The sequence below is a fragment of the Lotus japonicus genome, chromosome 2 (assembly GCF_012489685.1).
Source record: "Lotus japonicus ecotype B-129 chromosome 2, LjGifu_v1.2".
Classification (NCBI taxonomy): domain Eukaryota; kingdom Viridiplantae; phylum Streptophyta; class Magnoliopsida; order Fabales; family Fabaceae; genus Lotus; species Lotus japonicus.
Window position 1 is genome coordinate 70,058,260 of NC_080042.1, and position 144,179 is coordinate 70,202,438.

General features: G+C 37.0%; 10 protein-coding genes, 2 long non-coding RNA genes and 1 pseudogene across 14 annotated transcripts; 8 read left to right on the top strand and 5 right to left on the bottom strand.

The window, feature by feature from the left end:
- The first annotated feature begins 286 nt into the window (after positions 1-286).
- On the top strand, positions 287-1,972 carry LOC130739170 (uncharacterized). The gene is made up of 2 exons (XM_057591403.1): positions 287-733; positions 1,416-1,972. The coding sequence occupies exons 1-2, from the start codon at positions 395-397 to the stop codon at positions 1,578-1,580; spliced, it is 504 nt and encodes a 167-aa protein (XP_057447386.1). The 5' UTR covers positions 287-394; the 3' UTR covers positions 1,581-1,972.
- Positions 1,973-2,225: 253 nt separating this feature from the next.
- LOC130739169 (glucuronokinase 1-like) lies at positions 2,226-5,964 on the bottom strand. Its single transcript, XM_057591402.1, has 6 exons — positions 5,376-5,964; positions 5,131-5,280; positions 4,406-4,594; positions 4,204-4,320; positions 3,667-3,827; positions 2,226-2,601 (listed from the first exon to the last, which is right to left on the bottom strand). The coding sequence occupies exons 1-6, from the start codon at positions 5,586-5,588 to the stop codon at positions 2,355-2,357; spliced, it is 1,077 nt and encodes a 358-aa protein (XP_057447385.1). The 5' UTR covers positions 5,589-5,964; the 3' UTR covers positions 2,226-2,354.
- Positions 5,965-9,861: 3,897 nt separating this feature from the next.
- Positions 9,862-13,156, bottom strand: LOC130735600 (uncharacterized). Its single transcript, XR_009018512.1, has 5 exons — positions 12,189-13,156; positions 11,194-11,256; positions 10,872-10,931; positions 10,479-10,556; positions 9,862-10,297 (listed from the first exon to the last, which is right to left on the bottom strand). It is a non-coding gene; the product is annotated as an uncharacterized LOC130735600 (long non-coding RNA).
- A 363-nt stretch (positions 13,157-13,519) lies between these two features.
- LOC130739171 (serine/threonine-protein kinase STY13) lies at positions 13,520-17,530 on the top strand. The gene is made up of 6 exons (XM_057591404.1): positions 13,520-14,246; positions 14,554-14,686; positions 14,862-15,057; positions 15,623-15,747; positions 15,846-16,004; positions 16,859-17,530. Exons 1-6 carry the CDS (start codon positions 14,116-14,118, stop codon positions 17,177-17,179), a joined length of 1,065 nt encoding a protein of 354 aa, XP_057447387.1. The 5' UTR covers positions 13,520-14,115; the 3' UTR covers positions 17,180-17,530.
- Positions 17,531-23,607: 6,077 nt separating this feature from the next.
- Positions 23,608-28,362, top strand: LOC130739173 (SUPPRESSOR OF GAMMA RESPONSE 1-like). Its single transcript, XM_057591405.1, has 5 exons — positions 23,608-23,796; positions 25,370-25,502; positions 25,794-25,980; positions 26,960-27,456; positions 27,887-28,362. Exons 1-5 carry the CDS (start codon positions 23,789-23,791, stop codon positions 28,202-28,204), a joined length of 1,143 nt encoding a protein of 380 aa, XP_057447388.1. The 5' UTR covers positions 23,608-23,788; the 3' UTR covers positions 28,205-28,362.
- A 2,242-nt stretch (positions 28,363-30,604) lies between these two features.
- LOC130739174 (CRM-domain containing factor CFM9, mitochondrial) lies at positions 30,605-34,988 on the top strand. The gene is made up of 4 exons (XM_057591406.1): positions 30,605-30,813; positions 31,116-31,395; positions 32,405-32,806; positions 33,159-34,988. The coding sequence occupies exons 1-4, from the start codon at positions 30,722-30,724 to the stop codon at positions 34,488-34,490; spliced, it is 2,106 nt and encodes a 701-aa protein (XP_057447389.1). The 5' UTR covers positions 30,605-30,721; the 3' UTR covers positions 34,491-34,988.
- Positions 34,989-37,076: 2,088 nt separating this feature from the next.
- Positions 37,077-39,503, bottom strand: LOC130739175 (uncharacterized). 2 transcript variants are annotated; one of them, XM_057591409.1, is made up of 2 exons: positions 39,257-39,503; positions 37,077-38,377 (listed from the first exon to the last, which is right to left on the bottom strand). In XM_057591409.1, the coding sequence occupies exons 1-2, from the start codon at positions 39,317-39,319 to the stop codon at positions 37,277-37,279; spliced, it is 1,164 nt and encodes a 387-aa protein (XP_057447392.1). In that variant the 5' UTR covers positions 39,320-39,503; the 3' UTR covers positions 37,077-37,276. The 2 variants fall into 2 exon arrangements, with proteins under 2 accessions (XP_057447392.1, XP_057447390.1); XM_057591407.1 differs by having other exon boundaries at positions 37,077-38,380.
- Positions 39,504-43,757: 4,254 nt separating this feature from the next.
- LOC130739176 (golgin candidate 6) lies at positions 43,758-56,344 on the top strand. The gene is made up of 20 exons (XM_057591410.1): positions 43,758-43,912; positions 44,047-44,097; positions 44,254-44,303; positions 44,933-45,060; positions 45,137-45,189; positions 45,945-46,091; positions 46,231-46,304; positions 46,384-46,453; positions 46,624-46,677; positions 46,779-46,874; positions 47,904-47,954; positions 48,021-48,107; positions 49,501-49,614; positions 49,703-49,774; positions 52,288-52,473; positions 52,602-52,705; positions 52,888-52,936; positions 53,126-53,191; positions 54,252-55,019; positions 55,528-56,344. Exons 2-20 carry the CDS (start codon positions 44,068-44,070, stop codon positions 56,077-56,079), a joined length of 2,751 nt encoding a protein of 916 aa, XP_057447393.1. The 5' UTR covers positions 43,758-43,912; positions 44,047-44,067; the 3' UTR covers positions 56,080-56,344.
- A 643-nt stretch (positions 56,345-56,987) lies between these two features.
- On the bottom strand, positions 56,988-66,701 carry LOC130739177 (putative glucose-6-phosphate 1-epimerase). 2 transcript variants are annotated; one of them, XM_057591411.1, is made up of 9 exons: positions 66,518-66,701; positions 66,095-66,244; positions 65,485-65,559; positions 64,678-64,734; positions 64,435-64,589; positions 63,936-64,067; positions 63,595-63,697; positions 57,794-57,896; positions 56,988-57,517 (listed from the first exon to the last, which is right to left on the bottom strand). In XM_057591411.1, the coding sequence occupies exons 2-9, from the start codon at positions 66,170-66,172 to the stop codon at positions 57,300-57,302; spliced, it is 921 nt and encodes a 306-aa protein (XP_057447394.1). In that variant the 5' UTR covers positions 66,173-66,244; positions 66,518-66,701; the 3' UTR covers positions 56,988-57,299. The 2 variants fall into 2 exon arrangements, with proteins under 2 accessions (XP_057447394.1, XP_057447395.1); XM_057591412.1 differs by lacking the exon at positions 66,518-66,701 and adding an exon at positions 66,354-66,500.
- Positions 66,702-78,265: 11,564 nt separating this feature from the next.
- On the top strand, positions 78,266-79,462 carry LOC130736955 (thioredoxin-like 1-1, chloroplastic; annotated as a pseudogene).
- Positions 79,463-90,851: 11,389 nt separating this feature from the next.
- Positions 90,852-92,301, bottom strand: LOC130736956 (protein FAR1-RELATED SEQUENCE 5-like). Its single transcript, XM_057588731.1, has 3 exons — positions 91,953-92,301; positions 91,093-91,841; positions 90,852-90,941 (listed from the first exon to the last, which is right to left on the bottom strand). The coding sequence occupies exons 1-3, from the start codon at positions 92,299-92,301 to the stop codon at positions 90,852-90,854; spliced, it is 1,188 nt and encodes a 395-aa protein (XP_057444714.1).
- A 12,504-nt stretch (positions 92,302-104,805) lies between these two features.
- Positions 104,806-106,548, top strand: LOC130739178 (alkane hydroxylase MAH1-like). Its single transcript, XM_057591413.1, has one exon. The coding sequence runs from the start codon at positions 104,858-104,860 to the stop codon at positions 106,349-106,351; it is 1,494 nt and encodes a 497-aa protein (XP_057447396.1). The 5' UTR covers positions 104,806-104,857; the 3' UTR covers positions 106,352-106,548.
- Positions 106,549-123,410: 16,862 nt separating this feature from the next.
- Positions 123,411-126,755, top strand: LOC130735601 (uncharacterized). The gene is made up of 6 exons (XR_009018513.1): positions 123,411-123,889; positions 124,218-124,273; positions 124,400-124,463; positions 125,408-125,505; positions 125,599-126,026; positions 126,499-126,755. It is a non-coding gene; the product is annotated as an uncharacterized LOC130735601 (long non-coding RNA).
- Positions 126,756-144,179: the final 17,424 nt, after the last annotated feature.

Consider the following 144,179-nt stretch of genomic DNA (forward strand, 5'->3'; position numbering starts at 1 on the left):
TGCATGGCTCCCTTGATTATGGAGTGGACTCAAGTGGTATAAAACTGCTAATTGAGAACTAATGTAGTTTGAAGCAAAACAACTAATGGTCATGGATACAACAAGGAAAATTTGTCATATACAGTAAAAAAAAAAAAAAAGTAAATCTGTGTTAAAACTATTTTACTATTGGGTCAAACTTTTAATTGGTGCTATATATTTATCGCAATGATGATGAATATAACTAACAAAACTAATTAAAAAAGGGGCATAAAGAGAAAATGTGCACATTATCTAATATCTAGTAGACAGAAATTTTAGAATGAGAAAAGGGGGGAAAGAGAAGAGAAGAGAGCGTGAAAAGTGAAAAACACGCGCTGCGCTCTCTCCCTCCTCATTTCCAATTTTTCAAAATATGGAATCGGAAGACGACCAATGGGAACTCTGCAACGACGACGGCTTCGTCTACAAGCGCAAGCGCCGCCGCCTCCACCCTCCTCCGCCGCCGCCGGAGGCAGATCAGGAGGCGGAGAAGCGGCGCAAAGAGCGAAAGAGGCAGACCCTACTGAAGCTGAAAGCTAAGTACGAGAAGGAGATTCTTCAGTGGGAATCTTTGTCGAACACCTTGCGCTCGATGCAAATCTCTGCTCACCAGCTTCAACCACCGCTGCAGAACCAGACCCCATTGTCGCTTCCTTCATCCTCTTCTTCTTCGTTAACGGATTCCGCTCTGCTTCAGGACCTTCTCTCGCAGGTAACTTGCATACCCATTTTTCGATTTCGATCTGTTTTCGCTGAATATGCAAGAAATTTGAAAAAATTGGGGGAATTTTGAACTGGGTCTTGCATTTTCGATCTGCTTTCAATCTTAAGCCTAGTTGACCTAATTTACTACATTGGGAATAGTGTCTTTCTTCTCCATGATTTCCAAAACATATTACATTAGGTGAGGTAGTGTGAAGTGAAATTCATGTGAAAAATGTCAAGAATTGAAGTTTGATATCACAAAATGACATGTTTTAATTCATATAAAAATTTGTGAAATCAATAAAAATGTGTTTTTCATTTTTTTTTTCTTGTACAATTTTTTAAAATAGAAGGTAAAATAAAAGTAAAATGACATTTTTTTATAATGAAAAAAACACTCATACCAAATAGTACTAGAACTATTTTCAATTTCTGAGGGACATTATGGTATTTGGAGTTTGTCCATATATCATTTGTTGTTTTTTCTAACTCTGATACATTTAATAGCTATTAGTATTAACTTACTTTTTTTCATTTTATGTGATAAAATAATGAAGTGTGACTGAACATTTGTGTAAAAGTTCATTACCCTATCATAAGAGTATTGTCATTTGTCATCAAACTCAAATTGCATGTGTAGTGAATGTGATAAGCTTAGTGGGCATAATTTAGTATCCTCAATCATGCAGGTGGAAGCTCAGGAAGCAGTAATTCAAGATATTTCTAGTTTGTGTGATGTAGCAGAAGCAATGTGCTCCAAACGAGAAGAACAATTTAAACAATCTTTGTTTGATCTACCAATATGGGCTTCACCACTTGATCTCATGCAAGTGCTGTGTGATGAATATGATTGATTTAACCGGTTTTCCCTTGTGCATTATTATTTCTGTTGGTAATGATTTTCAAGTTGAAAGAATAGTCTTGCACCCTTCAACAACCAGTTTCATTGATTGTAACTCTAGAACACTGGTGTTAAGTAGATTAGAATTAGATCTTTGATGTTTTTGGTAAATATTTTTAGATTGATTGTATTAATTAAAGAGCATCAAACATTTGAATGGAGGCATACAATTGGAATTACCATATAATGAATGTAAAAAGTGGGAAGGCAGTCACAAAGAAGTCTCCAATCAAGCATGAAGATGGAATGCTGCAGTTTTTTGTATGCTTGTAAAGTTCATTCACTTACTAGATTCTTACTGCTTTTCCTTTGAAAATGTGATTAAACAACACTATTATTGCTTTATTTACTACTCTTACTAATGGGATCCAAATCTTGTCCCTGTTTGGTGTCATCTTACTTGACTCACCAATAAAATTGTGCTGTTATTTAAAAACCACCCAGGTTATAATTGTCAAATATATGTTTTTTAAATTGACATGGTACAATTTTATTGGTGGGTTATGGAATAGGGCTTCAAACACTGACAAAATATCTTAATCCTTACTAATGACTATTGCTATAGTTGTATATTCATTGTAATTGGTGCAAATGGAAGTTAAGACAAAATCAATCATACTTCTTTTCTTTCAAATTCATCAATAAAAAGCATGAATCACAACTTGAAATTCTTACTTGTCTATGAAATGAAAATGTTTCTCGATAATTCAAACCCTCATATCAGTAATTACTTCATCCGCAAGGTTTTTAAGTCAAATTCATTTAGGCGAGAAGGAAAAGGTTCAAGAAGTTCCATCTCAAATCCTGCTTTGTGACATTCATCCTCTAGACGCTTCACTTGAGAAGTCCCCTCAGGACAAAATGCGACCACGGCTCCTCCACTGCCTGTAAATTTAGATGCAGCTCCAACCTTTCTAGCAACCTCTACCATTTTTATGTTCACATCACCAAGGGCCTCATCTCCAAACATTAACCTGTACAATATCCCAACAGAAACAAAGTTTAATAGAAACTCCACAAATTCAATTTTCCCATGCCTTTCATTTGTCAGGCTAAACAAAATGCATGCTTTGAATTTTTTAAGGAAAACTAACTTATACATGCCCTCCTGAGTGTTGTCCTCTTATAATTGACCAATACGTGATTGCTTAGGGTAATAAATGTCATGCTATGATAGATTATAATGTGTTTTGAAGTTTGCATTTCAGTGATAGGAGGGCAGCACAACCTTCTAAATAAGATAGGGCATGAGAGAGCTCCCCATTTTTTTAGATACAGTGCATTAATCCAAGTACACCAGAAATTGAAATGATACATAAGAGTTCACCCTGTAGAATGTTTAAAGAAAATGCTTGTGCAATACCCCCGGGGGAGATAAATCTAAGTACATGACAGAAGTGTAAAGGTTAGAGGACCCTTAGGCCATTTGTTTGGATATAGGGTGAGTGTGGTCCTTAGCTTGATCTGCTTATGAGATGTGGTCCTTAAAGTTTCTGCAAAGGATACTCATGTATAACTTATTGAGTAGCCTTGTATATATTTTTGAAACATAATTGTCAAAGTTTGAAGTACTTTTTATTTTGTCACTTTAATTTTTAATTTCCTTGGTGTGACCACCTCACCTCATTTAAAACTTACAGATTATCCAAAAGTTAGGCAGCGAGCAATGGAGTTTGTCTTCTTTCATATGGATTAGCGTTGCCCTGTTTTACAGTAGATGTTGAGGCCATTGACTCCCATGTTCTAAACTTTAAGTACTGACTGGGTAAGAACTTGTTTTAATTTAGATTTTTGTTTATTGTGCATTCATGTATTAGTTATAATGGTGTTATGCGATTAGTAGGCTGGCTATACTAGAGGTTTAATCTATATGCTGGTCTCAGTCTAGAACCAATGACTACCTACCAATGAGTAAGTTGCAGTTTGAAACCTCATACAAGTTCCAAAGATGTATCATTTGTTGCAATACCTATCACTCATATATAATAAATGGTCTAAGTGCATTTATACATAATGAGGGAAAATAAACTAAGAATTACCTTCGTAGCTCAAAATTTCGATTCATGAGAGCTGCAAATTTGGAATAGTCCTTTTCTTCTAATGCTGTCTTTCCTTCTTTTGCAATATTTGCAACTTCAAGCATTGATGACACGATGAACTTATCACCATCAAGCCACCTTTGCCGTACTTTGCTATGAACCTACAGGGTAGTGTCAGTTAACATTCATATGTGGGAAAACAAAAATATTAAGGGAAGATTCTCATGGAACTGCGAGGGAAGATTCTCATGTTCTAATCACTTTATTGTGCTACCTCCAACATACATTTCATCTCAGCCCAATGCCAACAATTTAGCAGTAAAAACTAAATCAGATAAATTTTCTTAGCTACAGACTATAAATTACCGCAGAAGGTTCTTATTTTGGGGATAATGATCTGAAATTTTGTGAAAGTCAATGCAATATAACTTGAAAAACATATTTGCAAGAAACAAAACATGCTAATTAGATGTGATAACATTACTGTACAGCTTGCATCCTCTAATAATAAAGATGAAGCCATTCCATGCCACTGACCTTCCCAGAATCACTAGGATTTACTGCATATATGAGATACAGAGGTGGGAGAAGGCTCAAATCCATGGGTATATAAATTCCATGCCCCTTCTTATCCATGATTTCCCTGCTGAAGTCCTACAAAAGCAGAGAAAATCACATCACGTAATTCATCGGTACACCATACACACTTGAAACAAAAGTTTGAAGCTAAGCAATGTACCATGTAAACTAGGCCGCCATAAACTTGCACTACCCGATCTTGAAGACCAGCAACAATTCCAAGCTCTCCCTCAGCTGCAAGGATAAGGTTAGGCCTTTCTTCCACCTTGATCAGATGCCTGACATTGTAGAAATCAAGAAAGCAGTTCAAGGCAGCACATACAATCCCACTAGAACCCGAAAGTCCACTCTGAAACACAAAATTCAGAACATTATTAAGCCATACAATAAAATAGCAACTTGAAAAAATAGAAAACAAACTTTTCACAAAATTAAATAATTAACAAGCATCATGATAACAGGGTAGACAAGATAACAGAGTAGAAGACAACATCAGCATAAATAAAAGGTGGGTTTTTCAATCCTTGTAGCATTTGTCAATCAGCCAAAAAACAGAACAGATCTATTCCTTTCTCTTTCTGGACAGAACCAAATTGTAATAAAAAAATCAAACTGTTGTCTCCTTCTAACACACATCAGACAGAACAGAATTCACATATTAGATATTACTATTATGTTATATCTTGTCTATTAATCTTATTCTTACATACTATCTTATAAATGTACTAAGCTAATGAAGCAAACTAATGTCTGCGTGTTTGATTTTGAAGCCAAAATCAATCATGGGTAGCTTCTACTTTTGAGTTTCAGAATTGATTCTAACGAAAAATAAGCTGATCCAAACATGCAATAAGTAGATTGATCACATTTGATTATTTCAAATACCTGGCGAGGGATATTAGTATCATACGAGAGGGTAAAATTCCTATCATGAAGGGCAATACTCTTCTCTTTACAATAATTGTGAAAAACTTTGCAAATCGCCATGAGCAACCGCACACCACCATAGTAACCATCGCTGTTAACCCTTCCCACCTGCACACACACACAGAACAAAAACGCCATGCAATCAGCGAAACAACGAGGTGGGGTTATTGGGATTCATGATCAGAGTTGAGAACAGAACAAACCATTTGACGAAGCGATTCGAAATGAACGAGATCGTGAATGGGGTGTGGCTGAATGAAGAGGTCCTTGGATGGAACGAGCTTGACGGTGGCGTAGAAGTTGGCAATGTTTAAGGAGATCGTGTTGCCGTAGTAGACATCGCTTGGGTTTCCGAGCAAACCCACCCTCGCGTAGGCCTTGTGCTCGATCACAACATTATCAGAAACACAATCCATTGATTGATCTCTGGTTTCTGGTTTCTGGTTTCTGATTTCGATGATGATGGTGCTTGATGTTGGTTCGTTCACCTTAGTTTGTTGCACATGTATTGTTTGATGAAATGTGAATGTGAATTATTGATTAAGAATGATGATCGTTACTGTTACGGAAGATCAAGATAGATATGTATGATATTATCCATCATGACGATGCAAAAGGGTGTTTGTTTAAGGAAAGATTGGATTGTGAGTTGGATGGTAGTCCATTTGAAGTAGGACAGCACGGAAATTCGTTTGGATTCGTGGAAGGAGGATCTATGTGTATAAGACACACGCGGCGGATAAACCTGCGCAAGTGGTGGGTGTACTTGATACATACTTGTCTATTTGGGTCTACTCCCTAGCTGTCACTTATCCATGGATACCATACAAATATAGTACAATGCAGAGCACCCTATTTGGGTCATTCATTGATTCAACGATTGTCTCTATGTATGTACACTTACCTGAAATGATCTCAAATGTGTTTGGATCAGCGTTAGGAGAATTGAATCTGACTAGAATTGAACTAGGTAATGTAAGTTTAAGTGATGTGATTTATGTTTGAATACATTTACTCATAATTGATTTTCGTAACTAAATTATAGTATAAATACACAAAATCGGCCACACAGATAGATAAGCTACCTCAAGTTAATTCTGCTAGATCCGGATCAAACTTGTAGAATTCATTCTCAAAATTGGTTCTCAATCATTTTCAAAACAATAGAGATCCACATGTGGAGTTCAGATCCATGTTTGAGAATTGCAACCAAACAACACTCTTTGTTATGATTTTGGAATTGATTCAACTAAATTTACGTAAGTGGTAAATGTGAGTTAAAATGATGCTAGTTATGTTTGATAGGGTTCGCTTTTGAGTGAATAATGGAGATAACCAAGCTGGAACTCTATAGGAAGTATGAATTCCTTACAACCTAGCTGCTTTTGTATTATGATAATGAACATCAGTATTACAAGTGGTCTTATCCTCTTAAATAGAATAGTGTAACCCTAAATACACGAATTTGGACTTCAAAGTCAATAGCTAACATAACTGACCTAGAAGGAAGGTAGGGTAGCCTAAGACTCTATAATACACAACTCACAAACATGGAATTGACAATACATACAACTTAGCCAACGTGGCGTGTGTGATATATAAATGGCTAACATGACTTGTGAAATCTGACTCAACAATATGTCGAGAAGATCGCTCGTTGGGTGAAGAGTCACTCGCCAGATGTAGAGTCTCGTGTCGAATATGGAGTCGCTCATTAGGCCATGGCTAGTCACTCCTGACCAGTCCACAAGTCCACACAAGACAATGTGTCTGAAATATGAATGCAAAGTATGCATGAATAGCTCGTTGTGTCCTTGATATATCTCGACGTCATTTGAACGGGCATTGGCCAGGTCACAACACACTGTGCCTGAAGTATGCAATAGAGCTGTCAATATGAGTTCCAACCCGCGGACCAGCTCGACGGGTTGGCTAAATGAGCCGAGTTGGGTTGGTTAAATTCCAGCTCGAAAAGAACTTGGGTTAGTGCAACCAGGCTCGTTTAAGGGTTAGACGGGCCAACCCGCGGGTCAAGCGAGCCAACCCGTCGGGTTAAAGTTCTTTTTTTATTAAAAAATTATTTTATTTGTCTTTAATTCCAGGTTAGCTTTATGGATTATTTTTAGATAGAAAAATGAAAATTTTCATTTCTTTAAATTTGAGTCGATTTTTTGTGTTTTATTTATTGTTATTCTATTATTTATCTCATTTTAACGTGACAGTAAAATAATTGTCTGTAAACTAAATTCTTTTTCTATATTTCAAATGTGAGATAAAAATAATTGCGTTGATAAACCTCTTTCTTATGAGTTGATACCAATTTCTGTAAGTATTTTTTTGAAATTATTTTTTTATAACATTTTAAACATTTTCGAATCCAATTTCTCTATTTTTTATATTTATTTCACTCAACCCACGAGCCAGCCCGCCAACCCGCGAGCTCATAGCGAGCCGGGTTGGGTTCATATTTTCCTGGCTCGTTAAGACCCCGGGTTGACACAACCCAACTCGTTTCCAACCCAACCCATACTGGCTGACCTATATGGGTCGAGCTGGCCCGTATTGACAGCTCTAGTATGCAAGCTAAGTGTGTTTGAATAACTCACCTTGACATCTCATCAATCTGCCCAAACTAGGTCGCCTCGGTTCGCTCTTTCTCAAACAATTCGCTATTTCCCAGTCCAAAAGCCCTTAAGGGATTGTGCCTAAAGTATGAATGCTAAGTGTGTATGAATAGCTCGCAATGACATCCCATCAATCTGCTCCGCATAAACTCGGCCGCCTTAGTCCGCTCTATTTTAGTCAGCTCACCATTTTCCAGTCCAAAACCCCCAAGACACTGTGCATGAAGTATGAAGGTGGAGTGTGTCTTCACTTGCCACATCACTATCTCTTCCTCGTTCTTTGTGTCCAGTTACGTGTTTTTCACATTTCTCAACTAAACAATAATATAATTAGTTTTCTCAAAATTGAAATATTTCTTCGCCCCTTTTTATGGGTATGTCATTTTGAACTCCATGGGTGTCGCCCTTTCTATCCACAATTTCCCTAAACACCGAACCTTAATTATTAGGGTGACGAATGTCTTTAAAAGTACTCGTCATTTTCATCATACTTATCTTAAATGAACCAACACGATTTAAACCAATTACGCATTCTTTATCATTTCCTCTCCTCTCCTACCTAAGTACCAAACCAAAAATCTCCTAAGATTATTTAACAAATCAAAAACATATAAAACATACTTTCATTATCATTTCTTAAACTCAAACAACATTATGGTAAAAAATCAATCACCTAGAGAATTTACTTTAACAAATCTACATCATTCTAGTAAATAGTTAAATCAATTACACCTTAAAAACGTCATAATATGACTATCATGATTCAACCACCCTTGTCAATTTATAGATCTCCTTACTCTTGAGGCATCAAATTCTAGTTTTCACTTATGCTCAGTCTTAATTATTCATCTACTAGGATAGAGCCCGTTTGCCCGTGCGATGCACGGGTAATTTTTTAACAAATCAATTGTTAATTATCATCATTGAGTACTTGATATATATGGAATAATACAATGGTATATTTACTAAAACATACACTTTTAATTAGTGAAACACTTATATGTTGTTATTATCTTCCATCTATGCCTTAATGTTTTATCTTACTTATAGACATCAATTGGATAACTTTGCAATATTAAGTTTAGTTCGCTCTTAACGTGTTTCAAATTTACTCAATCTATCCCTTAACGTGTTTTAAAAATATCCATCGAGTAACGGTTAACAGTTTTCTCGATCAGTTTTCGTGGATCAATGATAAAATGAATATTTTTATATTTATTTACAGGAACATGGTTTGTATTAATTGACATGTAAATCCTCACAAAAGAGGAAATTTTATTTAAAATACTATCCATTAGTTCCACAAAGTGAGGTCCTGCACTCGCAAGGGAAAATCATTCGATAATTTAATAAAGTGAATCAAGAAATTAACAAACTAAATATATAAAATTTTGGAATATTATTTAAAGTTAAATTTACTAATCAATAAAATATTTACATATCATATTCGTATTAATTGTTATTTTTACGAAACATAACATAGACTGCATAATTTATACACTACATAAAGATTTTAGCTTCTTTACATTATACTAAAAAAAAAATAAGCACATAAAAATAGCAGTAGCTGTCAAGAAATATAGATGTGCTTTGTGAAAGAGATGCTGCCCTTTGGCTCCCCTGCTAGTACTCCTAAATTCCAATAGATAAGAGCAAGTAGCTCCCTATGCTTATGTACACGATACCAAAAGCCAATTGGCAGCTTCCATGCTCACAAATTTGCCTCATCAATCAATGCACATGCCCTATGCTGGAACGAAGACAAATATCAAAATGATCCATCAAGTTCTCCATTCACATAGTGGCATGTGTCTAATTTTAGATAAATTACATTTATTTTAAGAAATAAAATCCGTGTCCTTCTTTGAATAAAGAACTTGACACAATGAACATAAAGAACATATTGATTCCATATGTTAATGTATCATTCTCATATTATTTTTAATTTTTTTTTTCTCACTATATTTAATGGGGTACTTATGCAAACACCCCCACCAAATTTTTAGTGTAAAGAGTCATAATGGAATAAGATGATAACATTATATAAAAAAAAATTACAAAGTTTGTAGTGTAGTACTTTTACACATGGAACCAATATGTTTTATATAAAGTACAATCATATCCAGAGGCAAAACATAAGGTTGGATACTTCATTAATCACTTAACCAAAATTCAACACCCCACCACCATCTCTTGAGGAATTATACTACCAGCCAAAGATACATAAGCAGAGTGTGGCTTGGTCAAGAAAACAGAAACTCTTCCTTGCACGCTCAATTTCAGCAACAATGCAAAACTCATAAACTCAGCAACAAACAACAAACAACACCACTACAGGCAGTGAGACCATACATGACCAACATATTCCTGTGAACAGGCAATCCAGTGGAGGTTGCATATTCCTGTGCAACTAAGAGTTTGTCCTGTGTAAAGCATGTTCCTTCTACAAATAGAGCCAACCAAAATGGAAGAGGGAAATCACTCAGCCGCCGGAAGGATGACTGCAGAAAGAATAATGAAACACTTAAATTCCAGAATACAAGCTAAAAGCTTATTCAGGAGTTCCTAGTCATTCCATATATATTGCTGCATATTTAAGAAGAAAATAATATGGAAAGCACAAGCAAGTATCTTTATGATATAAAAGGGTATATCTTGTAATTATAATTCAGAAACCCATACCTTTAATGTGCTTTCATCCTTGGCCCAACTTCTCTCCAAAAAGAGATACTCTGAAAACCAAATTGACCAGCCAATAACCTACATATATAGAATTTAGCACAAATAGCAATATTGAGAGAAATAACTGACATCACATACTTCTAATGCTTTACTAATTATAATTACATGCCAAAATTATTCCTGTGATGAGAAGACAAAGAGTAATCTTCAAGGCAGATAAATTGCACATAGAAAGTGAAACATTCAAAAAGGAATTAAATGTTATAATTTTCAAGGACTAAATCAAAATACTCTATAGCACAGGGTACACTTTTGGTGATATCTTCTTAATCATAGAATTAAAAAAATCCAATCTTTTCATTTCAAAAGTAAAGGCCAAAACAAAGCAAGTACCGGAAGAAATTTCGATGATTTCTTCATCACAGCTAGAGTACTGCCAAGGCAACCTGAACGCTGTTGGATAATGTTAAATAAACTGTCAGCAGTTGAAGGACAAATCAAATAAAAAATGACAAATCAAAGATTAGCATCCATGTTCCATCCATGTGTTATGGCTATAATCAACCAACTATGTAAATGATTAGCATTAAAAAGGAAACATGTAATATTTGGCCTCACTTTTCTGTCTATAATAACAATAAAGAAGAAGAGAAATGTGTGATCAGAACATGATTCAAGCTAAGAAAGTATAAAGAACTCTAATCATGACTAATACCTCTTTAAAAAGAGGGCATCAGAAGCAACCAAATAATGCTTCCAAAGGGGCAATACCAGGAATCTGGACCAACAATATAGAATCATTAAAAGACATCAGTATCAGTATAACTCACAACTTCAGATGCAGTATCAATTGAGGATGAGGATGGGAAAACAGCAAAACAATTATAGAGATGGAAAAGGGAAAATCCCATTACTCTATACTCTATAACCAATAGGAGATAATTAAAATATTAATAGGGTAACTATTTGCATGATCAATGGAGTTATTGGAAACGTGAACACTTGAATAAAAGAAGTTAACCTGTTTTTACACAATTGTTGTGAACACTTGAATAAAACATTATGTGAGCTAAGAAGGTTTTAATAGATTCAAAAATTCATTAAAATTCTAAAATTAAAATAGCTTCATGTCTTTCAGCAATTGGCTTTCAAGAACATGTGAAGAATAAGGAAAATCCTTGCTATTAGAGGAAAAACACAGCCATGAAGGGAGAGTAAACCAGACCATAATTTATATACAACTAACTAAAACATGAGTGTGATACCAAAAGCACAATAGTATAAATTGTCCAAAACAAAAATTAAAAACGTTTGCAAACAGTGAAGGTTTTAAGATCTTCAACAGATTCTGCAATATAATATTATAAAAAATTCATAGCCCAAGACAAATTATGAATGATCCAATCTCATATTTATTGACTTCAAAGTCCTTCCACCAGTGATTCAACCACCATTCAAAATAATAAATAGTTATGGTAATAGGATAAAGATTAAAGTTGAACTATCATCACAATCATGATTATAAACAAAGCTTCAAACATATAATCAAGCACGAAGCTGATATTCAGATCTCTTGGCATTCTGGATCTGATAACTACTTAAAATGAATGAGATACATGAAATTTAAAGAAAACTAATCATGTAAACTTAAAAAAGTTAAAATAAGCATTCAAATAGTGATATGATCACATGAATTAGCTGCAAAATTACCTTCCTGCACAATTACCATTGTCCTTCTTGCATAATTTTATTAATTGCTCCAGCAGAACCATTGATTTACAAAAGTAGAGCTCCAGAGTACACATATTTGAGAAAAAGAGAAAAGAAATCAGGAAAGGCAACAAATGGCAAGAATACAAAATATTTTGCAGAACAGTTGATAACACACAAATGAATGGTTAAATAGCAGAGCTAACTGGAAGGGGAAGGGGAGGTGAAGTGTGGTTGAATGAGATCTGAGGGGATATTTATAGGCAAATCGATCTGAAGAAACAAAATAATAGAAGAGTCTCTGGAAAGCCTTCCACCTATAACCCTCCATCTACATACCTAATCCCAACTTCTGCTCAGAATAGAAATTACAGATGAATGCAAAACGTATGAGAAGTGCTAAACCAAGTACCAAATCCCCCAAAAAAATGCACATCTAATCAACTATATCAGATAAAAAATTCATAAAAAGGACGAAATTAGGAGAAAACGTATGAGAAGCGTTAAGATACAATGTGTTGAAGGCTTACCCACGTGATGGTTGACAGGGAGATGTGATGGCCATCACCGGAGAATCCGTGGGAGCACGCTGAGGGTCGTGGAAAGTAAGTCTTTTGCGCCGAGTGACGTCGGTAACCGCTAGAAATGGGGGAAATCAGTGACGTTGATACAGAGTAAGCGAGAAATCAGGGGAAAATGACGGAACGGTGCCGGCGGTGGCACGATCTGGAAAGAAAGGGAGCGATGGTGGTGGTGCTCGATTTAGGTTTTGCTAAAGGTGGCGGTGCAATTCTGATGGTGAAGAGGTGATCGGTGGTGGTGGGTTTGAGGGGAATAGAGGAGGTGGTGCGGTGGTTGTGGCTCGGTGGTGATGGGAAAAGAGGAGGTGGTGCGGTGGAGGTGGCCACGCGGTGGTGGGGATTAGAGCCGGCTGCTGAGCTTTTTCCCCTTGTACTTCATAGTTGGTAGAAGGGGGTGAGGACAGGACAGACCAAAGCAAGGATTCGTCATGGTAGGGGAGGAACAGTTAAGAGGGGAGAACGACGTCGTTTGCTGGCTCTAGCTGGAAAATAAAATGAGTCAAAGAAGCAGACACGTGGCGAGCCGCAATTGGAGGTCTTGTAGGAATAGTAAAAACCAAACTCAAGAATAAGAAGTAGTAGATTCTATTCTTCTGATTTTCATTTTCAAAGAAAACCAGAATCCACTAAAACACTATTCTATGACAGAGACTCATTTCCTTCCGCGGTTTTACCACCAGAAACCAGAGAAGGGAATCCAAATATTCAATAACAATACGCGTTGCATTTCATTCAGAGACTAAACTAAAATAAAAAACCAAAAAGATAATTCCTTTAATCTTCTACCACCTTCTTTTCACCATCTCTCAATCTGGGTCATTCACTTTCCCTGCTCTCTTTCACTTTTCAACCTTACATTTCAATCACACCCTTATCTCTTTCCTCTCAATTCTCACTACCCCAGAACAAAAAGATTGAATTTTTAACATTTTTACTTCTACCCTTTTGCAAAAATACTCAGCTGCTGCTGCTGACAGAGCCTATTGTTTTGGATCTCTGATTTGTTTTTAATGCTTATTCTAAGTTGTGGGTTTGTTATGGAGTGGCTATAAGCATGTGGGGTTGTATTCTTTGTTCCCACAACAGAGGCAAATGTTGATGCTTTTTTCTGATTTTTTAATGTTATTTGACCGTGATTTCCGGGATAGGTTCGTGTTGTCTTGGGGGTGCAAAACTTGAGTTTGTTATCTTTGTCAAACCCAGAGGTGTTGGTGCTGATATAGCTCTCTTCTCAGTTGCCATGTAGTTCTGACTTCTGATTCATTTCAGTCATGGTTGTTTGACTTGGTTGTTGGTGAGGTGAAAGTGAGTGCTAGTGTTGCTGATAGTTGCTAGGTAGTTCCATAATGGGATCTGGCAATGAGGTTCATTCAGTTGGTGAGTTCAATTTAGATGCCAAGTGGCTTGTAGATCCCAAACAACTATTTGTTGGGCCAAAAATTGGGGAAGGTGCACATGCCAAAGTCTATGAGGGAAAGTAAGTCAAACTTGATTATTTGATTGTCTGATCATGATTTTTTCTCTTTTGAGTTAGATGGGAAAGGGGAGATTCTGTTTTTGGAATCAATTGTGATTTTTGAATCCTCTTTGAATGAGATTTGGTGTAAAGTTTGTTTTGATTTCTAAGTCAGGATTAATCTGCTTCTCCTTTGATCTAGATTTGTATCCATTTTCACAGTCATTGTTTGTATTTGATCTGTTTGGACAAATGCATATTCTGCATCCACTTGATAGGATTATTTGCTGACTTGTTGAGTTACTATTGTTGAATTTTCTGGTTGCAGGTATAAAAATCAGAATGTTGCTGTTAAGATTATCAATAAGGGAGAGACCCCGGAAGAGATTTCAAGGAGAGAGGGTCGGTTTGCTAGAGAGGTTGCTATGTTGTCGAGAGTTCAACACAAGAATCTGGTTAAGGTTGTTACACCAAAGCAGAAACAGTATTGTTTTCTTCAATTCAGATCTTGTTAGATTTATACTTAAATTAACATTGACTATAAACTGATGTTAAGCGGTGCCTAGATCATGTTGGTATTGGTGAACTGGAGAAAACTGTGTCTGATATAAGGTTCTGTTGTTTGCTTGATGCCAGTTTATTGGGGCCTGCAAAGAACCTGTTATGGTTATAGTGACTGAACTTCTATTAGGTGGAACATTGCGCAAATATCTCATGAGTATGCGTCCAAAATGCTTGGATATTTGTGTGGCTGTTGGATTTGCTCTTGATATCGCCAGAGCAATGGAATGCTTACACGCCCACGGGATCATTCATCGTGACCTTAAACCTGGTATGCCTGCATAATTGTTGGGCTTCTTAGTTTTTCAAGTGTAAGCTGGTAGCACTTAATGGAAAAAAAATTAGGACTTAGCTATAATTTTTCTGAATTTGCATCGTGCACGAGTTACATGCACCTTAGTTACAAGCAAATATATAAATGACACTTTTTCTTTGTTGGCTTACATGATCTCTGTTCAAATGGAAAAGTAGTTTAAAAGATGACTTTGTTATTGTTAATGAACTTTACTATGAGCTACATCTACTATTCACAAATAGGCTCTATTTATGGAGTTTTATATTGTACATTTTTGTAAGGTTATCTATCTTTTCCCTTTATGTAGTTCAAACTATGATTAAACTATCATTCTATGATTAAACTATCATTCTATCCCTTTCAAGGCTAAAAAATCTGTAAAAAAACATTCTATGCAATGGAGTTTGAGATGAGAGTGAAATTTTATAAGATACAAAGCTTCTCATTATCACTCAATTGATGGTACAATCAAGCAGTATCTGACTATCTGTTCTCTGTATGAAAGAGCAAGCATAATTCTGATATCTTGTTTCCTTCCCAGATAACTTGATATTGACAGCAGATCATAAGACAGTCAAACTTGCTGATTTTGGTCTAGCCAGAGAAGAGTCCTTAACAGAGATGATGACTGCTGAGACAGGAACATATCGCTGGATGGCTCCAGAGGTATTTCTTAGTTGCTTAAAACTTACAATATTTATTAATTTTCCATTTGTGTGGTGCCATGTTAGTAATTCATCGTTACTTTCCTTTTTGGTGGCTAGCTTTACAGCACTGTTACTCTAAGACAAGGTGAGAAGAAGCATTACAACCATAAGGTGGATGCCTACAGCTTTGCAATTGTGTTGTGGGAACTCATCCATAATAAGTTGCCCTTTGAAGGCATGTCTAATCTACAGGCAGCATATGCAGCTGCTTTTAAGGTAGATGACATTCTGATGTTTCTTTGATAATAATTTATACAAGATGATCATACTTGTTCATTCTATGGCTACTAGTCAAAGGTCTTCATTCCAGCAGTAGAATATGTGCACTGTAAAGTTACATTTTGTAGTGGTTGATACTTGATAATGTCTTGACACTTGTATAAACATATATTAGGGTTCTAATTTGGAGGTATACCACTACTGGTCTAAAATTACTGTACCTCACTACCATTACTCCTCTAAGGGTGTGTTTGTGTAAAGAACTTAATTATGCGCTTGTAGCAATAAGCGCTTATTGGCTTATCGCTTCATAAGCTATTTGGAGAAACTAATTGGAATTGTGCATGATTGGAAATCCTTCAACAATTGATTCTAAAGACAGGAAAAAGCTTGTATGCGTAACTTCTATGTTCTAGAATTGATTCCGAGGAAAGAGACGCTGATCCAAACATGCTATTAAGCTCAAAATAGGTTATAAGTAGGTATAGACACTTCTGCATAAGCTAACCTGAGCAGTTTATGAATATAAGCTCAAAACAGCTTATAGGTAGGTCTTAAGCTATATACGTTTTATTTTATAAGCCTTAAGCTATTTACATAAGCTCCCCCAAACATTTGTACAATCGCTTATGCTATAAGATAAACTCAAACTCTTCGAAACGGGGCCTAATTTAACTGTTGTCATTTTAGATACTTGATACGCTTATATAGCTGCACTTATACAGTTTTCTTTTCTCTTTTGTATCTGATCTTTATCTAAACTATAATCCTAATCTTACTTTTGGTTATTACTGAATGTACTGCTTCTTGGTTTACAAAGATTCATGACACTTATATTTTGATTATTTCAGAATACAAGGCCTAGTGCTGAAGACCTTCCAGAGGATCTAGCTCTGATTGTAACTTCATGTTGGAAGGAGGATCCCAATGACCGACCCAATTTCACTCAAATCATACAGATGCTCCTTCGATATCTCTGTACGGTTTCACCCACAGAGCCGGTTCTTCCGATGCGGATGATTTCACTTTCATCTGAGAATTCTGTGTTGCCACCGGAATCTCCTGGTACAAGTGCACTAATGCTTAGAAGAGATGACGCCGGAGAAACGCCAAAAGCCAACATGGAAGACAGGCCTAAAGGGATTTTCTTCTGCTTTAACCAGTGCTACTGATGCCTCAAATCCAAGATCACACAGTTAGGACAGCTAAATAAAACCACATTCTACAATTGTAACAACTAGAATCTTAATAAGAAAATGTTAACTGTTACCAGGTTCAGCCAGTTTAGTGGAAAATAGTAAACTCAGAAGGCACCTTCATTCTCAGCAAGAGTGGCAAGTTCTTTTTAACATTATGTTGACTTACTTCTGACTTGATATCCAAGGACTCAGAAAGTTTTGGGGTTAAGGTTGCTGAGATGTAATGTGTTGTAAAATAAGGTTCATCCCAAAGCCTTTCACCTCCTGTGTATAATATATGAGGCATGGATAATAAAAGGGGGAAGTGTTTATGTTCGTTTATCACTGTCAATTTGCCATGCATTTATGTCTGTCCATGTTGATCCTTCTGTGTAATAAATTTGATGTCAATATCTTAGACAACCTAACAATTTTTAAAATTTTATCTAGAAAAGAAGAAAGTCAAATACTTTGTAATATGTATGTCGGTGATGGCTACAAGGTTGGTGGAATGCCAATATTTTTTTGAAGAGGTAGATTTCTTTACATACATTATTTATTTACAATAATTCCAACCTTTCAGGAAGATAATGTGTCACTTGATAGTCTTTGTTGGATGTATATATGTTGTTGCTGTCATCAGTATTGGATGATGTGGAATATGGTATGTCTCTTTTTCAGACTTAATTTTGAGGCCGCCTCTACATTGGGAAATTTAAACTGAACCGGTGGTACAGTTTTGTTAAGGATAAAAATACTCTCAAATTTTATTGGTGAGATAAAAATATCTCTTATTTCTCATCTCCCACAATAGTCACCATTACCATTGAGCCCTCTTTCAAGATTGGCAGCTCCGGCAACCACCGGTTGCAGCAGCCGCTTTGTTCCAGTCATAGTTGTCAGACTCGCGAGTATACTCGTTGACTTGGTAGACTCGCGAGTCTAGGTGTGAAAAATGGGTTGACTCGACATCAGACTCGCTCAGACTCGGTAGACTCAATGGACTCGCGAGTCAATGACCGAGTCAACAAGTCACGTTTTAAAAAAAAAAATTAAAATCCCTAATTTTGTTAAAACCTAATGTCGTGAACTCGTGCCTCCATTACTGTTGTGCGCCTGTGCCTCCATTCCTGCCTCTCGACTCTCTCTCGACCTGCTGTGCTTCCGCCGTCGCACCACCGCCTACTTTCGCCGTCCAAGTCACGTGGTACTTACTACTTATGGTGTGGTACTTTGTTAAACTTTACTTAATTGCTTTATTATGAAGTTGGATTTTGAGTTTATTTGATTAAATGCATCTTGGATGCTCTTATAATTATATGTTTATATTTGTTCTTCATGTGACAGGATTATATTTAGTAATTTTTCATTTCTGGTAGACTCGACGACCCAAAACGAGTCTGCTTAGACTCATGAGTCTGACAACCTTGATTCGAGTAGCTTCTAACACTCACTTTCGCTTTATCTGTTCTCACCTCGTTCTCTCTCGGTCTAGCTGCATTTTGCAATTTATTTGTCCCCTGTTGTTGCGATTTACTTATTCCTTTTTTGCTTTGGTTTAGGTTTTTGAAACTTTAATGTTATTGTTGCTGCATGAGAGTGGGGAGGGAGGAGATCGGATGGGTGGTCCTATTTTTTATTAAATTTTATTCATCATGCCCTTAAGGGTCTTATTTTTTTTTTTATCTCAACTATCCTATTTTGTTGTGGTGGGTAAGATGCGGCGAACTCATGTATAATACGATTTTTCGCACAAAACTCCTTAAGGCTGGTTGTGCTAAACTCACCATCCTTATCAGGTACTGGCTTTTTATTTTTTGATTCAAATATATTTAATAAATGCAGACTCAACTTCATCCTTAGATCTCAAAAGGTAGACCTTTAGGCTTTGTTTGGTTGGGCGGAAGGAAAGGGCCGTGTTTTCTTTCCTTTCCCCTTTCCCTCCACCCAACCAAACATAGCATTAGATACCGAGAGAAACCATCTATAAAGTTTGTAGGGGAACAAACTTTGTCCCAAGCTAAGAGGTGAACCTTCTTCCCTCCTGAGTGATCACCCCAAAGGAAGTCCCTACACCTTTTATCAATATAATGATTACACTGAAACAGGCAAAAGAGAAGTCTGCATGGCAGAAAGCACACACTTTGTTAAAGTCAACCTGCCAGCAAAGGAAAGATTAGCAGCTTTCCATTGAGACAACCGAAGATTCACCTTATCCACCACATACTGAAAAGTATCCAAATACTTGCCCAAATCACCAGTCCTAAAAGCCAAAGCTGGAACTTAGCTCTTCTCTGACACTACCATGAACATTCCTTGAAAAGTCAAACTAGATGTTCCATTGTTCGTTTCGATTGTATCTAAGATAAATAGTTCACCAGACAATTACCAATTTCCCACAAAGTCACCATTTGTTTTTTATTACTATGGGCCCGTTCATACCAGCTTTATTAAGAGTGTCGAACCAGCACTCTGCTGCTTGTAGCAGCAAGCCACCGTTCCTACAATACTTCAATATACAACAAAATATGATACTTAAGCCATGGTTTAGTCACAGAGTGTCAAGCTAACTACTTCTGTTTCTAACCATTTGGATTATGTCCAGTCAACTATTATCTGATACAAGATTGCTAAATGGTGTGAAATTGAAAGTCTGGTTGCTGGTTTCTTGACTTGAGTCCTGTTACAATGCTAATGACGAGATGCAGGATTCTAAAGACATGGTAATTGGGGTGAGCATAACAAGTTACAATATAATAATATATAATTAGCTCAATTCTCAATGCAAAGTAAAGTTCCACTGCGAAAGCATCACTGTTAGTGTTGAGTCTTTTCCTTAGGTTTCGTAGGCTAAGTCTATTAGGAAATCTTCTAATGTAGGGTAAGTCTATTAGGAGATCTTCTGATGTAGTGTAATGATGAAATGCAGAACATCATTAGATAAGTTACTTGTTGTTTAAGTGGGTTTACTTTTTTATTTTTCCAAAACAACATCTGTCAAGTAGAGTAGGAAACTAAGTTTACTTGACTGGTTATATGATACTTATTCAAAACACTTTACTCCCGATTTAAACCAATAGAAATTTGCAAATATGATTAGTCTTCTTACAATGAGAGCAGGCTGGATATTTTCGTTTCTAACCTCTCGGCATTTTTTCATTTCCAACTAGATATTTACTTTACAAATTTTGAGTCATAGTTTTCATATTTTCCGATGATGTAATCACATCATTTTATTTCTAACCTCATCTGTATACTCCACTACTTGCTTCAATAGAATCTTTTCAACAAGCTGCCCAAAAAACAAGAACTCAATTAAATAGGATGAAATACAGCCGAATGGTCGGTCATGAGTAAGGCCTCACGAGTTTAAGCTCAGGTGTGAATGGTTGGCGTATGCAATTATAATTAAGTAAATGAATCTTGAATGAACAAGGAAATTAAAGAGCTCTGTTGTTGGTTCTGTTAGAAAAGTGTTGCTTCACAAGAGGTACCAAATATGAGATTGTCAAAATATGGTCCAGTTGAATTTCAGTCTTATTATGACATCTAGAAAACTTGTTTCTTTTACTTTTCTTTTCACCCATTGATACTGACATCAAAGAGAGGGAGGGAGAAGGTAAAAGAAGTAAGAAATCATGATTTCTTCCATTTTCCCCACTTCAGGCAGTATAGATTTCTATTTAGATGTGGCTCATGTGTAGAATCAAGTGTCCTTATTTTCCCAGCTTATAGGTGCAACAAGCATACGTGGATTTCCTGCCACTTGGGCATATAAACTTTGCACATTTTTTAAGAATGGCAACTTATGGTGTTATTCCAATTCATTTGACACTAACAGTTAATGCTGAATTTGGAAGCTCTATAAAATGCTCAAAGGAGGACAGCATTTAATGGTGTTATTCCAATCCCTCTTAATCCTTCACTTGTTGTAGCTAGTGTTGCGGTGGTGGTGAGGAAGGAGTTGATTCCTCCTTCTTGCACAATAGCTAGAAGGTAAATCAATAAAATTGAATTCAAATTATAGTCATTAGATTGTTTAGCTCGGTTTGTCCCATGTTCCAAGTTCGAATCCCTCCATACCCTTTTTTGAAAATGATGAATTTTACATTGAGGACTAAACTGTCACACTTTTGCGACATTTAAGGACTAAATTGCGACGTTTGCTTAATTTAGGGACAACGAGCTAGACTTTTAAAGTTTAGGGACCAACTTGACTATTAACTTATTCTACTAGTAAATGAAATTTGTAGTCCGCCACGAGAATCCAATTGACAATGTGTGGCCACACGAGACGTCACCACTTTATGTCACGCGTTCCACAAGACGTTACTACTTTCTGTCACGCGTTCCACACGACATTACTATTTTACGTCGCACATTGTGTGACGCCTTGAGCTGACGAGGGCGAGGATTGATCGCCTTATATGTAGAGGGACGCACCACACCCGAACAAGAGGTATTCCGAGACTGTGTAGGGATAGACTATACAGTTGAGGAAGACATATATGATTTGATTGTACTACCCATAACAACAAGTTGCAACTTCTTTTCGGGAGCCTAACTGATAAGAACTCTATGGTTAAGTGTGCTTGCCCTGGAGCAATATCGTGATGGGTGACCTCCTGGGAAGTTTTCCCGGGAAGTGCGCGAGTGAGGACAAAGCGCACTGAAAAGACTCTTGTTGTCGAGACGTCGCCACTTTATGTCACACGTTACACGAGACGTTACCACTTTATGTCACACGTTACACGAGACGTTGTCACTTTATGTCACACGTTACACGAGACTTCACCACTTTATGTCACATGTCATTCCTTTATGTCACGCGTCACTTCATTTGTCATGCGCTACACTCGACGTCACCACTTTATGTCACACGTCGCTTCATTATGGCACGTGCTACACAAGACGTCACCACTTTATGTCATGCGTCACACAGAACAACACTACTTTATGTTACACGTAACACGAGATATCACAACTTTATGTTACACATTGCACGAGACATTACAATGTCACACGTTACTCAAGACATCACAATTTTAAGTCGCACGTTACACAAAACGTCACAACTTTATATCAAACGTTGCATGCAACGTTACAAATGTATGTCGCATGGGCTTTCGAGGATGCAATCAACAAATCTAATAGAACATGTCGAAGCATAATTTATGAGGCTACTATACCCTTACAAACGATGAGTGAAATTTCACCCCAAATAACTTGTACAATACATTTAAACAGTCGACAAAACAATTACATAATCAAATCACTTCTAATAGGTCAATCACACAGAATAAGCTCAAATGTATGATTAAATTGAATACTAACCAAATTTGTGTTGAAAGAAAAAACTAAGTGACATAACTTTGATAGACAACACCCTTAACACGTAACTAAAAGTCTAAATACATTTTGTTGGATTATCTGCATGACATGCCTAATATTTGTCCATTTGAGTCGCCGAACCATACACGAATTGACCTCTTAACAATGGGCATGTTAAGTGTTTCTGTCCAACCATTTAACATGCGCCAAAATTTAAGGAACATTTGATTCAAAAACTGAAAGATGAAGTTGTTTAATGATGTCGACCCCTATGTTGTGAATGAATACCCAATCCAACAAATTAGACAATACCCCAAATTAGACAACTAGTTTAAATAAAAAAAAACAAATTTTTTTCTTCTAATATCAAACTCAATTTCAAAATCAAATTGAGTCCAACAAACTACTATAATCCTAAAATCACTCTAAACAATCCAAAAATACTCATCATACCTCATAAAATGACATTCACACACCACAAACATTCTGATGAACAAGACTTGGATCAAATAAGAAAGTCAAATAACAATACAGACCTCGAGCTTGAATGGAAGCAAAGTTAAAAAAAAGTAAGTTGGCATGACTAATAACATAGTACACCAGTACATCCCCTACTATCTACCCTTGGATATATCCTTTATTTATCCAACGGTTGTGATTACATGTTGGTTACCTGATCAGCCAGTTTTATGAAAACCCAATTTTTAGTCCCCCAAGTATTAGTTAATACTTATTACTTACTAATAATTCACTTTTGGTCCCTGAAGAACTTGATATTACCCAAATGGCATTTATATTGATCCCTCGTCTCTTCGATGGCGACCAAGAATTTCCTCCCATTTTGCTTCTACATGTGGTGGTGGTGGTTCTGAGGGTTTATCTGGGTGGAGCTGAGCTTATACAAAAGTAAAGAAGTGTAGATCCTTCTTTCTAATTTGTTAAAATTCTGGGACTAATATAGAATTTACAGATACCTCTTACCTGTTATAGCAGGTCAAAAATGGAATGGCTTGGGGAGCAAGCTAGTCATGACACTGTATCCCTCGGTTTTAGTTCAGACAAGACCAGCTACTTCCGAACCAAAGCCTCGGACTCATTTCGTTGCTTCGGTCTCCTCTCTCTCTCTCTCTCTCAGTGACACTCACTCTCTCTGTCTCTCTCTTACTGTACTACCTTACTTCCTTGCTACGACACCTTCTTTAAATACTCACTATCATTCCACAAAACGCGTTTTTCTCTTCTGTCCTTCATTTGCACCCTTCTTCCATTGCAATGGCTAGGTGAGCTTACATGAGCAGATTGCAATGAAAGTTTCATAGTTCAGCTTGAAAGTTTGCAACTCTGGATGTTTTCTTAGAACCCCATTTTTTGTTTTCTCTTCATCTTGTGAATTTAAACTGAAAACTGTTTTGAAAACCGCAAACAAACAGTCTTGTCATGAAAATCCAATTTTTCTGTTCTGGGTAGTATTGTTCTGCAAACTTGTGTCACAGGAGGAATGTTCACTTTGTTGCTTGTTTTGGTAAAATTAGTCAAGTACACTGATCTAGATAGATTCTGGAGTGTTACATCACGTGGTTGAGTTTTGGCTTGTGGGGTTGATGACTTGATGTTGTTATGAAGGACAGTATTTATGGACTTTTGTTCATATATGGATAGCAAATGAGTGGGAACAGTGTTAAAGTGTAATCTGATACCCCCATTTGGATTTTGGAATCTTTGCTGCCTAATTTGGAAAAAACTTGTTGTTCCTTTCTACAACTGGTAATGCATTGTGGAAAGAAACACTTGTGAAGTACTAATGGCATGCTTGGATCATTTTTTCTTCTTCTTTGGGAATCAATTCAGATAACCAGAAGAAGTTACTTATAGAAGCTTCTCCCTCAAATTGATTTTGACTTCAGGGTCAACTTGAGTTGTGGTTTTCTGGATGATTGAAATATAGTCATTTGTCTTAGGGGTGTGATCATGTGGTGTAATGTGATTTGGGACTGATTTGTGTTGGAGAAAAACTTGATGTTCCCAAGCCCCCATGTTTAAGCTTTTGAAATCTCACTGGCTGTAGCACCACCTAGACCTTGTGTTCATTTTGAAATCTCACTGGCTGTAGAATGAATTGCTACTATCACAGTCTTTAGAGTTTGCTGCACTATGGGGGCCAGAATCTATGACAAGACATGGATTTTTGTTCCCAAAGGGCCTTCTTTGATGATGTCTGCATTCTCTTCCTTTGTCTTCCTCTTTGTTTTCTTTTAGCTGGTTGGAGCTCTTGTGTTTGGATATCAGTGGAGTGCATGAATCTAAATGTACTTTCATTCAATCCATAACGAGAGTATCATTCTCTTTTCATGCTAACATCCATTTATGTTGGTGTCAATGGATATCCAAACATAAATCATTGGTGCTATTAAACACTCTCAAATCCCATCAAACTTTCATCTAAAGCCCTACGTCCAGTTATTTTTATGAGTTCCTCAAAATTTGGGGATTTAGTGGGATTTTCAACTTTCTAATAAAGGGAGAGCTTACCCTCACTTCCCCCTTTCTTACCATTTCTTCGCCTTCCTCTCAGAATTTTCTTTTTTGCTCACCTAAAAAACTCTCAAACAAAGCCTAAGACATCTTCAAAAATTTTAGTTTCACAAGCTAACTCGTTGAGTCCTTCATGTGAACTGTTGATGAATTATTGTTTTTCTCTTTGCTTTTATGTTTTCAGCAACCATGTTTCTTTTCTTTCTGTATTTGAACCAAACATCCCTTAACTTCATATCTATATGATGTTCTTCAAGTAAACAATGTGTCATTTTGAATGAATGCTGATCTAACTCAACTAAGATTATATTTGTTTTGCAGAAGCTGGATTATTGACTTTGGATCATTTGCAAAGAAAGTGAAAAACACTAATCTGTCAACAGTTGATCAAATCAAGGACTGTGGAGCATATCTTGATTGTCCAAAATGTCATTATCGGATCGACAACAGTGATGTATGCTAAAATTCAACTTAAGATTCAGTTTTTCATCCAGTAGTTTTCAAATTCACACATCCACCAAAATAGTAAAATGCTATAAGCCTATAAGTCTCACAGTAAAAGTTCTAGGTGTTACCATGGAGTTTGTGCATGCTCCAATTCTCCTAACCTACATTTTTCTTCATTTGGCTTAAGCAATTAATTTAAGTACTTAAAGTTAGAAGTTTGCAAATTTTACCTTCATACCAGGATTAAACTCTGGAAAATGTTAAATTTAAGTTTTGACTGATTCCTTTTCCTGTGTAGGTTTTTCCGGAGTGGCCTGGCTTTCCTGCTGGTGTAAAGTTTGATCCTTCTGATGTTGAACTTTTAGAACATTTAGCAGCAAAGCATTGTATTGGAGACAGAGTGGCACACATGTTCATCCATGAGTTTATCCCAACTCTAGAAGGAGATCAAGGTATTTGCTACACACATCCAGAAAATCTTCCAGGTGAGGACTCTCTGACCCTTTTTGCTTTCAAATATGTAAACATTAAGAGTTCATTCAGCAAATTTTGACTAATGGACCTCTAAAATGAAATCAAAATGCCAAAACTGACAAACATATCAAAGAAGTTGATAACTGACCAAGATTAAAAGAAAAAATGAATGAAAACACAGTAGATTCCGGCACATTATGATTCATAAATTATCAGCATCTGAAAAACATTCTTGGGCTTAGGGGACCAATCACTCCCTTTTAAACTAGAGCAACAAAGATTTAGATAATTTTATTGATATCCAAACATTGAATAGTAATTTTGGTCCCTGAAAGATTTATATAGGTTAGTTTAGTCCATCAACTATCGAAATATGTTAAAATAGTCCATTGAAGATGTAAAGATGTTCAAGTAAGTCATTCCGGGAACTAAAATTGATAGTCTTTTTCATCCTTCAAGGACTAAATAGATCATAACTTTCAAGTATTAGATTGACCGTTTTTCATTTTCATGGACTATTTTTCCTATTTCCATTTTTCATGGACTAAGTGCATGTTTGGATACACGGTGAAAAGGCACGGTGAAAGCAAAATCGCGTGGACAGCCACAAAAGCTAAGAGAAGTTGTTTCTGTCCATCGTGATTTTGGCTCACCATGGTTTTCCACCATGTATCCGAACATGCACTAAGTTGACTGATCCTATATCTTTAAAGGACAAAAGTAACCATTCAGTTGATATCTGAATATCCGTAACTAAATATCTATACTTATGTATAGATATCAGATCAGGACGTTTTCCTTCTTTCTCAGGGGAAGCTTGGATTTTATAACAAATTTAGTGGCCTGTAATGATTATCTTCTTGTTCACTTTTATACATATTCTGACAATTGAATTTGTTGAGGGGCTTCCATTGACTCTGTCCAAATCTGGACTAAATGCAGTTTTGGGCAACACATTCTCTGATAAAATTCTACCCTTTCTTATCTCAGGTGCCAGGAAAGATGGGAGCAGTGTCCATTTCTTTAACAGAACAGTTAACGCATACGCTACTGGACAAAGAAAGCGTAGAAAGATCCATCATCAACATGGTTTGACTCATGAGGAGCATGTGCGCTGGCACAAGACAGGTAAGACCAAACCTGTGATAGAAGATGGAGTGCATAAGGGATTCAAGAAGATCATGGTTCTTTATGTCAGCTCTCAGAAAAGGTCCAAGCCATATAAATCCAATTGGGTGATGCATCAGTACCATCTAGGAAGTGAAGAGGAAGAGAAGGATGGTGAATATGTGGTTTCAAAAGTTTTTTATCAACCGAACAAGCATACTGAGAAAAATGAGGAGAATCCAGTGGCTGAAGGTTCTGACATGGCGTCACGAACCGATCCAAGAACCCCAAATCCAAATCCTCCAAGTCGACCTCATACTGATATATATGTTGATTGTGATGACAATTTTGATGACAGTGAACTTCCATTACTCATCCAGGTGTGTAGTTATTTGCAAACTCTTTTACGATTGATTTTGAAGGCAGACTTTCGCTTATGGGTTTTAGAATTGATACTGATGAAAGAAAATATGATCAAAACATGCTAGAAGATGACTTCCATCTCAGTGAGACTAGAAGCATGTTTGGAAACCTTTCTATCAGGGGACTTTTGAGTTTCAGAATTGTTTCTGATGAAAGAAAAGTTGATCCAATCATGCTATGAAATGACTTCCATTGCACATTAGTGAAGCTTGAAGCATGGACAACTACATGCACCAGACCCCTGGATGGTACACATATAGTTGTCCATGCTTCCGTCGCTCAAATACTAATGAGAGTAGAGAAAAAATATTTAACATTTTTATATTATTTTCCTCCTATACACTACATTCTTTGATTCTTTTTTAAAATTTTAATTTGATGAACTAGGATGATGAGTGTGTACCTCAAGAATCACATGCCCCACCATCTGATGTAAAGAATGAGGACAATATGGGTGACTCTGCATGGTTAGCTGGTGAATCACAGGATGTAAGTTACTTTGATGACTTGGATGACATCGTACTATGCCAGGAGATGTTAGATTCTTCTGGTCTCTTCAATGATTCTGTATTGAACTCCTCCACTTTTAACGGTTTCACTGGTCATGCAAATGAGGGCCAACTTGGAATTTCTATCCAGGACACCTTGGAATTGGATACTCTTCTAGATTTTGACTTTTCTGTAAGCACCAACTTACCCTTTTAGAGCAAGTTCTATTTGAGACTGATGCTCATATTATCACCATTTGGTGGAGTAGTAGTATCTGTATAAGAGTATTTTATGTCAGAGGTCAAGTCTCTATTTGATGTCTCTGATGGAGTGAAAATCCAACAGCTTAATGTATAAAATTAACAATTGAATCATTTGTTTTTTAACTTAAATCATCTGGTTTATCAGTTTTTGTAAAAGTTAGGCTTAATTATATTTTGGCTAAAAAGCATTTTTGGCCCCTGATGTTTTAAGTTTGTGCAAATTCTGCGCCTACTTTATTTTTGTCGATGTTTCTACCCCTCATGTTTTCAAACAGTGCACCGTCTACCTCTCCGTTAGTTAGACGTTAAGAAACTAACAGAATGAGCTGATTTGGCTTTTTTATATATTTTTTGGACCTACCACGTCGAAATTACAAGTGAAATTGGAAAAAGGGGGCATGAGAGATTCAAACTCAAGACTTGTAAGTAGCAAAGCATGCATTTAACCAGTTTAGTTACATACATAATTGATATATACATTAAGCAAATTTAATTTATATCATTTCCTTGATCATCATCAACTTCATATACTCTTCTTCATCTCTCCAATCCACTTAGAAACCTCTCCTGAGAAAGCCTAACTGACGGAGGGGTAGACGGTGCATTGTTTAAAAACATGAGGGGTAGAAACATCGACAAAAATATAGTAGGGGCAAAATTTGCACAAACTTGAAACATCAGGGGCCAAAAATGCTTTTTAACATTATATTTTTGGTTCCATAATTTATACTATGTGATTTTAGCACCCTAAGTGTTAATAGTTGCTAATCAAGTCACTCTATCATTATCATTCTACTTAAAACTCTCAAATTCCCGCCTTCTAAAAAAATCATCACGAGTTGAATCAATTTAATCTTTCTATACGCTATTCTCATTAAAACTCACTACTCGAAATATTAAATTCTATTCCAAAATAAAAAATTCCCTAATTTCTACCTAGCTAAACCCAAATCGCATATCCAAAAAAGTCCTTCAAATTTAATCAGAATTTAACCATTTTATTTACTTTGAAACTTTTAAAATTTTATCATATATCAAATTCATCATAAATCCTAAAAGAATTCAAAATAAAATGAAGACTTAATAATTTTATGCATAAGAAAATTGAGAAGGGTCAAATTTGCATAATTTCAAAAGTAAATGGATTCGATTAGTAAAAAAAAACTAGGAGGATCAAAATAATACTTGACCAAAATTTAACCGATAATTTTTTAACTTTTGGACTTTTTAAACTATATAATACATCAAATCCATCATAAATCCTAAAATAATTAAAAAGAAAATGAAGATTTAATGATTTTATGCATATGGAAGTTGAGACTAACGAAATTTGTTTGATTTCAAAAGCAAAAGGGATTTGAGTAGTTCAAAGAAAAAAACTAAGAGGACCAAAATCAAACATAATGCAAACCTTGTGGGTGAGGGCGTCCTAGAAAATTAAGAAGAAAAAAAACTTTGTCTTCTTAATAACCAAGATCTTAGAGTTCATGTCCCTATACCTCGTGGGCGAGGGCGCCCTTAAAAACCAAGAGAGGTCGTAAGCCCCGTTCGGTGTCCTCGACCACCCGTGAGGATTTGGTTGCGGTTGTTGATAGTGATTCAGTTTCTGATGTGGCCACACCCATAATTTCTCTTGCTCCACTGGCTCCGGGTTGTGCTTTGTATGGTCGTTACTATATGCGGGCCAAGAAGGCCTGGCTTGTTGGTAAGTTTCTGGGGATGAAATTTGATGGAAGTAACGAGGAGGCTACTGACAATCTTAATTTAGAATTGAAGGAGTTGTGGCGGCCTCGAACGTTGGAGTGTTCTTTTATTTGTTTTTTTATTTTGGTTTTGGAACACGTGATTGGTATTTAATTTAATTTTTTTTTGTGAATAAAATTTTGGATAGGTTCGGCTTCGGTCACCACATGATAGAGCATGCCATCGAGACCAAAAGTCGCTTCCAAAGATCACCCACCAACACAACCTTACATTAGCAACAAAAATAAAACATACAACTTTATGAGGAGAAGTAATATGTTCTTACCAACTGCATCAATATGTGTTGGTTTTGAATTTTTTTCTTAATGATTTAGTTTAGACTAAAACTCTATTTAGTCCTTTGCCGTTAACCCATTTCTTCTCTATCGATTTAGTCCTTTATAAACAAAATAATCAATTAAATCCTTGAAGTTTAAAACATTAATATTTTTAATTCTTTCACTCTTTAATGCATTTAGTTATGGACTAAAATTTGTGAACTTCAAATTTTAAGAATGTAATTGATAAAAATTGATTTAATCATGGTTTTCTCCGAAAAATAAAAACAAATACATATATCAAAGTCTCCAAAACCTTGTTGTAACAAAAAAAAAGTCTCCAAAACCCTGTGATAGTTTACCCTCGCCTCGCCCATGTCTAAACCCAAAACGAGAGAGAAGTGCAGAGTGTGAGTAATCGGTGACCAAAACGCAGCACGAAATCAAGAATGTTCGGTGCCAGAAATCTGCAGAGGCAGTGCTTCAAGCCCCTCTCTTCTCTCCTTCAACTTCAACTTCAACTTCACTCCAATCTCTACAAGTACCTATTCTCTACCCTTTTCCCCTCTATCTCTCAATATATCACTTATAATTCATAAATGGATCAAACCCTTTTGCTCTTTCCCCTCAAAGTTTCTAACTTCACCCCATTCACACCCCATTTCTTCTTAACTATAGCTTCTCACTGTTATTACTCTCTTTTGTAAATTCTTCATTTTTTCAATCATTTTTTTTAATTTTTTAACTCCCATCAGTTTGAAATTTATTAGTTTTGATTGAAGTGCATTTTGTTAGTTGAAATAATGATTATTTTGTAATGGGGTATTTTTTTTTTGAGTTCAGAAATGTTGTGCCTTTAGGACATAGGACTGAGCAGAGCAACATAGTTAAAGTGGAGCCGTACCATGATGTTGGTTTGTGTGGTTATGTTAAGCCATTTAGTTTCATGAATGGATCATCGTCGCGGGCGATGTCAACATCGAAAGGAAGGAGCATGCGAAGCAAGGTGGAGAAGAGGATGCAGAAGGAGTCTGGTAAGACATTAAGGGAGATACGTAGAGCTAAGAAATTGAAGAAGAAGCTTATGACAGAAGAAGAGAGGCTTGTTTACAACCTCAAAAGAGTATGTTATCTAACTGCCCTTCTAATGGTTGTTTGGACTTTACTTTGTTATCCATGTTTTTACTTTCATACTTTGTTTTGAGATGTAATAGTTGTCTTAGATTGTGAATTTGAACTTTGATGCAGTTTGAAAGTTCTGTATTCTAATTTTAAATGACTTGGACTATATTACAAAGTATTTACAATAACAAAAATAAATATGCCTGCATGTTACTTCTGTGTTAAAGTGGTAAACAGAATTGGCTCATATAGGAGATACCTGAACTTAGAGTTCTGTCCAAAAAGAGTCCAGACTCAAGAGTTTCTGTGATCACAACTTTTGTTTGTATGACTATTCCATTGATTGATTGAGAGTTGTGAGGTCCAGGGTACCACAAGGAAGTAGGAATTGGGTTAAATTAAATAGATGAGAACTATGGGAACTATCTTTGTGTGTGTGTGTGTGTGTGTGTGTGTGTGAGAGAGAGAGAGAGAGAGAGAGAGAGAGAGAGAGAGAGAGAGAGAGAGAGAGAGAGAGAGAGAGAGAGAGAGAGTGTATTGCTTGGGATTGTTTTTCCTTCTTCATTGAAGATATTGAATATTCCCCATTAGCTTTAAGCTGTTGTCATTTTAGTTACTTATTTGGTTTTGATTGTTTAGTTATTAGCAGCACATAGAAGATAATCATGAAGTGAATTTTTCAAGTCATGATAATTGATTGCATGTTTGTACTACCTGATAAATTTTTTGCTTGATTTTGGTGTAGTGCTCAAACATGGTATATAGTCTTGTGAAAAGGGTAGTGGGAGGCAAAAAGAACATGGGGAGATATTGTTAAAAATGATCTTATTATCAATAATATTCCCTTTAATTTGGTTTTTTATCGAGCTCAATGGCGTAGTGTGATCCATATAGCTGACCTCACTTAGTGGGATAAGGCTTTTGTTGTTGTTGTTGTTGTTTGTTTGGCGTAGTGGTCGTTATATGAACATTTGGTTAAATCTTACTTGCCTACCTTCCAACTATTTCAGGCGAAGAAGAAAGTGGCATTGCTATTGCAAAAACTCAAGAAATATGAGCTACCAGATCTGTCTTCTCCTCGGCATGACCCGGAGCTCTTAACACCTGAGCAGCTTCAGGCATATAAAAAAGTTGGATTCAAGAACAAGAACTATGTCCCTGTTGGTGTTCGTGGAGTCTTTGGAGGAGTTGTGCAAAACATGCATCTCCATTGGAAGTTCCATGAGACTGTGCAAGTTTGTTGTGACAATTTCCCCAAGGAAAAAATAAAAGAAATGGCTTCAATGCTTGCAAGATTGAGTGGTGGGATTGTGATAAATGTTCACGATGTGAAAACAATCATTATGTTCCGTGGTAGAAACTATCGTCAACCCAAAAATTTGATACCTATTAACACCCTTACAAAGAGGAAGGTATGGTTGCATTGTTATATTCCTGTTAGAATATATGAAAAAAAATTATAATATTTGTATTGTATCTTAAAGAAATTTAGAACATATCTGTTAGGATTAGATTCCATATTTCTTTTTACTTCATAATTCGTTTCCTTATTTACTTTGGATTAGGAGTCTATTAGTTATCATGATTAGTTCCTTTATTCAATTAGTTAAGGATTCAGATAAAAAGATGTAGGTTTGATAACTCAAATCTGCTTGTTACTTTTTTTAATTAAAAAGAATTGTCTGGTCCCTAGTTATGGTATATACTGTACAAAGAACTTTGTGGTGCCGGAGGTAATGTATTTTTTCCCAATGTTGTATACAGGCTCTATTCAAGGCCAGATTTGAGCAAGCTCTTGAATCTCAGAAGTTAAACATAAAGAAACTAGAACAGCAGCTCCGACGGATGGGAGTAAATCCTGAGGATCCAAGTGCTATGGCCAGCATCCAAAGAGTCGCTTCCACGTTTTTCAATGCCATTGACAAGAAAGAGGGAAGTCCTTACGTGTTCCGTGACGGAAAGCAGTCAATAACAGAACCTATTGAAGATAAAGGAGAGTCAGAGCCTTCTTTTGATAGTGATCAGGAAGAGCTAGATCAATTCATTGCTGATATAGAGGATGCAGCAGATAAAGAATATGAAGCTGAAGAGGCCAAAGAAAATGAAGAGATGAGCAGAATTAGATATTGGAACAAAGAAGATTTTGGTGGAAGATTCAGAAGATCAGATGTTTCTAGAAATGATGACTATGATGGTGAGGTTAGAGTCTCAAGGGCTTGGCAGACTGCACGTCCTAAGCATCGGGCTAGGGATAGTGATGATGAAGAGAATGCCCATTCTGATAATGATGACGGTGATGATGATTTTGCTGGAAGATTCAAAAGATCAGGTGTTTCTAGAAATGATGACTATGATGGTGAGGTTAGAGTCTCAAGGGCTTGGCAGACTGCACGCCCTAAGCACCGGGCTAGGGATAGTGCTGATGAAGAGAATGCCCATTCTGACAATGATGACAATGATGAGTGGCATTCCAGTAATATTGCTGATGATAGTGATATTGATAGCAATGGCTCTAATGAAGGTAGAGGTAGGTTCAAGGAAAGTAGAACGGGGAGAGAGATGGGTAGGACCCGAGTCAATGGAAGTCCAAATAGACACGTTGAAGGTAAATTTAGGAGGAACATGGCCATAGAAGATTCTGAATCAGAAGGCATGCTTAGTGATGTTGAGAATGCAATGTGGGAGTCTGATGAGGATGAAAATGACTCAGGACATCTGAGACAGGTCAGGGACAACTACAAGAGTAGCAGCAGTGATGATGAGCACACGTTTCAAATAAAGAGAGACAAAAAGAATGGTATGAGGGATCATAAGCGTAAGGTTGATGATCCCGCTCCATATCATAGTAGTTTTGATGCACCAAAGAGTGTGAGAGGGACCCAAGAAGGAAATGGCAGAACCGATTTTGAGTCCACAGATGTATTTAGCGGTCGAGAAAGCTGGTTGTGGGATTCAGATGCTGAGGAGGACTCAAGAGTATCAAGATCTGCTAGGGATGGGAACCACCCCACAAGTCAAAATAGCAATGTGGTCAAAAGTGATATCCATAAGAGGAGAACACCAAAAGAAGCTGATGAGGCTTGGGACAGTGACTAGCCCAGTAAATGTTAGATCATATTTCTAGGATGTTTGGATCAACTCATCTTTCATCAGAATCGTTTTTGAAACCCAAGAACTACTCACAGAAGCTTCTCCCCATAATTGATTCTGCCTTGAGAATCAATTGTAGAAGGATATTCAAATATGCACTTGATTATGGTATTTATTTTGGACTGTGTTTGACAAGCGGACATTGTTTTCTGGTCAAAGACAAGCAGACTTGAAACAAGAAATTGGTCCAAACAAAATCAAGAAGGTATGAAGCACAAGATAGCCTAATTTTTTCAGTTCTCACATGGAGCTTCCTCTTACTATTAACCTGATAGTAATGTTATCTGCACAAGTTACTACTGCACTTCCAGTCATATGATGCATGTGGCATATTTTTTTAGTGTTGTTTGAGGAATCAAACTTGGACCTTATGCAAAGATTATTGTTTGAATGGAAGTTTTGATCGTGAAGGAATTGAATTTAATCAATTGAAATAGAAAGAAATGTGGAATTCATTGATTAATTTGTAACTAATAAGGTACGTAAGATATGTCCAATGTTAAGTGCATGTTTGGAAAACCTTCTATAGAGACTTTTAGAGAGAACCATTTCTAGAGCAGAACCATTTCTAGATAGTTTTTGAGTTTTAGAATTGTTTCTGATAAAAAAGAAGCTCATCCAAACATACTATAAGTCACACATGTCAATCGAATCCTAGTCTTGCTAAATGGTAGCTCTACTTGGGCAGGTCTTAGAGGCTATGAGAAGAAACACAGACAAGCATTAAACAAATAGGAATGATTTTTAATGCATTTTTTGTCAGGGGCAAATATGTATCTTTTTCTGACTATATTAAATAAAACCCACAATATGAATGTGCTTGTTGCATAGATGCAATGCAAATGAGCATATGATGTATATATTTATATGTAGCCATGAAGTCTAATTAACTCAAGTCTGGTCTGCTCTAGAAAAGTCTTCCATTTCAGAAGTTCTAGGCACATAATGATATTCTACAGCAGAATTTGCCAAGAATGGAAAGACAATTCTGAAGTGTCTATGATGCACTCTTATCATTTAGGATTATGGAATGTGATTGACTCTGATCGAGTCGGGGTACTCAAATGTTAATTGATCTTTATGGCGTGCTTCTTATATCAATTAGAAATTTTATCCATAGGAAAAAAGTATCTAGCATATCTATTTCCTCATATTTTGATTTTTATGAAGTTTCTTTCTTAGCTGCAGCTGCTAGTAATCGTTGTTTTGGACAATAAAATATGTAGAAAGCCTTTTTTATTTTTTTATATATAGTGGAGATAGTTGCACATAATGACAAATCACAGCCCCATATTGTTAAAAGCTTGAGGAGGACGGATTTCGTTTGAGAGTCTGAAAATAATATTCCACCAAAATTTATTGGTGGGGGGCTGGACCGTGAATGCATGTTGAGACTATAAAGAAGAGGAGTGATAGAAAATAAGTGTAAGACACAAACTACAAAAGGACCAATAGTGTCAAGTGTTAAATGCCCACAACAAGCATGATGCGCTAGACTCTTAACAACAATGTTGAGGAAAATGACTAGTTCAGCATTATGAAACACAAGATGAAAACTTTGAAGAGTCAATTGTGTAATGATCTTGATCGTTGAAGAATGAGACAACTTAGTGGAGTTCCCAATTTTTAAGACGGGCTCTTTAGTCTTGGGTGGTGGGGACTCAGATTAGTCCTCAACTCAAAACTACAATATTTCATACCAAAAAAAAAAAAACTACAATATTTGGTTCCTTCAAGTCTTTGATAATGAATAAAAACACTCAATTTCTAGGAAAAAGGTTAAAATGATTGGTGAACCACGCTACAGTAAAAATCACACTGTAACATCTCTATTGGCGGTTTCAGAAAGTCACAAAACGTATTATATCAAGTTTCCCCTTTGGGAAAGTCTTTAATCACCACAAAATGAGTGTCTGGACACCAAAAAGCTGTCCGTGAATTGGCCCTGAAAAAGATCCGACCGTTGTGGCACAAGTCAACACAGTCCACTTAAAATACAAGTCATGTGCAAAATTAACAATTAAATACTTTACCCATAAAATATATTGTTGCAAAACTGTGTACAATTGTGGCAGAAAATTAATTTTCTGTGAAATCACAATATCAATGGTTATAATCATAGTTTTAAATTGCGGTCCACAACCACAATTACGATCGCACCATAAAGGATTTCCGACTCCTTGAATAGGCATCACGGCCGCAATTGCAATCGCTCAACCCGCATTTGTCCGCAATTCCGCAACACAACAACAACCACAATTTAAAACCCTAGTTGAAACATTTTTGTGAAAAAAAAAAACAAGAAGATGAATCAAAGTTGAATATCAAAATGTTGTAAAGAAGTAGCTAAAACTAGAGATGTTCAAGTTCACAACCTAAGCCGTCAGAGTATGTGTATAACTTAGTCCAAGAAATCCAAATTCCCATACGTAAATGCTGGGAATTTCTTGCAACTATATTGAGAGCAACTTGAGATTTATGCATGTCCAAAAGAGAATGTGCAAAAACTTGTTAAAAGCTGAACACTTTCCCTCACAAGAAGCTTCTCACTCAAGATTCTCACATGTCTATGTCAAACTCCAAGATTCCATTCAGGCTCTTCCCTCCAAAAACGGGTCACCATTTGCTTGGTATAATGTGTGTTTGTACATGACCACACCACAGCTATAGTTCATTCAATGTTGCTATTTTTGGTGTTATGCCCAAAATCAATAGATCTCATATTCAAAAGCTCAGCTACTTTCTCTTCTGCAGTTACCAGGCAACAAGTACTTGTATCTCTCTGCATTATTCAACAAGTATGATGGAAGATGCACTGCTGAGTAAGAATGAGGAATAGGTCCCATCTTCCCAATAATCTCCTTAAATGTATACTCTTCAGGAAGCATGTCAAACAGGTCACTTCCTTTGCATATCACATCCTGAATCCTGTCATGGTTCAAGTAATGAGCGAACCGCACCCGATCATAATGGCTGTAAGCCTTCATCTTGAATACGAATTCACTTACACGGCGGAAACAGAAGCTACAATGCCAGCCAGCATCTGACAACAACACATCACCCTGCCTGTAGTGCGCGTAGCGCGTCTTGCCGGTTCGGTATCTATGAATTGAAGCTCTCCAACTTTGATTGTCAAGAAAAAACTCAAAAGAGTACAAGTAGTTCTTCAGCTGAAGATGAAGAACATCAGGGATGTCACTGCACCACCTCAAGAGGTTAATTGTGTGTGCACTAGGAATCTCATCAACATCAGACATTATCAAGAGATCATCATCTTCTATTCCGGCTTTCTCCAGAAGCCGGTCCAGGACGACTCTTTGATACGCCTCTTCAACAAAAGGATTCTCCCCTTTCCTAGATCCTCCCCCAATCACCCCGTATGTCAGGCGAGACTTGACAAACTTAAAATTGTCCCGATTGCTTGCGAAAACCAAAGGTTTAGACAATCCTGTGAATGTTGAGTTTGATTCAAGGATTACATAGTGTGTCACATATGGATGCAGTTCTTTCCAACGAAGAGTAAGAATGTCAACTTCATTGCTAAACAAAACAGCATCAAAGACGCGCCTAGGTGATTCGCGAATTCCCCAACCGTGAAGACTGCATAGAGTTTCCATTGAGACATTCTCATGGTAATAGTGAGGGATTTCATGGAAGGGTTTTGGAGGAGATTCCCATAGTGGTCTCAGAAAGTATGAGATTTTCTGGCCATGAAAATAAACAAAGATGATGCCTGTTGGGATAACCATGAACAAAAATATGAAGGTCTTGATGTCCAACCCTCGGAAAATGCACCGGAGTCTTCTTGACATGCTCAAAGCTGCACTAGTTCCCTGCTACATTGAAAACAAAAATTCTTTAGGTTTCATGGATAATTTAATGACCAAAAGTATCATGCTGCTGAGTGATGAGTAGTTCAAAAACACAAGCTTGTACCATGTCATCTTCTCATGAAAATATGATTTAAAGCAACTACAGAAAATGGAGTTGAAAACGATATACCACAACAACAAAAAATTCTAAAATTACACAATTATGAAAGGCACATGTTTCTTCATTTCCTAGCTCAAATAGCTGTCAGGTCAATCCTGAATTCATATCATCACTGAATCTGAACCATTCGATCAAAGATCACACGATTCATATGTTTCATCAAGATCGGACAAATTTCAAAACTTGAGAAATCAAACAACTCAGATTCAGGAAGAAATTAGGATTTCCCTGACTGCACAAAATCCAAATTCTGGATTCCCTGAGCAAAGGGAAACCAAGTGAAGTAGAGGGTAGAGAGAGAGAGAGAGACAGAAAGGGTAATAAAACATTGAAAGCTGAAATGAAATTCACAATTCAAGAGCTAGATAGAAAAGCTACACTTCAGATGTTAAAAAACTAGACAACCATAGAGAAATTACGTATCTACAAAGGATTGAAACTATAGCCCACTAATAAAAAGCATAGACCCATCAACATACACAAATGAATCATATTTGATATCTGTATAACCACAGGGATGAGATAAGCAGGAATAAACTGAGAGAAGCATTGAAAAGTAAGTGATCATCACTGATGAAACCCAATATGTTTCAAGTTCCCATTTTAGCATGGACAACACAACTTTAAAGAACAACCAAATTTACAACCAAGTAGAAACAAACCAGACATAAAGAAAAAACCCAATTTGGGAAAATAGAGAAAGAAAAGAAAAGAAGTACCTGGCTACAAACATCCCCACATATGTCATCAGTCTTCTTGGAGTTATAATATCCCTCTGACATGATGAAGAACAACAATAATTGGGTTGCAGTTTCTTCTTTGTTCCTCTCTGCTCCCACTAAAGTATCAACCAGTTATCACTAAGAATATGAATAGCAAATTGCAGTATTTTTTTTTTTTGTAAAGCTAGCCTACAACCTTTGTAGCTATGACTGTGTGAGTTTCCCTAGCCTTAGCATTGTAGTGTAACGTCAGTTACATTTATAGCCGTTTGGTGTCCCTATTTTCTTGTCTTCCGGGAACTTTGAGTAATGTATATAAGTAAATAATAGTAGTAAGTAGTAGTAATATACAATTTGTTTATTAATATATGTTATTTTTGTGCTTATGTAAACTTGTTTGTTCTGTGTCACACTCACATGATTATAGGCCAAAACATTGAAAAAATCGAAACCCAAAGGCAGTGTCAAGGTTTGTTCTGAGAGAACTAGGTAGCATTGGATGAAAATGGCAGCTGTTGACACGACACCATGCCAACAAGGCACAACTACACAAACAAGCGCAGTGGAATTGTCTTTAGTAGTGGAAGTATGGAACAGGCTTAAAATATGAATTTGACTTATTTTTACGTTCAAATTTGAAGGGAAAAACTCTTAATACCCGTAAACCCTCTCCCTACACCATCAATTTTTTGATCTATTCATATCGGCAACATTTACATTCTAGTGAAGTTAGTTCTGTTAGTGAGAGTTTCTTCCATAAACAAAATTTATATTCAAAATTTTATTTAAAGAAAATCAAACATATACCACTTTAACAAAAAAACTTGTTTATTTTGAAATGCTTAAACTACCTCAATCCCTACCTCACCCCATATTCCTCTACCTTTACTACCCATTATAGGGGTGTTGATTGATTTAAAAAGACAACGACCTAATGATCCAAACTAAAACAATGTAGTCGATGCAGATTTGTTTAGTTAAATTGGTTCACTTTATCTTCAATCTGAACCAAACAAATATACTTCGAATATATCATATGTGCTTCTTTTATGCACCTCATTTGTGGGAGAGGGTGATATGCCAATTCAGGTATTTACAACTCATTTTAAGGTCATATCTACTATTGGCACACATCCAGCGTTGATCCACTTTAGGGGCTTAGAGTACGAATTGGTTGTACTTGGTTGATGGAGAATTCAAGGTCAAGGCGACCACACATAGACGATGCATGCTAGGATAGTTAGACTCTCTATTATATTAATGTGTTCATATTGACTTTCTTGCAGTTGTAATTATTGTCTATTTCTCTTATTAAAAAAAAAAACCACTACTTTAAATTATTACACTATAGAATTAGTACCCCAACTATGTTTGGATAGAGAAGGTTCCGCCGGATTATGCTCGTTTGGTTGTTTCTGATGTAACTGTCTCTATGACTATTTAAGCTCTTTTTAATAAATTTTCCAGTTTCAAAAAAAAAAACTGAAATTATGAAAATGATAGTTAAAATAATCAAAGAAAACAAGCTAACAACTATTTTTTCATAAATAATTTGCAGAACCTTTAAATTTACAGTCCGATGTTTGTTTTCAGAAACTTTAAAACTTCTAGGGCTCTAATGCTTGGATTACAGATAGCTTGGGACCGAGGGTATAGAGATGTCATTTGCAACGTGGATTGCCGCGAGCTCCTCCGGGTGTTGGATGATCAGGAAACCTGGATCTTCATCCCTGTTTTGCGTGAAATTCATGAGCTGAGGATGAGAAGTTGGAATTTGACTCTTATTGCAATCAATAGAGATTGTAATCAGCCCGCGGACTGGCTAGCTAAGAAGGGTGCATCGTCTCCGTCTATGGCAATCGGTGTTCTTGAAGCTCGGCCGTCGGCGTTAGAGATCCTCATTTTGAGAGATCGTTTGGCTATTCCTTAGTTTTCATTTATTGTTGTTAGTTTTCCAGTGTAGCAAAAAAAAAAGAAACTTTAAAACTTCTGAAAAATATTCCAATTTAAATTTCAACTTCATTTCAATTTCGCTTGTACCTCACACTTTTTTAAGGGTATTTTAGAAAGTAATAAAAGTTGGATGGTGTAGAAAGAGAATAATTAACAATGTATTAGTTGAATGGTAGATAAATTAGACCCCATAAAATGATAAAAATGATAATACAAGTTTGAATCACGTGTAAATCATCTATTAAGCAAGGAACTATCAAAATTCCTTGTACGAGACCAAAAAAAAGTGAAAACCCCGCCAAAGAAAAAATAAGGAAAAGGGAAAATGACATTTGGCATTACATATTCTCTAAAGAATTTGAAAGAATTAATTTTGATGGTTTATGCCATCACATCTATATATATATATATGTAAAGGAGACTTGAAAAAATAGCATTAATCACATTATCAATAAGAGCATTAAACACATTAAGAATGACTTCAAAGTCATAAATTAAAAATAATTTGTTACCAACTTTTGAGGTTCTCATAAAAAAATAATTTTTTAAGTATTAATTAAAAATAGTTATAACTTTAATTATTAATAATAAATTGAGAAAAATTTATATATTTTTTAAACAAAACATATAAATATATTTATATGTAAACAGTATTAAAAATTAGATTAATTAAGTAAAAATAATATTTATTAATAAAAATCATTAAGAAAAAATATTTGAAATCAATATATATCTTCTTTAATACATACGTAAATGAGACTTGAACCGTAGCATTAAATACAATAGTAGAAATGAAGACCCCTTGTTTAACTCTTTAAAAAACTCATGACTTTTTCATTTTTCATATTGCTTACTCCCTATCTTTAATGATAAAAAACTAAATTTTCCTATATAAACAAATTAGACACTCATAAAATGAAACTAGGTAATGTTTTCATATATGAACAAATACCGAGAATTAATATTAATTATTAATAAATGATTTAGACAAAATAATTTTAAAATTAAAATTTTCGCAATAAGGTGTTTGTGTATTATTTGGAAAAAATTATATATTTTTTGATCTATTATATATTAGTGAAAATAACTTAACAAGGAGGAAGCTAATTACAAACAAAAAATTTACGTTATTTATATTTTAAAATATGTTGTTTTTTTTTTAACTTAAATATGTTGTTATTATTATAACTTATTTGATAAAATATTTCAAACTTACATAAATTTTTTAATTTAAAAAATAAATTAATTATTAAAAATAATTCAATACTAATTATTAAAATAAATTATTAAATTTGAGTATGTATTTATTCACACAAAGAAGACTTTAAATTGTCTCCAGATTTTTATAATACTTCTAATTAATTTTTTTTAATATTCCTTTAAAGTATAATAATTTTTTGTAATGTTAAAAAATTGTAAATAAATCCGTGCATCGCACGGGTATTATATCTAGTTACAAACTTAAATTTCAATCATTGTTACCATAGATTTCCCCTGCTACAAGATTTAATAATGGTTCGTCTCATTCGTTCATTATATTTGTGGTGTAGTATAACACCTCTCCTTTGGAAAATATTATATTCATATCCCAATTCCACTCCACATCAAGAAAGATAAAAATAGAGGAGAGTAAAATGAGAAATATAATTGGTATATATATATATATATATATATATATTTTAATATTGTTTATCTTTTCAAGAGGGTTAAATCGAGGTCCAAAAACTTATCATAAAGCCCGTGGTTCCATTTGTGGGGAGCTCATCTTTTATTGACTTGGTAAATATCAAAATAGAGGAGATTTCTTTTACCATGACCCATTTTTCTACATGCACCACCCGATTATCCTAATAGGATGAGATGGGAAAGAGGTGGGAGAGAGGAGAAAAAAGATTGGTATAAAGGAACTCATGTAGATTAAAAAATAATAAAGTCTGATTAGTTAATTTAATTCAATGAGTGAGTTGTTGGTCAAGAAGAACTCAAGATTGAAAAAGCCCCCACTTGAAGTGAGTTATAAAAGTGCAGGTCATAAACCATTAACCAATTTGACACCTCTACGTCCGCTGACGTCTAAGGTGGATCAGTTAAAATAATGGTCCACAATGAACCGCTACATGAATTTGATAGTTTTGTAAAATTAGGAACCATGATGGACTATCTAATTAAAAAATTTCAAATTAAATAACAATCAAACCAAAGAATTTACCAAAATATATTTTCTTCAACCTCAACCCTCAATCTCATTTCATCTCTCTCACCATAGGAGAACCCGAAGAAGACGCGGTCGCCGAGCCTCTGCTCACTCGCGAACAGTAAGTATCCACTTAAGACCATGGTAAAACAAGTCCATAATAGATTTCGCCTCTACCTCCAATAAATCATTTTTTGAAACTCAATTACATCTTGACTTCTTTAGCATAATGTTAGCAATTTCTCTCTTGACCAAAACTAATAGAGCTTCACCCTCCAGTAAAGCCCATGGGCTTATTTCACAGAAAAAGCCCAATTTGAAACCCAAACAATATGCATTTGACAGTTACTGTGTCATGTGTGTGATCTCTCTCTGCAATCATAATGACAAGTGTTTTGTCAACATAACCAAGTTTATGCACACAACCAAGCCTTCTCTTCTGATTCGAAGCTGAGACCACGTTCTCTACTCAAACAAACCATCAATTTCAATTCCAAAACTACAAGGTACCTAAATTTCTTCCATTCATCTCTAATTTCTAGGGTTCTTACAATTTCTCAATCCCCAATCAAAGAGCTATATTTCGATTAGGATCATTGTCAATTGAATCTGATTTGTTGATTTTTGGTTTCTTTTCAAGGATTCTGTACACTCCTGAGCTATGAAGATGGATTTGATGTCTGGTTACAAGGTAAATTTTGACTCTAACTGTTTTTTTTTGGTTCAGATTAATTTCGTAAATTTTGTAACTTTATATGTTTATCTCAGTCTTAATGCAAGCAACTCGAGGTTATGGAAATTAATTCTTGTTTATAAAATAATGATCTTTTGTGATTTTTGTGTGCAGGGGGTTGTGGGGCTTGTTTTTGGCAATGAGAATTCTTCAAATGAAGATAGGTGAGGTGTTTTTGTTTTGTTTTTAAATAATGTTCTTAAGATTCTTTTTTTACGTTATATTGCACGTCTCTGCTTGTCTCTTTCAATGGTTGCTGTGCTTTTAGTTCATGAATTGTGCCAGGTTTTTGGCGGTACTCTGTATGTTTAGTTAAAATTATTTGTAGAAGAACCCTTAATTTAAGTATATTAGCTTGGTTAGCCATGCATTTTAGGTTTTAGTAATCCTGCATTCCTGCTTCAGTATAATTAGGAGTGCTAATGGTCTTGGTCTATTGATATCCAAATTATGGTGGGTATAGATTTTTTTTTGGATTATTTTCATTGTCCCTTGCTGGTGGGTGCCAGTTGATCTGAACTATTTTTTTTTTGTTGAAATTAATTTCCATTGCTTGTTGAATTTGATCTGCTGCCTTGGATATTATTTTTCAGTTTTCTAAAGTTGTTCCTTGGCTGACTATTTTGAATTCGAAAGTTGTTCCTTGGCAGTGTTTTATAGTTTTCAATTATCTCAGTGGAGATTTTTTGTTTCTTTTCTTTTGAGTTTTGATCATCCGTGGCTTGAGCTAAATACTATATAGACTGGAATACCTTATACTTAGCGCATCATTCTCTTTGAATTGTCTCAATAGCTACGTTGAGCGCTTGCTTGACCGGATAAGCAATGGTAAACTACCAGAGGACAGGAGAAATGCTATTATTGAGCTTCAAGCTGTTGTCGCAGAAAGTCAACCTTTCCAGTTAGCATTCGGGGCAATGGGTACATCCTGTCTCTCAAACTAATTGGTTGAGTTTTTCTCTCTTGTTTAATTGAAAATTTTAATACATCTTTGCAGGCTTTCCTATAATGTTAAGCGTCCTTAAGGAAGAACGTGATGATGTTGAGATGGTGGGAAAGCATTCTTCCCTTTCATGTCTACTGTCTACTTATTTTTGCTGTTTCTTGTGTTACTCAAGGATTCCGATCATCAAATTCATCTTTTATAAGAAGATATTAGAAGGGAAAACAAAAAAAATTGACAGTGAAATGTGAGAACTTGATTTTCAACCGTTCCAGTTTACCATATTGAATCTGGAATTGAATACAGTCTTCACTTTAGGACTATCTTCTTACGTGCCAAATTGGTATTATGGTCAAATTTTACATTCATGTGTTGTATTTTAAAGGAATTTCCTGACTCATTTCGTATCTGAATTTTCTGTATTTAAATTAGAGCTTCTTCAGTTTACTAATCGTGGACCTTTTATGTTCTAAAATATATTTGTCTTCCATAGTTCCATGCATGAGTTCTATGATATTCTTTGCAGCACTGGCCTTTAATTTTATTTGATAAAGTTATTTTTTGAAGATACTTTAGACACCAATGCAACACTCCAACCATCAACTCACTGTGTTGGGTAGGATGTGTAGGCTTTGCTGTTCTCCTTTGTTGATGAGAGTGGTTCAGTTAGATTCTGATTTTTTCCCCATTTATGGATGTTAAATGAAAACAGTTCAATATTACAGTCTTGCTTCATTCCTTGTTTCTCCACCAACCCTTGTTTCTTAGATGGATTTCTCTCCATATAGTTGTATTGTACCGTATGCTTTTTATAATGTATAAAGTCTCAACAGTTTGTTTATTGGATTTTTTATTCATACAGGTTCGTGGAGCCCTAGAAACTCTTGTTAGTGCATTGACTCCTATTAATCGTGCAAAAGGGTCAAGTAATGAAGTTCAACCAGATTTGATGAATACTGATTTACTTTCTAGAGAAGCAGGAAGTATCTCTCTTCTTCTAAGTTTGCTGGTAAGAATATATTTTCTAAAATCATGGGGTGTGTTCTGACTTCTGAATTATATCACTGGAAGTTTCCTAGCCTTCTTGGCTTATCTATTTAAATCACAATATTTTCGTTTGTAATTTTTTCTTTGGGATACTTTGACAGGAAGAGGATGATTTCTATGTACGATATTATACTCTACAAATATTGACTGCCCTTCTCACTAATTCTCCACAGAGGTATTAGTTTTATAGTCTCTATGTTGGTTTGATTCCTGAAAATTTTAAATCAAAGCACCCTTGCTGACTACCTCTTCAGGTTACAGGAAGCTATATTGACTATCCCTCGTGGTATAACTCGGTTAATGGACATGCTTATGGATCGTGAGGTACAAGACTTGTAGATTCTAAAATAATCTCAGCAATCTTTTCAATCTTAATAATTGATTTTTGTCACATGTCTATACAAAATATACTTGTTTAACCTTTCCACTTATAATTACTTGTTCATACTTGGCTGTTATTATTCCTTGGATATTGATCAAGTTTTACCTTCTAGGTAATAAGGAACGAGGCCTTATTGCTTCTTACTCATCTTACCCGTGAAGCTGAGGTAATCATTTTGCTCTGAGTATTTTTTTCCCTTTACTTCACTAACTTTTTTTTTTGTTAGTTGGCAAAATTTTGTTATCTGAATAAATTTAATGATTATAGGAGATTCAAAAGATTGTCGTCTTTGAAGGTGCATTTGAGAAGATTTTCAGTATCATAAGAGAGGAGGGAAACTCAGATGGTGGTGTCGTTGTACAGGTGCGACATGGTTACATTATTACTTTACTTCATTCAACTTGCTTTATGAGCTATATTATGTAAGATATTACTCCATTATTATGGTGTACTTGTCCTATGTTTACGAACAACATATAAGCTATTTTTAAAATATAATAAAAGCATGTTGACGGGAGGCTATTCTTAGTATACTAGTATTGTTGGTTAGTCTTTCAGAGAGCATACCTGCTCCAATATGACAATATCTAAAACAAGGCTTAATTAAACTTTTAGTCCCTTTGGTCCCCATATAATATTTTCAGCAAATTTAGTCCCTCAATTTTTAAATTGTTACAATTAAGTCCCCAATCACTTTCATTCTACTTGAAACTCTCAAATTTTAATTTTCTAAGTGAAATCTTTACAAATTAATTGATTTGATTTAAAACCCCACCAACCAAAATATTTATTTTAACCTATTTAAACCCCAATCTCACATTTTATATAATCCTTCAAATTTTATTGAATTTTCACTAAATTTCCGACTCTTAGACTTTCAAATTTATATTATATCCCAAATTCATCTTAAATCCCACAATAGTTGAACTAGAGAATTAATATTTAAGGTTTTTTTGTATATGAAAATTGATAAAGTGACCAAAGTTGCTTAATTCTAAAAGTATAGGTTTACAGTTAGCTTGAAATAATTTAATGGGACCAAAATTACAAAATATCCAAACTAGAGAGACCAAAATATTGCAATTAAGCCTTATAATAAACAAATTATGTTGGCCAATCAATATGCGCTCATATTTTTATGAACATTTTTTTTGCACCATACAATTAGATTCTGCGATTTGGATAAGGTGAATCAAAATACGATGGATAGAAAAAAAGATGCAGAAATGACTAATATGCTGTCAAATTTGTATGATTTATCATCTTTTGTTTACATTAGGTATTGAAAATTGCAGGCTTATTGTTGACAAACTTTTGGCATCATTTTGAGAATAATTATACTTAATACTTTATATTGCTTCTGGTCTAAATAATTCTCTGGTTACTGTGCAGGATTGCCTTGAGTTGTTGAACAATTTGCTTCGTAATACTGCATCCAATCAGGTTTGTTGACTCTTGTGTTTATTCAGTTCTAAACTTGGCAATGATTTCAATTATGCACTTTTTCAGGTACTACTAAGAGAGACTATAGGACTTGATTCATTGATATCAATTTTGAAGTTGAGAGGAAACTCTTATACTTTTACTCAACAAAAGGTTAGATTTTTTCAATTTTTTATTCTTTTTAGGCTTAAATACTCTATAGGTCCCTGAAATTGTGCCCCGTACGAAAATAAGTCCCTGAAAATTTTTTTTCCGATTCCGGATCCCTGAAATTGTTTTTTTAATCAGAATAAGTCCCTACCCATGTTATGTGCTTATGTGGCTCTTATTTTGCACAATCATCATTTCCAAGTGGATTTTTTAATTTTCTTTTGTTACACATGTGTTAATCAATTATAATTAACAAATAAATCTTAAAATTAAACCCTAAATCAATTAATTCCTAATCCCTAATCCCAAACAAATAAATCAGAAGAAAACAAATTATTATTCACTATGTAATTCTTATTCATCTTCATCATGAATTAATTTTCATCTTCATCATCTTCATCACCTTCAACCTCTTCATCTTCATCATTCATCCACCCCCACCCTCAACCCCACTGCAAAAACCTCATCACAACCCACCCCCAACCACCAAAATCCCAAAAACCAACCCCCACCCCCAAAAACCCAGAAATCTAGTTTCTCCCTCTCCCCCTGCATCTCCCCTAATCCAGAAACCCAACAATCCAACAACACCAGCCCCCTCTCTCCCTTCATCCACAACCAACATGAACACCAACAACAACATGAAAATCAACCCACAGCCAACCCACAACCTTCACCAACAGCAACAACAATGTAACAAAACCCACAATGAGAGTGAGAAGAAAAAGCTGCGATAACCCAACTCTATGAAGCTAGAAAGATCAGGACCCAGAAATCGATCTAGAACCAACCCCCACCCCCAAAAACCCAGAATCGAACTAGAACACGAAAGAGGCGAAGTAGAAGAGATTGAGACAAGAGACAAAGGGCCAGTGGCACCACCGAGCCACCACCGCACATATTGGCGGCCGCCGTCGCGAAGAAGCTAGGGGTTCTCAAACCTGAAGCTCCCTTCCTTCACCTTCTACCTCTGCTTCTCTTTCTCCTTCTTCGACTTTCCTTTCCTTCTCTTAGGTTGAGTTCTGATTATATTAGATTTGGGAATTTAGGGATTTATGATTAGTGGGTTTAATTAGATTTAGGTTAATTAGGTAAATAATTTTTTATATTTAAATTTAATAGTTTTTTTATCCCATGTGTATTTAAAAATAAAAGAAAAAGCCACGTGTAAATATTGAGTCAGCAAAAAATATGCCAGATAGGCTTAAACCACGAGCAGGGACTTATTCTGATTAAAAAAACAATTTTAGGGATCTGGAATCGGAAAAAAAATTTTCAGGGACTTATTTTCGTACGGGGCACAATTTCAGGGACCCTTAGAGTATTTAAGCCTTCTTTTTATATGCTATTAGTGAATCTTTATTGCTAACTTTTGCTATGCACATCTTGCCAGTAGACAATCAATCTACTCAGTACGTTAGAAACCATTAAATTGTTACTAAAGGGAGGTTCTGAGGCTGATCCTGGGAAAGATATGAATAAACAGACAAATAAGACAGCCCTGGTTCAGGTTTGTCAAGAACAGTCTCATGTTGATTGCAGAAAATACCAATCTGGTTTTGGTGATCTTATAATCTGTTTTGTGGAATTGGTTGTAGAAAAAGGTATTGGACCATTTGTTGGTATTAGGTGTTGAAAGTCAATGGGTACCTGTTGCAGTTCGCTGTGCGGTAAGATAACTTTGCTCCCCCTCTTACAATTTATTGATGTATTTATCTCGGACTAAATAATCTATATAATATAGTTCTGATTATATTTAAATTTCATGTGTGTGTTTGTGGTAAAGGTATGGCCTTCCTTTTCTTGCCTACCTTGTTGTTTTTCATTGTGTACATTACGCTTGTGAAAAGTTATGTAAAAATAAGTCTTGTCGATAAATTTGTTGAACTAGAGTCTAGAGTGCACTTTGTTGATAGGAACTCAAGGTTAGGGGTTAGTTAGTTAGTTAGTTAGAATGTTATTGGGGCATGTAGCCTATAAATAACAGACATTAGAGAGTGAGGGGTATCTTGTTATTCAGTTTAGGAATTGGGTTAGAGAGAGAAGTGGTTCTCTCTTAGGCTGGGAAGGGTGTTTGGTATCCCTTTCTCTTGTATCTCTCCCTAGTTTCCAATTGGGAATTAGGGTTTTCTATCAGTAAAAATCAGGTTCTATCATTGGTATCAGAGCACCGATTCAGGTGCCCTGGCCAAGAAGATTCAACCGCAACAGCATCCATGGCTAGAGGATTCGTGGATTCATTCTCTCGTGAGGAAAGGAGGGAGATAATTGCTCTTGTCAAGGAATTGCAGAAGGAGTTTGCTGAGAGCAGAAGGGAACTAGAGTCAATGAAGATTCAGTGGAGGGAACTTGAAGAGAGGAGGCAGAAGATGGAACAAGAAAGGCAAGAATCAGAGGCGGCAAACGAGGCGGAGCGAACAGCGGCAGCGGCGTTGTTGAAGGGAAGTGAGACCCCAGCGGTGGCTGGGCAAGCTCGTGAAGCAGGAGAAGACTCAACCTCTGCGATTAAGAAAGCCAATCTTGGAACAGAGGGTGAAACGGAGACGACGGCGGAAGAAGAGAGAGACGCTACGTTGGATGAGCAAGCGTCTGAAACAGAGGGGGTTTTCATTTCTGAGATGATGTAACTCAATCTTGAACTAGGGGAGGACAATCGAGTAACAGAGGAGGAGTGGCAGAAGAAATCAGGATCTGCATCAATGGCAGAGAAGAACCGAACCTTTGAAGCAGAGGCGTCGCCGGAGAATCTTGAAACCATGGCGGTGGCAATTCAGAGATTCGATCTTGAAACAGAGGTTGAACCAGCGATATTGAAGGAAGGGCGAGCTTTTCTGGAGGCCAAGACATTAGTCTTGAATCTCTCGATGCCGGAGAAGGCGATTCGTCCGCCGGCGAAACCACCGAATCCACCTTGTAGTGCGCTGGATATTGCAAAACTGGAAGGGGCAGAGTTGTGTCCACTATGGATTTGTTGGAGGGTGGCGCGGCCACTTCCACCACCGGCGAAACCGCCGGAGTTGTGGCGTGATGGCGGCCGTAACTTGGCGCCGCTGGATCTGTCAAGCTGTGAGGGGATGGGCACTCGCGGGCACAGCGCAAGGACGGAGAGGGCAGAGATCAAGGTCACTTGCAATCCAAATGGCCAAGCCCAAATCTCAGTTGGAAGGAATTGGGCCTTGATGAATATTGGGCCAACATTTCAGCTTTTGGGTTAAAATCCAATTTACCCATTTACAAGGGACAACAGGGAGCCAGATTTCATGTTACAAAGTCTCAAAGAATTTTACAGCAGCTGTGGGGAAACGATTCAGGTAATCTACAAGCTTTTGCTGAAACTGTGGAGTTGTTTACAGTTCTGAGCAATGAACAGGAGAAGTGGGATCCGGGTGGAAATTATTTTGTTCCACCATTTCTAACACAGGGTCACTCAAGTTCTTGGTCATGCCAACTAAATGTTTTTGCTGAATTAGTTGCTGGGTTCCCAAGTTTGAATCCTCAAAGTGCTGAGGTCACTGTTTTGGGTTGGAGACATGGGAATTGGAGGCATCAACAGATTGGTGATAGTTGGACATTCACCCAATTTGGGTCACTTGGAGGAGAGTTTATTTTTGGACTCTTTGTTTTAGGTTGTGGATCCAGGTGGAAGCTATGATTGTCTCCATTGGAACTGTGGTGAGGCTGCTCCTTTAGATTGCTTGTACTGTTGTCCTTCACCTTGAGGACAAGGTGAATTTTCAGGGGGGGGTATTGATAGGAACTCAAGGTTAGGGGTTAGTTAGTTAGTTAGAATGTTATTGGGGCATGTAGCCTATAAATAACAGACATTAGAGAGTGAGGGGTATCTTGTTATTCAGTTTAGGAATTGGGTTAGAGAGAGAAGTGGTTCTCTCTTAGGCTTGGAAGGGTGTTTGGTATCCCTTTCTCTTGTATCTCTCCCTAGTTTCCAATTGGGAATTAGGGTTTTCTATCAGTAAAAATCAGGTTCTATCACTTTGGTTTCAATATAGTCCATGCATCCGCTTCACTTTTGATTCACATACATTTCAGAAGAGCATTTTCGCTTTTAAACTTACTGTCATTTCCACTTTTTGCTTCTGAAATGCTTAGTTTGTAAGAAAAATTTATATTATGACAAAGTATGAAGGGATGCTCAGTTATATATTGTTAAACTCATCTTTGAAAGGCGACGCGATGTATTGGTGATCTGATTGCTGGTGATTCAAAGAATCTTGATCTGCTTGCTAGCAAAGTTTTTGGGGAGGCACCACAAGATGAACCTGCTCTGAATTCTATACTTAGAATCCTTTTGAGAACTTCTAGCATGCAAGAGTTTATCGCAGCTGATTATGTTTTCAAAAGCTTTTGTGAGGTTGGTGATGTGTACTTTCTTGAATCTTGCTTCATTCCTTAAAAGCATTCCCTATCACCATTAGTGCCCTATAATTCTTTTGACTGCATATTTCATTCCTGATTTTTCTTAAACCCTGTCTAAATCAGAAAAATGCTGATGGTCAATCTATGCTAGCATCTACACTGATTCCACAGCCGTACTCCATGAATCATGCATTCCTTGAGGGGGATGTCAATATGTCTTTTGGAAGGTTTGTTTTGTTGGTGGTGGACTGGTGGTTCAATGATTGCAATTTTTTTATAATATTTTAAAATGTGAGATTTAACTTTTTTGATTCAAGAAATCCCTGTTTGTATTGGTATCCTAAATTATCAGACTTCTAATTATGCTATCTTCAATCAGTTTAAAGATTGCCAATTGTTTCTCTTACAGCATGCTATTACATGGTCTTACTTTTGGTGAAAATGATGGTGATCTTGAGGTATGGTGGTACTTTCTTCTTACATTTCAGATTTGTATTGCAATCTAATGCCAGTGGAAATTTTTGGGTGGAAACTGGAAATTAAACTATGGTGCTTTTATCTTTTTACCTGTTCCATGGGATTCCATTTTCATGCCTTTATACTTCTTGTGTGAGAATTATGTGGCTAACATCATATTAAAAATGTAGACTTGTTGCAGAGCCGCCAGTGTTCTATCTCATATATTGAAGGACAATCTCCAATGCAAGGAAAGGGTACGCAAATAATTCCCCACTTCATTGTATTCTTAACTTTATTCTAGAACCAGTTTTAGCAGAGGTTATGATTAAAGACCATTGGGGTTAAATTTTATACTTCAATAATTTGTTTTTGACAATTTTTTTAATAATAAATGGATTGATATATTCATTTCCACTTCCTACTCTTAAGGTTTTTCTTTTTAAATTGCAGCTGTTAAATTAGTTTGCATTCAGGACTACAATTAAAGAGGAAAATTATCATGTTATCCTAGCAAGATAGGACAACAAAATTAATAAATAATTATGCAAATAAACTTAACAATATGCATACTAATTAGATGATATCTTTGGCACACATTTGGTTATTCAAAATTGAGAAATCTGACAGTTTTTATTCTTTGTCATAGAGCTGATACCTGATAGGTCTCTGGGTTATTTCTGCATTTTGATTTATGCAATATATTTATCCTTGTGTCCTTAGCTCTTTCCTTTGATTAATAATTGGATGGAAACTTAGTGATACTATTGTTAGTTTTTATTTCTTCAATGCATTTAGCATTTTGATATTTTAAAATACAGGGCCAAAGACTGGATTTTCTTGATTAGTTAGTGGGGCATTTTGCTTACTACATCTTGGGTTTTATTTATGCTGCCAATGCACTTATTTCTGCAGGAATACTACAAGTCTAAAACTTATGTTCACAGGACAATTGTTGATAAAAATTAACAGTATAAAAAAGTTGAGAATGGAGAAGAATCTAGAGGGTATTCTGATTATTGTATCTTAAATGTGCAAATGAGCTCAGTTATAGAGCATGAGCCAAGCATAGAACATCCTGTAGCAGATTACATCTTGCACTAAAAACCCAACTGAATCTGTTGGATACTAACTGAATCCAAAGATTCCAAACCAGAATTTAAGACTAAGCAGTGATTAGTTTCCGCATTTCCAAGGAACAAAGATAAATACAGCTAATATAACAATTAATACAGTCTTACAAATGGGGGTGAAGTATAAAAGTGAGGACATTTAAAGTAATTGCAGTGTGTCTAAATCTTTTGAAAAATGTTGCAGGTTTTACGAATTGAAATTGAGGCACCCACACAGTCTTTGGGAGCTCCAGAGCCACTAATGCATCGAATGGTGAAGTGTTTGGCCCTTGCTTCATCCATGAAATCCAAAGATGGAAAGTCTAGTACATCTGGAAATTCTTATATTCAAGCCATTATCTTGAAATTACTCATTACCTGGCTAGCAGATTTCCCCAGTGCTGTGCACTGCTTCCTGGATGCTCGACCCCACCTTACTTATCTTCTTGAGCTAGTTTCAAATTTGTCAGAAACAGTGTGTATAAGGGGTTTCGCAGCAGTGGTCCTGGGTGAATGTGTGATCTACAATAAATCCACTGAAAGTGGAAAAGATGCATCTGCTATCGTTGACACTATAAGTCAGAAAGTTGGGCTTAGTTCATACTTTTTAAAATTTGATGAGATGCAGAAAAGTTTTGTTTTTGCCAACGTGGAATCTTCCCTGGTCCACAAATCATTCACTAGATCTTCAGCTGCTAGCATGGCTGATATTGAAGATGTAGATGAGAATGATATGTCAGAAAAGAAAAATATGGATCATCCAGTTCTCTCTTCAATCTTGGATTCTTACTTTGTGAATCTTGTCAAAAGACTAGAGGCAGATATTAGAGAGCAGATTGTGGAGGTTTATAGTCATCCAAAAACCAAGGTGGCAGTAGTGCCGGCAGAATTAGAGCAGAAGAGTGGTGAAAGTGATGGTGAGTATGTAAAGCGGCTCAAAGCTTTTGTTGAGAAGCAGTGCTCTGAGATAAAGGTATTATTTGCACATATTGTTCCTCTTAAAATATTCTTATGAGGATAAGTCATCAATCTGTTCCTTTAGTTAGTCTACCTTGTTGCAAGTAGGAAGGAGTAGGTTAAATTTACTGAAGTAAAACTTTTTAGGCTTTGTGGTTATGAACTTTTTAGGAGTTGGATTTACATGGTATGCATACATGATAAGATTAAAATGAACATTCTTGTAAAGTGTTTACTATGATGTACTTCTGTCAACTTACATTTTTGAGGATTTGGTCACTAAATCAAGTTTATTTCTGTTGGTTTTCACAGTTAATTATTTACTGATAATGCCTTGGTATATTATTAGTTACTACTTTGAATTGTTTATCGGGCATGTGATGTGACGGAGAGCACATTACAAGAATAGGAAGTATGAGTATAGGAGCCTGTGCACTAAAACTAATATCAACATAGAATGTGCGATTTGACTATCCTTGATGTGTATTTGATTTGGCGATTCTTTTCAATTTTCATCATCTCAGGGTCTTGTTATTCGAAATGCTACTTTGGCTGAGGACCTGGCTAAGACAGGTAGTAGTTTCCAGTCTGAGCAAAGAGGGAGTGGGGGCTCAGACAGAGTCCAAATAGAGACACTCCGTAGAGATTTTCATGAGGCATGTCAAAGGTTGGAGGCACTCAAGGCAGAAAAGGCCAAAGTTGAATCTGAGGCAATAATGTATCGAAATTTAGCTGAAAAGACGGAAGCCGATTTAAGGAGTCTGTCTGATGCCTACAATAGTCTTGAGCATTCCAACCTCCAACTGGAGAACGAGGTGAAAGCACTGAAGAGAGAAGGGCACTCAGCATTCCCAGATGTGGAGGCGATAAAAGCTGAAGCAAGGGAAGAAGCTCAGAAGGAGAGTGAAGGGGAACTGAATGATCTGCTTGTATGCCTCGGGCAAGAACAAAGCAAGGTGGACAGACTTAGTGCTAGATTGCTTGAGCTAGGGGAGGATGTTGACAAACTACTTGAAGGCGTTGGAGATGATGTTGAAGCTGCTGAAGATGTTGAAGATGATGAAGATGACGAGTGATGGACTTTTATCTCTGTCTTTATGTTAAGTTGTACAGTCTAACACAATCTATGGAGAATGAAGCTGAACATATATTCCATGGTTGTATTTTAAATTATGATTCCTTCAAAGACCTGTTTCTTACTGTTTTTATCGTGTAATTTTCAGGTGATTAAATTGTCCCTCGATACTACATAGTCTTTTTTTCTCCTCTGTAGTGTTGACCAATTGAATTTGTCTGAAATTATTTAAAGTCCAGCATTTGTATTTTGTTTATATTTCTAAATGAGGATTTGGCTGCTACTTTAGGTTATGCTCCAGATGTTGTCATCCATGCTCCAGCTGTCCGTTTTCGTATAGTGCACGAAAACTTCTAGGATGTTTGGATCCGCTTCTACTTCCTTAGAACCAATTCTGACATCTAGAGCTACTCACAAGAGCTCTCCGGAGTTGATTTTGGCTTCATAATTTATAGAAGCATTTTCCAATCCCACATTTTATCTTTGATAATATCTTCTGAGTCGTATGAAAACTTGTTTCTATATTTAATTTCATGAATTTACCTGTGGCCTCGGGACACAAATATGCTTCATGATAATATTTACATGGGCGGTGCTCTGGTATCTATTGAAAATGAGATGGTATAGTACCCTTTAGTTCAAAGGACAAGATTGTAAATTTAAAAAAGTTAATTATAGAGAAATTGTGATTAAAGGTATTGAGAGGTACCAAATAAATTTCCTATATTTTACATAAATGTCATAAAAAATATATATATATATATATTTTATTTATTTATTTGTAGTACGACTATAAAATTTTGTATTTTAAAAATTACAAAAATATTATTCACCATTTTTATTAGGGTTTAATAAAAAATCTTTTATTGAGTAAATGATCCCGTTGTCTTTTTCATAATTTACAAAAGAAAAAAAAGGTACATTTGTATTCAATGAGTACAATGATGGCAAAGGTAGTCAGCAAAGTCGATGATGAACTTTCTGCTAAGCCATTTGACACAAGGACACAACTCATAGATGATACTGTAAGAATGGCCATGGAATCAAGCAAATGCCAAATGGACACAGAGATAGAGTCATCTCTGGATTATTGTAAAGTGGTAAGTATAAATGTTCATATTGCTGAGGCTTTTGGTTAAGGTATCAGCATGATGATATTCATGCACACCTAATTAGGCCCCTGAAGTCCATATAAATCTCCACTGACTGAACTAAACAATGTCAGTGAAAGCCATAAAGAACCATGCGAGGATCCAATTGTCCACTGCAATAGCTTGATGAAACAGTAGATAACTCCTGATACCCCTTCCACTCTTCAGAGGGCTTCAAGAGAATAGGGCTATCAATAGCTGCAGATTTCACACACATCATCATCTTGTAATCATTATCTCCCAAATCAGGTAGAACCTTAGATTTCTTGTCCCATGGATTCCATACCACTGCATTCTCATCACAAATTAATAAGTCAGAAACACTATTATTTGCACCAAATTTAGATCAAAATAACAAGTAAAATATGTAAATATGAATGCCAAATAAATAACATGCGTTGGGATACCAGATAAGTGCAACATTTACGGACTTTCAATCCAATCTATGTGAATAGGTTTGTTTATTTTTTATCTTGAAATGTATGCTAACGTCAGTTCTCTTGAACTGATAACCAAACACATTAAATGTTGTGCATAACTTTTTATTCATAAACTATTAACAACCTGCATCTGGTAGTGCATTCTTCTGGAGTACAAAAGTTCTTTTCTTCTCATGGTCTATGATGGCAATTTTTTTGGGGCTGTGGTGCAAGTACACCCTGTCCATCTACAAGGTAACCAAAACTGTCCTTAGAGAACATTTGAAAGATATGAGTTGGTAACTACTTATATTCCAAACATGAGAAAATCACAGAAAAGTATATATATTTCTTTTGAACTAATGGGAAAAGGTTGGTTGTTTTTGTGGTTGTATTGGTATATATTTCATTGGAAATGTTATGTGATGGAAACCCAAAACAGAAAATAGAACTGAAGGAATGAAACAGTAATCAGGATTGTTTATTGATGAATTGGAAATCGTTACAGAGAAGGAAAAGCCTTTCCTAAACTGACCAGAGCCAAGCTCCTATAGGAAGCTATTGCTTCCTACTCATTACTTCACGCTCAATGATTTCAGAATGCCTTCCCTACCTCTCACTACCTTCCTTATATTATGGAATGGATTACAATCCTACCTCCCCTCTCTCTCGCCAGCTCACCAGCTGTGCTGTTAGTTAGTTACTACTCCCTTTGTCCCTTTTGCCCCTTCTAGAGTATACCTTCCACTCTTTGGGCTTCGACCCCACATGGGCTAATGACTCACTTGGGCCAGCTGCTGGATCATAGTTCCTAATAATGCCGCCGTCTGAACTCACAACCTTGTCCCCAAGGTTGAAGTTTGGGTATAAACTCATGATGGTGAGGGCATCCTCCCAGGTAGCCTCCTCAGCAGTTTTGCCTTGCCATTTAATTAGTAGCTGCTGAATGGTGTCACCCTGCAACTTCACCAGGCGAGTGGCTAAAACAGTGTCGGGTGTGTCCTTGTCATCACACTCGCCCTCCAATTGATCTGGCAAATCTGCTTCTGCAGAGTAGTCCCCAATCGCCTTCTTGAGCAATGACACATGAAACACAGGATGAACTCGCGATCCTTCTGGTAAACGTAACCTGTAAGCCACCGCACCCACACGAGCCACGATAGGATAAGGCCCATAGTATCGGGCTGCCAGCTTTGCATGAACCCGGGTTACTACAGATTGTTGACGATGTGCGCGAAGCTTCACAAAGACCCATTCCCCGACAGTAAATGATTTTTCAACCCGCTTAGTGTCAGCTTGTGACTTCATTCGACCCTGGGCTCGCAAGAGTTGTGCCTTCAACTGGCGCAGAACCTCATCTCGATCAACCAATTCACGTTGCACTGCGTCAACCCTGGTCTCCCCGAGTCCCCAACGTGTGATTGCTGGGGGTTTGCGTCCATAAACAACCTCGAACGGGGTCATATGTGTGGCTGAGTGGTAAGATGTATTGAACCAATACTCAGCCCAATGGATCCAAGTTGCCCACGTTTTAGGTTGATCAGCCGAAAAACAACGCAAATACGTTTCCAAACAGCGATTTACGACTTCCGTTTGTCCATCCGATTCGGGGTGGTACGCGGAACTCATATTCAACTGTGTGCCCTGCAACCGGAAAAGCTCTTTCCAGAAATGACTCATAAATACTGGGTCCCGGTCGCTCACAATGGTTGAGGGAACTCCATGCAAACGTATGACTTCCTTGGCAAACAATTCAGCGATGCTCTTCGCAGTATAGGGGTGCTTCAGCGGAATGAAGTGACAGAATTTGGATAGGCGATCCACGACCACTAGCACTGCCTCGTATCCCCTGGATTTAGGTAGGCCAGTTATGAAATCAATCGAGAGATCTTCCCACACCTGATTTGGGATGGGTAGAGGCTGCAGCAAGCCTGCGGGCGATGAGGCCATGTACTTTTGTCTTTGGCATGTATCACAGCTACGAACAAACTCTTGCACCGTGTTCTTCATGCCTACCCAATAGATGTTGGCCGCGAGCCGCCGATAGGTGCGGAGAAATCCGGAGTGCCCGCCATGTGGGGTGGCATGAAATTCCTTTAACATCTGTGGAATTAGAGAGGAAGTATGTGACAAAACCAGCCTCCCTTTGTACAACAGAATCCCCTGCTGTAGACTGAATTCCGGATGAGTTGATGGGTCATTTTGTAACTCCATGATCACATGCTTAAGTTTTGCATCCTGCTGAACCTCTGTTGCTATCAACTGGTGATCTTCCCAGCGCGGGTACGTGCACACGGTCCTGATCTCACCATATTCCCCAACGCGCGATAGCGCATCTGCTCCCTTATTTAACTTCCCAGGTTTATAAACGATATCAAAGTCATACCCCAATAGCTTCGCGGCCCAATTCTGTTGTTCCCCAGTAATAATCTTTTGATGGAGCAACTCTTTAAGACTCTTCTGATCAGTAGACACAAGAAATTTCCGTCCCAATAAGTAAGGACGCCAATGCTGTATCGCCAAAGCTACTGCCATAAGCTCTTTCTCATAGGCGGACTTAGCGAGGTTCCGTGGTCCTAAGGCCTTGCTATAGTATGCTATGGGTTTCTTGTCTTGCATCAAAATCGCCCCGAGGCCACACCCTGACGCATCACACTCAATTAGGAATTCTTTCTCAAAATCTGGAAGTGCCAAAACAGGGGCCGTTGTGAGCTTCCCTTTTAGAGTTTCAAATGCATTTTGTGCTGCAGCTCCCCACTGAAAAGCATCTTTCTTTGTCAAATCTGTGAGTGGCCTTGCTATTTTCCCATAATCCCGAATAAATTTCCTGTAGTAACCGGTTAATCCAAGAAAACCTCTCACCCCTTTTACATTCTTGGGCACGGGCCAACTCTTGACACTCGCCACCTTGCTAGGATCAACCGCCACTCCCTGTGCTGAAATCAGGTGCCCCAAGTATTCAACTGAGTCTTGCGCAAACTGACATTTCTTCTTGTTTGCTGTCAAGTGTTGCTGTTGGAGGAGTTGTAAGACCTTCTCAAGATGCAATAGGTGCTTTTCCCAATCGCTGCTATACACTAGAATATCATCAAAAAATACAAGCACTCCCTTCCGGAGCATGGGACGAAAAACTGCGTTCATCAAACTCTGAAACGTCGATGGTGCGTTCATGAGATCGAACGGCATTACGAGGAATTCGTAGTGCCCTTCATGGGTACGAAATGCCGTTTTATGCACATCCTCTGCCCTTACGCGAACCTGATGATACCCCGACTTGAGATCAAGCTTTGAGAAAAATTTAGCATCATTCAACTCATCGAGCAGCTCTTCAATTACAGGAATGGGAAACTTATCAGGGACTGTTACCTTATTGAGTGCGCGGTAATCCACGCACATACGCCATGACTGGTCCTTCTTCTTGACCAAGAGCACTGGACTGGAGTAAGCGCTTGAGCTATGTCGTATGATGCCGGCTGACAACATCTCCTGAACCTGCCTTTCAATTTCATTTTTATGGGTATGGGGATAACGATATGGTCTGACGTTGACTGGTCCCTGCCCTTCCTTTATGTTGATACAATGCTCTTTGCCTCGACTCGGGGGTAGCCCCTCCTGAGCTTCAAACACACTGTCATACTCTTGCAACAACTTCTGCAAGCTTTCCTGTTGCGCTGCCTCTAGATGCTGACCTTTGGGAACCTCATGCCGGTGCTCCAAGAGTCCAAACGCTAGCTTGCTGTCAAGGTCAGACCTTCTCAGGATGCTTTGCAACGCCCCCATGGAACTTCCGCCAGCACTAAGACCCTGTAGCCTTACCCACTGTGTGCCGTGCCAGAAACTCATAGTATGCTTTCCCCAATTAGCAATTGTATCTCCCAACGTCTTGAGCCATTCAATTCCTAGCACAATATCAGGGCCTCCCAGATCAAACAAATGGGGTGTGCACGAGAACTTGTAATCCCCAATCTCCAGGTCAAGCTCCTTACACTTACCTCTGGTGTGAGTCTGGAAACCATCTCCCAACTTGATGGACATCCGTGGAGTGTCTTCCACTTCCCAGCTCATTCGTTGCACAACCTTGTGGTCAACGAAATTATGAGTGGCTCCGCTGTCGACTAACACGAGCACGGGCACCCCTCGCACTTTTCCTTGTAGCCTCATGGTTTGTGGCGGCTCACCATGGTCGACGAGATTGCACAAACTCATTATACTTAGCTCACCATCGACCTCGTCTTCCATCTCGTTCATCTCTACGGCGAGAATGTTCCCATCGCCGGCGTCGTCGTCGCCGTCTTCGACGAGCAGCACTCGGAGTTGGCGATCGGGGCATTTGTGCATTGGGTGGAAAGGGCCTCCACATTTGAAGCACTGACCCTTTTGTTTCCGATCCAATAATTCATGATAAGTGAGATGGGAGAATCCCCTGTCACGTGGACCGGCCCTCCTAGCTTCTGTTGTTGCCTTGGGGTCTCCTTTTGGGCCACCAAAAACTGGTTTATTAGTAGTCGCGGGCCCATTATCCTTAGCGCCTTTGACCCAGACCCAATCGGTGCTTCCCGGGCGACCCGGCCCCGGGCGATCGCCAGTCCGAAAACCCGCTCCACCAATCCTCGAACTACGGTTATAACCCGACCCGGCTTCACCCCTTACTTCCTTCTCCACCGCCCGGGCGATCAAGAGCAATCTTGAGCGGTTCACTCCGCCCATCGCCACCAAGCTCCTCGCCTTTCCCCGTATCTCTTCTTTCAGACCATGCAAGAAGTATCCCTGGTATTGCTTCTCAGGTAATTTTGGGATTTGGGCCGTCAAATATTCGAACTCGGTAATGTACTCCTCCACCGTACCTTTCTGACGCAACTCAGTCAATTGCTCGTACACGTCACCGTCGCCGTGACCGCCATAACGCTCCAGAAGAGCTTGACGCAACTTCTCCCACGTCAGGGGAGCTTCTGATTCGAACAAAGAGTTGTAAAAATGGATGGTGGGTCCATCCATGCTGAGCTGAGCGAGGCTCACCTTGACCTCCGGTGAAGTCTCTTGCACACGGAAATACACCTCCGCGCGTGAGATCCAGCCCGCCGGGTCTCTCCCGTCGAAGATCGGCAACTCTACCTTCTTTACTGACTGGCGAAACTCCGCCAACGCATCGCCGTGTAGAGGTTGCGTTCGTGGTCCTCCTTCGTTCGCTTCAGGTTGCTCAGGAACCTCAGCGCTTGAGCTTTCTCCCTTGTCTCGGTTTGCACTTGCATCTTCCCTGTGTGACATTTTTCCTAACGATCGTTCCATCATCGCAATCAACGATGCAGGAAGATCCTTCATCGCCGTCGTAACAGCTACCAGCGACGTTCGCATCTCAGCGAGCTCGCCTTCAAGAGCATCAAGCTTTGCTTCCATCGAGTTTGTCGTGTGTTTGGATTTTCTGGGTGGCATTCACTGGTTCCGGCGAATCAATCCGGCAGGTCGGACCAATTTGATGGAAACCCAAAACAGAAAATAGAACTGAAGGAATGAAACAGTAATGAGGATTGTTTATTGATGAATTGGAAATCGTTACAGAGAAGGAAAAGCCTTTCCTAAACTGACCAGAGCCAAGCTCCTATAGGAAGCTATTGCTTCCTACTCATTACTTCACGCTCAATGATTTCAGAATGCCTTCCCTACCTCTCACTACCTTCCTTATATTATGGAATGGATTACAATCCTACCTCCCCTCTCTCTCGCCAGCTCACCAGCTGTGCTGTTAGTTAGTTACTACTCCCTTTGTCCCTTTTGCCCCTTCTAGAGTATACCTTCCACTCTTTGGGCTTCGACCCCACATGGGCTAATGACTCACTTGGGCCAGCTGCTGGATCATAGTTCCTAATATTATGCTTATGATGTAAGTTTTCTCAGGCTAGGAAAAACCTCCAACCAATTGAATGACAGGAGCAGAACATGGATTTATACCTCGCCATCGAAGGTAATTGCATCTGCTTGCTCTGTGAACCTTGATCTGTTCATCAGATTGTCAATGTAATCAAGTGTCTCCAACCCCTCAATACGCACTTCACTGCAATCAATCAACCTCTCTTAAAAACATGGTTAAGCAAGATGTTTCAAACTTACATGCTTGAACCATAGCAACCATAGGGTCCAAAAAAGACTACTAGGACATGATGATCTTATAGTAAGTAAAAATGTGCAAAGTAAGTGAACTAAAAGCTCTAACAATACACTGATGATCGGAAACCTTCTAGGAATCATCTTAGAATAAAGGTAAGTGATTAATCAAAATGTTAAATGCACACCTGATATCTGATACAGACAAATAGTTGCATAGTGCAAATGCAAAAGAAACTGCTTTATTATCAGTGTTTCTGACTCTGGGAATCAGAATGAGCTTGCCAGCACTGAGAAAGATGCGGAGCCGCAACTCAAAACTACAGAAGCAACCACACAAATGCATAAATTGTTCCATTCAATTCAACAGTACATCACTTCTAAAGTTTAGAGTGGAAATTGAGCACTTATCGCAATAAGCTTTTATCATATAAGCTTCTTTCAGTTATTTGAGAAGCTTATCAAAATAAGTTCAAAATAACTCATAGGTAAGTAAAAGCACTTAATAACAAGCTAATATGAGAAGCTTATGAAAATAAGTTTAAAAGAGCTTATATGTAGGCGTAGGCTACAGGCTATTTTCATAAGTTTACTCAAATAGCCTCGTAAATGTTTTTGTTATAAGATAAGGTCAAATAATATCTTTAGGACGCAGCCAAAAGAGGAAAAAGAAGTTAGAATCCATACCTACAGGGTGTCTTGAAGTCAAATCCTGTGGACTTAAGTATCAGATCCACACATGATTGATTGTCTAATGGGGATAGAGGTGAAGGGTCCCTATCCAATGACCACAACCTGTTTCTTGCAAATCCATGGTGTTCAAATAAACCAAGTTCACCAAACTGCAAAAGACATTGTAGTTGAAAAACTAGTACTTAAGCAAAGGACAAAAGTCAAGTAAGTTGCCACCATCAGTGTGATGAAACTTACCCGTGCAAAGTAAGCTGATATACCTCCTCTGATTGCTTTAAGTTGTTTCCTGTTAGCCTGCTCAGTAAAAAATCCACAGAAATGTCATTGAGTATGCATAAATTATCCTTGTATGTGAAAAGAATTCAAACATGGAAACTCTAACAAACTGACCACTAACTGAGTGCATGCCAAAATCAATTATGGGAAGAAGTTTCTGTTAGTAGCTTCTAGTGCCATAATTGATTATGATGAAAGAGAAGTTGTTCCAAACATGCTATGAGTAGGGCAAATGCATGGAATTCACATCCTTATTTTCTTATAAGTTAAGTCAAAATAAACAAAGAATATAATGAGAATTAGCATATGATATCAGTTGATCTTCAATCAAGATTCAGATTGGCCATAAAAGAGAGAAGGAACAAGAAAATTTAACTAGAAATAATTTCAGCACTTGCTATGAGTGTTTTTAATGTTCAAACTACTGATTTTGAAAGGAGTACGCGTTATGTATACAATCAATTAACGGGCACTCATTTATCACCTAGTTTTATTATATTATATGGCTAACATTGTTGCAATGCATTGGCTTTCAGAAGTGGAAATTTGAAAGCATATTATCATGCACCTAGCCTCATGCAGACCACCGTTGCTCAAATACAAAATGCAGTAATTGCATGTTGGATGAACTTTTTTTTTTTCAGAATCAAATCTTGCACTCAGAAGCTACTCCCACTCACTGAAGCTTCTTCCCTGAATTGATTTTTCCTTTAGAATCAATTGTAGAAGGATTTAAAAAATTATTGTAGAATCAATAACTTTTTTTACCTTGCTGCTCATGAAAAGCAGTTCTTCCTTTCGGTGATTCTTCCAAGAAATAATCTGCCCTCCATATAGAAGCACCTGACACCATACATTTCAAACATTTGAGAACTGCACAAAGTGAAATGGCTGCTTCCATATCAGATTAATATTCTTTAAAATACCATAGTTGGTTTTGTTTTAAAACTTGAATCATATTGAACCAAATATGAGTCTAACAACAGAGATTCACTTTGGTCAAATGATAAGCATGATCAAAGATAATTAATGAAATCCAGACAAAAAAAGAAGAAGATAAAAGCTCATTAGTCTTCACAAGGTATTGCAAACTTTGTGCTTCTATCACTTGTTTCTTGATCACAGTGCATGTTTGAAAATCTTTCCACAATTGATTCTGAAGACAAAATCAATTTTGGAGAGAGTTTCTGTGGATAGCTTGAGTTTCAAAACTGATTCTTAGGGGGAAAAAAGTTGATCCAAACATGCTGATAAGCTAACGATCCATAATCAACCCATCAGATTCAAAGCATAATATGAGGACAAATATCATACAGGGAAATCCCATTTTCTCACAAAAAAGAGACCCTTTTAGATCTTAAGCAAAAGAGAATCAAACCTCTGCTGATGAACCATTTGGCTCAGTTAATAAAATCCGGGGCAATCCATCTTTGTCCTGAAATATGTTCAAAGGCATCGGTCTTTGCTGTTGCAGCTTTTCTCTTAAGCTGCTCACAAATGGATTCACTTTCACTCTGCTCCAATCCAGCTTAAACCAATCCAAACCAAAAAAACAAATTTCAGTATTCATCTCCATTAGCCACACACCATAACAAGTAACAACAAAGCACCATGCATGAAAAGAAAAGATATATTACATAAAACACTGATCACATTCACAGTAAACCCTTTTGTGAAATCAAAAGACCATATAGAAATGAGTGAGGTTTTCATACAGAAGAGTGCAAGAGGAACAATAAAGAAGCAATTTCCTATTGAATTCTGAGACAAGAAAATAAAACATGAAAAAGAGTTAGCTTACTTTGATGGCTATCTTTTACTATAATAATAATATGAACTGTTTGTCAGTTTGGAGTTCCAAGAGGCAGAGCCAATATCCCTGCGTTTCTTCAAGAGTCCATCTTATATTCTCTATATATGGTATATATAAGCTTGACATGGATGTTAACCGAGAAGTGGAAAAGGGTGACACCGCTAAACGTTGAAGTTGGAGGAAGTTGGAGAATGTCCAACATAAATCAACCATGGTGGGGCTAATATCCTCTCATGTCACGTGACAATGTCATATGAAAGCTTGTGTGTCTATCGCTCTTGTTACTTCAATTACTTAATACTTTTCTATTCAGCTTGAAAATGTTACATTTTGTAAGCACATAATGGAAAAGATGTTGAGGGCGAACTTGAGTCTCGGCGTAACAGCAAGGTTGCAATCACATCACACATGTTTGAGACGTGGTCTCAGTCTCTTACAAAAATGTAAACGTAAGACTGCCTACGTTAGATTAATAAAGTGGGGTCAGTCCCATAACTTTATAACACCAGTTTTTTTTCATAATGATGGTAAAGATGTTCTATCAGCAAACCAACAGCCTGCAAACATGGCTTTTGATTATGAAGTCCAAGGTTACATCCAGGTAAAAGCAAATGTGAAACATGAGATGCACATAAATATTATTTCTGAAAGTATTTCTAGTTAGTATATTTGTTAGGTAGGGTACTGGTGTGCAAAGCTAAGATAGAAGTTGCTTTCTATCTACGCGGATTAGAGTGGACAGACACAGAAGAAAACCATGCATAGAAAGGAACAAATGAAATGTGGGCATCAAGCATCTATCCTCATCTTAATGACATTGCATGGGAGTGGAAAATGACACATAGGAATATAGGATTTATGTACAAGTTTACCCTACATTGTTAAGCTATAATATAGAAGGGCGGTGAGGTGACCAAAGCATAAGGAAGCCTGTATTGGAGGGTATAGGAGCCTAAAGTAGGAGAATCTAGTCCAACAAATGAAGACTACCAACCTAACGCTACATATATATGTACCTAAAATCTTAAGACATTCAGATTTATGAGTCACATACTCACATCTATTATATTATTTTCACCTCGTCCATTTTTAAACAATGTGAAACTTCAAACATCACACTTGAATTATCAAGCCTATTCCATAAACAAGTTGGTCAATTTTATGCTACAGAAAGTTTCAAAAAGGAGTGAACAATGCTCATGTATTAACGATTACCCTCACAAAGTTGGCAGACAAAATGTTAAGTGAAATGAAGGGTTAGACGGTGGAGATTAAGTGTGAAATAAGGGGTCCATGTTAAATAAGAAATCTTGAAAAGAAGAGAATCTTTAAGTTACTTTTATCTTTTATTTTTTTAAAATAGTAATAGAAGGGTTTCCACACATGAAAGAATACATGGTCAAACTCATATTATCAGAAGGATATGTACATGGGGGAAAAATAAATGCATATATAAGGACAACAAGAATTCCTGTTTAGTGATGCATTTCAACGTCTTGTAACTGCTGAAACATGTTGGCCAGAAAATTAAAGTGTGTTACTCATTATCTCAAACAAGAATAAATTGAAAAGTGAGTTGAAGATGGTGATGCCACTTGTTTTATACCCAAAGGATAATACAGAAAATCAACAACTTTATAATTAAAGCAGAGATTCCAAATCAAAATGGAAGATAGAGATGGTGTGCTACTGACACAGAATGTGAGCCACAATTGTCAATTATCGAGGGGAAAGAGACAGAAATTATTGGTCATGTATTATTAGTTTTGGCTTAATTGCACATAGGTCCTAATCTATTGTGATTATGTGATTTGAGTTCCCCAAGGAACACATTTGCACAAATCAAGTGAACACCAAATTAAGTTCAAGCACATTTGCATGTTAAAACAAGAACATATTCATGATATCCATTACATAACTGGAATTTAATTCAAACACCAAATTCACACACACAAGTGATACAACATATGATCCACATTTGGATTTTGTAACTATAATGTAGGGACTAAACCGTAAGATAAACATGAAATTAAATGAGTTAGGAACTTTACACAAAATAAGGTACATAAAAATAAGTTTAAAATAGACAATGAAATCAAAATACATTTTCTGTTAATTTGAAATAAAACACCATTTCTTAAGTTGAATCTTGTTTAAGTCAGCAGCTCCACAAACCAAGACTATCTTGTTTCAGCCTAAAAAATGGAAAATGGTAAAGGGACAGTTTGGTTATGCTAATCCTTCCCAACCACGATTAAGAGCTGACCACCATATAAGGAAACAACAATCTAAAATCCTATTAAGGGTCTACAAGTGGTGGTAGCCTGAGCTATAGTTTTGCATCGGAATCCCTATTATCTGCTTCCTCAACCTCATCCTCTTTTGCTTCCCTATTATTCACTTACAACATCAGCCTCATTATCTCCTTCACTAGCATTGTTCTCACCAATAATTTCAAACTATTCTCTTTTCTCCCTAATTTCAGTCCCCTCTTGAACAACATCAACATGTGTCTCTATCAAATGTTCAACATAGAAGTCAACTTCATCACGTTCATTAATATCATTCAAAAAGTTAAGCACATATGCATCATCATTCAATGGTTTACGCACACTAAACTACCCTAATTCAAGGTGTCTATACCATGTTGACAAAAAAAAAGTTGTCTATACCACACATTTTTACCAACTTGCCTAAATCTAGAGTTAATCTCCTAAATATCATGTGCAGCTAATATTTCTCTTATATGGTGATAAGTTGGAGATGTTACATGAGAAGTCCATATTATTTTATTTTATTTTACATTCAACTTCTCATTCATTAATCTAGAATAAAAGAAGGTACATCAGACATTAAAATCAGAAGTAACTTCGTAGAATACTCCTCAAACCACACATGGTGGAGGGCACCAAACGACTTCTTTGCAAGAAAATTGGCAGTGACCTTGCAATGCCGTTTAACATTAATTTCTTTGCAAGAAGTCCATGATAATTACATCGTTAAATTTAATAAGATGCAAACTTTTAATAAGCAGTCCATGGTGTCACCACATTAGTTCTCTTGAACATTTTTCTTCCCATATTAATATTTGACGGATTTATTTAGTGATTAAATATTTAAATCACTAGATTGATAAATACTATTTTATTCTTAAATAAAACATATCATTGTCAATAAAAAGAGATTGTTTTCTGATGTACCAAAAAATAAAAAACAGATTTTTTTGGGTCGATTTAAATATAATATTCTTGGTAAATTCTGTGGTACTTTGATTTTTTTTTTTTCTGGTGTGGTACCCCATTAAGTAATTCAATAGATTATTATCATATTATTCTAGATAAATATTACATCTTCAGAAACTTTATCTCATGAAATTCATTTTAAAATGAAAAATTGACGGGTTGTAGAAATACATGATCATGATGGAGATGCGTGCAAAATGAACATGATTGATGAAATGAACAAAACTCAGAAAACACAACTCGTAAATCTCACATCCCTAAAAATGGAACGCAACATATTACTACGACAGAATAAAACTAGAATTTTAACTAGTACATAACTCTTTATTATTGAACCAACTAATTTTGAGTACCACATCTTAATCTGGTTTAAGGTACCACAGAAAGCACCATTTTTTCTTTTAGTTTTTTTTTTGTCCATTTTTCTTTTGGTCGAAGATTCAAATAAAATATACAAATTGATGAAAAGAACAAACGAAACAGTTCTAGTTAGTACTTAAGCCCAACAAGTTTTGGGTTTCACCTTAACAATTATTGGGCTTTAATAGATAACAGCTAAAGTAAGTAACGGGTTTGACAAAAAACAAAAGTAACTAACGGGTTGTTATTAACACCCCAACACCTAGAGCTGTTAATTTGGGTTGGAACCCGCGAGCCAACCCAACCCAACCCGGCTCGTGACAGGGTTGGGTTGGGTAAATATTAGCCCATATGGAACTTGGGCCAGCACAACCCGGCTCGTTAAACCCGCGGGTTAAACGGGTCAGCTCGCATGTTGAACGGGTCAGCCCGCGGGTCAGGTGCTTTTTAACTTTTTTTTTTAAATGTTTTGTTTGGATAAGCCCAAATCCCAATTAGTTTTTTTTTAGAGAAAAAGAGATAAATCTTTTTTAAATTTAAATTAAAGAAACCTTATCCAAATCACAAAAATCTCCTGGCCTCACATTTCACTCCACAGGTCAAGTTCTTTTTCCCCTTGTCTCGCTCGTCCATCACCGGCGGCTCATCCTCCTTTTGCGGTGGCTTGTTCTCCTTCACCGGCGGCTCAAACCCGTTTCTCCTTGCTTCCTTGTTTCTGATCAACGGTATGAGTGGTCTCTACTCTCTATCACTATCTATTATGTTGCTATTTCTTTTGGCTAGAGGAATTCTTCGTCTCCTACTGTACTGTTGGTATTTGTTGTGATAGGGCTTTCCAAAGAGATGAGGTGGAGCACAAGGAATGATTATTTTGAGTTTATCTTTTGCTACATGTAGCAATTCGAGGGGGTGATGGTTTCTTGGATTATTAGGAATGGGATTTGTATTTTCCTTCTCTCATGCGTGTTTTTGGTGCCTGTAGCTAGTTTTCAATTTATAGCTTTGTTTTATTCTTCATTCCCATGTTTTATGAAATATAACAAACGAGCCAGCCCGCGAGCCCGCAAGCCAACCCGCGAGTCGGGTTGGATTCATATTTCTCTAGCTCGTCAAAATATGGGTTGGCCTGACCCAACCCGTTTCCAACCCAACCCGTGACGTGCTGGCCCATATGGGTCGGGCCAGCCCATATTGACAGGTCTACCAACACCTCACATCACATGTAAGTAGTAATTTTCTAAAACTTTATATGTTTCGACAAAAAAGAATTATATGTTTCATTTATACAATATCCTAAAATTTGATACACTTTTTTGTTATTAATGTATCAGGTATTACACCCCAATACATTAAAAAGCAAAATTGCTTGTAACCAAAACAAGGTGCTTACTCAGGTACCCATAAATACAAATGAGTGTAGCATACACTAGTGACATGTACCTATAAAATGAGTACACTCGAGATGATATGGATAAGTGAGGGATGACGTGACACTATTTTCTAATTTATCCTTACTCATTCGGTATTTGCAAAGTTCCCACTTTTATTTGTGTTCTTCATTTTTCATCTTCTTCAAACATTATTATCGTACAGAACCAAACACACGCAACCTCACCTTATTTTCCATTTTCTCAATCTTCTTCTTTCTCAATTCAACCCCAAACGAGAACGCATGAACCCTCCAAACCCACAAACCATACAAATCCACTGTCACCCCAAAAACAGAACAAAAATAATCCCTCCCCTTCCTTTTTGAAATTGCAGACCACGAAAGATTCAATTTTTATAAATAAAGGTCTGTCCTATTTCCAGTTCTAAACCGCTTCATTCTACTCCAACTAACAAAATCAGAATTCAGAACTCTTCTCTAGGATCTATCGTTCTCTCTTTCTTTCCTTTTCTGGTTTTGAATTGAAAACGCACCTGCGTACCAAAATCCAATTTCATTGATTGGTGACTGCAATAGTGATTTCCTCAGTTAGGGTTTATATATCGGGTTCATTATTGTTCTCAGGTTTTTTTTTTCTCCTTTTCATTATTGTTGGGATGGTTATTCGAAATTTGAAGCAACCCCATTTTTTAACGCTGCCGAAGAATTGTAGGAATCGAAACAGATACAGATTTCACATATTTGTTATCAGCTTCGTTCCATATTCTTCCAATTCGCTTTGTGCTTTCATATAATCTGTTATTCATTTGGATTTTAAGAACAAATGTAGAATTGAAGTTGAAATTTTGTATTTTGTGCTTTTTCCCCCTTTATGAATGTTTTATTTAGATTTACAGAATAGGGAAGATGGAGAATGTTTGCATTGTTCACAGCTTCATAATTTCCCCAACCCTAATTTGATGTTCATCAATTCAATTCCAAATCAGTAGTGTAATTTTTACCTTAAAGGAGGACTAAAATGAGAATATTAATAATTCTATGGGGATGATTTAGCATTACAGTAAGTTTTTAACCTTAATTACTAAAAAAAGGAGCATTTGCAGGTGTAAATATGTCATTGGCACATGTCATTCATGTACTGTACCCAAAAAAAAATTCCTGTACCAGAGAATCTACCCCAAAACAAAAAAGCGAAATTGCTTATGGGTTCTTATTCCTAGTAAAGTTCCGTCTATTTTGAACTCCGAAAAAGTTTTTGGAAATGAATTAGAATAGTACCAATGTTTTAAAAACTCGATAGCTCGTAATAACATTATTGAGATTTGAAACGTTAGTAAATAAAAATTATATTTCAAAAACTTAGGGCTCGTTTGGTAGTCAGGATAGGATATGATAGGATATGATATGTGAACAGGATATTAACAGGATAGGATAAGAGCAGGATAGACTCTTATCATATCCTGTGTTTGAGGTGCACATGATAAGGACAGGATATGATAAGGAAAAATGTATCAGATTTATATTTGAATAAAAAATACATTTAAAATTAATCATTCTATTAAATTTAATTTCTTTACATTATCATGAATGAGTCTATATTTTAAAATAAATAAAATTAATTTAAATTTTATTAATTAGCCTATTTTATTGTTTTGAAGATGCCCTATATTTTAAATAAAACTATACAGTTAACCGATTGGTTTTCACTTAGTTGTGGCACGTGATAATTAACAATAAAAGTTAACTAAATTAAGAATATTATTATTTCAAAAGTACTTTATATTTGAATTATAAATTATTATATAAGTAGTTTTAAATAATAGGAGATGAAAATAAAAAATTAATCTATTACTATTAAAAAAATCAATATTTGTAATCAATGTTTTTCACTTAGTTGTGACACGTGATAAACAATAAAAATTAACTAAATTAAAAATATTATTATTTCAAAAATACTTTATATTTAAATTATTATATAAGTAGATAAATAATTTTTAAATAATAGGAGATGAAAATATTGAATTAGTCTATTATTATTAATAAATCAATATTTGTAAGTGAGTAGTCTATTTTACTATTTATGAATAATAATTTTATTTATTTTTTATTTTAGTTAAATTAATATTTTTAAATTTATTAATTAATATTATTATAAATTATAAATTATATAATATTAAAATAAATTAATTTGGAGTTAGGATACTGAAAGAAAATATATAACTGATATCCTATCCTGCTCTATCCTAGCTCCCCCCTCAGGATAACTTTTACACATGATTGACAGGATATGATAGGAGACAGGATAGTGTTATCATATCCTGCTGGCGCAACAAACAACAGATAACAACAGGATATGATTATTATTCTGTCCTATCATATCCTGTCCTGGTCACCAAACGAGCCCTTAAGCTTTTGAAACATCACCCGACCATGATAATACCTCGAATAGTAAAACCTGATATATGAGAGTTTACAATATTGGGTTTTAGAACCTGATATTGTGTGCCCCAATATCATCCAAAACATCATCATTATCTAAAATAGCATCAACAATATCATCCAAAATTTTATAAAAAAATTATGAAGTGGAACTGGATGCACCAGAAGCCTTCCTCTTCCTCTTATCTGTCATGTTGGCCTGCGTACTTTGTATGACGAAGTCCAAAGTCCCTCTTCAATAAATCCCTCGTATATGTACTCGTGTAGGTGCTCCACGTTTTTGTTCTAGCGCCTTCATCAGCCACTCCTGCACTTGCATGTATCCAATCTGAGTAAAATGTGATTTCATATTAGATAAGAAGAAAGTATTATAAATGAAAGCATGATAGACGAAAGTAAGTAGCACATAAAAATTAACCACTACGGAAACAATATCAAGCTCCCGTTGACTCGGAGGTACTAGCAAAGGATGTGAGATCCAACAATACCATGCCATGTACTCGGGTACGCACTCCATTAGTGGCGTTCATCTCCTGTTGCCTCGTGTTGCTTAGTCATTGGAAGCGTGATAAACCTCCTAGTGATATGAATATATGAAGCAAAGATGACATATCATATAAGGTGATGGTCATCTTCCAAATAGCACGTGGAAGAATTAGGCCTCTCTGTGCTACCTCTCAGCAAAGATTGTGATCAAACCCTTGTCCATCATGGTTTGAGCATGGCAGTAGAGGGTAGAGACCTGATCTCATCACTGCGTCACACACTTAGTCTAGCTTTTTCCTGTTGCTCACGATACACATACACGATCCTTTAGATTTTCTCAAACAAGAAAAACTTAACAAAACTACATTAACCATGAAAATAACTAAATCATCTTATGTATACCTCTAATCCTTCTATCCACAATGACAAGGTAATATGGCCAACGAAATCGGTCAATAAAAATAACTTTTTGAGTCCTCTGGTAAGTGGGTGCTCCAACTATGGTGGTGGTTGCAAATAATCCTCCTCAGGTGTTGGATCCTCAACATGTACAATTACAATGACCCGCGCTCTGAAGGCGGATGCAGTTGAGGTATGCGATCTTCGACAACCACTTGCTCGCCAACACCGACGACCAATGAGCCTTTTCTAGTTCTTGCCATAATAAAACTGCAACAAAATAAACGAGAAATTGTTGAAAAATCGATCTTTTTTTTCAGAAGGTAGATAGCACATGTTCTCTCAGATCTTCAAAATAAACGACAATTAATTTTTTTTTACTTTTAATCTAATTACCTTATAATTAATCTCTCGTTTTTATCTTCTCCCTATTGGGTGGTTCCCTCTTTAATTGAATCACACAACTTTATTTTATGGAAAGAAAAGAAAAAAGGTTTAGTTTTTTGGGTCAAGCCCATATTTCTTTTTATTTAAAGGGTTAAAACCCTTGTTTTTTGAAGGGAGCAGCAGTAACGTGAATATGATTCACGTTGAAGTTTATGAAGCACAACGAGAGTAGAGAAAGATTTTGTGAGTCACTAACAGATTTTTTGGCACATCGTTTGTGAGCTCTTTATTTTAACCCTTTTATTTGGGATTTATCTTCTCTATTGTTTGGGTGGTTTGCTCCTTTTTGCTGTGAGTTGTTTTGCGGTCTCTTATTTCCACCTTTCTTTGGTGTAGTTTTTCCCTTTTTTGTTTGGAGTTTTATTTCCACCTTTTTGGGTGAAGCTTTTGATGTCATGAGACATTATTTTGTAACCATTATTTTTTTATAGTGGATTACTTTCTGGCTCGTGCCCGTGGTTGTTTACTTCTCAATTCTCATATTGAGAAGGTTTTTCACGTCAAAATTTATTGTGTCTCTATTTTATTTTATTGTCATATATTATTGTCACGGTTGACATTTGAATTTGCTCGGAACTTATTTTGTTCAGGTTCTCACAAGAAAATAGAAGTTTTTGTGTTTCTAATTTTTTCACTGCGCCACTCATTTCCCAACACTCCCTCCCTATTTCAGCAGCTTCTCTTCTCAGATCTAAACCAACCTAGAAATCAAACCCAGATCCTCAGTTATGGGTAAGGAGCAAAAGATGAAAATCGCTCTCTGCCTGTACAATAATCCCCCACCTCAACAAAATCCCCGGCATCATGGTTTATATCTCTTTATTTTTGTTATGGATCCAGAACTGCTCGCAGCCACCACTAGGACTGTTCATGGTTCGGTTCTTTGCTTGAACCGAACTGAACCTGAATCAAAATTTTGGTTCGAGAGAACCAAACCGAACCGATATAGTATGGTTCGAACCAAACCGGTTTCAAATTTCGGTTAACCAGTTCGGTAAAACATGCATATTTGCAGTGGTTCGAACCGAACCGATATACTGTGGTTCGAACCGAACCGAACCTAAACTGGTAGTTGAGATTTTGGTTCGGTTACCGAACCGGTTTTTCAATTTAGGTTCGAGTTCGGTTCGGTTCTTAAAGGTTTGGTTCTTAAACGATTCAGTTTTTGGTTCGATTTTTGGTTAGCTTCGGTTCTCAGAGAATCATGAACAGTCCTAGCCACCACCATCTTGTTCGGCTTCAACAAAGTAAAACCCAGTTGAAGAAATCAGAACCCCGTAAAAATAAAGACGAATCCATATCGAAGTTCTTTGGGTGATGGGATTGGGTTTCGGTGGTGGGGGTTGAGTGACGGCAGTAGAGAAGAGCGGCGCGACGGTGAGGTTGTGGAGTTTGATTTCAGATCTGGGGGATGCAGGTTGATTTGCGGTTGTGGGTTGCGGTGGGGATGGAGTGAGGTTGGGTGTCGGTTTGGTGGGGTTGGGGTGGGTTGTGGTTTGCTGGGTTGGTGGGGTGGTTTTTGGGTTGCGGTGGGGATGAGGTGAGGTTGGGTGTGGTTTCAGTGAGGTTGGGGTGGGTTGTGGTTGGATGGGTTAGTGGGGGTGGTTTTGGGTTGTAGTGGGGATGGGGTGAGGTTGGGTGTGGGTTCAGTGGGGTTGGGGTGGGTTTTGGATGAAGATATAGAATATTCGGATTTGATTTCGCGGAAAAATGGGATTTCTGGGTTTGTTTATGAATTTAATTTCTAGGTTTGTTTCCCGATATGAGAAGAGAAGCACAAAATTAATAGGATTTTGTTGGGAGGAAAGGAAATGATTATGGGGTAAGTTTAACTTCTTTTATTGCATGGAGGGAGAAGTGCAAAGTGTTTTTTTTTGAACAAGTAAAGGATGGACTCAAAGATGATGGTGGCACCAGCATGAAAATAGATGATAGTGAGAAGGTTGATTAGAAGAGAAGAGTTTTGTGATTGAAACAAGTGATGGTGTTGTAAAAGTGAAAAAGAGTGGTTTCATGATTGGATCTGTAGGCTTGGATTTTAGTATTGAAGATGAAGAGGAGAGAGGAGAGTGAAGAGATTATGGAGTAATTATATTTTTTTTGGTACATTAGAAAAATAAATTGCATCCGCCAGGAATCGATCTCTGGACTTCTCTCTACCCAATTTATATGTCCCTCAACTCCTACCACTTGAGCTATCCTACAAGAACATGAAGTAATTAGATTACAAGTAAAAGATGTTAATTTTATTAATGAAAATAATTAAACCGAAAAATTCATTATAATTGGTAAATGGGTGATTGTGCAACCTTACATCTTTTTTTGTAAGTCATAAGGAATATATTGAAAAAAAGTACAAGGGGTACTTCAATCACAATACAAGTAGGAGAATAGAAAAGAAAAACACTGAAAGTTTTTTTTTTTTTTTTGATAAGCAATTGTGAATTATATTGAAGCGAAGCACAAGAGATACTTCAACCTAATACAAATAGGAGAAAAGGAAGATAAAAAAATTTAAGTAGTAACTTTACATAACACATCAATGATCTCCTCCTATTAGTAAAAACTCAGCACCCACCACCTCTTAAAGACAGATTAAAGAAATATACCTCATTAAAACTTTACCAAAAAAAACCTCGTTGAGAAATCACCTCTTAAAGATTTCATCTTCATTACAAAAAGTGAGGTTCCCACTAGGGTGGAAAGTTTTAAAAACGGTCCATCGATGGACCACCCTTATCCACCGTTCATTTTATAATTTTTAAAGGATGCGGTAAAGATCTGTTACCTTAGACTTGGCAAGCAGGTTCGGTTTATGTTTTTGGAAGAATTGGGAAAAATTGCATAAGGAACCCCTTTGTAGGACCCGGGTGTGTGACGTCACCGATCTTTGTTCTCTCTCACCCTCCCCTCTCTCTTGCAGACCTAGATCGAGTGAAGTGCGGCGTAGTCTTGGGAGAAGGGTGATTGTTGATTCGCTGGTGGGAGAAGGGTCTTCAGCCAAACATGAGAGAGGTGACTTCCGAGACCTTGTTGACTCGCTTCGCTGGGGATTAGCTTGTGATTGTTGATTTCTTCCCTCCTGGTTGTGGTGGATGCAAAGTCCTTCATCCTAAAGTATTATTCTTCTTCACCCTTGAGCTGATTCATTCATAGATCAATCAACCTCCATGAGTGTATTCATGGTTTTGCATTGTTTGTAATTGTTGATTTTGTTTCTGAGGTCGTTTTGGTATTGCAGAATTGTCAACTGGCTGAGATGAATCCTGATGTTCAGTTACTTCATTTGAATCATGAGGAGCATAAATCTATGTGTTATAGCCTTAACGTTCATGTTCTTCCCTTGTTCCGCTTTTATAGAGGCGCTCATGGTCGCTTATGAAGCTTTAGCTGCATAAATGCCACGGTTAGTTATACATACCATGTCAATTTTATTAAATTTATACTATGAATTTAGATGTGGTAGCATAGCAATGGTTGTTGTTTAGTTTAGGAGATTTGACATGATTGGAAACTCTTTTACAATTGATTTTGAAGTTAGAATCAATTGGCATGTTTGGAGAAGCTTCTGTGTGTAACTTATGGGTTTCTGAATTAATCCTGATGAAAGAAAAGCTGATCCAATCATACTAGTATGCTCAGTAGCTATGCTTTTTATTGGCATCTGACTAATTGTTCATTACAAACCTGAAGAATGCTTTCAACATGAGACCATTCGTTCAACATTTTTCACACTATTTGAATGATATATGTTTGGAATGCATGTGTTTCCTGTTGGGTTCTTCATGTACTCTGTTGAATCATGGTAATGATAGATTTATTATTGATCAAGTTGTGCATGTGTTAACTGATGTGAAGTTAACTGATGAAGTTTGATTTCAATTACAGATCAAGAAGTTTAGAGATGCATTGGCCAAACACACTCCCGATAGATGCAGTTTGGGACCAACCAAAGGATTAGAGGAGAAGGAGCTCCTAGCTCTTTCTGCCAACAGAGAGCTTTCTTTCACATACTCGCCTTTGCAGCCTGCACATGCCCCTACAAGTGAAGAGTTTGCAACCGAAGCTGCTCCTGAGTCCCTCACTTTACCTTCATTGACCTCCAAGTCGGTGTCCTCGGAACAGAGAACCCTGACCACTGCTGTTATTAATGATGTGGCCAGTTTGTAAGCAAACACCATCTTTTGATTCCATGTATGTTTGGATTTCCGATGAACTCTACGCAAACGGGGGGAACGGATCGCTTGAAATCCCTTGTACAGAATAGGTTCGGTGAAGTTCCTTCGATTGGTATACTTTTTCAGAATGAAGGTATCATTGAATATCAAGTTACAAAGGGTGTATTCCTCCAAGGCAATTGGATTTATGTTTTATTTGGATTTAATACTAGGCTAGATAGTCGCTGTAGAAATATTAGTTTTGCCCTTTTTGTGTATTTGAGGAATCCCTCCCTACTGTAATGTCAGTTTATTTTCTAGTGGATGATCTCACTTGTATTCTATTTATGAGGCAGCTATATATAGTAACCTTTTTCTTCATGGTAAAATTGGGTTCCCATATGAGAGGTGTAATTTTACTTCTGAGATCACCGTTTGGTTTAAGAAAATTGTGGTTAAGTATGTTCTCATACACTGGAATACCCGTGCAAGCCGGGTTTTGTTGTAAATTCTAATTTTTTTTTTCCTTTGACAGAAGAAAATGGAATGAACTATATTTATGATCTCATGGTTGGTTATTGAAAGGAGAATTGAATGAGAATTCATATGAATGGATGGATGAATGTCAAAAAAATGAGAATTCATACGAAAATGGAATTCATATGCTTGTTTTCCTTTTTGTATGAATGGATCTTGATGTCAAAAAAATAAAATAATTATCTGAATGGATATTGCTTTACTAGAAAAGTGAAGGAATCTTATATCCATTTCACCTGAATTAGTGAAATTATTGGAGTGAAATGCAGCCCACTTCATTTGCTCCTCATGTTTAGTATTAAGCAAAACATCAAAACACGTTGCTTTATAATTCCAGCCAGTTATCACCTAAGGAATTTAAGGTCAGTTCTGGGACATCAATACCATTGGAAATGGATGGTCTGTGTTGGACCTATGATGCATTAAGTGAAAATGTAATTGCATACACCTTAGGTAGAATGAAAATCACAAAATTTGCAAACACATTACACATGAAACTGAAACATGTCAAACATAATTAGGTAGAAATAGTAAGTGATACAAGTAGGCCATACAAGTAGGCCATAACAGTAAGTGATAACAAACAATATCTGATACAAATACACCCATATGTAGGCCATAACAGTAGAGTAGAATGCTTCCATGCATACTAGGGGGTAGTTCAATAAAACAACAAGAACATAAAATGCAAAGTGACATAAGCCGCTTATGACATGGTAGTCTAGTTTTTGTTCCTAAACATAGAACTTAATAAAAGTCTAAACGATCTAGTTGCGCACAACACGTAGGAGCAGTTCAAGTTCAAGTGGGAGAAAGGTGAAAATGAGCTTGTTTCCAGGGGACATGTATAGGTCCTTGCACAACTTATACCACCCCGTAATTAAATGGGCCTCATTCTTGTTTCTTTCAGCTCGAGTTATGACACAATCCGCAGCCAAGTTTGAATTCAATACCTTGACATGTAAAGATGTCATTCCATGAAGGTCGAGTTTGTGGACAACCTTTGCTGGTAAATTCTGCAACATTTAAATGGAAATTTATCATGAAATGAGGAGGTGCAACAAGATGTTGAGCTATCAAAGTAAAGAATCGTAAAAATAAGAAAAGATATTGAGTCGAACTTACCAAAGGTACTCTACCTCTCACATATTTGTCAGTTACAACCTTTTCCCATTGAATGTTTGGTTCACCGGCAGGCCCAATATCAGAATCAGGATCAGAATCAGAATCAGAGTCAAGGATGATTACCTCTGGGACATTTTCATTTCTTGGGTACTGAATCTCAAGTCCATGATAAGCAAAAATGCGGATGTTAAAAGTAAGTGGGAGAATAAACTCAAAGTTGAACAATGCTCTCTCGGTCAATGAGTAAAAAGCAACCAACTCACGGACTCCATTGGTAAATGCAGGTTTGCCATTGTTTAAGCCTACTTTCACTTGCCTAGTATTTCCATTGGGGTCGACAACCATAACCTCACGACCATCAATTATGTGCTCCCAGTATGAATAAAACCTTGTACTTATGGAGATGAAATCCTACATTTAAACACGTTTTTTGTCAAAAGATTGATAAACAGGATTTTATGTTCATTGTTTGAAATAGAAATAACATTGGTTAACACTGTTTGGAAATGCATGTGCCGGTAATAAACGAGTTGAAAGTCTAAGAAACCATCCTCAGAGGATATGATAAAGCTACGAAGAAATAGGTTCCCACTATGGAGTTGAATAATTGTAACCTATTTGTAAGTGCATGTGCAGGTAATATTTCGTTTAAAAAGGTCTAACGAATTGCAGCACAAACCTAATCACAATCCTAATTTGGTTGAAAACAAAAGTTTGATGACATACTTGTTCTGGTCTGAAGTACATTCCGAATCCTCTACGAAAAGAATCGTCCCCGACTGCATTTGGAGACCCCATTTGAACAAGGTGGTGGTACTGCACAGAAAGGAAAAAAATTCGAACCTTTAATTTGGTATTTGTGCTAGACGACAAAAATGCATGCACGGAAACGAGTACGGTTGGAGACAAATCAGATAAAGTACAGTTTTATAAAGAAGAAGTGGACCAAAATCACTAAATCGCTACCGCAAATGGAAATAATGAACAATAAAGGGTTTTCCTTTCATGCAAGTAAGGTAAACTACCAGGTTCCATGTACCAGAGCAAGGACCTTACCTTTTTGTGTGGGACGAAGAAGGTAGCAAAGAATCCGTGGGAAACGGCGGCACCAGTGTTGTCCCTTTCGTGGTGAAGCGTTTTGGATAAGACCCGGTCGTGAAGGCTGCTTGGAATGGTACCCGACCCAGTGTGGCAAGGGTTGAATAAACCCATTTGTTGTGTAGTGGGCCAGTTGGCGAATGGCCTAGTGCCAAATAAATTTGTTTTACCTTTTTTTTTTGTTTTTGAAATTACTTAATTAAGTAAAAGTGTGTTTTTTATAATGGTAAATCCAAACCTAACATATATATATATTGTGGTTTAGGAAATTAATTAATTAAAATATAAAATTGGTCTCACGTGCTTAGTAGCAATAAATTGGAGTTAAAAAAAATATAGAATTTGCGTAACCTTAATGGACCCCATCCGTTAAGAGCATCACTTCACTTAAGCCGCTTAGGTGGTGGTTCACCTTAATGGACCCCATCCGTTAAGAGCATCACTTCACTTAAGCCGCTTTGGTTTTCCGTAACCTTAATGGACCCCATCCGTTAAGAGCATCACTTCACTTAAGCCGCTTAGGTCGTGATTCATCTTAATGGACCCCATCCATTAAGAGCATCACTTCACTTAAGCCGCTTTGGTTTTGCGTAACCTTAATGGACCTCATCCGTTAAGAGCATCACTTCACTTAAGCCGCTTAGGTCGTGGTTCACCTTAATGGACCCCATCCGTTAAGAGCATCACTTCACTTAAGCCGCTTAGGTCGTGATTCATCTTAATGGACCCCATCCGTTAAGAGCATCACTTCACTTAAGCCGCTTTGGTTTTCCGTAACCTTAATGGACCCCATCCGTTAAGAGCATCACTTCACTTAAGCCGCTTTGGTCGTGGTTCACCTTAATGGACCCCATCCGTTAAGAGAATCACTTCACTTAAGCCGCTTTGGTTTTGCGTAACCTTAATGGACCCCATCCGTTAAGAGCATCACTTCACTTAAGCCGCTTAGGTCGTGGTTCACCTTAATGGACCCCATCCGTTAAGAGCATCACTTCACTTAAGCCGCTTAGGTCGTGATTCATCTTAATGGACCCCATCCGTTAAGAGCATCACTTCACTTAAGCCGCTTTAGTTTTGCGTAACCTTAATGGACCCCATCCGTTAAGAGCATCACTTCACTTAAGCCGCTTAGGTCGTGATTCACCTTAATGGACCCCATCCGTTAAGAGCATCACTTCACTTAAGCCGCTTTGGTTTTGCGTAACCTTAATGGACCCCATCCGTTAAGAGCATCACTTCACTTAAGCCGCTTAGGTCGTGGTTCACCTTAATGGACCCCATCCGTTAAGAGCATCACTTCACTTAAGCCGCTTTGGTTTTGCTTAACCTTAATGGACCCCATCCGTTAAGAGCATCACTTCACTTAAGCCGCTTAGGTCGTGATTCATCTTAATGGACCCCATCCATTAAGAGCATCACTTCACTTAAGCCGCTTTGGTTTTGCGTAACCTTAATGGACCCCATCCGTTAAGAGCATCACTTCACTTAAGCCGCTTAGGTCGTGGTTCACCTTAATGGACCCCATCCGTTAAGAGCATCACTTCACTTAAGCCGCTTTGGTTTTGCGTAACCTTAATGGACCCTATCCGTTAAGAGCATCACTTCACTTAAGCCGCTTTGGTTTTCCGTAACCTTAATGGACCCCATCCGTTAAGAGCATCACTTCACTTAAGCCGCTTAGGTCGTGATTCACCTTAATGGACCCCATCCGTTAAGAGCATCACTTCACTTAAGCCGCTTTGGTTTTCCGTAACCTTAATGGACCCCATCCGTTAAGAGCATCACTTCACTTAAGCCGCTTTGGTCGTGATTCACCTTAATGGACCCCATCCGTTAAGAGCATCACTTCACTTAAGCCGCTTTGGTTTTGCGTAACCTTAATGGACCCCATCCGTTAAGAGCATCACTTCACTTAAGCCGCTTAGGTCGTGGTTCACCTTAATGGACCCCATCCATTAAGAGCATCACTTCACTTAAGCCGCTTTGGTTTTGCGTAACCTTAATGGACCCCATCCGTTAAGAGCATCACTTCACTTAAGCCGCTTAGGTCGTGGTTCACCTTAATGGACCCCATCCGTTAAGAGCATCACTTCACTTAAGCCGCTTAGGTCGTGATTCATCTTAATGGACCCCATCCGTTAAGAGAATCACTTCACTTAAGCCGCTTAGGCCATGGCTCCTTAAATATTCTTAGAAAACTCTTACATAATGACATGATAAAAAAAATGTTTTAGTCATATTATACATACCGTAATTTGTATACTGTCACATAAACTTCGTGGTGACTTGGTGGAAAGTCATCATTCCTGTATGTGTCAGTATCTATGCTACTTTTTTTCTGTTTTACTTAACTAGCTTTGTGTCGAATTTTTTAACTGTCTTTTAAAATTTTTTTTTTTGAGAATCCCTTTAAATATTTATTTATTTTCTCTACTATTACTTAAATTTTCATTTAAGTCAACATTATTAATGATAAAAAAAATTCAAAAAACACTTATTTATGCATGCAAACGTTATATAAATTCAGTCAACCTTATAAATATATGTCAAGTATATCAATTTTAAAATTATTAACGTAGCTTTTATTAAATTTTCAATATTCATGTATATCAATGGTCAATTTCATCTGCATTTTCGTTTGTATGGGTCATTATTTAATTCCCTAAAAAGGCTCCCCCCAAAAAACAACCCGCCCAAATTTTCCCTCTCCAATTGGCTTCCATGTGAAGCTAACTGATGTGACCCAACGTTGTGCTTCTGCAAAAGCATATATTCCCCTGCCATATAAACAGCTATAATCAGTACCATTCACGCGGTTTTGAACAAGCTTATTCTAATGGGAAATAATTGTGCTGACAGATTGGGTGGGTGGGGCCATTAATATTATTTAACCTATTCACACTCAAGGTACTGGGATTGTATATCTTACCATCTCCCAACATAACAAATGAAAACCTGAAGCTGGGATACTGAACTGCTTGTCGTTTCCCCCCCAGCACATAATTCCTTTTCATCATTCCTTATATTCACCATGACTGGGAAAGGCAATAGGTTTTATGTTGTGTTCCGTGGGAGGAATCCTGGCATATATTTTTCGTGGGAGGATTGCAACGCGCAGGTGTACAAGTTCAGGGACAACAAGCATGAATGTTACTCAACCCTAGAGATGGCCCAGGCTGCATTCCAAAATTACTTTCAACAACAAGAAGTGAGGGAGAGCCCTATACTTCACGAGGAGGTTCATACTCAATGCTCACATGAAGTTTTCCCAGGCTGCAGCAGTGGGAACACACCCAACCTTTCTTAATCCTCAAGCAGTTCAAGTACACCGGTGCAACAAGGGTTCATGTTCAGTTAAGATGAGCCATCATCATAGTAACTTCATAGTAACCTAATTATTTATACGTTTGTGGGGCAATAACCTTTCTTCTATTGTGCAGATAAGGAATCCAATCCTGGACACGTTCATGGAATGCACAAGGATCAAAAGTTTTGCTAAAGTTTAGCATGAAGCAATGGTTAATGGATGCTTGTAAGGTCCTTGGTATGGATCCACCTGAGTATTACCCGTATCCAACAAAGATCATCAATGGGTCACCGCACCACAGTTACATGTGCTATATAAAGTCACCCAAAATCAAAGGTAATCCTGTTGAAGTTAGCCCTTATGAGAGTTCACTGGATATAGCAATGGAACAAGTTTCACTACAGTGGCTAAGAAGGTTGGAAAACTCTCATAATTTAGCAATTGTGGACTACAACAACCACAAACTTGAATTGAACTATGAGAGGATCCAGAGGCTTGAGGTGGAGAACTTTGATTTAGTCATGGAAAATGCAACCCTTAAGCAACAAAATTTGGACCTGAGGAGTATGATGAACCTGCCTTGAATATGTAATTTAGTCCTACAGTTTGTAACACCTTTAATATTCCGGTATTGTAACAAACCCTTATTCTCAAACACTTTATCATGCACCGTGTTCACGTAAGGTACTTGAGATCTAAATTTCTTGTTTGTTCATGTGTTGACTACTTGGACTACTTCATCTGCTGACTGGATTAAAAAGTAGAGTTATTAGTGGGCTATTTGGTTATTTGTTGATACCTGTGACTGCTTAAGTGTGTATATGGACTTTACATTAATCTTTAATATCAATTTAGGGTCATTTCATAGACTTGACAGGTTAGGATACTCATCAGAAATTGGAGATCTCAAACATCATACCACTTGTACCCATTTCAATATCCTCACCCCTTATTCGAAGGACCACCACGCAAACTCTGGATTCAGTTTTTGAAGTACCACTTCAGAACCAATTTGGGGGGTGAAGTTTGGAGGTTTTCTGACCCTTAATCATGTCAAGGTATGAAACGTCCATGGTAGTCATTTAGATTTTGTTACCAACCACGTATTCCGTCCGTTTCCGTTTTAAAAAAAGGTTCCATTTTTGCAGAGATCAGCAACCTGGAGGAAGAGATTCTATGGATGTAGACGGCCAGACCTCTCAACAAAGGAACACTGAGTCTGACACAGAGGAGGAGCACATAGAGGCTCAGGCACAGGCTGAAATGCATGAACTCAGGAACATGGTACCTTTCTATGAAGTCCTTACTTTTCTATTAACTCTTTAACTACATTTGTGTTCTTTTCACAAAGTCGTAACACCAAAAGTTCAGTTTCTTTTTGTATGATGTTCATGAGGACTTCTTTTGTGTTGACGAAGACAGTTGGCTTTCTATTTTTGTTCTTTTCACAAAGTCATAATACCTTTCTTTCTGTCCCGTTTGTTTCAATGACTTTTTTTTACCTCTTTTTCAAATGGAAGTTTAATCACACCTGCTAAACTTAAATATACGCTTGTGGGTGCTAACAAATCGTTGTATTCCTATATATAGGGGGGCACCCTACTTTACTTTTTTTTTTAGGGGATTTAACTGATTTAATGTTCATTTTTATGTTCATGAATATTTTAGTTTGATATTTTAGTGTGATAAAGGTACAAGATTTAAAAGTACGTGGATATTTTTGACTCGGTTCATTTGTTTAGTGACCTTACTTATTAGTTTGATATGACAAATGAAGGGTTTTTACTCAGTTTGGGGGATCCATTGTACTATATCTGCTTTCATGTCACTGATTCCCGTCCATATTTACAGCTTGATCACGTAGGAAGACGTGATTTCCTAGAGGGTTTGTTCACCTTGCTGAAAGCTTTGAATAGCCTAATTGGCTACATGAAGGTCAGTTTTCAACACCTTCTGATTCGTCATTATATAGTGAACTTTACTTTACAATTTTTGTGGACTTAAACCTGTTCTGACCTATGAAATACCATCTTTACAGTCAATGAACAGGCATGTAGGGAAGATTGATGAAGAGATATCAAACAACACCAAGCTGCTAACAAGTCTGGATGAAAAATTGAATACACTCCTTGCGAATAAGGCAGTTGACACAAAGTCATCCCCCAACGTGTTTCAGGGAAGCTGTTCACAGCATACTAGTGCTCCTATTAACCAAACTGACACGACAACTGCAACACCAGATTGTGGTCCAGTAAAATGTGCATCAAGGATCGTAGGCAAGGATGCATAAACGATTGATGGACTGAAGAAAAATTTGGACATGTGTGTTGACCTTACAAAATCTGATGACGATGAGCTGAATCTAAACGAACCTCTTAATGTGGGCCTTGCTAAGGGCCAAGGAGGACCAAAGTCAGGGACTTTGAAGAGCGCAAAGACCCCCATCAAAGTCAGGAAACATAAGACACCATCAAGGGGTAAGGATGTGCTGAAAGGATTGGAGGTTGAGTTTGAAGTTTCTGAGTCTGACAGTGATGATTGCACAATTGTTGACACTCCCAACCAATCAACAAGAAAGTCTTTTGAGGGTAAGCTGGGTGCGATTAAAGAAGGATCAATGGTCAACAAGCCAAAGGTTTGTATAATCTAACCATTAAGGAGAACGATTGCTTCTTTACATGTTTCTATTTCAAAACATTCATTATATAATATTTTTACTATCTCGCAGGATAAGGGCAAAAAAATCTCTCAGGATCAAACACCATCATCTAGGCCAAGGAAAATTCCTAGAGCGTACATTTCCCCTACCAACAAAAAAGCAAGGAAGATTGGTCATATATTACCAAAGGTTTACATAAAAACATTCATGGTCAATTAGTTTATTTAAACTGTTATCTTATTTTTCTGTGTTGTTTTGGGTGGTTAGGCAATGGATTCCAAATTTCGCCCCACAGAGGAGATGTTGTTAACCATTCCTCAACTCCGCATATGTGCTTATACATTTCAACTTCATGGTGACCCTAGGTACAACACTATGCTTTATTTCTCTAATTGACCACTATACATATATATGGGTACTATGTTCTGAATTTGGCTACTTGCACTTGCAGGGAGGAATTATTTAAACTAGGATCCGTCATTGGAACAAGGGAACAATTTCTGACACTTTGCCCAGACCATGTTATAGACAACAAGGTTGTGTATGGATGTTTTATATTTAACCCATGGCTGAGTAAGTGTTATATTAAACATCTTTAATGTGTATGTACACCTTGTTTCAGATAATTGAATTCATGGCAACGAAACTGACTTGGAACCAGCTTAATACCGAAACCCAGCCAGCTTGGATACTGCCCCCGCGCTTTTCGGTAAAATTTTGATCATTTCATATGGGCTCATGTGAACTAAAAACAATTGTAACGCAAATTTTAATCTTTACTTGCATACCAATTACAGGAGGCTGTGTTAAAGGGAACCATGGCGGAGGATCTGCTACCTGAATATGCAAGTAAATGGATGCCTGCATTTGAGACGCTGAAATATGTGGGTGTTTTTTTTTTTTAAACGTATATTACCTATCTGTTTTGGAAAGATTATTTGGTACACTTCAATGTCCCTGTTCTTGAGGATAATGGCCATTGGTACCTTATGGTGGCTTCCATGGATGATTGCGCGGTTTACTTGGTTGACTCTTACCTCAATTCAAAACAAACTGCTGCCAGGAAAAAAGCAATTACAACAATTGTATGTAGACCCCGTTAGTTTTTTCTAGTTCATGTTTTTTCATATCAATATTTAAGTATATCCATATTAACACCGCCACACATTTGTTAGGGGAAAGTCATTGGCCGCATGATGTTTTCTTCACACTACCCCCACAACTACCTTGCAGGCAACTTTGAGCTGGGGACATGGGACATTGAAGAAGCAATGTCCAGTGAGGACTTCACTACTAGGTAATTGAAGTTTAGTACTTTGTATCACTCCCCCTTGAAAATAGAAGTGGTTTGTTTTGTATAATCTGCCCATTTTGTTTGCTTTGTTTTCAAGCACTCAACACTCAACAATATGCACATTAGAGTGGATGCAAATGGATGACGTTTTCATGTCAAACTTGCTACCAAGGGTGAGATTTTAACAACAACTTCTTATTGGCACATGTTATTAATTTTCAATGCAAAAGCTTAGTTTGTTCTGCGTTCATATCTGAAAATAAGTTAAAATTCATTGTATTAACATGTTCCATATCTGGATGCAGGTGGAGGATAAACTTGTCAGGATGAAGGCTGCCATGAGACTGTTGAGCGAGCCTCACAATGAACATTACGATTCGTTGATTGTAAAATCCAACAACTTCTGGGAGAACCAGAATGTGCTATGATTAGTTGCTGCTATGTAAATGCAACGAATTTTTTTGTAATAGTAATAGGTTGTTCACATGTGTCTTCTAAGATATTATAGAACACAATACACAAAGTACGGACAAAATACCTGTTCTTAAGGGCTTTTGGCTGCTCATTCTGTTGGGCACTACTGAAATGTGCTATGATTAGTTGCTGCCATGTGAATGCAATGAATTTTTTGTAATATTAATAGGTTGGGCAAACTATGTATTCTAATTGTCATTCAGGTGCCCATATAAGTCTATGGTGTCCACTAGGGTGGACAAGTTTCTTTTTGGTCCACCCATGGACCAGGCTTAATCACCATTAGATCAAAGAATTTTAAAATATTCTTTAATTGAATAGTTAGGATTGAATAGATGATAAAAGGGCAAAAATGTAAATTGTCAACCCTAACATCTTCTCCCTCCTTCTCCTCTGGTTTCTTCCCTTGCCATGGAAATCCTCAGATGCGGCTGTCCAGATCTGGGTTCGTCGAGGTGCGGTGTTCGGTGGCTGGGTTCGTGACGCCGCCACCACCAAACGAAGGAGAAGGATGAGGATTTTAGAGGGCCTCTGACATGAATACAGATTGGAAGAGAATCGTTGGAGACAAAAAACAAGAGTGCAGTGGATTAAAGAGGGCGACAAAAACACTGCGTTTTTCCATTCGATTTGCAAGATTAGACAAGCAAAGAAACTCATCCGGAAGTGGGTGGTAAATGTTACCGATCCTCTGCAACGTTATGAGAGTAGGCAGATTCTGGCTCCTTGTGGATTGAAGATTGAAGGCTCGAATGGTTTTTCAAGTTTCTTTATCTGTTTTTCTGTTCTTTTTCTTTACTGTGTATTGATGCTTCTTGAGTTTGTTTCGGCTGTTGTCTGTTTGTATGGGTTTTATGCCCAGAACCATCTTTTATTATATATTTGATTCTAAAAAAAATTGGGAGGTGTTAGGAGAGTTGAATTTCAACATTGGCAGCTCTTTGGTACTGTGGAGCAAATAGTAGTGGTGGTTCTATGTTATCTTCAATGTACTGCAACTAAGACATACACCATTTAAAATCAATGAAAATAAACAGTAAATTGTCTCATATCATATCTATGGTTTACAGAATACAAGGATAATGCTTTTACCTCAACGTGTTGTCTCCATGGTTAAGCATGACCACCTTCCACACCTAGACCACTTACAGCTGAAACTTTCTGCCTTTTGTTATCTGGACATGTGGTTTTGTTGTGACCCCCCTGCTTGCAAACACTACACTTCCTTTTGGTGCCACTTGAACTGCCACTCTTGACTACATGCGGATTTTTCACTTCATCAATCCCTTTAATATCCACACCATTAATATTTGTGTCCTCATCATCAGGTCCCTTGTTTTCAACCTTCTTAGCCTTTAGTTTCTCAACATGCTTAGCCATGACATCAACTGTATCCAGGTAGTCCTCCATTGATTCACATCCAAGGTTAAACATTTCTCTACTTCTCATCACCAACGAACCCAGCCTAGCCAAAACGGTTGACTCCCAGAATTTGAAAGCAGATTCTGAATTCCCCTTCATAGATTCTTTTGCTGACTTACACCATCTTTGCAATACTAAACTTTTTGGGATGACATCAATGTCCAAATGCACCAACAGACCTATTATATGATCACAAGGAAGTCCAAAGGTCTCCATCCGCTGACATGAACACCTAAATGTTGACGTCTGTTCATCATGTGCCACATACCACAGTTTCGCAGGTTTACAGTACCTGTACATGGAATATATAATACATGAGGAGGTATCCTTCATGCCAGCAACCTTCACTAGGCTTCCACTACTGAGCCATGAGCGAAACTTTAAGAATACCGTCCTTGTGTAAAGATTTGCAGCACATAGTTCAAGGGCACGCACGTTGGTCTTTGGAACAGCATCTCCTACCACAGACTTATAGTCTGCATCAACCTCTCTTCATCTCACGTAGTTCACGTAACGTTCAAAGTATTGAACAAACTCAAGTAAGCTATTTCTGGAACGCACAATCCGACCAATTTGAGAATGCATACCTTCACACCGTGAAGTAGTGCGAAAACCGGCAAAGAACTTCCCCCGCATCATACAAGTAGCCCACATGTGCCTCTTCTCATACAATCCTTGAACCCATGGATTGTCTTCAAGATTTAAATCACTAACCAATTGAAACCATTTTTTTTTGAAGTGTGCAACAGTATAGTTACCCAGCATGCAGCTTTTAAAGCCTTTCACGAAATTCGAATCACCCACATTTCTTTGAGCATTTTGTAAAAGGTGCCAAGCACACAGTCGGTGATGAGCTTTGGGTAGTAAACGAGTGATAGCGTTCCGCATGGCGGGAGCCCCATCAGTTATAACTGCCGCTGGTTGTTTCCCCTTCATTGCTGCCAAAAACTGCTCCAAAACCTACACATAGCTTTCCTCTTTCTCATTAGTCAAAACTGCTGTGCCAAATACAATTGTCTGACAGTGATGGTTAACTCCAACTAGAACAACTATGGGACACCCGTACCGGTTCTTCCGGTATGTTGCGTCAAAAGCAAGAACTTCACCAAACACCTGAAAATCCATTCTACTAATCCCATCAGCCCAAAACACTTGTTTTAAATTACCATCTTCATCCGCATGGTGTGACCAAAACATTCCAGCATCACCCGAAGCAAGTCCCTTAAGGTATACTAAAACAGCTTTCGCATCACACTGCTCCTTTTGTTTCTGCTTCGTCATTTGATTAAACATGTCAACTTTCAGTGCATTGATTTTTTCAAATCCTCCAGATTGGTCAGCCATTAGATTGTATATGTCATGGGTGCTAATTCCGGCTTGTCTCATACTGTTCAGACCAGCTATATCACCATCTTTTAAGTGCCGGTGTGCTGGCAACATGGATGATTGCTTTCCCTCTAACATAGCATGATTGTGAGCATCTCCAAAAACACAACATGCCACCTACTACTTTCAGCAACCAATCGAATCCTCATTTTAGCTGAGCATCCACATCTTGTCTCTACTTTTGTCTCCCGCTTGCGATTTTCCCTCATTCTGTTTTTTTCTTCACGAAAGCCTTCCTTATGACACACTAGATCTTGCCGCACTATCTCCCCTTTTTTGTTTCTCAAAACCTTGCTTTTCCGAATAGAGAACCCTTTAACTCTGGCAAAAAAGTTGTAGAATTCAAAAGCTACTTGCCGAGTCAAAAAATGATGCTTCTTAAACTCAATCTCGTTCAAACAATCCCACTGGGTTTGTGCCACATCATCCATACTGTTGACGGCCACACCTTCGCTCGTTTCTGCCTCACCAATTGACTCACTATGTGTGGGTGTGGGTGATGACAAAATTCCAGCAACAACAGTGCTATTGCAATCACCAATTGATGAAAAACCTGCAACATTGGGACCAATTAAGATTCAACCATTGTCAATTTGTTTTATCTCAGACTAAGTACAGCCTCATCAAATCCTTACAATATGCTGTCATTTCCCACCATACAAAACAAACATAATACATATACCATACCATATATCATTGGAATAATACCTTCGGCTGAACACCAGCTTGGAATTCCTGAATCCTCCATATTTTGTGCTATCCAAATAGCCAACAAAACCTGAAACAAATTAGCAGTAGTTCAGAACCACAAACTTCACTACAAATGACAACTCCCTTCTTCAATACAATTCAAGTTTCAGATGGACATCACATAGCAAATTAACCAGTAAATATGAAAACGATTAAGGAACGGTTAAGGACGATTGTAACAAATCTGCATCCCAGAGATTAAAGGTTCCCACATACAATTTGTTGAACATCGATTTATCTATACTCACCAGTTCCGTCAGATGGAGATCCGTGGCAGATCTGCAACCAGAACAACTTGAGACAATAACGGAGATGAAGGGAACCGAGATGAAGTTCAGTCAACTTCAGTCAGAATGGGAGATCGCGGTAGGGCTTCAGGAAGTTTTAGGGAGATCGCGGTGGGTCTTGGGAACATCAACAAACTATTCGCGAGACATAGTGACCCAGGGCAGAGCTCGCGAGACTTGTCGGAGAACACAACACAGGGGTACACAAGGGGGAAACAGCGGAGAGAAGAGCTTTGCCCTTAGGGATAGGGTACTGGGTTAAGGGTAAGGGTCATTTCACTAATTACGCTTATTTGCATTGAGGGGTCTACAATTGACTGTATTTACCAAAAGGTGTCATTTCTAGATTCCACAAAAGGTAAAAGTGGACCCACTTACCTGCAAATCTCGGTCAAAAAAACTGGTCCACCGATGGACCAGTTTGTAAGTTCCCCACCCTAGTGGGAACCAAAAAGTGACAATACACAAAGCAACAACAAGACCCTTCTACACACAGAAAAACCCATCACCCACCTCTCCCTTGGAGACAGATTATAGAAAATTGTGCAACCTTACATAACATTTTCCTTGTGCATATATTTTTCCCTTAGAAGAGGAAAAAGAAAAACAACGGGAAATGAATGAAGCAGGTGCTTTGAAAAAAGATAAAATTTAATTTGGGTCGGGTTGACATGTAAAACATCGTAAAACCGTACACATGGGGCCTATGAAAATTTTCATGGCTTGAAACTGAATAAGGACAAAAAAAAACTCTCTTCCAATTCTACCCTCGTTGATCTTATCTTCAAATACTATAATATCAATTATAATGGTAGTTTTAATATAAAATCACTTTAGTTTTTTTTTTGAACTTAAAAATCACTTTAGTTTTATTTATAAAAATGAATATATAAAGACTAAAACAGTAATTTTAATTACATGTCTCTTTCGAAAAAAAATTTATATGTCTTTATTTTCTTTGGATTTTCATCCACATTCTATCAAACCAAACAATCTTAAAAATAAAAATAATTATTTAAACTTAAAAAATAATTTATTTTAATTTTAATAATTATATATATTATAATATTTTTAAATATTTTAATTGTAAAAAATTCAAAATATTAATGTTAACTTTTATATAATTAATTATAATATTTTAATAATGAAATTTTTTTTGTGGCATTGGAGAGCAACTTGTGGACAGCAGCAATTTCTCATGCATCAATAGTTGGTGATCTATTGTTGTGGGTTCCAATAGTACTACTTTTTGCAGTTACCATTTAATTTGTGTGAAGTATTCTAAGGAGTTATTTAAAATTAGGTGCCGACTAAAATGAAAGAGCACATGTGAAAGACCTCTTTTAACTATTTAAAATGACCAACTTACCCTTAAATTAAATAAAATACCAATTATGTTATCTTCTCTTTTACCAATTTACCCTCTCTGTCACCAACCCATTAAACCAAACTCCACCCATAATCATAATCACCAGGGCCGGCCCTGGGCCTGTGCAAGCAGGCCCACAGCCCAGGGCCTCCAAAAAGAAGGGGTCTCAAACAAAAATTCGAATACTTTTTACAGCGTTTTTCTCTAAAAAAGCGCTTTAAAAATTCTATCTTTTACAGCGCTTTATACCGCTGTATACTATTTTACAGTGGCTAGAGGTCCAAAGCGCTGTAAAAGGCCTTTTTTTGGTTTAGTGTACCTATTAAACTTTCTCCAAAAAAAAATTTAGGGGTCCATTTTTATTATTAACCCAGGGCCTCCAAAATGTCGGGACCGGCCCTGATAATCACCAACACAGCCACCACCACAATCACCATTTGAAGTCCTAATAATCATTCTTCAACCTGCATCTTGGATCAAAGTTTGATCTAAATCCCTGTTCATGTGCTATATCATTGCGTTGTTCTCCTCAATATCCAATTACTGATTATAGCTAGAAAATCTTCCTCAAACATAATAATTAAAAAAAAATGTTACCAGAAATTAATGTCAATGATCAACGCCTTCATGAGTTGGGAGTGAAAGGAGGCGAGGGGTTGTCTGGTCATTGTGACTTTTGGTGTTTTTCTTTTCTTTTCTCAACAAGTCAATTTGACCTACTGTAGCAGGTAATTTTGCTCGTGAAAAACCTATCATGCTCTTTCATCCTAGAAGCCACCTTAAAATTAATTTTAGCATTCCATTAAATTTGTCCAAAGAAAATAACTGTTGAGATACTTATAAAATTTGATAAAGAGGGGAACAACAAGATAACTATCATCACTTGGGTTTTATCTTTTTTTATTTTATTTTATTTGATAAGCCACCTGGATTTTATCCACTAGTAATAATTTTTAAAGGACATATTAAGTTGCCACTTTAGCAATTATATTTAAAAAGTAATTTTGCCACATCAATTATTTTGGTCAGTTCACATGTCATGCTTGATTAATTTAATCTTTTTCCTTCTATGTATCATTTCCCTTCTTAAAAGTCACCTTAAAACGTCCCTTCTCAATACTGATAAGTGATAACTACGTCTGACTTTTCTTGTCTAGTTAGTTTTATAATTCAACTTATTATGATGTACGTATATCCATTATCCCACTTCATTCAACTACCATAATTAACACAAGTAAATGCAATTGGAGGCTTTCATTTCAATTTAGGCAAAATAAACGTATAACTACTAATTACTTAAATACCATTGAAAAGATTGTTACGTACATTAGGTAGTATTTCCAAAATTCACATCATATGATCATAACACGTTACTTGCTTTCTTTTCCTCCTGTAACAAAAAAAAATAACATGTTACTTGCTTTTCTTTGGTTTGGGTGAAGGAGAACCTCTAGATCTTCTCTTTAATATCCGTCGATGTGTTGGTATAACACGATCTCTGAGCGGCTGAGCCTATAATAGCGTTTGGTGACAGAACATGACAGAACAGAACGGAACGGAACGGGACAGAACAGGATGGAACAGGACAATAATGTTCTGTGCAATGTGTTTGGTAGCTTCAGATCATTAGAACAGAATTAAAAGTTTAATTACATATATAACCTTCTTTTTTCTTCTACCTTCACCAGTCCTCTAAACCTATTCCTCCGCCTCCCAGGGTTTTGTTACTGTGCACAGATCGATACAGTTCAAAATATATTTGTTTCTTTCGAAAAATGATAAATTTCAATCTGTGTGTGAATACTTTTCGAAGAGAAATTATCCATTAATGGACTTGCATCGTTGATTACATTTTTAAATTATTTCTCTTATGCACTTTTCTTTCTTTCCTGTACTATCGTAGGGCAGACCTTTATTGAATCAAATGAAATCAATACAATGTTAAAAAAACATATAATTGGCTTTCAATTGATTATTCATGGCAATAGATGGAGACGAAACATCATATTTCATTTATGATTTACATGGAATCCTAATTTGAGTTTTGCGAAGAAGAACGAGGAAGGAGGGGAGGAGTTTGATGAGAATCCAAATATCAAGTAGGGGTATTTTTGTCCGTATAATATTTTTAAATAGTGTTCCGTTCCGTTCTCTTGCGTTCCACCTTTTTTAACGGAACCAAAATGTACTGTTCGGGAAGTCTTTTGTCCTGTTCTGTTCCATCTGAAAAACATACCAAACACAGAACATAACACAAATGTCCCGTTCCGTTCCGTTCAGACGTGTCTACCAAACGCTACCTATGTTTTCTTAACAAGTAGTAACAAATTAAGTTATTTATGAAAAACAAATACGACAGAATTGACAAGTAAATAAGATTTGAAGTCTTTCACCATGTTAAAATATTAAAATATCGTATTCTGCTTCAGATTCAAATCAGGGTTGCATATGTGAATTGGAAACCACACACATGATGAATTCGATGGAGAAGAAGGGAGGGGGTAGAAGTTAGGTTAGGAAAGATTTGGGGGCTTAATTAAAATTAGTTGATTATTAGTTTTAGAGTTAGAAATTAAATTAGGAAAAATTTGGGGGCTTAATTACAAATAAAATTATTTAGTTTTTATTTTATTTTTTAAGAAAATTACACGTCATTCATTAAATGGCGTGGCATGTCCACATACGCTGAAAACTGACAAGTGGGCACGGCGGCTGGAGCTTCATCGACGGCAATGACGGTTTCCAAACAAAAAAGGTAATTTGAGGGCGTCTTTAGGAAGATTTTCCGGCGAAGGACGGAAATCATATCTCGGGCAAAGTTTAGGGACAGTTTTCAGGTTTAACTCTAAAAAAAAAAATTTTCATAAATCAGTTAATTGACATATGTTCTATCCATCACTGAGGCCTGAGCATCCGAGTATGTAAATATCTTTCAAATTTATTTAAATTCTTCACTGTGCACATTAACTAAGAACATTTTTCATCACTTTACGCACGGAATATTAATCATGAATTAAAATTTTCAGTAGCTAAATTTAGTTAGCACAATTGGCTATAGATTTCGGTTTAACTTTAATATTTCATAAATTTTCAGAAGGTGAAAGTTCTCTTCAGATGTTTTCATGAGATATTAAGGCATCATATAATCCAAACAGACTTTGATATTGTCAACAATTGATTTTTTATAGGCTAAAAAATGCATTAAAATGGAGTACAAATTAGGGTACTCCAACCTTTAATACAAAGACATAAGAAACAAGATTAAAACAAAACACAAATAAAAACAATCAACTGGTATCAGAGTAGTAAAGTAGCACACTAAATACCACTAGCTCTAAAATCCAATCTCCTTCTGATTATACCACCCCTCAATTTTGTTGAAGCTTGCACATGTAAATGATTTCAACTAATTGACCCCTGCAATCTGTACTGGAATCTTTATAAATTTACCCTTGCACCACAAATCAGAATTCCACCCTCAAAAGCATACAGTTGATGATAACGTTTACATGCAACATACCACTAAACAAGTAGGCAAGAAAAACCAGACTGCAATTAATCGCATGGCCTATTGAGGGCCTCATATTGAGCTTACGCATGTGCCTGTTAAAATCTAGTCTGTTTTTATTGCATCTCAAATTCTATACTAAAAGTATATTATTGGCAGAAAGTTGAGTTTTTTAAATATTTAGTTGATGGTTTGAATTTGTAACGGTATGATGTATCTGAAAAATAATTTATTGGCAGATATCTACCTAATGTTATATCAATGTCTTAAGAAGATTGTGTTAAAAATAATGTCTTGAGAAGATTAGTAATACAATAAAAAATTAAATATGCAATTTTCATTATAAAAAAAATATATGCCATGTTGTGGACTGGATCTAATAGCAAGGAAACATCAACTTTAATTCGTGGACCACACTACACTGTCTATAACTATATCAAAACAAATACTCAAATTAACTATAAAAAAGGAAAAAATTTCTGTCGTTCACATTTTGGTATTCTCTGTTTTCATTTCTAAGTCACTTGTATCCAATTTTTTAGGATTAAAAAAGTAATTTCTAGCAATAAATTTATAAAAAGTTTATTGTCTTTCTTATATAAATTACTCATGACTTTCTCTCTTCAAATTAAAAACTTTTCAAAAATACATTATCTCTTTCGTACTATTAAATATAAGAGTAACTTAATTTGGAAAACAAAATATGTCAATAATAAAAAAATGATTTATATTTTAGGAAAAAATATTTATTATGCACATGTAGCAATAATTGCAACACTCTGCTTTGTACGTATAATTCCGTACGAGACAATGTTACAGACTTGCAGAGAGCCAGATACCATTACCACCCTTGTTAATGCACATGCACACACGCTTTCGATCCATATCATTCATTTATTGAAACTCAGATTCCATATTCAAATTAATTATTTCAAAAACTTTATGTAAAGGAGACTTGAGTTTTTGCACTCTTTTACATTAAATGCATTAAATAATAAAGAATTTCTTTTTATATTAATACCTTTAATAATAAAATTTCTTAAGTTAATAATCTATTTAACTGCCTACTAAAATATTCTGTATACTTATGCAAAGCAAATTGGAACAGTAAGATTAAATACATAAATAAATAACAAATTTCTTTTGTATTAAATACACTAAATTAAAAAATTGAAAACTAAAATAAAAACTACATCTACTTTATTATTCATTATATTAATTATTAATTGTTAAGCATTTCAATTTCCCATATTTAAAATTAAATATTAAAATTTAAAACTTTTCAAGTTCTCTTATTGAAAATTAAATATTTAAATTATTTAAATTTTATTAATTTATTACAACTTGAGGTGGATTTTTTTATAATAGTAATAATTGAAATTGACCACCTTTACATTAATGACAATAATATATGTTTAATAATAATTTTCTTATATTCTTTACTAATTTTTAATAATAATTATAAATTAAAATTAAAATTATTTTAATTTTCGTTATTAATCATAAGTTGATAAATTTTAAAAAAATAACAAATAAAAATTATTACTATTTCTTTATTAATATATAATGTTAAAAATATTTGAAAATTAAAAAATGTCTCTATATGGTATTTATTATTACTATACCGAATGTATGTATTATTTGAAAAAAATTCTTTAAATATGATTTTTATCTATTATATAAAAGTAAAAATAACTTGAGGAATTTACTCAAAAACAATAACTTGAGGATGCATAATAGAGAAAAATAATTATAACAAAAGTTGAATAAATTTAAGTTTACTAAATAGTATTTTAAAATATTAAAATTATGACTCATTATAGTTATAATTTTTAAAGTTAAAATTATTTCATTTTTGATAAAAAAAAAGTATAAAAAATGTTATTATAACTTATATTAAAACCTTATTACTTGATTTAAAATATTTCAAATTCACTTAAAGGATTTTTCAAATGATTAAATAAATAAATTATTAAATTATTTTTTAAGGATAAGTTATGATTAAAAAACCCAAAACAATAGAATATGTTACAACCAAAGTTTCTAAAATTAATTCAATGCTAATTATTAAATATCAATTACTAAACTTGAGTGATATTAATTATTTACGGAAATAGATATTTTGTACGAGCAATTTAATACACTAAAACTATTATTTTGATGTCTCAACATGGTTTTTTATTATATTTATAATAAAAAATAAATTTTATATTTAGTAATTTAATCACACTATAATAATTTTTATACAATATTAAAAAAAAATAGTGTAAATAAACCCGTGCAACGCACGGGTATTATTTCTAGTAATTTGTATGTCAAAATTTAACTTCTGAACATATACATAATTAACTCTTTGTATTTTATAGTTAATACATCTTATCATCATCATTCATCTTAGTATATTGGTTTTGAAGTACATCTAGTAGTTCCTCAACAAAATTTTGTTTATAAAAAAAAAAATCATTCATCCTTAAAGTAAAGACTATACGTGTGTAAATATTTAGTTTTTCACTTTAATTATGGTACGTAGATGTCAAATAGTAAACCGTATATTTTATATATTGCCTTTACGACACATACAGCCTACTGTCACTAATTGTGTAAGTTTTTAAATATTTTATTTTTTGTACAACAATTTTGATTTTTTAAACTAAAATCAATAGTCAAGATCTTGCTTGAGGGAGGGGTAAATAATCTTTTTGCAAAACATTTTATTTTGCTCTATATGTATGTTGTATTTTTCTTTCTATCTAGATCTTTTTATCATACAACATCATACATATTATCTCTATTAATTCTTTATTTTCTCATTTTTCCCACTCAAGATGGCTATACTACTCATTAGATGTCTACCAAATATTTTCCTTCTTATCATAGGATGTACTTTTCTATACTCACGATATAGCTTTTGCGCGTAAAATAATTTGTTGACACCCACTCACATCTAGAGAAGAAGAGAAGAGAAAGAAATTAGATATCTGATAGATGATCTGATTGAAAAAGGATGAAAATTATCTATAAGAAAATAAGGGCTGTCTAAATTATCAACGATGGTTACTTAACTAATAAATCCAAAGTGGACTAATGATGTTCAAGATAAGTGAATTTAAAATTTAATAAAAGTTTATTTATTTTTTAATAATCCTATTGGTCAACTTAGATGAGGTTAATTAAGCTACCCACACGAGTGATTCAGACAAATCCGTGAAAAATTAAGCCGTTAAAATAAGATGAAAGAGAATGTGAGTTTAAATATATATAACAAAAAAAATTGGTGGCTAAATTGAATGTAAAAGTAAACATCACCTTTAATTTGGGTACCTCCTTACAATATCTAGGGGTGTTCACTGATGGATTGGATTGGTTTTAAAGGCTTAGTTTGGACTAATGGAACATAATGGAGCGGAACAAAGTGAAACGGAAATAAAATCTATTTTTGTTGTTTGAATATTTTATGATGGAGTGGAACAAATTTACCACTCTAGTGTTTTGATAATGAACGGAACGCAATGAATTATAATGTTTTTATTCTTATATTACCTTCTCTATAAATCACTAATTTACACTATCAATTCCATTGCAGTTACACCAGGTCCTGCACAAATTCTAAACCTTTATGCCAAGGTATGTTGTCAATCTTCACGCAACTCAAAGCAATGACCCTCCTTGATATGTCTGTATCAAGTCCCATAATCCACTAGAATACAACCAGCCCCAATAGAAACAATAGTACCCTCCTCCCTCGTGCATACATCTAGAAACGCAGCCACTTACTCCCTCAACTACTGTCCAAACAAATTGGCAGCATGATGATGAAGAGGCAACATATGAGCAGCAATATCAGGGTGAAGAAGTAACAAATAGTGCAGATATGAGCGGAAGAAAAAAACTTAGCTCCGGATAAAGAGTTTTAGTGAGGGTAAATGAATAATTTCATAAATTAAATAGTTTAACACTTTTTTGTTCCATTCCTTTCCTCCCAATTTGGGAGGGAGCAAAATTGAGGGAAATGAGTGATATCTGATGGAATGTATATCATCCTATTCCATTCAGTTCCATCTAATTTTAAAGATTCCAAATAATGGATCTCTTCCTCCATCCACTCTATTCCACTCCATTCCATCTCCTTCCCCCAATCCAAACGAAGCCAAAGGAAAAGTTATTCGATGTAATCCCATCAATATTTGTAATTTCTTCATCCAATTGATTTATTTTCAAATTCAAATATAAACGGATGTGATTCAATCTATTGTGGTTTTGATTGAATTGGATTTTTCAGTATAAGTTTAACTTTTAATTAAGATTGTAGTATATAAATCTTGAATATATAATAATTATTACAAAAATAAATAATTCACATATAGTATCAATATAACATTTACACAACCAATATTTAAAAAATATATGATTTATGTTTTTTTACTTTGATATTGGTTGTGGGTGATATTACACCAGCAATCCTTTTTCTCACATGAGACTTGTAAACGTTTACTACTTCTTCTCGCATGGTGATAAGCTGACCTACTTCATAAATAGAGATGGTAGAAAATACACATCTGCGGGCCCGACCCAAACCCAACCCGAAATTTTGGGTGAAACTCGATTTTTTAGGGTTTGGGTTTGTGTTTAACCTGAATTTTAAAACTTGTTTAGGTTCGGGTGTGGGATTGATTAAATCCGCACCCAAACCCAAACCCGAAAGTCTTATACATGTAATTACCACCCCTTATATATATTATTAAAGTTACTAAGTAGGGTTTTCTTTAACGTAAAAAATCCATGAACTGTTGTTTATCAGCTTATGTTCATGAACTATATTTTTTCCTTTGCATTGGAAAGTTGATGAGGTTTAATCGCTTATGTTCATGTTATTTTCGGGTCGGATTTTTGAGTTTTTTGCGGGTTCGGTGCTCACATCCGGTTTTGGGTTTGAGTTCGGGTAACTCGAAACCCAAGGGTTTGAATTTGGGTTTAACTTTTACACCCATATTAGTATGAGTTTGGGTTGGGGTTTGGGTTTAAATGTTAAGTTTGAGTTTAAGTTTGAGAATAATCAAACCTGCACCCACGGGCCAACCCAATAACATAAATGTGCATCTCTTTGCTAATTTTGTTTTGCAGTCGAGAAACTGCTGCATACTCGACAAATCATATAAATATTAAGTAACACGTCAAGTGACCGAATGATCATAATTAAAGGATCACTAATAAAGTAATAATCATAAACGATATTGAATTATTTATGATCAAGCTATTTCATTTAAATATCTGCTACAACCATCTTGATTTCCTTCTTCTTAAACAAAATTTTCTATCTTTAACATTATTTCAAAATTCATTTCAGAAAAAAAAAACATTATTTCAAAATTGAACTTTATTGTTATTCCTTTTGGAACCAAAAAGATGTACATTGCTAAGTTAGAAAAAAAAAATCAACAAAAAGGAGGACAACAGACAACAACACAGAGTTAAGATCTCTCTCATAAGCGATACACCCATTAGATGATTCAAACAATTTTCGTCTGCAAATTAGGCAACAAGGTAGAAAATAATCTTAATTGAGAAAAGATAAAACTATTTTTGATTCTTGGAGGTATCAATTATAAATGGTGGAGAATCAATGATAATTATTATTAATTAATTAGCAATGAACACTATTTATCGTGGTAACGATATGAATTCAACAGGTCTACTAAAAATAAAGGTGAGATAAATGATTTTTTTTAAAGTTATTCATTACGAAATCTTTATACCCAAAGGTAATTATGACAAAAAAAAAGGTAATTATGAAACTATCCTAATTCAATGCCAACAAGTTAGACAACCCCTAAAAATAAAGTTATCATATTATTATTAACAGTTTAATTTCTATGTACTAACGGTGTAAAGATTTTTTACACCATTAACCAATCAGATTTTAAGAATTTGAGAAAATCTCTTTTTATTTAATTTCATTAATTGACATGACACATTTTTAAAATCTAATTGGTTAACGGTGTAAAAAAACTTTACACTGAGCAATATCTTTTTCTCTATTATTAATTTGACATCAATTACTTTTATCTCTTTTGTTCTTTTCTCTATTTGTGTTACTCATTAGGGTGGTCTACTAGACATTTTCCTTTATATAAGGATAAACCATCCACATCTCATTCCCAATCATATCCAACTCAAAAGCTTTGTTGATTTACAATGGCCATTCTTAGCTATGCAGCAATAATTGCAGCACTCCTCTGTTTTCTATACATCTTTCATAGAAAACAATGTTGCAGATACCCCCTCTTGGTAGATTACCCTCTCCTTGGCATGTTACCCCCACTTCTCTGGAATCTGTGGAGGGTTCACGATTTCGTAACCGACATACTGAAAATCCATGGAGGAACTGGAGAATTCACTGGACCATGGTTCACCAAAATGGACTTCATGCTCACTAGTGACCCAACCAACGTGCACCACATGATGAGCAAGAGTTTTGATAACTATGTGAAGGGACCTGAGTTTCGTGAAATTTTTGAAGCTTTTGGACATGGAATTTTCACTGCTGATTCAGAGATATGGAAATACAACAGGTCTCTGTTCCACACCCTGTTCAAGAACAGAAACTTTGAGGCGCTTCAAGAGAGAGTCGTTCAGAAGAAGGTGCAGAGTACTCTGCTTCCAATTCTGAGCCATGTGCAGAAACAGGGGACAGAGGTGGATCTGCAAGATGTGTTTAATCGGTTCACGTTTGATAACATATGTTCCATCGTTCTAGGATGTGATCCTAATTGTCTTTCAATTGATTTCCCTGATGTTGCATGTGAGAAGGCTTTCAATGAAATAGAAGAGTGCATCTTCTACAGACACACCCTGCCAAAATGTGTTTGGAAGTTGCAAAAATGGTTTCAAATTGGTGAAGAGAAGAAGATGAGTGAAGCATGTACAACCTTCAATCAATTCATCCTTGAACGCATAGCTTCCAAGAGAAAAGAGCTAAGTGAAAATGAAAGGGACACTCATGATTTTCTAACAATTTTGATGAGAGAAGAGAAGGGACAAGTGGTGCATGATGACAAGTTTTTGAGAGATGCAATATTCAACCTTTTTGTGGCAGGGAGAGACACTATAACTTCAGCTCTCACTTGGTTCTTTTGGGTTGTTGCTACAAACCCATCAGTGGAAGCCAAGATTCTTGAAGAACTCAAAGATAATAACTTTGTGGAGAATGAAAAGATGCTAGGAGTGGAGGATGTGAAAAAGCTTGTTTATCTCCATGGTGTTATATGTGAGTCTTTGAGGCTCTTTCCACCAATTCCTTTTGAGAGGAAACAAGCAATTGAATCTGATGTGTTTCCTAGTGGGCATCATGTTAATGCTAATGCAATGATTTTGATTCCTTTGTATACAATGGGGAGATCTGAAGATGTGTGGGGGAAAGATTGCTTGGAGTTCAAGCCAGAGAGATGGGTTTCTGAGAGAGGAAGCATTGTTCATGCACCATCTTACAAGTTCATTAGTTTCAATGCAGGGCCAAGAACTTGTTTGGGGAAGGACTTGTCCTTCATTCAATTGAAGATCATTGCTACTGCTGTTTTGAGAAACTATCGTGTTCATCCGGTGGAAGGTCATGCTGCTATTCCAAACTTTTCGATTGTGCTTCTTATGCAAGATGGTTTGAAGGTTAGGATAACAAAGAGAGAGAATTGATCGAAGAATTCCCAGTTTTAGAAGTATTAAAGTTGTGAAAATGATTCTCAAGCGTATGTTTCTACTAGACATTCAATAGACATATGTGTTAGCAGCCGTTTTTTATGCCACTTTTGTTTACGACAATAAATACTAAAAATCGGTGTTACAATGTATGTTGATTAAATGTATAATAAAAATGAAATGTTTACATATAATCACTCTAAAAATTAGGGCAAATTGTACTTGTATTCCCTTGTGTTTATTTTTTTTTTCTTTTGGAATAAAAGTAGCTCAATATTATTAATCAATCAAAGAGCTTACATTAGTGCTAAAAATACTCTCCAAACACGGAGGATATTCTTCAATCCAAACAAAATAGTGGGAAGATAATGCAAACTTAACCATAAAGTCCGCAGCCAAATTTGTTGTTCTACAAACTAACAGCAACTGAAAAAAATGAAAAGAACGGGAAAGGAGAACACAATCACGAATGACAGCAGCAAGGTAAGACCTTATGTTTATCATTATTGCATTAACGTACTTCATATTTATTTTATGAAGTTCATTGATATTCCCTTTTTCATACACCATTTTAAATAACATAGAGATATTATTGTGTTGTAATGATAATTCCTATGATATGTTAATGTCTCCGATTTTTAAAATAATGTTGATTAGTGTTTGATTTAGGGGAAGTAGTGTCGGCAATTAAACAAGGAGAATAGTAAAAAACTGTTAGCCACCGCATTGCTCTGTAGCCGCACTGCAACTGTTTTCCTTTCTGCTAAAGTCCAAAGGCACTCAGATTTTGCTGCACCATAACTTCATCATTCTCAAAGTTTAACTCTGGAATTGTATTGAACCACGAAAACAAATGGCCAGATTCTGAATTCCTTAAACCTGAAGAACTTTTAATTTTATGGATTAAGGATGTGTTTGGCTGAATCGTTTATTAAACGCTTATGACAATAAACATTTATCGTATATATCAGGATATCTAGGATTTTCTTGTTGGAAGATTGAAAAAATATAACATTAAAAATGTTAATGAAAATTATATATACTTTAAATAATAAAATTATTTTAATAAAAAAATTAATTCATTCATAGTACTAAATTTATTAATTATTATATCAACTTTTCGTTCTTTGATTGGAGTTTATTTTTAGAATAATTTAAAGATTCATTATGAAGTTCAAAATTATTAATGAATCATTATTTTCAAATTCTTTTTTTTATGTTTTCCGATGTATCAATTTTTTATTTTTATCTTTTACTTCAAAAATTACGTCTGATTCTTAAATGTTCAATATTAAATAATTAATTTATTGGCATATAAATTTTAAATATTTATAGAATGATAAATTACACCCACCTGAAATTGATCCCTAAATTTTTCCTTCCACAACTTATATGTCACTATGCTCTTACCACTTGACCTATCATTCGGAGACACAAGAATAATTACTAATTAGTATTATAAATGTTTTTCAAGTTTATTTTATTTTTTTATTTATTATTAACTATATATTTTCAAAGTTATACCTTTTTTAATTACTATGAAATTGAATATTAATTAGGGAAAAGGTAAATTAACCCCTGAAGCTTGGGTCACGTGCAATTTAGACTCTTATCCTTAAAAATGTGTTCTTAGCTCCTTTATTTTTATAAAGTGTGCGTGCAAAAACATAATATCATTAATATTTTTCTAAATTATCCATATTAAATTCTTAAACTACCCCTTTTAACTACTCACGGTCTTTTATCATATTTTTCTCTATATTTTATATTTCATTATTTTTTCTATTATATTATATATATATTATACATATATTATATTAAAAAAATTACTATTTAATAGTAATATTTCTAATATCGCTTATACACTTTGTTGTACATCTCATGTTACTACTGGAGGGAGTAAGAAAGATGTTGTTGCAACTACTATAAATTCTTCATCATTATCTTGTAATGTTTTAAGGCTGACAAAGAACATGAGGCTAAGAAGTGCAACAATGATGACTAATGAGGCAAAAGAAATCAAAGAGTTTACATATTGGAAATGATGATCAGGTTGGTAGTGGAAGTGAAGAGTATGAAGTTGAAATTCCTTTAGATTTGCTAATCAAAGATGCTAATGATCGATTGATTAATTATAAATATCTAAAACTTTCTCACAATTAAGCAACTTGGGCCCCGACATTAGAAGCTGTCGAAAAGATAAATGGTTACATGCTTTCTCTGATTATTTTTGAAAGGGACATGATTTCTTTGATTACTTCAAACAGTCATGAACATTTGAGCTCCGATAGTAACCACCAAAATTTGAAATATGAGCTGAGTGATTTACCACCAAAATTTGAACGATATAAAATGTTCAGGAACTCTAAATCATAGAATAATATTAAAATGAAGTTGTTATTCGGACCCCTCCATATTTATTCGTACCATGTTAAATTTGTAAAATCTGAAAATGCCCTTATAAATTTTTTCGCTCGCACTTTGATAAACACACATATTTCTTTCTTTTTTTTCCATGTTTAATTTCGAGAAGGAATATGAGACTGTCACTTCTTGGTTAAAGTAATAGGACCATTCTGAGCTCAAATATGCATTCAGAATCTCTAAATTTCTACTCTTTCTCTAGGAGTCGCTTCACAATCAGGAGCGGTGCAGTTTGAAAAATTGGACAATTTTTTGTCTCGGATGCAAAGTCGACCAACTACAAAGTTGAAGAAAAAAATAAAGTAATTGATCTCTTAGCACCTTCAGTCCTTAGATTTGTGTAATTTAGCCGAATTCCTTCATCTGGTATTTTATTTTGAATTTCAAATTTTTTTATTTCACCATAAATCTCCAAATATTCTATCTTAATTTATTGTGGTGGTCTCATAACTTTAAAAAATCATCTTATATCAGTTATGTACAAATTTGCAGAAACACACTTTAAAAGTACGTTAACTACGAACTTCACACTCTAAAAGTGTGTTAACTACACACTTTTAAAGTGTGACCGTAACACATTTTCAAAGTGCGTAAGTAACACACTTTAAAAGTGCGTTTAGTTGTAGAAAAAAACTGAAAACGAACAACGACGAAAGATGAGAGAGGAAAAGATAGGTTGTAGTGGTGGTGGTCGGTAGTGATGACGGTGGTTGTGGTGGTCGGTGGTTGTGGTGGTGGTGGTGGTGGTGAGTGATGAAAGAGGAGAGAGGAGAGAGAATGTGAGGATGAGGTGAGAATTATTTATATTTTTTATTAAGGGCATTTAAGTATTTAAAAGGGGTTCGAATAGACGTGGAGGTTCGAATAACAACTCTCGTATTAAAATTAGGATCTCCATCATGCTTTTGAGAAATATATACTAATAGTATGTCTATGCAATAAGATAAGGTTAATTGTTAATGAGTTTGGAAAAAATAACAAAAGTCGTACAAATAAAATATATACATAAGTTTTTATATGAGAACATGAAAATAAAATGTGACTGTTAGATCTAATCTTGAACGGTCTAGGTTAAAACGAATTAATAGTCATGTGATCACTTAGAAAAGTCGTGTGGCTTTTTAACAAAGTGACATGACTATTAATTTATTTTAATCTGAACCGTTTATGATTGGATCTAATTGTCGTGTTTTATTCTCATATTCTCACAGCAAAACATCTTTATCATGAGATTAGTTCTTCTTATAACAAAAAAAAAATTGTCATTTCTCATGGTTTGAATCCTAAACACTTCATTATTTGTCTCACTCATTCTTTATGTTTCATACCTTTTACCCCTTGACCTAACCTCGTGACATCATACAAGTCATGACATTAGTTTATGTAAAAGTACTTGTACCTGAATTCTTGGGGACTGTCTTATTTAGATATGTTGGATTTTTGTCATATTCACATATATGGGCTAGCTACTTTTTCTACTTCCTAATTCCAAAGTATTCAATTTAATGCGACGTATCTGTTTTAAAACAGCTAATAATGAAGGGGACAACTATGCGTTTCCAAGAAATAAATAAAACAAAAAGAATTTAATATATATATATATATATATATTTAATTGATTGATAGCATAATACAGACCTCTAATTATATTTGTGATCTTGAACACTTTATTATTTGTCCCACTTTTAAAATTTGGGTTCCAAATCCCAACCTAATCCACCAAAAAAGGTGGGCAAAACGGGCTGGCCCAGCGGGTCAAATCCATTTTGCCACCCATAATATCAAGGATATTAGTGACCAAAAAAAATAATATCAAGGATATCAACACTAAGATGACATTGGTTTCCTTGCAATTTTTTTTTATTTATTCTTTCACATATAGACATATTCTCATTATCACTCAAATCTGCCTTCTGCAATTGCATGATTGGCTTCGGAATGAGGATTTGCGAGTGGACTGGGCGAGCCCCTAGAGGGGCAACGCCCAGCGTGTAGCCCGCCCCGAGGCGGGGCCCTGGCCTTAAGTTGGGCCTCGGCCTTGGAGGCCCAATTGGCCCAATAGGTAGTGTACAAGTTCTATAAATAGGAGGTAGTTACCAATTGTAAGGGACTTTGGCTCACTTTATGAAATAACACATGAAATTCAGCATTCTCATTCTCTCTTTAGCACATTCTTCCACTCTCTAGGTACTATCCCTTCTTTCAATGTTCATTCCCAGAACATTTGGCGCCGTCTGTGGGGAATATAAACTTTCTACTCTCATTCACGTGGATTGATTGTGCAAGAAGCTATCTCTGATTACGATTAGGCAATTCTCTAGTTTTCTGATTCTGATTCTGTGACCGGCGTTCGTCTTTCGATCGAGTTTGTGTCATTCCTGGATGGAGACTCGACGCAGGAAGCAGCATCATTCACCAGTGCGACAGCGAATCTCGCCGCCTCGACGGCCTCATCGAGTTGTCCTGGATTCTCCAATACGAACAGCGGGAGTACAGGCTACACGCACTTCTGTGCCGCCTTCTCCTATTCCATCACCACCACCTCCTCCATCGCCTTCGCAGATCGGATCTCTGGAGCGCTCACCAGAGAATTCACCTGCTCCGGAGCAACAACCGGCGGTGACACAGGAGCAATGGCGCCATATGATGCGCAGCATTGGCAACATCCAGCAGCGGAATGAGCATCTACAAGCTCAGTTGGATTTCTACCGCCGCGAGCAACAAGACGATGGAAGCAGGGAAGCGGATTCCGTAGCTGAGTTCCGCCCGTTCTCGGAGGATGTTGAGAGTGTGGCGATTCCAGATAATATGAAAACGTTGGTTCTGGATTCTTACAATGGAGATTCTGATCCAAAGGATCATCTTCTGTATTTCAACACGAAGATGGTGATAATTGCGGCATCAGATGCGGTGAAGTGCAGGATGTTTCCATCGACGTTCAAATCGACGGCGATGGCATGGTTCACAACTTTGCCGCGCGGATCGATTTCGAATTTCAGAGACTTCTCATCCAAGTTTCTGGTGCAATTCTCGGCGAATAAGAATCAGCCGGTGACGATCAATGACCTATACAATATTCGCCAACAAGAAGGAGAGTCACTGAAGGAGTACATGGCAAGGTATAGCGCTGCATCGGTCAAAGTAGAGGACGAGGAGCCTCGAGCCTGTGCTCTAGCATTCAAAAATGGTTTGTTACCGGGAGGGTTGAACAGCAAGTTGACACGCAAGCTGGCGCGTTCGATGGAAGAGATGCGTGCTCGCGCCAGCACTTATATTCTTGACGAAGAGGACGATGCTTTCAAAAGAAAGCGCGCGAAACTGGAAAAAGGCGACACGTCACCCAAGCGCGCGAAAAAAGATAAGAATGGCGAAGATAAGGGGGATGGAAGGCAGCAAAGACAAGATAAAGGGAAGGCGGTGTTAAAGCCGACCAAGGAGCAATTATATCCACGACGTGATGATTATGAACAACGCCGGCCTTGGCAATCTAGGTCTCATCGCCAGCGGGAGGAGGCTGACATGGTGATGAACACAGATCTAGCAGATGTGCTCCGCGAGGCGAGGGGCACAAATCTAGTGGATGAGCCAGAGGTCCCGAAGCATCAACCACGGGATGCCAATCCCAAGAAGTGGTGTGAATACCATCGGTCCGTCGGGCATGACACGGACGACTGCTGGACTTTGCAGCGGGAGATTGATAAATTGATTCGGGCGGGATATCAAGGAAATCGCCAAGGCCAGTGGCGCAACAACGGCGACCACAGAAAAACGCATAAGCGGGAGGAGGAGCGAACGGACAATAAGGGAAAGAAAAAGCAGGAATCAGCGGCTATCGCCACAAAAGGAGCTGATGACACGTTCGCTCAACACTCAGGACCGCCCGTCGGGACCATAAGCACCATCTCTGGAGGATTTGGGGGTGGTGGCGACACCCATGCGGCACGGAAACGCCATGTTCGCGCAGTTAATTCAGTTCATGAAGTTGCTTTCGGATTCGTGCATCCTGACATAACAATCTCGATGGCAGACTTTGAGGGGATAAAACCTCACAAGGATGACCCTATAGTAGTGCAATTAAGGTTGAATAGTTTCAACGTTAGAAGGGTACTCCTGGATCAGGGTAGTTCGGCTGATATTATCTATGGTGATGCATTCGACAAGCTGGGACTAACTGATAATGATCTGACTCCATATGCGGGAACCTTGGTAGGTTTTGCAGGTGAGCAAGTAATGGTGCGAGAATACATTGATCTAGACACAATATTCGGGGAAGATGAGTGTGCCAGGGTTTTGAAGGTAAGGTATCTGGTTCTCCAGGTGGTGGCATCTTACAATGTCATCATTGGGCGAAATACATTGAATCGCCTCTGTGCTGTGATTTCAACAGCCCACTTGGCAGTCAAGTATCCACTAAGCAACGGAAAAGTTGGCAAGCTGAAAGTTGACCAGAAGATGGCGAGGGAATGTTATAATAATTGCCTCAACTTGTACGGCAAGAAGAGTGCGTTGGTCGGACACAGATGTTATGAAATTCAAACTTCGGATGAAAATCTTGACCCACGTGGCGAGGGGCGAGTGAACAGGCCCACACCAATTGAGGAAACAAAGGCGGTAAAGTTTGGCGATCGCACTTTGAAGATTGGGACCAGATTGACAGACGAGCAGGAGACGCGCCTGACAAAGTTGCTATGTGAGAACTTAGATTTGTTTGCTTGGAGCTGCAAGGACATGCCCGGAATTGATCCAAACTTCATCTGCCATCGATTAGCATTGAATCCAAGTGTCAAGCCAGTTTCACAACTCAGGCGGCGCTTGGGCGGAGACAAGGGGAAGGCGGTACAACAGGAAGTCGACAAGCTGCTGGCGGCAGAATTCATCAGGGAAGTGAAATATCCGACGTGGTTGGCGAACGTCGTGATGGCGGATGTGCGTGGACTACACAGACTTAAACAAGGCATGCCCAAAGGATTCGTATCCCCTTCCCAGCATTGATGGTCTTGTTGATGGTGCCTCGGGCAACGAACTGCTTAGCTTGATGGATGCTTATTCTGGTTATCATCAAATCCGCATGCACCCGGCGGACGAAGACAAAACGGCTTTCATGACCGCCAGAGTCAATTATTGCTATCGCACCATGCCATTTGGATTAAAGAATGCTGGGGCGACCTACCAAAGGTTGATGGATAGGGTTTTTGCTGGACAGGTGGGAAGAAACATGGAAGTTTACGTTGATGATATGATCGTTAAGTCAGTACGTGGTTTGGATCATCATCAAGATCTGGAAGAAGCATTTGGCGAGATAAGGAAGCACAATATGCGCCTCAACCCGGAGAAATGCTCTTTTGGTGTTCAGGGTGGCAAGTTTCTAGGATTCATGATCACATCCAGAGGGATAAAGATAAATCCAGATAAATGCAAGGCGATTCAACAGATGAAAAGTCCCTCTAATGTAAAAGAAGTCCAACGTTTAACAAGGCGAATAGCTGCTCTATCTCGATTTCTCCCTAAGTCTGGCGATAGATCCTTCCCTTTTTTCAAGTGTCTTCGAAAATGTTGCATTCGAGTGGACAGCGGAGTGTGAAGAAGCTTTCGTTCGTCTCAAGGAACTCCTGTCATCACCGCCAATCTTGTCAAAACCAATACAGGGACACCCGCTGCACTAGTATTTTGCTGTGAGCAATAGTGCACTGAGTTCTGTGATACTGCAGGAAGTGGATGGCGAGCATCAAATCGTTTATTTTGTTAGCCACACACTCCAGGGTACAGAGATCAGATACCGGAAAATTGAGAAGGCAGCACTGGCGGTCCTTGTCACCGCCTGGCGGTTGAGACCTTATTTTCAGAGTTTTACAGTGAAGGTGCGGACGGATTTGCCCCTGAGACAAGTGTTACAAAAACCGGATTTATCAGGTAGATTGGTCGCCTGGTCGGTTGAATTGTCCGAATATGGGTTGCAATATGATAAGCGAGGCACGGTTGGCGCACAGTCGCTGGCTGATTTTGTGGTAGAGTTGATCCCAGATCGGTTTGAAAGAGTGGGCACTCAGTGGACTCTCTTTGTAGATGGATCCTCCAATAGCAGTGGCAGTGGCGCGGGAGTAACGTTGGAAGGACCAGGAGATCTAGTACTGGAGCAATCGCTGAAATTCGAGTTCAAGGCCACAAACAACCAGGCAGAGTATGAAGCTCTCATCGCCGGGTTGAAGTTGGCGCGTGAAGTAAAGATCGAAAGTTTGTTGATAAGAACGGACTCGCAGTTGGTGGAGAATCAAGTGAAGGGCACTTTCCAGGTTAAAGATCCCAATCTGATCAAGTACCTTGAGCGAGTGCGATATTTGATGACACTTTTTCAAGAGGTTGTAGTAGAGTATGTTCCTCGGGCAGAAAACCAGCGGGCGGACGCGTTGGCCAAATTGGCGAGCACGCAGAAGCCCGGCAACAACAAAAGTGTGATTCAGGAAACGCTGGCGTGCCCCAACATTGAAGGCGAGCTCATGGCATGTGTGAACAGAGGGGCGACGTGGATGGGACCCATATTATCTATCTTGGCGGGGGACCCGGCGGAAGTGGAGCAATGCACGAAGGAGCAACGGCGAGAAGCGAGCCACTATACTCTCATTGACGGACACTTGTATCGCCGTGGTTTTTCGACGCCACTGCTAAAATGCGTACCGCCGGAAAAGTACGAGGCGATAATGACTGAGGTGCATGAGGGAGTGTGTGCAAGCCACATTGGGGGGAGATCTTTGGCTTGCAAGGTGTTAAGGGCGGGATTCTACTGGCCCACCCTCAGGAAAGATTGTATGGACTTTGTGAAGCGGTGCAAAAAATGTCAAGTGTTTGCTGATTTGTCTAAGGCACCGCCAAAAGAGCTGGTAACGATGAGCGCCCCATGACCTTTCGCCATGTGGGGTGTGGACTTGGTAGGACCTTTTCCGACCGCCAGGTCGCAAATGAAGTTTATATTGGTAGCGGTGGACTACTTCACTAAATGGATTGAAGCCGAGCCCCTGGCCAAAATAACCTCTGCAAAGATAGTCAACTTTTACTGGAGGCGTATCGTTTGTAGGTTCGGGATCCCAAGGGCGATCGTCTCCGACAACGGGACCCAGTTTTCAAGCAACCAAACAAGGGAATTTTGCAAGGAAATGGGCATACAGATGAGATTCGCCTCTGTGGAGCATCCGCAAACGAACGGGCAAGTAGAATCTGCGAACAGGGTAATTCTGCGTGGACAAAGGCGACGGCTTGAGGAAGCTAAGGGAGCCTGGCTGGATGAACTCCCAGTGGTACTATGGTCGTACAACACCACTGTGCAATCTACTACAAGAGAAACCCCCTTTAGGATGACCTATGGGGTAGATGCCATGTTGCCGGTGGAGATTGACAATTTCACATGGCGGACTCAGCCGGATTTTGAAGGGGAGAATCAAGCCAATATGGCGATGAAGTTGGATCTTTTGTCCGAAACGCGTGACGAGGCGCACATTCGGGAAACGGCGATGAAGCAGCGCGTGGCCGCCAAGTATAATAGTAGGGTTCGTGTTCGAGATATGCAAGTTGGCGATCTGGTCCTAAAGTGGCGGTCAGGAGCCCCGGGAAACAAGCTGACTCCGAACTGGGAAGGACCTTACCGCATTATCAAAGTTCTTGGTACAGGGGCCTATCACTTGGAGGAGCTTGATGGAAGGCGACTACCCAAGTCGTTCAACGGTTTGAGCCTGCGCTATTATTACAGTTGATCGTGGGCAAAGTGAATTCGCCGAAGATAGATATTTTCAATTTCTCTAAAAGTACCTCAAAACTCTCCATTGTAACAAGAGCGTGCTCTTTTTCTCCGAAAGGAGTTTTTTAACGAGACGCTCCATCAATAAAACGAAAGTTCATGAAATCCACATCCAAAAATTCCAGGGATTCCCTGACGATCGGAATTGCCGATTGATATAAAGAATTACGGCGATCACTAGGTGGGACAAGCTTGATCCCCATAGGGGCTTGCTGGAACCCTGAAGGTGGCGGCGATTCCACAAAGGGCCTTTGACGCCTGGGAATCTCCCCCCGGAAAGTCTAATGTGATCGCCGGTCCCGTAAACGACGTGCTGGGTAAGTCTCGCTAGAATACGACGAGCACCATAAACTAGGCAAAGGACTTGGGACCCCCAAATGGCCATTGGGACCCAAGCATTGTAAGCCCCGGGCGAAGCCCTCAAGAATGGAGGCCGTTTATTCCTTTGTGGAAAACGTCTAAAGTCTTGGCGGTGAAATACCAAGCAACAAGTCCTAGTTAAAATCAATGCACGAAGTCGTTAGGCGTAATTCAATCATATGACGCGTGAAAAAATAGCGCAAGATATAAGGTCGGCGAATGAATAAGGTGGAAGGCGAGTGCTTGGTCACTCAGGATGTTGAGTATCTTATTACTCCGGCGTATTGGGGCGTTAAACTACGAAATTCATTCTTAAATTTTTTAAACAATAAGAATGCGGCGACCAAAAAAATGTACGGCGAAAGCAATCCAACAAAATTTACAAAGTATTCAGAGGCGATATAAAAACTATGGCGAAGGGTTGCTTATATATAGGAATGACGGAAAGTGCATTACAGAGGGCGGTAAAGGCTAAGTAAAATTAAAATTACACTATTCATTATTTCTTTCTTCCTCTCCTGTTTCTTCTTCTTCTTCTTCAGTTGCCGTCCAGAGTGTGGGTCAATTAGAGGAGGATCGTCAGGACCAACCAGTCCTTCAGCGGTGATCTCTTTCATTACTCCCATAGCGCTAAAATCAAGGTTCGGGAACAAATGTTGGGCCTGGTCTTTGGCGAGGTAGAAGCCGCGCTCGCGATTGTCATAGGCAATGTCAGCGGCTTGTTCTCTCGCCTCAGCGGCTTTGGCTTTCTCCATCGCCAGCTCGTCCTCTAGCCCTTTAATCTTCGCAAGATGGGTGGTAATCTCGGCATCTTTAGTGGCGAGGGCTTCCCCATGAGCTTCGTTCGCCTTCTTGATCTCTTCGGACGTGGCTCGCATCACCGCCTCCATGTCAGACTTCGCCGAAGCCAAGGACTCAGCGGACTTTTTCTCTTGCTCCGCCAGCGCCTTTTTCACTGACTCCAGCTCAGCGCGCAATGCTTCGAGCTCTAACTCCTTAGCAACCAGCGCCTCGTCCCTGGCGATCAAGTCTTTCTCAGCTTGGTCTTTTTCCTTTTTGCAAGCTTGGAGACTTGCATCGAGATCATCCGCTTCTTCCTTCATCAGCGCCAGTTGATCCTCCAGTTCGCCGATTTTAATTCCTGCCGTACCAATCAACTTGTCAGCCTGGACTTTTTCTTTGCCCGCTTGATCTAGCAGTTTGTCGAAGCGTTTCTTCCAAGCGGCGACATCCTCCTGGTGCTTGATGTTCTCAGTCCTCAACCGTTCAGTTTCAGCAGCGGCGGCGTTGAAATTGTCAAACGCATGGACAAAAATACACCCAGCGCGTAGAAGACAAGCAAGGGTTTCCTCCTTGGTTTCATTAATACCCCGGCTCAAAACTTCTTTCTCTATGGCGTCACGGTTGAGGCCGGTAAGCAAGAATTCTGAAGGTTCAATGGCGTTGGGAAGCATGTTGTAGTAGCTGGAGAAACCGCCCTCTTTACTAGGAGCTTGCTCGATCTGGGTCGCTTCAAAGGTAGCGGCGGCATCAGGAGAAGGTCTCTCTTCGCGGCGAGGCGGGGAAGACGCGGAGCGCCCATCATCTGTCGGGGGTGGGCTAAGAGGTGCGTCTTGGCGAGGGGGAGACCTGCGGGTTTCATTTTCTTTTTCTCTCTCCCCAGCAGGAGCATCGGAGGACACGGCAGCTTTTGTGGCATTGACGGCGACAAGTTTCTCAACAGCTGAGGGTTGAGAAATGTTGGTGGTTGTGTCGGCGGCTGGTGACTGGTCAACAGAGGTTGTTGTGGAACCGGCAGAGGCGGCTGTGGCGCCTACAGTAGTGGACTTGGCGGCGGCTGCGATGGCCGCGCCCGCGGTAGCGGAATTGGGAGCTGGGGTGGTGGTGGACTCGGTGGCCGTGGCGGCGGAGGCTTTAGCAACCTTTTTGCCTTTAGGCGCAGCGGCAGTAGTAGGCTGAGCGCCAGGGGTGGAAGAGCCGGCGGCAGAGGAGACTTTGACCAATTTCCTCCTTTTGGGGGCTTGGGCGCCCTCAGCTTGGTTCTCAGCACCGCCCCGCTTTTTCCCATCGCCCTCGTTGTTGAACTTTGGAGAAAAACGGGCCATTCTCCTCTCACGAGCTTTCAAGAGCTCAGCGTTGGTGAAATTCATATCTTCTGCAGCAATAAATAAGGAAAAAGGGAGGTCAGTAGCAACATAAGAGATAGGAAAGAAAATAGAGATGATAAAAGTAAACTATAAGTGACCTAGATATTTGGGTGTCCTTGAGAGGCGATCACCCTCAAGGACTGTTGAGCAGTCAAGAACAGGAAGTGGGGCGAGGAGATTTAATAGGGCTTTGTCGTTGGCAGACAAAGATTCTTCTGAAGGATCGGTAATCCCATTAGGCTTCTCCGTCCAGTAAAGGGGAAAAAGGGCAGTCCCGTCCCTAAGGGTGAAGGCCTCTGGATAGGCGGGGTGGACCGCCACGCGGAAGTTTCTTCGGGCAAAAGAGGACTTGGCGTTGCTTTTATGAGGATTCAAGCATTTACGGCCAGCCCGGACCTTTAAAGAAATCCACCCTTTATTTTTGATGGACTTGGGGTCAACATCGTAGAGGTAAAAGAAGTTGGTGGGAGATGGGGCGGTGCCAACAGCGGCGCACAAGATCTCAAAGCACCGGATGAAGGCCCAGGCATTGGGGTGAAGTTGGCAAGGAGCCGCGTTGATATCGCGGAGAACGGTCTGAATGAAGGGCGAAAAAGGAAGTCTGACTCCAAGCTCGCCGAATGATAAGTGCCAAATTTACCTGATTTTCTATATTAATTTCGGCACTTATCTGTTCTAAATGTGTACGTTATCTTTCAAATTATCCCTCAATAAGGTTAATTTAGTAAGTAGATAGTTTTTATATAGATAAATGTAAGATATGTTAGTTTTATCATTTAGACTCTTTGGTTTTTATTGTAGGAGAAAAGTCAAGAAGATCCAACCATTTGAAGATCAAAAGGGCTAAAAATATTGAAGTCCGCTTAAGCCAAATGTTTCCTCGCTTAAGCCAAATTACATGGCAGTAGCAATGGTTCTGGAAGACAATTTGGCTTAAGCGAGAATTGGTCTCACTTAAGCCAAAGACCTTACCTGAAGGTGAAGAAACCTGCTCGCTTAAGCGACACCTTTATCAGCTTAAGCGAAACTGTTGCCCTGTTTTATAAAAGGCTCGACCAGATCAGAATTGAGGCATCTCTTGACATATTTTGGACCTCTTAGAGAGAAAATTGCATAGAGAAGAAGGAATGGAACTTTGGGAGCTTTGATCCACCATCCATCGTGCTTGAGACACACCGAGGACGGCACGGGTCACCGCTTTCACCTTAGTTTCCTCTTGTAAGCTTTGTAAGCAATCCATGGATATGGGTTGCTAAGTTTCTTTGTTGGATTTGGATGTAGCCTTTAACTATGACTTATTCTTCTTGATTTCTATATGAAAATATCGTTTCTATTACATGATTCAATGGTTTTCTCTTGTTCTTAATGCTATGTTTTAGTTTGCGCACCTAGAACATATCGCTTGATTCGGCGTAAGAGCGGAAGCTACAACGTCTAGAGTCCGACCTAGAGTTAACCATCTAATAAATCTAATTGCTAGGAATAGAGTTAGGTTTGTTAGTCCCTTAAACATCTGAGCTTAAAGATAACTTAGCTTTTCTATGCATGTGAGGAATCAATGTTTTGGAAAGTAAGTTATAGATATCCACTCATGTGAGGAATCAATGAAGTAGGGTAGAAATGGTGTAGATGAATCATGGATAGGAATGAATATTCATATAGAATCATAGGACACTAATAGTTAAACGGTGAACTCCAATTCCAACAGCTTTCTCTCTTGATATCAATTGTTTTACTCTCGCTTTGTTTAATTTGAATGTGTTTTGGTCACCGAAACAATTATCAACCTTTTGAAAATCTATTGCTTGGGTAATTTTACTAAAGAACGACATTTGTGTTAGCAATTCCCTGCGGATACGACAAAACCCTATGCTATACTACAATTGAATCTTGAGGATTTTGAAAGTAGTATCAGTGTAGAAAAATCTCTCAACACCGAACATATACTCATAGGTAAAAAAGAAATGAGATCCCTTTACATCGCCGTCGGCCCTGTGAAGCCAGGGGCGGTCTTCAGCACTGCAGGGCCAAATCCGGAGTTTGGCGTTTATTTCGTCATCATCAGACAAACCGCCAAGGCTACTTACGAATTCCACGATAGTCTCCCTATCCTGGAAAACGGAAGGTTGGTCAATGGCCTCGTGTGAGGGCGCTATTTGGACTGGGAGGGCAGGGTTGTGAAAGTTTTTAATCGGTACTGAGGGACCTCCGGGACCTCTAAACGGAGGCCGCCGGCTGCGGTAGAGTCAGGATCACTCCCAGAAGAAGAGGAGGTGCGATTAGGGGAATTAGGGTTTGAAGTCATCTTCTATAATCAAATGAGGGGAAGGGGAAAAAGACGAGTAGAGATATGATGCAGAGATAAGGGAAGGAGGACTCACCGGAGAAGGATGTGAAGAGTGGGTAGCGGAAAGGGTGGTAGGCAACGGCACCAGAGCGGAAGTTGGAAGAAGGAGCTTGGTAGGCAATAAGGGAGGTAAAAAACGGTCTCGGAAAGGGATGATTGTAGGGAAGAAGGGTTTTTATAGGCAGGGGGGAGAAGTTGGAAAGGTGACGCGTGTGGGACACGTGTGGAAGATTGGAAGTCATGATGGTTTTTTGGGGAAGTGGAACGCGTGTGATGGGGTTTACTGCGCACGATGGGACAGTTATGAAAAGTGAAGTGACGGTTCCGGAGAAAGAGGAAAACTGATGTAACTGACGCGTCACGTGGAGCAGTTAGGGATTTGAAAGGTTTTTGAAATAAGAGGAAGCGCGAAAGGCCTCGCCACCATAGAAGCCAAACGCCATCGCCTGACAAAGTAATACCAGCATTAAAGTTTAGTCACTTGCCAGGGGCATTGCCAGCCAACACTCGGGTGATCAGTACCTGACCAATGCTTGCCACCTTTCTCACCGGCGAACGATCGCTCACCTACTCCAACCAATCGCCAGTACGGAGCGATCGTTCTCGCCGCTTGTGGACTTGTTGACTTGTGGACTTGCCGGTTTGGGTTGTTCGCCAAAACCAAAAATGCTTGTTTCCTTTTGCTTACGCCATGTTGGCGACGTAGTTTACTTCTTTTTTCAAGCCATGTTGGCAGCTTAGATCCCAGTGTACTATAGGATACATGTAAAGGCATTTAAAAGACACACTTAGCTCTCATACTTCGAGCTCGGTGTCTTGTGGACTAGTGGACTGGGCGAGCCCCTAGAGGGGCAACGCCCAGCGTGTAGCCCGCCCCGAGGCGGGGCCCTGGCCTTAAGTTGGGCCTCGGCCTTGGAGGCCCAATTGGCCCAATAGGTAGTGCCCAAGTTCTATAAATAGGAGGTAGTTACCAATTGTAAGGGGCTTTGGCTCACTTTATGAAATAACACATGAAATTCAGCATTCTCATTCTCTCTTTAGCACATTCTTCCACTCTCTAGGTACTATCCCTTCTTTCAATGTTCATTCCCAGAACAGCGAGCTGCCCATTGTTAAGGACACATGAGCAGGAATACAAACTCATGAAAATTTTACTTTGTATTCAAGAGCTACTATTCTTTAGTTAATTTTTCAGCTTTTGTGGACTCATTAAAAAGGGTCTTAAATTGATATAGGATTGTCATTTTCTGCTCTTTCTTTAACTACTCATAAGTTGATATATCAGCCTTTGTGTGTTAGCTTATACCTGATATATGCTTGTAAAAAAAAAAGCTTATGCCTGCTATATTCTTCTCTGCCATTGGTTCCATAATGTCCATTTTACCTGTAATCCATGTATGTTGTAGTCTTTGGGGCTTGGGGCTTTCTTTATGCTTTCCAAGGCAAATTAAAACATTAAGAATGATGATTTTAGTAGTGTACGATGCACTTTTATTGATGCTTTGAATTTTACTGAATTTGGTATATTGGTTAAATACTTTGATTCTTCCCCTTGCTCCTTTGCTTTATCAACCCTGTCGGTGGGTACTTCAATCCTCAATTCATCAATTTGCTTAATTTTTCATTTGTGTGCCTGAGAAAATGGTTCACAGAATTACTCCTCAGTACGCGGTTTTGGAGCTTTTTTGCATGTGAATACTTAGTTTTCTTCTCTGATTAAAAACCAAACCTGCTTAGGGCCTGCTTAGGTTATTGCTATTGGGATTCAAAAACAATAGGGAAACAGGTCTTGGTTCAGCTTTTGTTCTATTGCTGACTTGGTTCACTTTATGTTATAAACAGTTGAATAAATTGCATGCTGTATTATGTATGATTCCAATTAATTAGTGCTACTCTTAGGAGTGTGATCATATTTCTTAAAACTGAGAACATATATCTTGGTTACAGTTTTTGCATTGTAGTCATTGATTATGAATGCAAATTTTTGGTCATATTTCTCCTACAGTAGTGAAAAATAAAATTCTTTAAATGTGCTTATCTACTACACCTTAAAAGAAAGACAAGAAATCACTATTCCTAAAAGAACTTCCAATCTCAGCCGTCCATTTGACTCTCTCTTCTTCATTTGATGTCTTTAATCGTGGCCCTTCCTTTGTGAGACTTTTTTCATCTGTATTCTACTCTAGCTGCTCAATTTCGCTGATGTCACAGAACGTCGTGATGAAGTATGCAATGGAGAGGAGTTTAATTTTGTGGGTATTCGTCACCCCTGCAGCACCTGTCCCTGTAGCGTGTTTCAGGTTTATGTGTAGTTGGAAGCGGGAGGAGCTGTGGATGTTGCGAGGAAGGAGATGACCTCACTGCTTGCGTTGCTGGATTAGGTTTTCCTGTTGACCAGGATTTGGAGTTTGATTTGTTCAGAATGTGTTGTCTGCAGGAGAAAAATAGAAGTGTATCAGAAGCCATGTCAGGTTAGTACAAGAGGTTTGGTATGCATAGTTGTGAAGCATGTTTGCTGCTGAAACTCAATTCAATTTAATTGAATTTAATTTTTGAAATGCTCAAATGTTTCTCACTTGAACTTGTCTCTAAATACTGCTATCTTGTGTTCTTCTTGGTGTTCTTGCACAGAGCAATTTTTCTTTACCGCTTGTTCTTTCCATCCCCTTCGTAGCTTATAAATAGTACTAAAAGCAGGGCTTCTTGGTTCCGTCTTGTCTTTATTTTTCCCTGACTCTGGTTCCCTTTCCAGGTTGTTGTGTGCATTTTCTCATGATGATTTTGAACTCAATGTTTCAGGATCAAGCAAACAAGATTTACTGAACTATGGACAAAGTGGCTTACAGAAGTAAGAAGTAAGAACAACTATGAACAAGAGCTTCATCAACATACTTTGTTTTTTACTCAAATTATATTTTACTGCTAGATATTATTATTATGGCTTTTGCTTTGCATGACTAAGGTGTTTTGTTATCTGGAAGCCTTCGAAGCAAGAACCTTCAGTAGAACCAGAAGATTCAGTTCCAGATCTATACTGCTGACAAGGTCAGCAGAGTTTATCTAAATTTTCTTAATTGGTTTGTTGCTTATGAAATGCTTAACCTTGGTGTCAGGACTCTGTTTTCCTTACTTTCTATAATTCTTAATGTCTTGCTGCCGGCATGATCATATCTGGAAATCCTTCTAGAATTGATTTTAAAGTCCAAATAATTCAGAATAGGAACTTTTGTGAGTAGCTTTTGGAAAAAGATAAGTCCAAACATGTCATAATCTCTTGCATGTTTAGAGATTTTTTATTTGCTTTACTTTTGTTAAGGTGATCTCTTGCATGTTGAGTCATGTGGATTTCAGTAGAGCAGAGAAAAACCACTAACCAGTTTGCTTTCACATTTAAAACCTTTAAGAATATTCATTTTCTCATAAAAACTACTGAAAGTAACTTCTCCTAGAATCACTTTTTCCCTTAACATAAAAATTTATCAAAGTTCTTAAACACACTAAGAGTGACAGCTGTTCACGGTACAGGACTGTGAGAATTTTAAGCTCTAAGCAATTCTCTGTATAGAACCCAAGTATGTTAATAATCTCTATTTAGTTTTCAACAAATGTAACGAATCTAATACTAATCAACTAATGATAATTCATTTTGTCATTATGGAAACTCACAAAAGCTGTTTTCCTTATTGTTTTTTCATAAACCTAAGAATGATGCCACCGATCACTTTTATTAACACAAACAAATCCATACACCAATTTCTAAATGGCATTTTTAGTAGCGTGAGAAAATAGGAAATATAGTAAATATGTATTCGCTTTTGACTACAGGAAAAAGGGACACAGTACATATCAAGAAGTATAACACCTATTTTACTAATTAAGAAAATAATATTTTTTTCATGAATCAAAATGTTCAAGCCTATATGTTTTTCATCAAATTTATTTTCTTGCTTATTTATATCTCAAACTTTTAACTGGGTTTGTTAATGCAGCTGAAATGTTGGTATTGGATTTCCAACATTGCATTCTAACTCTTGGCATGGCCATTCAGATTCCATCTATGATAGGTCCTCAAAATGGTGGAGGCGATGTAAGCAAAAAAAGTTCATTTTTTTTCTTTTGGTGCGATTTTCTTTTTCTGTTTAGTTCATGTTTTACAATACTAAGAATTAATTCGATGCAGGCTGGGAAGACCAAAGTTATCTAGGCATGGCACACACCTTGAAGTCATCAGCAATGAGTGATGACTGTGGGGTGGTTGATGTCTGGTCTGTGTTGATGTCATCTGTATACTGAGTTTAGATTGAGAGTTCCAAACTTCATGGCTTCCCGCTCTGCAATGCACTTAAGCTATGTTTCAAGTGTGTATAAATACTGCTCTTTGGGTTGAAATTTATTCTCATCCCCTCCCTTTCATGTGACATTGATTTCGTGCCATAATCCAATTGTTTTACCTCAATGGTTGAGATTGGTCCTCCAGGTAATTCCATCAAAAACTTAATTTCTGGTAGAGACAGGCTGAGAGCTCGAGTCATCCGAAAGTGGGACATGTACCTGTTGGGTGAACCATCCAAGCCATATGCTATCCACATGGTTATTGTTGATATTGAGGTTTATGTCCTTTTCTAAAGACTCTTTATTTTGTATGCCAAATTGTATTTACCATGACTACTATCGATGGTTTATGGTGTTTTTCAACAACTGTGCATGGTTTCTTGTGTTTCTCAAATATTAGGATACCCTCTTTATTTTCTTGAGTGGTGTACCAATCAACCCTATTTATTTTCTTGAGTACTTATGTGTTTTTTAGTCATGGTAAATGGGTTATTCTCAAGACATGATATCTTGTGTTTTCATAATATTAGGATATAGTTTTAATATGGTTGGTTCGAGTGTTTATATTTTGATAGAAAGGTTATGTTGCTTGAAAGGAAAACAGAAAAAAGAAAACAAAATGGCATGAAAGGAACTTTTCAACCTCTCAAATAATTCTCTTTGCTTTGAAATTTCTTTGATGCTTCAGAATTAGGATGCATATAAGCATGCTACTAATTCTTTGAAATTTCTTGTTTGATTTTAGCAGAGACCAAACAAAGTAAGGGTGTTTTTCAACAAGGCCCTCGTGAGGATGCTACTACTTCAACCTCCAAATAACCGTGTATTAAGATTAATGTTGTTGAGGAGGGTACTATTGAGGAAGATCTTTGTTCAAGTGGATGCACTACACCAACGGCTAAAGAGTTCAGAATTCCGGAGGTATTAACATGTCCACCAGCTCCAAAGAAGAGAACAGTAATGCCCAATAGCTCATCAAATTGACCCCAACGAGAATTTTTTACTTCACCAGAAATAAAGTTGTTCTTCTCTGGTGCACTAAAAAATGTTTCAACTTGATACTGCTTCAAGTTTAATTCCCAGAGAGAGCATGTATGAAGTTCAGTTTATTTACTTCAGTTTGTTTAGAATTGCTACTGCTTAAGATCTGAATTTCTAATTCTTTGATGAGATATAGTTTATGACTATTTTGTAGGGTTCAATTCAGTACGCTGATTGTTAGGCATGACTTATCTTTTTATTCTTGAAAGTTTATCTGGTTTAGGTTCTGGTTTTATTGGCTGAATAATATAAATTTCTAAACCATGAAAAGACTATTTATATTTTGGAGTATGTAAATCAAGTTTACAAGGATATGTAATTGTAATTTGTATCTTATCTTTGACATCAATCTGGGAATCTGCATTGCTTGTCCAAGGACTTTGATTGTATTTGGCTTCATGAATTTTTTTTGGTCTTTGGCCCATATTTCTCAATCCATTCGAAAAACTGTAGTTGTTCCTCCCAACAAATACATTCTTGGATTCAAATTTGGGTCATCACCTATATGAGAGTTTGCTTTCCACTAGACCAACACTATGTTGGTATTTGGCTTCATGAAAATAAATTGCATTATTATACTAATTTGATTAGTTAATTATATATACATTGCTTGATGAATATTAATTTGTTTGGAAATCCCTTTGCAATTGATTATAAAACTCGAATCAATTGTGTTTACCAAAAAAACCATAATCGGTTATGGCAAGAAGTTTCTGCGAGTCGGCTGAAGAAAAATAAGCTTATGCAAGAGGCTATATGTTTATATATATCATCTTTCAAAAGTTAAACTCGTCTATCATTATCATTCATTGTTACCCTTACCTTCAAGACCCAGTTGGGAACAAGTTCAGTGTACATTTATCATACCATTGTACTCAAGCTTTGTTAGAGGTAAACCATTGGTATCAACTGCCTTTTGATTTGTATAGTTTTGTATGTATAACCACTAAAAATGTGAATTTTTTATTTTTCTGTTTTAGAATTTTTTTTATGAATGACCTGTGAATGATTCTTAGAACTTTTATGTAAAGATAAATGGTAGATTTTGTATGTATAACCACTTATTTTGGAACGGAGAGTATAGTAAATTTTGTTGATTTTATAATGAGGGTTACTTAACCCCATCCCAATGAACTAATAAAATTATTTATAAATAAGTAAATAAAATATTAAAATTCTTTTCAGTTATCTTAAAAGTGATTGGTCCACCTAGGACCATGAGTTATTTAATCTATGAGTCATTTAGACAACTCATGTATATAATTGAAAAGATTATATATTATTGGTATGTAAATTAATTTATTCATCTTAATAAATTTCAGAATTAATTATGTTAAATCGTGTAACAGCTCGTTCGTGCATTGCACGGAAACGGGTTATTATCCTAGTTCTCTCTTATTTCAGTTTTCTCAAATATGTGTTACGTGCAACTATTTGTTTCTAAAATCTCCCAACTTTCATAAGGGATATTGTTGTTCTAACTAACTTTCAAGCTTTCCAGTAAGCATAAACAAAAGTTTTAATTGTGATTCATCTATTACAAAAGAAATTATAAAGTCACTTTTAATTTGAAAATAAAGGTTTTACAGTTACAAAAATGAGTGGTCATGAGTTATTATGTATTAAGTGTGTTTAAGAGCCATCATTATTTGTTATGTAACCACTAAACACAAAACATTAACTTTATGTCTTTTAAATTGAGGAGTTATGTATTGATTATGAATATTACTCTTCATTAAATAGAGTACCATGACCATCTCATGTAGCATGTGTAGGATAGAATAATAGAATTCTCAATTTTCTATCACAGGACAGACGGTTAAGCTAACCTTTATTACTTCTGAAGTGGCAAGGTTTGCAGGATCTTCCTCTTGATGAAGTTGTGGAGGGTTTTGAAAACTACCTGATTGAAGATGGTTTTGGAAGCTCTAATGCTAAACTTATCAAACTTATCAAGAATGAGGAGGATTAACCCTTTACTTGATTATGTTTTTGTTTCTTATTTCTGTTCCATTTAATCCTTTGAAATTATTTAAGTTAGTTTTTTCAAAGTCTTGAATCCCAAAGACCATTCAATTCCGTATAGGCTAGAGTGAGTCAACAACTCATGGAGTCCGGTGGTGAAGTTCTGAGAAGCAATTTGGACTCTAAAAGAAAAGAAAAAAAATTAAAAAGAAAAACTTGAAAAAAGTGAGTAGTTATTATGAACTCTGTAAAATTACTATTGAGAAATTACTATTATTATACTTCTAAACGAAATTAGATGCCCAGAAAGAGAAGCTAGCCCAGAATTTTGCCAAGGCTCTTAATTTTGAGAGCGTGGTGGTACCTGCAATTGGGGCTGCTGGTGGACTCTTAACCATGTGGAAAGCCTCAGCTTTTTCCCTGATTCGAACCTTCAAGAGGGACAGGTATGTATTCATAGTTGCCAGAGATGTTGTTCTGAATGTAAATTTGCTGATTGGTAACATCTATGGACCAAGTATCGAAGGAGAAAGAGAGATATTCTTTGCTGAGCTGGGAATCTTTCTTAGCAACTGGCAGGAAGGTTGTGTTTTGGGGGGAGACTTCAATGCGACCTTGAACGCAGAGGATAGGAGTGGAGGATTGGGTGGTCTTGAACTCTCTTTTGGCAGTTTTGTGAATGAATGCAGATTGATTGATTTACCCCTCCAAAATTCAGAGTTTACTTGGTTCAGTCTGAGAAATGGAGGGGTATGGAGCAGAATTGACAGATGGTTACTCAATGAGGTAGCTTGGTCATCTCTAGAGGAAGCCATTCAACGTGTGGAAAATTGGGGACTCTCAGATCACAGAGCAGTTTCTCTGGTTATAGGGCATTTCAGTTCGGGTCCAAAGCCATTTATGTTCTATAATAACTGGCTTCTGGACAAGGATTTTGAGAGAATGGTACAAGAATGGTACAAGAATGGTGGAGCACGAATGCAGTACAGGGGTGGACAGGTTATGTATTGCAGAAAAAATTGAAGGATTTGAAAGTTAAAATCAAAGAATGGAAAGGCCACTCGCATGCACATGAGGAGGAAAAAATCAAGGAGTTAGAAGGGGAATTACAAAGTGTGATGGAGAGATTAGAAGAGGAAGGTGTGACAGAGGAACTGAGACTTAAAAGGACTCAGATAATTAGTGGATTATGGGAAGGTTATAAGAAAGAAGAATCCAAATGGCTCCAAAAATCAAGAGTGAGATGGCTGAAAGAGGGAGATAAAAACACAGCTTTTTTCCACTTTGTAAGCAAAACAAGGAGATCAAGAAACTACATCCACAGTTTGAGAGTAAGGGGGCAGGAGATTAATGATCCTACAACAATAAAAGAGGCCATAAGAGAGCACTTTAATTCCTTTTTCACACGTGAGGAATTGATCAGACCAAAAGTACGATGTCCAAACATGAGGAAGCTATCTACGAGGGAGAAAACTGCCTTAGAGGAAGAATTCACTGAGAATGAAATATGGGATGTGCTCAAGAACTGTGATGGTAACAAAGCACCCGGACCCGATGGGTTCAACTTTAATTTTTTCAAACATTTCTGGGCTTTAATCAAAGGTGATGTGTGAAAGTTATTCGCGGAATTTCATGCTAACGGGAAGCTTGTGAGAGGACTGAATGCATCCTTCATCTCTCTGATTCCTAAAACTAGTCTTCCACAAGAGGTAGCTGATTTCCGTCCTATAAGTTTAATAGGAAGCATATACAAACTGGTCTCTAAGGTACTCGCAGCAAGATTACAACGGGTAATGCCAAAGTTGATATCTGAAAATCAGTTTTCATTTACTCCGGGGTGACAAATAACCGATTGTATTCTAATTGCTGCGGAGGTGGTGGATTATCTAAACAAGAGTCAAAAAGGTGGATACCTACTAAAAATAGACTTTGCTAAAGCCTATGATACAGTAGAATGGAAATTTCTACTTGATTTGTTAGCAGAAATGAACTTTGGAGATAAGTGGAGGTTGTGGATTAAAAGCTGTATAACAACAGCCTCATTAGCAATTTTGGTCAATGGCTCACCATCGTTGTTCTTCGACATTAAAAAGGGGCTGAGGCAGGGAGATCCTCTCTCCCCTCTGCTCTTTAACATTTGTGCAAATGGACTCTCTTGCATGTTGAATCAACTACTTGGAGAATCTGGGATCAATCTATTTAGTGGTGTGAAAATGGGAGATGCAGAGGCTCTAAATCATCTCCAATTTGCAGATGATACATTACTATTCTGTGAAAAGGATGAAAGACAGTTAGAACTTTTGTGTCATGCCTTGTTCTCCTTCCTCTTTGCATCGGGTTTGAGACTCAACATGGCAAAATCAGTTCTCATCGGCTGCAATGTGGATTCTAATGAAGTTGCAAGGGCTGCACTAAACTATGGGTGGACAGTGGGATCTCTACCGATTACTTATTTGGGTGCACCATTAGGTGGCAACCCAAGAAGAATTTCCTTCTGGGCACCAATGTTGGATAATTTGAGAAAGAAAAGGAGATCGTACAACTCAAAATTCATCTCTTTGAGTGGACGAGTGGTTATACTAAAGGCAGCATTAAATTCTATGCCGGTCTACTGGATGAGTTAGTTCAAAGCGCCAAAGGGTGTTATATTGGAAGTGGAAAGAATATTCAGAGCTTTCCTGTGGGGGAGGGAAGACAGGGGAAACAAAATGGTGTGGATCCCATGGGAGATGGTATGCAAATCCAAGGAAAAAGGTGGACTCGGGCTAGGTCATTTAGAGTGGAAAAACAAGGCCCTTCTGCTGAAGTGGGCATGGCGGTATGGCACAGAAGTGAGCAGCTTATGGAGAAGATTGATTGCTGGGAAATATAAGTGGGAGAACAGAATTCTTTTTCTTCATACAGTGTTGGAAGACAGTAGGTCTTTGTCAGCAATCTTAAACGACATATCATCTGTGCTGAAGGAGGACTTTATGATATCAGTAGGATTTAAAGAGCAACTGATGTGTGGAATAGGTGATGGAAAGAACATCAGATTTTGGATGGATCATTGGAGTGGAGATAAAGCACTAAGCCTTCAATTCCCAAGACTTTTTGCCAATGCAACTTGCAAAACAGCTTTCATAGCGGAGATAGGATTGTTTGTAAGAAATAAATGGGTGTGGGATATCCCTTTTAGAAGGAACTTCTTTGGCTGGGAGTTGGAAGCATACAATGAGTTCCTTACTCTCATTAATACTCAAATTCCAGCAGCAGATTCAAGTGACTTTATAATATGGTGCGGTAGTGCAAATGGCTTCTTTTCAGTAAGAAACTTATGTAAGTGGGTTGATGACAACTTGATTGAAAATGTAGAATTTTCTGTACCAGACAAGATCAGAAAATTGATTCCCCCCAAGGTATGCTTACTGTTTTGGCAAGCTTGCCATAATAAATTGGCAACGAAAATGAATCTATGGAGGAGAGGAGTAATTGATGTTGATCAGAGGTCATGTTCCTTCTGTAATGGAGCAGAGGAGACAAATGATCACCTCTTTGTCTCTTGCCCGAGGGTTAACATATTATGGACCAATATCATCAGAAAAGGAGGCGTTTCTTGGGCAGGTCCTAACACCTTGGTGGCACTTCGGGAAGAATGGGATAATATACAGTCAGGTATGGACAACACTATCTGGAAATTAATTCCCTACTCTCTTATTTGGTCTCTGTGGTTGGAACGAAATAACATCATTTTCAAAGGCAAAGAGGCAAATTTTCAAGAGGTTGCAGACATGTATTTGATCAGACTAGCATGGTGGATTAAGAGTGCTTGGATAACATGTCCCTTTGACATTGATCAAATATCAAGGAACTTGGAAAACATTCAGCTCCCTATGCCCCATCCCAATCCTAGACATGTTTCGTGGCTACCTCCTAACATCGGGTTGCTGAAATGCAATGTTGATGGAGCCTCAAAGGGCAACCCGGGGACCAGTGGGGTTGGAGGAGTTATTAGGGATTCAAGCAAGAAATTTCTGGGATACTTTGCAATTGGCATAGGGTTCGGTTGGGCTCATGAAGCTGAGGTAAAAGAAATACTATTTGGGCTGCAGTTTTGTCAACAATTTCTCTTCAACAATGTAATTCTTGAAAGCGATTCCACAGCGGCTATAGGATGGGTGGTATCAAGAGAAAAACGACCCTGTAAACTGCTCAACGAACTGAATCAGATTGATATTCTGATGAAGGAAATCAATGTCCTTGAAATCAGGCACACATATAGAGAAGGAAACTCGGTTGCTGACTTCTTGGCAAACACAGGTTGTGAAGGTTTCGATCCCCTTTGGGTTTTGTTGGAAGATAGAAGACCAAATTAACTCTCTTGCTTCTTATGCTTCTTTCGTTCACTACTTTATGGTACTTTGGTGCACTGCGCTTGTAAATTGGCAGTTTGTTGGTTTCGCTAAGGCACAAGGCTTTTTGGTATTGCCGAGTTGGGTTTTGCAAATAGCTTACTAGTGGTGCTATAGCAATCTGATTGTATCATGCTTATTCAGTTTCAATAAATTTGATCTTTCAAAAAAAAAAGTGAGTGGTTGTTTACACCTCTTTTCATTCACCTCATATTTCGCTTTGACTTTGTTTTAACTTTTATTTGCAATGTAATTATTACACTTGCAAAATAAGATATGATGATTTATTTAGTGCCTTTTACTAGCTCATAAACCATTTCAAAAAAAAAAATACTAGCTCATAAACACAAATAGATATAATTATTGCGCTTCAACAAAATAACACAAACACTTCAAATTTATATTTCTTATCTCTAAAGCTACTATATTCCAGTTTAAAAAAAGCAAATTATATTCTTTTATTAATTCATAAACTTTTTTTAATAAATGGAGAAAAAATTACACAAATTTTGAAAAAGGTCATGTGATAAACAAAATATAATGTTTCCGTGCAATGCATGGGTTATAATGATTATTATTACACCTATTAATATGGGACAATTATTACTACACCTTAACAATAAAATAAATTAAACTTTTCTGATGTATCAAAAAAAAATTAACAAAAAATTCCACGGAAACTATTTCATTTACACATGTGGTTAATGTGTTTATTGAAAAATTTAGTGTTACTTTTTTTTTTGAAAGAGGAAAATTTAGTGATTTTTTTTTGAAAGTGAAAAATTAATTTTACTTATTCCTAATTAATATCAGTTGGAGAATTTCAAAGGGCATGACTAATAAGTTACGACTTATACAACACATTAATCCTAAATGAAAGTTAACAGTTTAAACATTAAATTTGATATTGATTAAAAAATTACTTTCAACCAACAATAAAGTGGACAAACTAAAAATAGAATTCCATAATAAATTTATTAAATAAAGTGAAAAGTAATAACAAAATTTATATTTTATAGGAATACCCCCTCCGTTCCAAAACTATTGTAGTTTAATGTATACACAAAGTTTAAGAGTTCATTAATTAATGTTATAATTTGACGGAAACACCCTTATTTAATATGAGTTATATGAATTTTTAAAGCTGAAAGTTTATAGTTCTAAATAAAATTACAAATAATAAATTATTTTATTGATCACGAAAACACAAGACTCCCTTTGTTCTTATTTATAAGTCACCTTTACCTAATTATCTTAGATTAAGAACAGTAGTTAATAGCAATAAATTTTTAAAAGAAATTATTGACTTTCCTAAATTACCCTTATTTAATTTCCTGTCAATTTCTCTCTCCATGAAAATAATGGGTAGAGAATTAATATCATTTAGGAGTTATATTAGTAGCTGTTGAATGCAAAAAAAATTGCGATCTTATATGTTGGTTTAACAAAGGAATTTGATTTGAGCATCTCAAAAAATATAGGGACTAAAATCATGCAATTGAAAGTAAGAGGATTAAAATCACTCAAAGTAGGGGCCAAAATCATGCAATTGAAAATAAAGGGGGCTAAAATCACCCAAAGCTAATAGTATATCCAAAATTAATTTTATTCTTTGATTCATAAACTATCTTTTAAAAAACATAACAAAAATAACAACAGATTTTTAACAAATTCACGTGATGAATAAAATTGAATAACCCCCGTGCATCGCACGGGTCAAAAGTACTAGTATTAAATAAATGCTATATTCGTTTTTTTTTAAAACACCATTTGAAATAATTTATTACATTTTAATGCATTGACAATTTATTTAAGGAAATTATAATTCGAATTTCATTGATTAATTTTAAACAGTTTAATTATAACCGTTGATTTTCATCACTTAATTTAATTATTAATCATTGGCAATTTTAAACATTTAATTTGTTGACATGTTTAAAAAAATCATAATCCATATTTAATACTAATTACTATTTAAAAAAACAAAAAACGTTGTTTTCCTTATTTAACAAATTTAATTGAAATGATTAAAAATATTTTATTACAGATCAATCCTAGGCCAAAAATTCAAATAGTCATGCAATTAATTCTGACTCAAAATTATGTTATTAATTTTATTTATAATTAATGGTTTCCAATTTTAAAACAATAATTAAGGTGATTAATGATTCTAAAATAATTAATTCAAGTAAGTTTTATTTCCCTAATTACAAAGTCATTAATTTTTGAAAAAGTGAAAATAATTAAACATAATTTGCGTGTGTGGAAAATCAAAAAATAAAGCTGATTATATGTTTGTATAAAACGTTTATTAGAAATACGGTTGTATGTACTATACTGTACGAACTATGTACCTGGACTAATTAATACACGTATATGTATACACACATCCTATAAAAAACTTCCACGGGGAAAAAGTTTTACATAAAAAATAATTCATGTAAAAACTAATAATTTTTGCTAACTCTTTATTCTCCTTCAACCCTTATGTCTCATAGCTCTTACCACTTTTGCAACTCTTGGTAACAATTTTTCATCTAATTTAAGTATGTTTTTTACAATTTTAAAAATGTTTTTCACAAAATATTTAGATTAAATATATTTTTTTTCGAAAATGAAAGATAATATTATATAAATAGAAAGGACTAGGCAAAAGAGCAACCACCTTGCAAACACCCTCATAAAAAACAACCGAGGGGAAAGAGCAACAGCTCTAGCAAAAAAACGCTATACAAACCCTCTCAAACTCCCTATACCACATATATGAAAAACCCCACACCAAACCCCTAAAAGGCCGCAAACAGCACAAAACACCTCAAGACCCCTCATAAAAAACCCATAAGAGAACCAAGTAGAATAACCGCACCAGTGAACCAAGCAACTCCAAACAAAAAAAAGAAGAACACCCTAAGAAGCTATGCGCGCCGAAATCTGGGCCGCTATCTGCTTCAAGGCAACGTCATCCGAACAAGATAACTCTAGGCCCAATCAATTTCCCATCAGAAGGGCACTCCTTGCCCTTGTCAAAACGCTCAGTGGTTCTGAGAATTCGACCGGCAAAAGCATCAGTTCCCGCCCAACTGAAGAGACCTCCGCTTGCGAACTGGAAGAGGTTGAGCAGCTCAACTCTTTGTCTTTGTTTTCACCCTTTCTCGGCCGACCTCGGCGTCTTCGAGCGCTCGTCGTCTCCAGTCCTTGATCCCTAACTGCATATCCAACAATCTCCTGGAATTGGGCATTGCACACCTGTTTCTTGGGCAGCAAACCCGACCCCTCTTGTCCAGAAGAAGCACCAATCTCCTCCTCCCCCAAGTTAACCCCTCCTACAAAACCACCGTCCACGCTGCCAGCTACAGCAGAAGGTAAGGAACACTGCAAAAGAGAGGAATTTGCAGGCGATTCCTTCCCCTCCGAGCCAAGAGGCCATGCCACAATCTCAGGGAAAAGGAATTCCATAGGAATATGATCCCCTGAAAAGCCTTCCAACCCGCCACCACTGAACATGGTTGCCTCAACCTCCTTCGTCGGCGAAGACATTCCGAGGGTACCCTGAGAAACAGAGCAGAATGGAACATCCCTTGGGAACCTAGTCGGTGCCACTGAAAGGGCCGCTCCACCAACCCTGAGGTCGTCAAGCACGGACGATGCTACATCAGCTTGCTCCTCGGAGAAAAAACGGACGAATCTGAAGCGAAAACGTCTCCCTAACTTACGTTTCCTTTGGACAAACACGTTTGAGATCCTCCCGAAAAGAGAAAACAAACCTCGAATGTGGTGGTAACCCACGACTTCCTCAATGCCATCCACGAACAGAGTAGGCTTCCGTCGATGTTCCTCGCCGTTGTTGCGAATCAGAACACCCACGTTGTTCTCTGCCTCCCCTGTGCCTGCAGCATATCTACCTCGCCATCCAGAACCTGAATCAGGCCTCCCAAAGCTCCCTCTGACTCGTCTCCATCCTTCCCATCGTCGTCCTCCGCCGCGTCTTGCTCCGCTTCACTCTCAGTCGCCGTCAAATCTGCCTGGGTTGAGGAAGCCATAACAGAGTTTGGTTATCCAACAAGTTCTCTACGGTTGAAAAGAAATAGGGGGATAACTTGCGAGAAGGAAGGCCTTATTGGATCAAGCGCTTACCACTACGCCAAAAGCAATTGCTGTTAGTGAGGGCGCAACTTTATTTCCTTATAGCACAGAGTCCTCAAGGGGCTGCGATGTTAAGCGCCATGGGGTGGGATGTTAAGCCCATCGAATCCTAAGGGTGACGCTGGATTAATAAATCCAACAATCTCCCCCCCAGTGTTAGCCGGGGGATTCGAACCCATGACCTTGCTCTGATACCACTTATTGGATCAAGCGCTTACCACTACGCCAAAAGCAATTGCTGTTAGTGAGGGCGCAACTTTATTTCCTTATAGCACAGAGTCCTCAAGGGGCTGCGATGTTAAGCGCCATGGGGTGGGATGTTAAGCCCATCGAATCCTAAGGGTGACGCTGGATTAATAAATCCAACAGGCCTCGCCGAGCCGCTACGGCCCTGGCCGGCCGCCGCTGTTGCCGCCTGGAACGCTCAAAGGGTAGAAACCCTAGCACAGCCTCCACCGAAGTTATATTCATTTTTTGTGAAACGAAATAGATATATATGAAGTTTTTTTTCAAATTTTGCAAGTTGTATGATACTCATTGTTATTTTGCTTGGTTGAATACTCATTTTTGCGATATCGTCGATTCATTATTACGTGCCTAAATAATGAGATCAATATTCACCGTGCGTTGCACGGGGTAAAAACGCTAGTTATGATAAAAAGCAATTATATATTTGTGCAAAACTTAATTATACTGTAGATATAATGTTTCTCTAATATGGATTCCTAAAACAAATGTCCCTAAATTAATGTGATTGTTTAATTTTGGTCTCATTATTTTAAATGGGCGATTTTGTCACCATTTAACGTGATTCTGCAATTTTGGTCCAGCTGTCAATTTTATCTTAGTACACAGACTTCATTTATTAATGACGTAACTTTGACGTTTTGACACTGGAATTCCTAATAAGTAAGTAAATAAATAAATTAAAATAAAACCATAATCAAATCTTAATTTGTTTTACTTTAATCCTAATTAAATTATTTATCTCTAATCTCCCTCCATCTTCCTTTACATCTCCAAGCAATCAACAATAACAATATGAAGAAAAATCTTCATCAAACCAATCATCATTCAACCAATAAATTTACATTCCACGAAGAACGTTCACATCAAAAGAAAGAATCATTTTCTTCCACAAACCCATTGACCAAAACAAAAAAAAATTGAGATTCAAGAACACAAAACTCAAAATTCAGAACCCTTCAACAATAAAAAAGAACAAGAATTCAGAACCCTTCAATAATAAAAAAGAACCAGAATTCAGAACCCTTCAACACAACAATTAGAAACCTAGATTCAAGAATACAACAACACAAAACTCAAATTCCAAAATCATCTTCTTTCTCAAGCCTTCTTCAACGACAAGAAAAAAAAAACTAGAATCCAGAACCCATAAAAACTCAACTGCGATAGAGAAATCGAAGCCCAGAACTACTCTTGTCAACGACGATCATAATCTGAACAACGACGTGTTCAACTACGACCACCGAGATAGAGTTCAGAACACCATGTTAGTTCTTTACAGTAATTATGGCTACCAAAGGAAAACCTTAGGTATGAAGAGCCACACATCATGAGATTTGCAAGGAGCATGGGACTTAGAAGTAGAACGTGAAAAAAGAGAGAAATAGTGTGTGTGTGTGTGAGGGAGGGAGAGAGAGAGAGAGAGAGAGAGAGAGAGAGAGAGAGAGAGAGAGAGAGAGAGAGAGAGAGAGAGAGGCATCATGGGTATAAGAAGATTGATGAAGGATGAACGATGACGCAGAAAGGCATGATAGCGCGCAACGTCGCCGTTTTGAAGCCAGATCAATGGATCTAAGGTTATGATCTGGTCCTTTGCAGAAGATCAGAAGGAACAAGATGAAGGAGATGAAGGCTGATGCACAGAATCTGCAAGCTTGGAGGAGATGAAGCTTGATGCGTTGAAGTTCTCAGTTTGTTCTTTGTTCAAAGACCCATGAAAAGGAGAACGAGTGAAGGTTGTGTTTTTGTTTTAGATTTGGTAAAGAGGATGGAAGAATGAGGATGATGAATATGTTTGAGATTTTGGATTATGATTTTTTTTGGTACATCAGAAAGATAAATTGCACCTTCCCCTCCCCAACTCATATGTCTCACAACTCTTACCACTTAAGACATCATTCGACATCTGGATGATGATTTTAGGGTTAATTTCATGTTTTTAATTTCATTTGGTGTAAATTGTCATCCCTAGAGAAAGGTGGTTGCGAGGGTGAGGGTTTGTGAGTGTGAGGGGAGAGATTTGGGGGCATGAGAAGATGTGGGTGGTATTAGCAAGCGGTGATCGATGACACATAATTAACAATGGTGGTGCAGGGCGGCGACTGTTTGAAGGTGGTGTAGAGAAGGAGATGTAGAGTTTAGGTTTTATGATGGGGACAATGAGCAAAATGTTATGTAAATGAACGACTTCATCTATATTTGAAGGCTCGGAGTGTATCATAGCTGTTTCTAAAAGTCGATAAGAAACTTTGTGGATGGTCTTCTATGATCATGGTCGCCCATGGACGACTACTCGTTGGTTATTATATGGATCGTGCAACCGGTTTTCCTTAACTGTAACAAAATGTTCCTTAATAAATTATTTAGTCTGCCCGCATGATACTCACTTAATTAGTTGTGAAACCAATGGCTCCACTGTAGTATTAATTGTTAGACCTCTTAATCTTTTCGGCCGGTCGGAACTTCATGTATTTCCTTTATCGCACCCTCTTAGTCTTTTAGTAAATGCAATAATTGAAGGCTTTCATTCCAGTTCAGCGAAAGGATAGTATTCAAAAGATAGTAACAATAGGTAGTATTCCAAATCAGATTCATCACATCATACATGTTGCTTGGGGTTTTTGTCAAATTAAATGCATAATGACAAGTATTATAAGAACTTATCATATTTTATAGACTTTAATTGCAACAGAAATGACAAGTATTTTAAAGTCTTTCATTTATTTACAGATAGTGAATATTTTTCTTGGGTACAACAGATAGTGAATATTAATTGTGAATTGAAATTTTAAGTAAAGCCTCATAATGCAAACAGGCTTTAAAGCATTTTCCGATGTAAAAAAAAAACAGGCTTTAAATTACGGAAGAGTTTATGACACAACATTTTCATGCATGCACGATATCATTGAACCAGAGGTGTGGTTCTGAATCAAGCTGCTGCTGTTTGTAGGCTTTGTCAAGAGGTGGAGGAGTCTTCCTCGCATGTTGTTTTCTTGTCGGTTTGCAGTGGACATTTGGAATGAAGGGCTTCACTTATTCCCTTTTTGAATGGGTTTCCAATCCACTTATTTGTGTGCAATCTGGGTAATGTTTATTGCTGGAGGCTCTCGGTTGTGCCCGTTGAGCAGCTTGTGGGTTTGGTTAATTCGTGAGGGGTTGGGTGGTATTGCACACAGGGGGTTGGTTTCTGTTTTTTTCCTTTGTCTAGTGTAGTCTTGTCTTGTTTTTGTTTTTTTTTCTTGCTGTATTGGATTGAAATACCCCTTATACTTCTTGATTAATATAATTTTGGCTTATAAAAAAAATGTAGCAACCAGACTTCAATTTTTTTTTACAGAACCAAACTTCAATTAATCACGTGGCTTATATATTTGACTTCTGCGGGGGTTAAATCTAGTTTGTTTGCACCTCATTTTCTACACTAAATGTTCATTTGGTATTTATATAATATAAAATCGGGTAGTATAAAGTATGATGGTACTAGAAATAATACTCGTGTGTTGCACGGGTTTATTTATAATATTTTTAAAATTATATATGATTATTATAGTTTTAATAAATATTAAAATATGTTTATTATAAAATATAATACATTAAATAATAACGGAGGTGAGACATTTCATTGAATAGAATTAGAGTTCTCTAAATCTAAATAGTTAATATTACTCAAATTTAATAATTGATATATTTTTTTAAGAAAACTTTATTGAAACACAACAAAATGAGAAAAATCTTCTCATTTAGATAATTACATTAGATCACAATAGACCCATATTTGTTGTTCCCTACCACACCCTTGATTTGCCAAAAAGTTTGTCACGGTGTTTCCCTCACGCAATACATACACTACACCAACACATTGGATTATAGACATCAGATGATCTATATGATTAAATACATGTTTCAATTTCATTGACCTTCTATCTCCCGTAGACACTCACCCGACCACTAAGGAGGAATCACTTTTAACCACCACATTTGAAAATTTAAATTGTTGGAAAAAATAACAAAGCATGTAACACTACTTGACCTTCGTCAAAAGCCCACATGCCACAATATTTTAGTTCCTTTTGCAAAGTAACCTAACACCTCTCCTCCATAATCCCTCAAAACTCTACCAATACCATTGACCATTGGATTCCTTTTCGACGCTCCATCCACATTAAACTTCAAAACAATTGCTGGCGGTGGCTCCCAATACACGGTTCGTGGCATCTTTTGTTTCAGTGGCCATTCAATACGCCCAAAGCCTCTAGCAAACTATTCCAAATCATATGGACAATCATACACTTCTCCTTGACCCAGCATAACATACGAACCAAGCAATAGTCTCATATATGTTCAACAACAAAAACTTTGTTATTAAACACGCATGCATTTCTCCCTAATAATTGATATTAAATAATTAACACTAAAGTAGTTTAATATTTTATTCATTTAAAAATAGAAAAAATCATTATGTGAATTTGAAATATATTAAATCAAGTAATAAATTTTTAATATCATAAATAAGTTATAATGACATATTTTTTTACACTGTACATCCACAATAAAGAAGTTTTAACTTTAAAAATTATAATAAGAAATGATTTTATTAGTGTAAAGAATTATTTATTAAATTTAAATTTATTGAACTTTGGTCATAGTTATTTTACTCTGTTATTCTTTCTCAAGTCATTTCTATTAATATATAATAGATCAAAAATTATATTTAAAAAACTTTTTAACGAATACACACATATAATAGTTAATGGTAAATACTTATAGAGCGCTACTTTTTATTTAAAGACTACTTTTTCTTAATTATTTTTTAATAAATATTCTTTTATTATAATTAATTTTAACTCTCAATATTTTTGTATATCAAAATATTACTTAGTTTTATTTTAATTTTTTCCCCTCCAATTAAAAACCCAACGACCAATTAAAAATCCAAATAGTAACTTACCATAGCAAGTTTGGACGCATGACATGAAAACAAATGACGAAAAGAATACAAGTAACACCTATATTTCATGATTTATTGGGGTTGAATGAGAGTTGCATAAAACACAAATAGATGAGGTGTATTTATATTTGAAGATTAAACATTGAAGAATATGGAAGGTTTCACTAATTTTGAAGAAAAGATGAATGAGTAATGCACTCATAATAAATCAGACTGATCCATATTAGTAACCGATAATATTAAGTGAATTTGGAAAAATGAATGATGAAGAGAAAGATGACAGATTTGTCATTAGTTGAAGGGAATTTGCACTTTCAGTAACAATGAGAGGTGTTACAATTTACAACTTTATAAAATTATCATTCACCATATTATATGATGCGGTTAAGATTTCTCTCAAAGTCATATGATGCATATTGTCATGTGTAATGTCAAAAAAAAAAAAAAATTGGCATGTAATTATTATGTTTTTTTTTTCAATTATAGAGGTTATATGTATTTTTCAAAAAGTTATATTGGCATGTGCAAAGTCAAAAAACAAAAAGTTTCAAAAGTTACATTAAATTAAAAGTTAAATAGAAATTTAATTTGTTTAATGCATTTAATACTTATAGCTCAAGTGAGCTTTACAAATATACTAGTCCTTTTACCCGTGCGATGCACGGGGGTATTCATTTTTGTTTATCACGTGAATTTTTTTAAAATTTATGTTATTTTTGATGTGTTTATTAAATATAATTTATGAATTAAAAAAATAAAATTAACTTTTGATATAGAAAAATATTATTTTGTAAGTTTTTTTTCATCATAAATGTGTTTGTTTTTGTTTTGTTGAAGCACAACTTTTTTATTTGTGGTTTTTTTCTTTATTTTATCTAAATGCTGCATCTTTTATATAATATTCAATAGTTTATTGTAGAGTTGAAGTAATGTATATGAGCTAATAATTATAGACACCGAAAAGATTTTCATTTTTTTATTTGGAACATTGAAAGTAAACTAAGAATAGATAGGGAAGGGTAATTAAATAATTAAATAATTCATTGCACTGGACTTGAAATGTAACCATGGTTATTTTTACGTTAAAAAAAAAACCATGGTTATTTTTGTAAAAGCTCAAAAAAAAATTATAAATTCAATCACAACTGTCTATTCCATTTGCATTCTTGCTGCCTTTTTGCCTTCAGAAATGTATGCACATTTATGGCTCTCGACTCGCCTTCTTCAAATGCATATTGAAAGTTGTAAAACCTTTAAAGATCTCACTGTCTACATCTTCATTTCTTGATCAAGATCATCGTCTGCATCCTTCATTTCAAAAAATGGAAAATTGTTTGATGGTTGGTAATTTAACATAATAACTTCCACTTTTTTTTGATAAGCAATAACTTCCAATTTTTTCAATCTTGACAAAATATAAGATAATATCATAGAATTTACCAAGAGACTAACTTCTCGCCTCCATCTTCGCAAATTTCAAACCAACCTCCATAAAATTAAAAAATATTCTAAAGACCTAGTCTCATCGAAAATGCAAAATGATGCCTCAAATATTACATTTGACTTCTCCAATGGATATAAATATTGATTATCAAACAATACATTAACACATAACATACCTTTTTAGGATTCAATTTGACAGTGATAGCAAGAACTCTTAGCTCTAGAAAACTATTTGCTTCATTCACACATGCT

Coding starts and splice junctions, on each gene's coding strand:
- LOC130739175 (XM_057591407.1), bottom strand. CDS start 39,319: ATGTCAGAGGGATATTATAACTCCAAGAAGACTGATGACATATGTGGG. Junction 38,381..39,256: donor GTGGGGATGTTTGTAGCCAG/GTACTTCTTTTC, acceptor TTTTCAATGTAG/CAGGGAACTAGTGCAGCTTT.
- LOC130739174 (XM_057591406.1), top strand. CDS start 30,722: ATGTTCGGTGCCAGAAATCTGCAGAGGCAGTGCTTCAAGCCCCTCTCT. Junction 30,814..31,115: donor CTTCACTCCAATCTCTACAA/GTACCTATTCTC, acceptor TTTTGAGTTCAG/AAATGTTGTGCCTTTAGGAC. Junction 32,807..33,158: donor ACACCCTTACAAAGAGGAAG/GTATGGTTGCAT, acceptor TGTTGTATACAG/GCTCTATTCAAGGCCAGATT.
- LOC130739178 (XM_057591413.1), top strand. CDS start 104,858: ATGGCCATTCTTAGCTATGCAGCAATAATTGCAGCACTCCTCTGTTTT.
- LOC130736956 (XM_057588731.1), bottom strand. CDS start 92,301: ATGAAGGGGAAACAACCAGCGGCAGTTATAACTGATGGGGCTCCCGCC. Junction 91,842..91,952: donor CACTACTTCACGGTGTGAAG/GTATGCATTCTC, acceptor AGGTTGATGCAG/ACTATAAGTCTGTGGTAGGA. Junction 90,942..91,092: donor AAAGGCAGAAAGTTTCAGCT/GTAAGTGGTCTA, acceptor TGTATGTCTTAG/TTGCAGTACATTGAAGATAA.
- LOC130739176 (XM_057591410.1), top strand. CDS start 44,068: ATGAAGATGGATTTGATGTCTGGTTACAAG. Junction 45,190..45,944: donor AACGTGATGATGTTGAGATG/GTGGGAAAGCAT, acceptor TTATTCATACAG/GTTCGTGGAGCCCTAGAAAC. Junction 46,305..46,383: donor CTCACTAATTCTCCACAGAG/GTATTAGTTTTA, acceptor CTACCTCTTCAG/GTTACAGGAAGCTATATTGA.
- LOC130739177 (XM_057591411.1), bottom strand. CDS start 66,172: ATGCCTTTGAACATATTTCAGGACAAAGATGGATTGCCCCGGATTTTA. Junction 65,560..66,094: donor CAAATGGTTCATCAGCAGAG/GTTTGATTCTCT, acceptor GTATGGTGTCAG/GTGCTTCTATATGGAGGGCA. Junction 57,897..63,594: donor CAATTACCTTCGATGGCGAG/GTATAAATCCAT, acceptor GTTACCTTGTAG/ATGGACAGGGTGTACTTGCA.
- LOC130739173 (XM_057591405.1), top strand. Junction 25,981..26,959: donor ACATCCAGAAAATCTTCCAG/GTGAGGACTCTC, acceptor TTCTTATCTCAG/GTGCCAGGAAAGATGGGAGC. Junction 27,457..27,886: donor AACTTCCATTACTCATCCAG/GTGTGTAGTTAT, acceptor TTGATGAACTAG/GATGATGAGTGTGTACCTCA.
- LOC130739170 (XM_057591403.1), top strand. CDS start 395: ATGGAATCGGAAGACGACCAATGGGAACTCTGCAACGACGACGGCTTC. Junction 734..1,415: donor TTCAGGACCTTCTCTCGCAG/GTAACTTGCATA, acceptor TCAATCATGCAG/GTGGAAGCTCAGGAAGCAGT.
- LOC130739171 (XM_057591404.1), top strand. CDS start 14,116: ATGGGATCTGGCAATGAGGTTCATTCAGTTGGTGAGTTCAATTTAGAT. Junction 14,687..14,861: donor AACACAAGAATCTGGTTAAG/GTTGTTACACCA, acceptor GCTTGATGCCAG/TTTATTGGGGCCTGCAAAGA. Junction 15,058..15,622: donor TCATCGTGACCTTAAACCTG/GTATGCCTGCAT, acceptor TTTCCTTCCCAG/ATAACTTGATATTGACAGCA.
- LOC130739169 (XM_057591402.1), bottom strand. CDS start 5,588: ATGGATTGTGTTTCTGATAATGTTGTGATCGAGCACAAGGCCTACGCG. Junction 5,281..5,375: donor TCGAATCGCTTCGTCAAATG/GTTTGTTCTGTT, acceptor GTGTGTGTGCAG/GTGGGAAGGGTTAACAGCGA. Junction 4,595..5,130: donor ATACTAATATCCCTCGCCAG/GTATTTGAAATA, acceptor TTTGTGTTTCAG/AGTGGACTTTCGGGTTCTAG.